We start from the raw sequence: 126,545 nt of genomic DNA, 5'->3' as shown, positions 1-126,545 counted from the left end.
GTTTACCTTCCTGCCGGAGTGGTACCTATTTATCTACTTGTACTTGGACGTGCTTTCGAACTGCTAGGTTGGCAGGAGCAGGGACCGAGCAACGGGAGCTCACCCCGTCGCGGGGATTTGAACCGCCGACCTTCTGATCGGCAAGTCCTAGGCTCTGTGGTTTAACCCGCAGCGCCACCCGCGTCCATCCCAGCCTCCTTACAGCCGTCTTAAGTACCCCTAGCAATCAGAGACTATACCTGCGTGAAGCTAACTTCTCTGCCCTGTTCGCTCTGTAGTGTATTGTTTTGTTTGTGATTCCCCTTGCGTACTTACAAGAATATGTCATTAATGTGCCTCAGTATTTCTTTGGGCCATGCTGTCCCTAGCACCCAAAATATTTTTATTCTTCTAGTAAAAATATTTAGCAACAACCATTATAAAAACGGCTTAGAACAACTCGCTGAGCCAGAATACCAACCATGCCCAAACATGCACTGGCAGCTTCAAAGCTCCTTAGCTTGTATGTCTATCCATGCAGCCTCTATAAAGATCCAGCATAGTAAGGGTGGGGCTTGCCACAGCACGCTCGCTTTGCCCAGTGGTAGCATCGTACATGTTCTACGGGAAGCCAGCACAACTAAAGATCTTGTGGGCTAGAAGTGAATGTACGCTTGGGAGTGAGCATCCAAAGCACTTCAGTAAACACGGCTTCTTTCTCAAATAATACAAAGAGACCCAGCTGAATGGAGTGTTCATATGTACACCTTTAAAGCCCATTCAAAGCCCATTCTTTCCCTCAACGAATTCTGGGGACTGTTGTTTTCCCTCTCACAGAGTTACAGTTCCCAGCAAGCCTTAAGCCACTGTGCCCAGACCTCTCTGAGGGTGTACAAAGCCCAAGTTTTGTATGAAAAGAAGAATTAACGAACAATTCCACTGCCAAATACTACTTCCACTGAGCTAAGTCCTTTGTGCATGAGGTGTATAAAGGTTTTTTGTTAGATTGTCTCATATATACCATCCAACGTTTCTCAGATGAAAACAGGGATGTCCTATTCCATTCTTCTTCTTCTTCTTCTTCTTCTTCTTCTTCTTCTTCTTCTTCTTCTTCTCCTCCTCCTCCTCCTCCTCCTCCTCCTCCTCCTTCTCCTTCTCCTTCTCCTTCACTCTTCTGATTGGGTTGCTCCAGCCACTCTGGGTGGCTTCCAACCTATGTAAAAACATAATAAAACATTAAACTTTAACAAACTTCCCTATACAGGGCTGCCTTCAGATCTCCCAAACACATCATTGAGACTGGAGGCAAGTCTCCCTTCAGTAGAAGTACGGACTTGGCAAAGAACTCTTAACTTCTGGCGCCACCTAAACTCAAATCCCCCTGGTTTACTATCCCTAGTACTTCAAGACTCCCATAACAGTGCCTGGCTTAAAACCGTCTATCAAAAACTTCACTCTTGTGGCCTATCCCCACAACACCTACTCACTATGGGCCCTACTAAAGCAAATAGTCTAATTGGTCAACGTCTAAAAGATATTGAGCATCAGAACAACCTGGCCACTATGAGGAAATTCTGCCCTTGGTACGTTCAGTTTCCACCTCTCTATTTTGATTCTCTGGCCCCATATCTGCACAAACTTATTATCCCAAAATACAGATGTGCTTTTACACTTGCAAGACTGGATGTTTTGCCATCTGCGGTACTTGAGGGTCGATTCCAAAAAATCCCACCTGAGAAACGTCTTTGCCCCTGTGGAGATGGTAGCCACGAAACACGTCCTCCTGTCATGTACTCTCTACAAAGACCTGAGGAACGAGATCGTCACCCCACTCGTACTAACCATCCCAGGGCGCACAACCACTGCCACAATGTCCTTTCTTCTATCAGATCAAAATGAGCAGATAACAGCAAAGGTTGCTAGGTTCATGGAAAGGGGCAATCAGAATAAGGGCCACTAACTGACGGCTGATTCAGGACTTAAAATTGTGCTCTTTTATCACATTTCCTTTTTTGCATATACTGTAATGTTTTACTGCTGCTATGGCAATTGGCTAATGCGAATAAAGTTTTATCTTATTTTGTTGTTTACTCGTTTAGTCGTGTCCGACTCTTTGTGACCCCCTGGACCAGAGCACACCAGGTACTCCTGTCTTCCACTGCCTCGTGAGAGATTTTACTTTCTTGGGCTCCATGATCACTGCAGATGGTGACAGTAGCCGCGGAATTAAAAGATGCCTGCTTTTGGGGAGAAAAGCAATGACAAACCTAGACAGCATCTTAAAAAGCAGAGACATCACCTTGCCAACAAAAGTCCGTATAGTTAAAGCTATGGTTTTCCCAGTAGTGATGTATGGAAGTGAGAGCTGGACCATAAAGAAGACTGATCACTGAAGAATTGATGCTTTTGAATTATGGTGCTGGAGGAGACTCTGGAGAGTCCCATGGACTGCAAGAAGATCAAACCTATCCATTCTGAAGGAAATCAGCCCTGAGTGCTCACTGGAAGGACCGATCCTGAAGCTGAGGCTCCAATACTTTGGCCACCTCATGAGAAGAGAAGACTCCCTGGAAAAGACCCTGATGTTGGGAAAGATTGAGGGCGCAAGGAGAAGGGGATGACAGAGGACGAGATGGTTGGATCTTATTTTATCAGATGTCTAAAGATTGTCTAGTTACTTATCTCCTTGGCTCGGGGGTTGCATAACTGTACCCTCCAACATTTCTCCAGTGAAAATAGGGATGTCCTACCATCCTTTTCCTAGACTCCCAAGTGGAGCCAGCCTGGAGCAGCAGGAGGGTTAGGCCCCCCCCCCCTGATTTAAATGACAGTTCAGAAGGGTGGTGAGGAGAAAACCAATTTGTCCTCTTTACAAAGCATTCCCGGCTTTTGAGCATCTGGATCATAACACTGATCTCCAGCTGCTGTGTGCTTTCAAAGCAAAAACACACACAAACATATATAAAGTAACAACCCAAAGTACCCAGCTAGGCATATTATTTATGCTCTTGTGCTCATGTTCTGCTTACTAGTTTCCCAAAGGCATCTGGTTGGCCACTGTAGATGGGCCCTTGGCCTGATCCAGCGGGGCTCTTCGTACGTTCCTATATTCTTGTGTGTGTGTGTTAAGACTGGGATGTAGTCCTCAACATTCATTTCTTGAGCCACTACATGGATGTGCCACAGCAGGAATTTTATTTGCTTTGAAGATTGCAAACACTGGGTGGCTCATCTGCTGTTTTGCTGAGAACTTCCCCTTCTTTTAAAGAGACTGTCTTCCTCCAAAACTCATAAGGACAGGTAATTAACTAGCTCAGCTGGAAGAAACCACCTTTGACCCTCAACTTTTTACTTGTCAATATATATCCTTTAAAGAATATATATGACCCTTTATAGAATAATAATAATAATAATAATAATAATAATAATAATAATAATTTATTATTTGTACCCCGCCCATCTGGCTGGGTTTCCCCAGCCACTCTGAGCAGCTTCCAAAAGAATATTAAAATACTGTGATACATCAAACATTAAAAGCTTCCCTAAACAGGTCTGCCTTCAGATGTCTTCTGAAAGTCTGATAGTTGTTGTTCTCTTTGACATCTGGTGGGTGGGCGTTCCACAGGGAGGACGCCACTACCGAGAAGGCCCTCTGCCTGGTTCCCTGTAACTTGGCTTCTCGCAGTGAGGGAACAGCCAGAAGGCCCTCGGTGCTGGACCTCAGTGTCCGGGTAGAACGATGGAGGTGGAGACGCTCCTTCAGGTATACTGGACCGAGGCCGTTTAGTGCTTTAAAGGTCAGCACCAACACTTTGAATTGTGCTCGGAAACGTACTGGGAGCCAATGTAGGTCTTTCAAGACCGGTGTTATATGGTCTCGGCGACCGCTCCCAGTCACCAGTCTGGCTGCTGCATTCTGGATTAGTTGTAGTTTCCGGGTCACCTTCAAAGGTAGCCCCACGTACAGTGCATTGCAGTAGTCCAAGCGGGAGATAACCAGAGAATGCACCACTTTGGCGAGGCAGTCCGCGGGCAGATAGGGTCTCAGCCTACGTACCAGATGGAGCTGGTACACAGCTGCCCTGGACACGGATTTAACCTGTGCCTCCATGGACAGCTGTGAGTCCAAAATGACTCCCAGGCTGCGCACCTGGTCCTTCAGGGGCACAGTTACCCCATTCAGGACCAGGGAATCCTCCACACCTGCCCGCCTCCTGTCCCCCAGAAACAGTACTTCTGTCTTGTCAGGATTCAATCTCATATGGCAACGTACCTTGAAGATTACAAAGGTTCCAGGAGCTTACCCAGGGCTCGTGTTTCCTTTTGGAAATGAGGTGCTTTAGGATATATGGTTTATTTACACACATATAACCTGAGCCTATGATGGAAGGGTTCACAGTATTAACCCCCCAAGAGTCTTCTTTCTCCCATAGCCACAGCATTGGATTCAAGCACACATCAAACACCATACTCAGACTCTTTGCTTCTAATTTACATCGTACACACTCTTTCTACTCTGGCTTTTTCTGTTGAGGGCCCCCCACACATTTGCTATCTTACACCAAGCTCCTTAATCCCCCCTAATGGCTTATCACCCAGGCTATCACCTCACAGGAAGCTAGATTGTAGCACATGCTGGATCCAGGGATTGGATAATAATCATAATAATTTTATTTATACCCCACCCATCTGGCTGGGTTTCCTCAGCCACCCTGGGCGGCTTACAGCACATAAAAAATAGTAAATCATTAGACATTAAAAATTTCCCGATACAGAGTTGCCTTCAGATGTCTTCTAAAAGTCAGATAGTTCTTTATTTCCTTAACATCTGATGGGAGGGTGTTCCAAAGGGTGGGCACCACTACCAAGAAGGCCCTCTGCCTGGTTCCCTGTAAGCTCACTTCTCGCAGTCAGGGAACTGTCAGAATGCCCTCTGCACTGGACCTCAATGTCCAGGCTGAACAATGGGGGTGGAGATGCTCCTTCAGGTATACCGGACCGAGGTTGTTTAGGGCTTTAAAGGTCAGCACCAACACTTTGAATTGTGCTCGGAAATGTACTGGGAGCCAATGTAGGTCTTTCAAGACCGGTGTTATGTGGCCTCGGTGGCCACTCCCAGTCACCAGTCTGGCTGCTGCGTTCTGGATTAGTTGTAGTTTCTGGGTCACCTTCAAAGGTAGCCCCACACAGAGCGCATTACAGTAGTCCAAGCGGGAGATAACTAGAGCATGCACCACTCTGGCGAGAAAGTCTGTGGGCAGGTAGGGTCTCAGCCTGCGTACCAGATGGAGCTGGTAAACAGCTGCCCTGGACACGGCATATATATATATATAGAGAGAGAGAGAGAGACTAAATATATAAAGTATATATATAGACTATATATATAAATGGTCTCTAAGACGCTACTGGAAAAATATATACATATACATATACATATACATATACATACATATACACATATATGCATACATATATACATATATAGGCAGAAAAGGAGAGAGAGAAGACATGAAACACAGGACAAAACTGTATCAATACAGGAAGAAATATTTTACATGGAAAAACAGGACCACCCTGTATTATACAAGACAGGCGGCAACCCTAGACTGACAACTCAGAGATTCCCCAGCGCAGCGCTTCTCGTGCGCAGACACCAACTCGCGCGGAAAGGGCGCACGGCGATGACGCACGAGCCGCTACCCGGAAACCCAAACCTCGGCGCAAGCGCAGAGAGTGAGCTAAAGCAAAACATTCCCCCCTGTTCCCTGTTGGTGTTCAGAGCTCGTTCCGGCCGCGGCGTCGGGCGTCTGCGCTTGCGCGGCAGCGACGCGGCGTCGGCGTCGGGGGCGGGTCCAGCCCTGACGGCAAGCCTGAGGGCGGGCGGCGGCGCAGGAGCGAGCCGGGTCGGGCCGTGGCGCTGGCCTGCGGGTCTCGCGAGAGCTGCTGCTCCTCCGCCTCCCTCCCCCCCCCGCTCCCACCTCCGCCACTTCCACCGCGACGGCTCCAGAAGGTGACCGGCTGCGAGACGGCGCGGGCGGGCCGGCGGCAGAGCGGTGGCGCGGGCGACCATGGAGCCTCCGCCGCCTCCTCTGGCTACCGCTGCCGCGGAGGTGAAGGGCGGCGGGTGCGAGGGGGACCCCGAAGGGCTGGCCAGGGTGTGCGACCTGCTTCTCCTCAGCGGCGAGGCGCCGCCGCCGCCTCCTCACGGGCAGCAGCCGCCTCAGCCGCCGCCGGCCAAGCGGAGCTGGACCCGGCGTCGTCGGAGGCAGCAGCCGCAACCGCCGGGCGGGGAAAGCGGCGTCGGCGTCGGCCACAGCAGCAGCAGCGAGAGCAGCGAGGAAGAGGAGGACGACGACGACGAGGAGGAGGAGGAGGAGGAAGATGAGGAGGAGGAAGAGGAAGACGACGAGGACGACGACGAGGAAGAGGAGGACGAGGAGGAAGTGTCTGAGGTGGGTCGGGTGGGGAGGGATAGCTGGGGGGGGGTCACCTCTGCCTCTTGTCCCCCCCCCCAATAGGTCTCCGGGGCGGGGAGAGGGGAGCCTCTGCAAACCAACCACTCAACCCCCCCCCCCCGCCTCTGATCTGGTTTCATAACCTTGTTTTTTTTTTGCCCGGGTGGAAGGAGAGCGCAGCCAGGCGGAGGCATCTGCCCCGTTGGGCTTCTTCAGCCCTGCTGCCTGCCTGCTTCCCTCCCTGAGGACGATCGTGGAATTGTGAAGTTGGAAGGGGCTCCCCCAGGGTCATCTAGCCCAACCCCCTGCAATGCAGGAATCTTTTTGCTCAGTGTAGGGACCGAAGCCGCCAGTCTACTTGACAGTCAGGAAGTTCACGTTGCCTGTGGGGGGGGGAGAGTGAGAGAGCATGAGTGGGGGTCCATCTGGACTGGGGGGGGGTGAAATGGGGCCTGGGCGGCCTGGATCCGCTCTGCACCCCAAAGCTGGCAGCAGGGCTTGGAGCTGCCACCGCCGCCACTCTCCCCAAAACAAATGTCCCGGCAGAAGCTGCGCTGCGCTGTGGCAAGCTTCAAACCACAGCTGTCATCACCCCATGGGAGTCTTTCAGGCTGCAATGATCTTGGAAGTGCTTCTTCAGGACAAGGCCCTGCTGGGATCTGTTGGGTTTTTGCTCCATGGGAATGGTTGCAGCCACTTGCACATGTCTCTTGCTTTCTCCTAGAGTGGGTCAGTAAATTGAGTGGCCTCTGCTATGGGCTGGGGGAAAGGAAAAGGGGTCTTTGAGCTAGAAACATGCATAAGGCTCTTGGAGGCAATGTGAGAGAGGCCTGCTTGCTTGGTGTGTTAGATGTTTTCTCTATCAGTTTTTATTTCGAAAGCTAGTTTCTTATCTGCTGCCTCCTAAATTAAGGCAGTTTCTGCATGTGCTGTAGAGGGAAGCAAGGGGCAGATGGGGCTCTTCAACTCATCTAGGAGAAGGAACATTCTGATCCTAAAGCTCTGCTGCCTGGAGGAATATCTTCAGGAGAAGAAAAGACTAAGGAGTAAACCCTACACAAATCCAGAGTGGAGACCCTAAGACAGTTGGATGGTGCCTTGTACGCTCCCTGTCAGCAACTCCAGCAACCAAGCTGGTGCCAAACGTATTGCTCTGCTCTCCTTTGGACCACATCAATGAGAACGAGAGGGTGGGTCATCTGGCTAGCCCAGGACCTCTGCCCAGGACACACTGCTCAGGCATGCACCCTGGGGAGCTGCTAATGCAACATTTAACATCACCCCTGGTGGTGCACTCCATTGTCTCTTGAGACTGTTGGGTGCAAACAAAGACATAGGCGTCTCAGACTATTCTCAAGCGCTGTCTTTTGTATTTGCGTGGCATGCGCTTCTGTGTCAACTACAACTCCCATCATCCCTGACTGCTGTCTGTGATGCCTGGGGCTGATGCGAGTTGTAGCTCAACAACATCTGAAGAGTCACCGGTTCCTATCCCTGCCTTAGGTGCTGGTTGTTCAGCCCCTGTTGCCTTCTGTCTTAAGCTTGGCGGTTTGCTTTTTTATGAGATTAATTTCCTAGTATGAATCCATATAGTTCCAGCCTTACAGCATGATTCTAGCCCAGTTGGTTCAGATTGCAGATAATTCCAGGTAAGTGTGGTTGCAATGGCTCCATATTTTAAAACTCAAATGGAGGTAATTCTTATCTGTAGGCATTTCCTCTGTTTTGACCAATTAATGCATGCTTGATTGGTGTGCTACAAAACCCATAACTGCTTAATATACTTAAAAGTTTGATGTCTCTGAAGTTGTGAGTCTCCCACCAATTTGATTTTTATATGTGCAATTGACTCTTGAGCCATATAAAGAAGTGCATAAAAACATACATATAATTTAAATATATGAAAGCAGCATGCTGGTGGGAATATATTGTGTTGAGCATCATTAGCTTTTTTAAAACCAAGGTGTGGCTATTTATATAATAGAAACAGGCCATGTATAATTTAGCATAGATTTGTTCATATGATTCATGCACAGTTAATACAATGAAGTTCTTCCCTCACTGGCTAGCTCATTCCCTGAAGAAGAAAGCCTTTAAAGGATATCCCACTTAAATCAGTGAGCGTGAAGAATATACCATATTCTATATGTGGATGATACTTGGCTCCTTTCCATAGAATAGCAAGGAAACCAGAGTTCCTATGTATATTAATGGATGTGGACAGGTACAGTTGACTCGCATCTTGCACACATATAACTTGCGTGATCACAGCTTTACACTTGGAGGCCAGCTGGTTGTGACTGCACAAATTAAACACCGAGAGCTTAAAAGCACTTTCCCGGCCCTGAAAGCACCTTTAAGCTCTCTGCCTTGCTTACCGGGCTCTGGAAAGATTCTGTGTGGACCCTGTGAGGTTCTCAGAGCCCATCGTTGGGCGTGATGCCAGCTTGGCGCACCAACTCCAAAATGGTGGGGATGGTTGTGCAGGGGTAGTTCTAGGATTATTCTGGCTAAACGTAATTTTGACTTTACACACTATCCCTGGAACCTCACCCCCAACGCTGGTTATGAAATAAATATTGAGATTAGACTAAAAAAGGCAGGAAAGGGAACATAGGTTAAGATTTAAGATTGATTACAGGGCAGTATTGTCAGCTTCCAAGGAAATCAATTTCCTAACCTATCAGAATCTTGCTGACATGGATTTGACGGAATTGTAGATTTTGGTGGATAGGACAGAGGAATGTGGGCCACCGTTTAATTTTTGTGTGAAGAGTGCAGTCAAGAAAGCTAATTCCCAATGGGAATTGTGGGAAGAAGACAGTATCTATGATATGGAAAGCCCACGCTTCTTAGGGATATACTGTATAGTTCAGTACTGACCCGTTTCTGTCTGACATAAACAATAGTTTTCCAACCACTCACATCTGCGGAAGCATTCATGGCCTAAAAGAAAAACAGACCAGCTTTAGCAGAGTTTCCCTGCTTGGTCACCTGGAAGCAATTCTTACTCTCCCCAATGGCTAGGTGAGAGGCTGCTACAAGGTTGGTAGTGATATTTTGTGCAATAATCCACCATCAAGTGGTTCTACAGTACATCATAGGAGGTAGGCTGCTTTGTTCTACATCCAATGCAGTTTTAAAGAAGTTTTTGGGCAGCCACATTAATTCTCTTCATACATGTGCATCTCAGTTTTCCTCCATGTAACTTGGAGCAGCATTCCAGCCTCTTGACAGGTTGTGAAGTAGGTTTGACAGAGAGAGTGCTCATGGTCAACTCAATGCCATTGGCAGAGAAGCTATAATGTATTCCCAAGTCACTATACCTGTGTGATGAATGAGACGGCATGATGTCAACTGCATGTTTTTGTCCTCAACCCCATTGAAATTTGCACTTGGTGAATACTTCAGTATTCAGCTGCTGGGAAGGCCACAATATATCTATGCTGTATTGCTTTGTTAGAATTTTAAGGTAGGCAGCATTTGGCATTAATGCATGGTTTTCTTAAATCTGTGCAACTGTAGCATTTGTATTGAAAAAAACCATTCTGTATGGCCTTAAAATAGCTCTGTTTGTTTTAGCTAGGTTTCTTTTGCTCTTGATTCCCTTTTAGAAACTTGAGAGGAGAAAAATCCTACCCTGTAGGTGTTTGTTTTAAGCACAGGACACCTACTGCGGTGTACTATTCATCTATTTTGCAAATAAGTTCTACAGGATAGATACGAGTTCTGTGGACTAAACTTAAAACCAGGTGCTATTAAATGTTCTGAAACATTATTAAAACTGGTAGTAATTTATCTCCAGCATCTTCCGAAACCAAAGAGAAAAAGTTACCTTTCTATCAAGCTATTGCTAGCAGTAGTTCCAAATGAAAACACAGTTAAAACTATTTCGTTACACTGTGAGTATCAGTCTATACAGAATGATCTAAATCTTCTGTCGTATTCATTTCACATGGATGGTATATTTATCATCTCGCAGTCAGGCTCCTGGGAGATTTTCATCTATGAGAATCTTAAGTGTGCAGGAGCTTTTTTCCTTGTGTGATGTCTTATATTAGATGCACAGCACTTCTGATGTGGTTTTGGACGACTGCATCAACAAACCTACGATTTCTCTAATGTTCATATACAATGGTGTCTCACAGAAGTCGTTCAGGCTCCTCTCCTCCTCCAACTTTTCTGCATTCATCCTGCATTCTTTTACAAGGTGCATCCAAATGCAAAGGAAAAATTGATGTTTATGGAATCACTATTATAATGCTTGTGGTCATGACGGCCCATATTTTGATCACTGGTTGCAGTTGAGGTGTTGCTCCATGTGGCCACCATTGCTGCAATTCTGGAATTTTTTGAGGGTGGCAATTGAAATGCCAAGAAATCTTCACTGCAGGTTGAGGGAAGAACCACTAAGATGTTTTGATGATTGTCTTTTTAGTTTCTTTTCTTTGCTTAGACTCTCTTACGTTTTCCACTGCCTGAACTGTACTTATAGCCAAACGTGGCAGTTTGGAACATGCATATATTATTCTTACAAAATTGCTTTAGACACTCTTCATCTTGGGATCTACTATCATTTTTTTTCTGTGGAGCCTAGAGACCAGAGGCCTAACTTGTTTACTCACATTTTCTATGGTCTCTAAACCTTACCAGCAGCACTGACTCTTATTGTTCCTGTGATCTAATTGTTCTTGATTATTATGCTGCCTGTTTCTCCCTCCTGCTGCCAGTTAGCTGTCATACTCTGTTGGCTCCTGTCTGTGCACAGGAAATGCCATCAGGATGCAAGGGTCTTGGGATTTGTCGTTCTTGAGAGAGCATGTGACATAGGGTAGCATACTACTCTCTTTCTCACTTTCACAAATAACACGTTCTGAAGTGGCAAGTTTTTGTCGCAATATCTGCTCTAGACCTATGTCAAAATATAGATTGATCATTCCGTTGTGTGAGGACTAGACTACCTAATTCCTTTTGACATTTTTTTTGGAGGAAGGTCAACCACAGTGTAGAAGTGACAGCTGCCTGGTGGAAACAATGGGAAAATCCAGCATATTTGTTTAACTGTATTTTTATTGCTTACCTAAAATTTCTTAACTACTCTTCATTGGAAAGATTTCAGGGTGGCATATAAAAGTGTTAAAACAATACAGTGGTACCTCGGGTTACAGACGCTTTAGGTTACAGACTCCGCTAACCCAGAAATAGTACCTTGGGTTAAGAACTTTGCTTCAGGATGAGAACAGAAATCGTGCTGCGGCGGCGTGGCAGCAGCAGGAGGCCCCATTAGCTAAAGTGGTGCTTCAAGTTAAGAACAGTTTCAGGTTAAGAACGGACCTCCGGAACAAATTAAGTACTTAACCCGAGGTACCACTGTATGTACAACAGAAATGCAGGATTGTGGAAAAACCAAATCAAAAGGCAACCTAGCAATCACTAGTACAAGTAAGAAAGTATTAATTTGGTGTCAGAAAGGTGGTAATGTCAACACGCGATGTGTCTCCTTAGGGAGGGCAGTTTGGAGATGGGCAGCACAGAGCAAGCTATTTCCTTTGTGACTATATAATGCTAGGAGAATGGGGTGGGTGGGGAGGGCTTAGAGACATGCAGGGCAGATATATGTAGTGACTTTGATTACTAAAGCAGCTACTCCAGCTGTGTTGCTCCTCCCTCCAAGTGTATTTTCATGGAAAAATTATTTTCTGCTTCTTGGTAGTTTACATATTCTAGGGGGCAAACCACCCATCCAGAACAGAGCTCAGATTGCAGCAAAGATGGGCCTTGTTTAACAGCCCTCTTTATCCCCCATCCCAAAATGAATCTGCTGTTCAGCTGCATGCATAAGCTTTGGGCACCATGGTTTTGCAAGCACCCTTAGGAAGTGGTACATCCAAGTCAACCAGGAAGCTGGACAGAGTACTGGACTTGCATCTTTTATAAATCTGTAGTTATACACTGCCATTTCTTTGGTTTAATAACTGCTTCTTGTTAGATTTTCTGGCACCAATCATATCTAGACATCTCTTTATAGATAAAGGAAAATACATTTGCGTGAACTTCCCTCAAGCCGACGTGGCTATTATTACATTTTCCCTCCCCATGAAAATTGTTCTTATATATACTGTCGAAATAATAATACAGTTGTACCTCTGCTTATGTATCCCTCTGGATATGTAAACTTCGGGATGCGAACTTGGCAAACCTGGAAGTATTTTTCCGGGTTTCACCGCATGTGCATGCACAGAATGGTCCTCCAGTTGCAAATTCCTCGGGATGCGGCCAGACCTCTGGAACGGAACCCATTCACAACTGGAGGTACCACTGTACATCATGTCCAAGGCATCTTACAGCAATAAATATACAAATCAATAAATACTATACTTTATATGCAGATAGTATCAGAAACAAAGCAGATAAAAGAAGCAATTGAACAACAAAGCAGCTAAAAAACCCTGAAAGATATAATCTATCACTCAGCATTGGAAGGTACATTAACTTAGGTGAACAGCTTATTTGAACAAAGAAGGCTTTACATGCTGACAAAATTACGTCAAAGAAGGCGTCAGATGGGCCTCTAAAGGAAGGAAGCAGTATTAGAAACTCAGATATATGAGCTAGATGCCAAATGGCACCTTAAACCTAGGTTTCAGTCACCACAATGGAATATCTATTCACCATGGGGTTGGACTAGATGAAACTCAGGGTCCCTTCCAACGCTACATTTCTACAATCCTATGATTCTATGACCTCAACTACATTGCTTGACTGTAGCTTGCTTTTACAACAGTTCACTTGTCCCATTATGCAAGAAGGAGAAACACACACAGTGGAAATGGAAATGGTATTCACTATTGACTAAGGCAGTGGTTTTTAAACTGTGGTCTGTGAATTCCATTTGGGTGGCTTGTGGAAAGGCTGCTGCACGGTCAAATGTATCTGTAGTCAGCCCTGCACTTACTTTCCTTGATATGATGTTGGAGGACTGAATTATCAAAAGGTTAACAAGGCCCTAGACCCCACGATTTTCATAATGCAGTGCTGGTTATGATGATGATGGGGAAAACGTGTTTTATTTTTCAAATATTTGTACAAGGTGGGATTTTCATCACTTGCTGCCCTCAAAAGCAAAACTGTGATGACTGCTGGACCCAATCCAAGGCTAAAGAGACAACATTTGCTGTGCCCAAGTCAGCTGACTCATCGGAGATGTCAGTCGCATTTGGACCTGCGGCAGTAGCAACACACGCCAGTGGAATTTCAAACACTGGAAGGAAGTGTGTTATAGAGCTTGGGTGTATGTAGCTATCAATAAAGTCCCTGTGAGATATGTCCTACTAACTGGTTTGGACTAGCAGTTGATCAGTAGTGTTATGGACCAGCTGAAGTTTCCAAATGATTTTCAAGAGCAGTTCCATGTAGTATGTTGTTATAACGCTGTCAAGATGTAACTAAGGTTGATTGTCAGCTTAGCCTCAAGGAATGGGCACAGTGCATGCATCAGCATAAGCTGTGCAAATCTACCTCTGGCCATCATTGACATCTGTGCATCTAGGCACGCCTGTGGGTCCAAGGGTATACCCACAATATAATGGGAATTTTACGCTATCCAGCACAGGTTGAATCCTACCCTCTGCTTTAAATTTTACTGCCCTGGAGCACCTCTGTCTTGTGGAACACAGAACTTTACTATTTCTTGCCATTATATTGCAGGAACAGCTGGATCTGACCTTTGAACCGCCAGTTGCAACTTGTCAATGATATACCTTCAGGTTTCAGACTAACTCTGTCCACCCATGTTGGCCATTGGATTATTGCTGGGCGTCAAAGAGTATAAGAGGACTTCCTTTTTCAGTTGAGTCTTGCTGGAGCAGCAAGGTCTTCCTGAGTTTTAGTGTTTTCCTAGTTATTGGTCAGTCCTGATTTTATGCAGGAATCTCAACTAAAGCATCCATGACAGATGGCTATCCAACCTCTGTTTAAAAATCTCCAAGGAAGGAGAGTCCATCACTTTCCAAGGGAGTCTGTTCTGCTATCAGATCTTGCCATCAGAATGTTTTTCCTGATGTTTAGTTCAAATCTCCTTTCTTATAACTTGAAACCATTGGTTTGGGTCCTAACCTCCAGAGCAGGAGAAAACAAGCCTGCGCCATCTTCCATGTGATAGCTCTTGAAGATGCTTATCATATCTCCTCTCAGTCTCCTCTTTTTCAGGCTAAACATGCCCAGCTCCCTCAACCATTCGTCATAAGGCTTGGTTTCCAGATCCTTGATCATCAGCTTGTCAATATCCTTCTTAAATTGTGGTGTGCAGAACTGGACACAGGACTCCAGGTGTGATCTGACCAAGGCAGAATACATTGGGACTATTAAGACACTATACTTCTCTTGATGCAGCCTAGAATAGCATTATCTGCTGCTGCTGCTGCTGCTGCTGCATCACACTGCTAACTCTTTTTAAGCTTGTTGTCTTTTCACATGTACCACTGGCAAGCCAGATGTTCCCTATCTCAGTGTTTTTCAACCTTTTTTGGGCAAAGGCACACTTGTTTCATGAAAAAAATCACGAGGCACACCACCACTGTGTGCGGAGAGGGAGATGTCAGAGCCCCGCTGCTCTCTATGGGGAATCGGATGAGAGCAGACCGCCTGTCCGCTCTCATCCGATCCCATCCGATCTGATCCCCACCCAGGACGGATGGGAAATAGGGTGGACACAGTCCGGAGCCCGCATAGCGGGCGAAAATTTGCCTTTTTTTTTTTTTTTAAACCTTAGGCTTATTTTTACTCATGACACTATTTGTTAAAAATATTACATCTGCCTTTGAGAAGAGAGAGTATCATATTTTTATAATGTGGAAAAATAAACTCTACAGACATCCCAAATTGGCACACAGGTGCTTTAAAATAACATCCTCTCACAGGATAATTCCAAAGGGGTGCTTTGCTCCCACCCTGTTTACCCAATTATTCTTTAAACACACTGGACTGCATGAATGGGTATAAGACGAGAATACCTAAAAACAGTAAAATGTTTATTTTCTTAGGAAAAAAAGAGGGATTCAAACTGATTGTGGTCACAACGTCCAACTGTTTAACCTTGAAGTCCCCCCCCCCCGCGCGCTCTCCTTCCTCGGCGCCTCTCGCTCCCCGGAGAGGCCGCCCAGCGCGGGGCTCTCGCCGTCTGCCTGCCTGGCTGCCTGCGAGCTCGGCGGGCAGCGCCTCCGTCCGCAGCGCCCGCCTCGCGGCTCTCGAGTGGCGCTCGCCCGGGAGGACACGCCGGAGCCCGGGAGCTTCTTCCTCCGCCCCCCGGAGCCGGAGCGCGCTTGGAGCGCCGAGGAAGGAGAGCGCGCCGGGGGGACGGGACTTCAAGGTTTAACAGATGAGAGCCGCGAGGCGGGCGCTGCGGATGGAGGCGCTGCCCGCCGAGCTCGCAGGCAGCCAGGCAGGCAGACTGCGAGAGCCCCACGCTGGGCGGCCTCTCCTCGCCGCCGCCGCGGCACACCAGGCAACATCTCGCGGCACACTAGTGTGCCGCGGAACAGTGGTTGAAAAACATTGCCCTATCTTATATTGGTGCTGCTGGTTCTTTCTCCCTAAGTATCAAACATTATATTTGTCTCTATTGAAAATGATTTTGTTAGTTTTGGTCAAGTTCTCCAATCTGTTATGGTCAACTTGAATCCTGATTCCTGCCCCCCCCCTTTCTGGTAGCGATGGCTGCCCCTCCCACTTTGGTGTCACCTGCAGATTCAGTGAGCATCTCCTCAATTCCCTCGTCCCAGTTATTTACAAAGACGTTGAGCAACAATGAGCCCAGGACATAACCCTGCAGCACCCCATCTGACCCCTTTTCCCAGGATGATGAGGAACCATTAGTGAGCACTTGTTGAGTTTGGTCAGTCAACACAGTGCATTGCTCTTCATGGTTCCTATTGTTATTCAAACTGGGTTCTAGTGTGGTTCCCCTCCAAAGGAAAAGGAGAATGGATCAAACTACCCTATGTACAATCTATGCTGTGCCTCTTATTTAGGTTAATAAGTTATAAGCCTTGTGTAGCTTTATCTCTCAAACTGGAATAAATTGAGTCTGAAAAAGTTTCAAGGGGTAGGACACATTTATAGTTTAAGGCACTTGCAATGTTTTGTAGCCAAGGGAACAGGATTTTCTTGGTTCTCTCTTGTTAGATCTAATGCACACTATTTTAGTAATTCACTGGGCAAACGAACTATTAATGAAACATAAAAGCACAGTTATTTGCATGTTCCAAAGTCTTCATGACCAAATACCACATGTACTGCCTGTCAGAAGTTCTAAATATTTTTTTTCCTTTCTTAGAGGTGACATTGCCACCTACTTGCCCCATCCTCTTACACTCCTATTGAATAACAAAGTTTCCTTTGACCTTAGCCTGAGATAATTTCAGTAGTGATATTGATGCTGCTTTTTTATTTTAGAGATCTTAGTTTGTTTTGCTTTAATATCCTCCTTATTCCATTATGTGGGAAATATCACACTGAATATCTGTCTCTAGCATGACCAGTTATTTCTTATTGTCTGTCATCCATATACTATATTTCACCGTGTATAAGGACGGGATGCGGGTGACACTGTGGTCTAAACCACAGAGCCTAGGGCTTGCCGATCAGAAGGTCGGCGGTTCAAATCTGCACAACGGGGTGAGCTCCCGTTGTTCAGTCCCAGCTCCTGCCCACCTAGCAGTTCGAAAGCACATCAAAGTGGAAGTAGATAAATAGGTACTGCTCCGGCGGGAAGGTAAATGGCGTTTCCGTGTGCTGCTCTGGTTCGCCAGAAGCGGCTTAGTCATGCTAGCCACATGACCTGGAAGCTGTTTGTGGACAAACGGCGGCTCCCACGGCCAGTAAAGCGAGATGAGCGTGCAACCCCAGAGTCGTCTGCGACTGGACCTAATGGTCAGGGATACCTTTACCTTTACCTTATCGTGTATAAGATGATGCTTTTTAATTTTTTTTAAAAAAAATGTTAAAAATTGTGGGTTGTCTTATACATGGATATTGCAGAGGGTGGACGGGCGATTGGTTGCACCTGCGAATAGGAGATTGTCAGCAGTGATTTGACGGGTGATTGGTGACTGCTGGCGAATGGCTGCTGCGGCAATTGGGTGGGCGTTTGGTTGCTGCGATAAGGCAGGTGAGCGGCAACCCCCCCCCCAAGCTTGGCAATCTCTCCCCCATTTTTACATGTTATACACGGAAAAATACGGTATATATTTTTTTAAAAACCACTGCTTAATAGCACTAACGTTTGTGTTCTTTGTTTCACAATTATTTATAGAAGAATTTAGGCAGCAATCTTATTCATACTTACTTCCAGCTAAGACCCATTTACCTCATTGGGTACAAGTATAGCATTACCTTGTTAATCACTTTTATTTTTCTGCATCACACTACGAAAAACCTTCATTTGGGACCAATAGGCATGGGATAACACTGATTCAAAACTTGAAAGTATGAAACTTGCAGAGCAGTTCTGTACTAATATCATGCAGGGGAGGGGAGAGATTTATCACTCATCTCTTCCCCCACACCGCCATCGTCCCATTCTGAAGCCAGCTGAAGTGAGATCACGCTAGTTATCTTCCATACCCTAGCAACAAAGAGATAAAATATGTGATGAAGCCATGGCCTTCATTGATCAGTATCCTGAATGGAAGAGATTTTGAAAGGTAAATAAATGTGCATAGGGTTGCTGACTGGCCACCCCAGCATCCCTTTTGTGCTTGAGACAGTGGTTTGGCAGCAGAGTAGGTTTTCCCAGTAGTGATGTATGGAAGTGAGAGCTGGACCATAAAGAAGGCTGATCACCGAAGAATTGATGCTTTTGAATTATGGTGCTGGAGGAGACTCTTGAGAGTCCCATGGACTGCAAGAAGATCAAACCTATCCATTCTGAAGGAAATCAGCCCTGAGTGCTCACTGGAAGGACAGATCCTGAAGCTGAGGCTCCAATACTTTGGCCACCTCATGAGAAGAGAAGACTCCCTGGAAAAGACCCTGATGTTGGGAAAGATGGAGGGCACAAGGAGAAGGGGACGACAGAGGACGAGATGGTTGGACAGTGTTCTCGAAGCTACGAACATGAGTTTGACCAAGCTGCGAGAGGCAGTGGAAGACGGGAGTGCCTGGAGTGCTCTGGTCCAGGGGGTCACAAAGAGTCGGACACAACTAAACAACAACAACATAGTAGGTGTAGTTTTCCTGATTGTACCAGCTTCATGGCAGGAACACTTACCTGTCTTGGAGCTTGCAAGGGTACAGGCAACTGCCCTGAAGGAAGTAGGTTACTAATCCCATAAAGAAACAGCCAGGAGAATCCTCGTCCTTGCTGTTGGTTGGACAGTTCAATCAACACACTATTGTTCAGTTACAGCAAACAAGGTGGGGGAAACAAGACAGTCCCAGCAGTTAAATTTTGCAATGTGTCTTTTCCTCTTGCTTACCTGTGTTGGGTGCCTTCTCCTGGTACTCTTAGTTGTGGGAGTGGAGTTTGGTGTTGGATGTGTGCCTGGGGTCCTGAGGCGTGTATCTAGTGGGGTTCTCAGCTCAGGAACATTAGCCATGTGGGCTATGGAAACCTTCTGTTTTGTGCACAACGCCCTTTCCTCTTAGTTTTACATCGCCAAAGTTCCCACTTGTAAACTCGAAGTGTGAACTACATGATGCCAGGGAATTAAAACCCATTCCGTAAACTCTTATCATCTGACTTGTGGTCTTCCTTTTTGAGGTTTATATATTGATGGTGATGTGTTTTGATTGGATGCTGAATTGCACTACATCCTATGCTCTGTTGTGGCAACTATTGATGAGAGTGGCTGTTTTAATTCTCCCCTTTCATTTAAGTTGATGGCAGCAACTTATTGGTGCCAGGTTCTGGTGTAAAGTTGCACTGTTTACAGGAACATGGTGTGATTGAAGGAGCATAGGGAATGATGTAACTGTATTTCTCTGTTGCCCATGAGTGCACTGTTTAAACTCTTCCGCTGGCATATCTTTGCTGGGGAATTGTTCTGCAGATGTAAGATCCTACATTTTTCGTTGCAGTGGCGTTTCTGGTACTCTGTGACTGTAAAGGAGGCGCTCAGCAAATCCTTTTGCTTCTCAGCTGACATATATTCAGCATAAGATTGCGCCTTTTCCTTCCATGTAATATTTCAGATAAGTTCCAAATAAAGACTTGCTGGTGGTCTTCTGGCAAAGCTACTTATTGGCAAAGGCTGTAAATAAAGAAAAAGCAATATATGTCAATCATAATATCTTTGCTAACCAAATCAAACTCTAGATAAAGCAGTCAAATAAAATACCAAAGTGTTATATGTTCTTCTTGGGTCAGATTCTTATACTACCTGAGTGGTGGTGTTGTTATCTTAAAGAACTAAAAGTTCATTTTTGTTTACTTAAAGACTGCTTACTCTTCACTTACTGTATGATATCTAGAGTTGTAAAATTTCCAGAAATTTTGAAACCATGGGAATCCCCATCCTCCCATTCTATGGGTAAAGAATATTGGGGAAAATATTTTAAAAATGCAGAATTTTTTAAACAAGTATTTTACATATCAACAGCTACTTTTTTACTTTAGGAGCATAAGATGTATTATGTTTACCATAGGTATAATGTCTGGCATATTAAAAGTACAGGTTATTCAGACAACAATTACAGGCTGCTGAACTTCAATGAATCTAGCAACTATTTGCTTGTGGCCGTGAATACGGAGTAGGCAAAAAAAATAAAATAAAAATAGAAACCACGAATATTGTAAAACCATTTTTTTTATTCTGAAAATTATTATGTCTTCTCTAATCCTCCACAGTGTCAAGCCGACATAAAAGGAGATGAGAAAAAGAGGGGAAATAAGTTTCAGTGAACACAACATGAAATTTAATCAGTCTCCTTTTCTACACTGTCATTATCTGTTTCTGTTTCTTTGTATTTGTCATCATGTTTATCACGGCCTTCTAAAGTCTGAAGGTTTGCCCAAACTGAAACAAGCTTCTACCATTTCATATGTCAGGTCCCCCCCCCCCACCACCAATTGGGTGTCTTTCCAAACATAGACAGTTTCTTTCACATGCTGCAGAAGATGGGGGAATCTGAGTTAGAGGTGGAATCTACACACACACAAAATCGCTGTGAAAAATACATTGTATTTTGCATAGCTCGCTGTCGCCATCTAGTGTCATGTTTGTATTGTGCACTTTACAACACATTTAAGACGTTTTATTTGCAGCTGTGCCACTGAGTACAGAGGCTATGTTGTGCAGAGGTTTTGCCATCATTTTGCAGGAGGGATATTCTTGGCAGAATTCCAGACTGCATTCCTTGGCTGAATACCTGAAGATGTTCTTCTGTTCTCTGCAACGTATGAAAATACCTTTCGAACTCCAAACCCTAACTGTGCTTCTTGGTTTGTAATCCATTCAAATGCAGAAGCAGTGCTATGATCACTTACGTTTCTGCATTTGAAACTTGGATCCACCACCTTTGCAGCAGACAGATTGGATGGCAACAAAAGTATATTGCTCTGTCCTTTTACCCCTCTTTCCATCAAAAGGACAGAAAGCTCTATCTGTAACTATTGAGGTTCAGCTTATTGGGCTGGATTCCAGTTCATAATCAGTCATGAAGCTCTTTTAGTTGCTCAATGCCATCTGCTGTCTTTAAGCCTTTCATACCTTTCACTGGACGTGGGTGGCGTTGTGGTCTAAACCACTGTGCCTAGGGCTTGCCAATCGGAAGGTTGGCGGTTTGAATCCCCGTGACGGGGTGAGCTCCCGTTGCTCGGTCCCTGCTCCTGCCAACCTAGCAGTTCGAAAGCACGTCAAAGTTCAAGTAAATAAATAGGTACCACTCCGGCAGGAAGGTAAATGGCGTTTCCGTGCGCTGCTGACCCAGAAAAACTGCGAACAAACGTCGGCTCCTTCGGCCAGTAAAGCAAGATGAGCGCCGCAACCCCAGAGTCGTTCGCGACTGGACTCAACTGTCAGGGGTCCTTTACCTTTATCTTTTTACCTTTCACTGGTATGGGAGGATAAAAGCGGGGGGGGGGGGTGTTGGGGAGAGCCTATGAGTATCACTCAGAGCTTCTTGGAGGTAGGATGTTGTAAATAATGTTGTAAATAAATAGTTCCCTTTATTCCGTTTGGCTTGTCAGCATTCTGTGCCCATTGAACATGAACATTTACTCTTTAAACAACCCCCCCCCCCCGGTACTTTTGTCCTTGGCAAACCTCAGTTCCTACCACTCCTCTCAAAGCATGCTGATATATTTCTCCAGTTACACAACCTTTCTCATTCTTGAGGCCCCAAATGTTGTTGGACTACAATGACCATCATTTCCAACCATTGACCATGCTGGCTGGGGCTGATGGGAGTTGTAGTCCAACATCATCTGTGGACCCAAGATTCGGAAAACTTGCTGTAGTACTGGCATTTTGGCCATATAAGTAAAGGCATCTGAAGATGTGATATCAGTTTTAGTATACATGCTGATGATGACATCATTGTATAGAGAAAATATTTAGGAAGTTTCCCCCCCAGCTTTTCTCCCTGACCCCACCCCTGTACTTTCTTTAAAGAGTCAATAATAGAGAGCCAAGACTGCTTTGATTGGAGTAATAAATAGCATCTATTTATTTAGTGAATGAAGTCAATATATTCCATTGCTTTGGAGCTAGAGAAATAAAAATAGCAAATGCGATTCTTAGTTTGGTTACATGCTAACCTTGTACCACAGGCATAGGCAAACTCGGCCCTCCAGATGTTTTGAGACCACAACTCCCATCATTCCTGACCACTGGTTTGTTAGCTAGGGATGATGGGAGTTGTAGTCCCCAAACATCTGGAGGGGCGAGTTTGCCTATGCCTGTTGTACTAATAATTTCAGCACTAATAATTTCACAAGTGCTGTTGAACCCCATATGATGCTCAAGCTTGACAAAATACAGTGGTACCTTGGGTTACGTTAGCTTCGGGTAACGTAATTTTGGGTTGCGAACACGGCAAACCCAGAAGTGTATACTTCCGGGTTTCGCCCCACGTGCATGTGCAGAAGTGCTCTTCATGCATGCGCAGAAGCTTTCTATTGCGTGTGCGCAGAAGTGGCACCTCTGGATATGGACTTTTCGGGCTAAGTACGGACCCCCGGGTTGAATTAAGTTCATATCCGGAGGCTCCACTGTAAAGTAAAAGGTAAAAATGACACTTATGTCTTGAGTAAAAAAATTATGGTTCACCCGGCTTTGTTGGTCTTTCACAGAAACACTGAAATCATGGATAAAATTGCTTTCTCTTCCGGAATAGTTACAACTTCAGGTTTTATTCTCAAAACAAACATGTAAATAAAGCATTTAACTAAAATAGTGGAGGGAAGCTGACATCAGAAGTGACATGTTTCTGCCAATCCTTTGCCAAGCTGTTCTCCCATTTTATTTTATTTTTAATTTAAAATTACACATTAAGATTTGGGGTGAATGCCTTAGTCCATTCAGTTCAACTCCCTGTCCTAAGATGGAAGCCTTTCCTTGTCCTACAGTGAAGGTTTCCTTGGCATTCTAGGCAGTTAGTACCTATTGAATTCCTCCTGTAGTTAATAAATCAATGTGTTCTTCCTTTTAGTGGAGATTTATACGGAAAGGGAAAGAGGAAAGAGCACCCTGATCCTTAAAATATCTGAGTAGATAATGTATAGCGACCATAGTGCTGCCAAGGGGTGGGGGCAATAGCACAGCTGTATGACTAGGATAGTGTAATAGTAGCTGTAGTGAGAAGAATGCGGTGAGAACCAACTTTCATTGCCAAGCAATTTGTAATACTAAGATAGCTGACATCTTGGATGTGTAGCAAATAGTTGCTGGAAACTGCAGGAGGGGAGAAGGGCCCTGGTGCTCATGTCCTGCTTGCAAGTTTCCCATCAGGATGGCCATTGTGAGAACAGAACGCTGGACTGGGCCATTTGCCTGATCCAGAATTCTTAAGGGATGAAGTCCCATGATGCATTTTGCTTTAAACATAATTGATGCGGGGTTGGGTATGGGGAGAGAGAGATGTGTGTAGTTGCTGGTTTTGGCATCCACACTGGCTTTAATGTAGTTGCCATTTTCTTTTGCACACAGTACAGTCATACCTCGGGTTGAATATGCTTCAGGTTGAGCGCTTTCAAGTTACACTCCGCAGTGACCCGGAAGTAACGGAGCATGTTACTTTCAGCTTTCGCTGCTCGCGCATGTGCAGACGCTCAAAATGACGTCATGCACAGAAGCAGCAAAACGCGACCTGTGCAGATGTGCAGTCGTGTGTTACATTCTACTCAGGATGCGAACAGGGCTCCGGAATGGATCCCGTTTGTATCCAGAGGTACCACTGTATGTACAAAGTATGTTGGATTTAATATCTGACAGACATCAGGGTTCTCTGTATTGTTTGTTGGAAGCATGTAATTACCTTGCTCCAGTTATGACCTGGAAAAAACTCCAACAACGTTGTGTTGAACTCCCCCATCCCACCCCCAATTTCCAGGAGAACCTGCAGTCTATAGTAATTTTGAAACTGTTTGCAGCAGTGACGGAAGGAACATAGTAGAAAAGCTTACAACTCATTCTTAATCATAATCATTTTATTTCTTTTATTTAAAGTATTGTTATCCCACAATTCAGCCAAAACAAAGAGAAGATTTCAGAGGTCATCTATAACAGCCTCTGTTCTCAGGTTTGCAGTCTAAAAAAATGAATGGAATGGAATATTTTCAAGGAGAGGGAGGGGCGCCAACTTGCGCCCAAGACTGGGAGGCGATGGCACATGTCACGCATGTGTGACATTATGTATGCTGCGTCATGTGTGCGCGTAACGTCATGTGCATGTAGCACACAGCATCATATAATCAGGAGGAGGCTGAGCGCAGAGCCCAGCGTGGTGCGGCTTCAGTGGCCAGCGGCTCCTCTTTCGCGTTTATGTGGAGCCAGTCACTGAACCTGTATTGCTCTCGGCTCCATGCTCAGCCTCCTTTGCCCACTTCCAACAGATTTTCTTGGTGGGCAAACACACCTCAGCCCCATAGGGTTGGTGCACCTGAGGAGAGGAAGCAGCCCCCTAAAGTTGGGGAATAGAGTCAGTAAAGTCTTTCTGTTTGTCCTGTATATGCTTCAGTTGCACAAGGAACAGGCATAAGAATATTTTGTACATGTATGGTGGACCTGTGAAAAAATCAAAAGCTTCTGGAACATAGTATATGACGAGCTTAAAAAAACGTTTAAGTATAGCTTTATAAAAAATACAGAAACCTTTCTACTAGGGATAACGGATGCAGGTATAGCAAGAGAAGATAAGAAAATATTCCTCTATGCTACAGGAGCAGCAAGGATCCTAATTGCTAAAAACTGGAAAAAAGAGATTGTTCCAACAAAAATGGAATAGCAAGACAAACTGCTAGAGTATATTGAACTGGCTAGATTAACAGAGGCAATTAGAGATCACACTAGACAAGAGTTTCAAAAAGCACGGGGGAAAATGCAGAGAATGCTTCACAAAACAGTGCCGTAAAATTCATACCTGGACTTGTTTTGATTAATGTCTGCAGGAGACTTTGTGGATATTTAAGTTATAATTAGAAAAATCTTAATAATTATTCATAAAGGAAACAGCTTATAAAAAGTAAATAAGGATGCCAGAAACAGGATAAAGGAAGTCTTTTATTTGGTTGTTTGTATTGTTGTAAATTATGCTTGTTGTTTGTTATGTTTGTGTCTGATGGGGGTGGGGGTTTGTGTTATGTTGTAAATAAAATTTCCAATAAAAAATATTTTTTTAAAAAGAATATTTCGTTCTGAGATGGAAAAGCCAGGCAGTCCATTCTGCTTTTTTCTTCTTCTCTTGCTTTGTTCTGGTGCTGTGTGAGCTTCTTCTAGCATGAGAGCTTTGCACTCTTAGATGTACAGTGAGAATGTAGCAAGGGAAGGTAGGGCTCATTACTTAATGACTCCCTGTGTCTTTATGTCCATGCAGCCTCGTAACAGCTGGCTTGTTTGGTCTTGCAAGGTGGTGCCTGAGGCCCACTGGTTACATCACCCTATCTTGTTCTGCCTATTCCAGTCTGGTATGGTGTCTGTTGCATCCTTTTTGCATAAATTTATGTAATATTTGCTGGGTTTATATGTGCTACTTGGTCTCGTCTTCTATGGGCCATTTTGTACAATATGTAGCAGTAAACCCAGGTTTCTCTGCAGAATGTACACCTAAAATAGCAAACCATGGTTTCAGGGCTGTGCCTCAGGTCTGCACTCTTCAGGTGCTCTCCTTTCCTTTCCAGGTTGGTTGGGTAAATTGCAGTTCGCCATTTACATTTGTTTTCACAAACCACAGTTGGCCTGCAATGCAGAACTGGAAGCCATAGCTTTATAGTTTCTAGTTCAGTGTTAGAGACCAACTATGGTTTGTTCAAACCAAGAGGGTGAAGGAGGGAATAAAGAATATGTAAGCCTGAGCCATGCTCCTGATGACTAAACCATGGTTTTGCTGTTATTTGTGAAGTCAGAAATTCTTTCTTGACTATTTCACACCATGTGAACTTGTTTAATATATCAGTCTTGCACTTAATGAGGAACATAGGAATCTCCCTAGTGCTGAGTCATACCATTCAGCCATTTGTTGTATATAGAAGCTTTCCAGAGTTTCAGATTAGGGTCTCTCCTAGCCATACCTGGAGATGTTTGTGATTGAACCTGTAATATTCAACGTGCAAGTCAGTTGTCTACTGCTGAGCTATTTCTCTAGGCTCTCCTGTCCATTGCTGGTACTTCCCACAATCCTTGGGAAGTGACAAAGCAGATAGATTCCTGTGCTTATTGTCCATATATTTATATATATATAGAGAGAGTAGGGGACTGAACACAGGGGAAGATCTCTTTGCCCTTCAGCTGCCTTAAAAGGGCTAGTCAACATTAAAGGACACTGAGGTGTATGCACAAGCATGATTGCAGTGGGAAGTTGAAATACTTACGGCTCCATAAATTTAGTTTTCCAGCCAAAACTTGTAGATGCCAGAACCTTCCCTTCCCCTTCCCTTTGGCTTCACATTGCACCCGTGAACAGTGTCAGGGACGCTGCCTCTCCATACTACCAAGTATGAAGCTGGAGAAGTAAGAAATGTGGATCATCTCCATGTTTGTTCAACTGTGTGGATGATCCCTTTACTTCAGGTCCGAGCTTGAGTAAGTTGTTGCGGTGTGGAGTCAGGGGGAGTTGGAACACTGGCTGTCTAGCATCCAGTCAGCTACCCCCAGATTTTTTCCATAGAGCCAAAGAGAGAGGTTAGAGTTTATTTTTGTGTTAAGCAGGTAAGCTATCTGAGCTCTCCAGTGTTCTGTGCTTGATGCCAAAGTGAGCAGTCCCAAGCTTTGTCTACAGAGCTGGAGGAAAAGGCTGGACCTTATACTGGCACTGGATGGGCGGGCATTCTGAGTGCCCTCACCACCAAAGCTGCCAGTCTCAGGGGCAAGGATTTTCTTTGTAACTGACCTGTGCTCCTAGGTTCAGTACTGCAGGAGTGTTGCACTTTCCCTAGCCATGAGTGAAAGTAGAAGGCTGGGACTCCTCATCACACTTACTCCAATGGATCGCTTGCCATGGTGAAAGTGACTAGGGGGGCGCTTCTCTTGAACTTTTTCCTGTCTCAATTTGCATATGCAGCAGCCTTAGTGCTGCCCTGTATTAAATACAAGGTTGTATATAGATCACCATCCAATTATTCGCTGTTCCTGGTTTATTTCTTTTCATGGCAAGAGGAGAGGAGCTGTGTTGTTTGCCACTTGGCGTTCACCTGATGCAATTGCTGCTTGCCCCAGGGGTGCAGGCAAGTTTCATATGGCAAGGCTGAATTAGGCTACTGATAAGTTGGCATGTAAAAACAAGTTGCAAGCAACTCACAAATAGAGCATGTGCCATGAGCATCTAAGGTCCAGGTTTTTTGTAATCCTTAGCATTTCTGCTTTGGGAAGTGTGACGGAGAAGGCTTTGTGCCTGAGACTCAGGTTGTCCTGCCAGCTAGGGCTTGACCGTAAGGCAAAACATGGATAATCGTTCAGACCTGGTATAAATTAGGGCCCTATCTCTGGAACTTTGAGACATCACTTGTTAGTGACCATGGACAGAATCTGGGGAGGGAAGGGTTCATGCTTTGACTTGACATGAGGTACCTATCTCACATTGTTGTTCCTCAATGCAATATCTCATAGTCTTCTCCCTACTTTGGGGACTGAGTGGTCAAAATGTCCTATAAATAGAAATGATGGATTATATTCAACTTTTACTCAGAGCAGGCCCATTGGAAGTAATAGAGCCAAGTAAATCATTAATTTCAATAGGTCTACTTTGAGAGGGACTAACATTGGCTACAACCCAATAATTCTCTGTGGAATCCAGTGAAATGTTTATTAGAACCACATCTCTTTCACAGCAGCAAATATTTCCCCCTTCTTTTCCCACAGAAATTGATCACGTCCTCCAATACATGTAAATATTGGACAGAAGAGTGTTTAAAATGATGTTGCAACTATCATGTCAATCCTAATTAGCAAGTGTTGGCAGCAAACCACGCTTTAAACTCTCATTGATGCAATTAGTATTCTTGACAAATATGTGCCCTTTAAATCGCTTCCAGAAGATAAGGGTTGCAGAAGTTAATTAAATGTGTTTTTAGGCATGCAACCCTACTTCAAATCCAGAAAATGGCCATTCAGACAGTATGGAAATCATTATGAATTTGGTTATTCTGTTTCCTAATTCTGTTTTTCATAATCGTAGAATGCTGTTAATGGAGCCTTGTATATAAGACTACGGATTACAGTTGCTCATCTCATCTCTTCTTCTCTCTGCCCCCTGCCCCCCAGTAGTCTATCCTTTTCCAAGTTTCTTTTCTTCTCTTCCTGAGACTGGAAATGCCCAGGTTCTGTCTGCCTCAGATTTTAAGCCTGGGATAACCCAAATAAACATGCATTGGATTGCAATCTAGGTCTAGAAGGAAGAGTTGTCTCACAGCTTTCAGAATGCAGCCTTGCCTTAGACAGCGCTGTGTTCAGTCAATGTGTTGTAACTGTTGCAATGCTAGAGGCTGTAGATCTAAGGTTAGGCAGCAGGAAGGAACTTTTCATACAGCCTCCAGAATGTAGCCTTGTTTGACACTTGTTTGGCATTCCGGAGGTGAGCCTTGGGACTGTTTCGTTCCTCTTTTCAGCGACAGCCTCTTGACCTTTACGTGCTGTTAGCTGTTAGGACAGCATGGAGAAGGCTCACTTTGGGATATTCTTGCATGGTACTGGCAATGAAGGGACGCAGGTGGCGCTGTGGGTTAAACCACAGAGCCTAGGACTTGTCGATCAGAAGGTCGGTGGTTCGAATCCCCGCGACCGGGTGAGCTCCCGTTGCTCGGTCCCTGCTCCTGCTAACCTAGCAGTTCGAAAGCACGTCAAAGTGCAAGTAGATAAATAGGTACTGCTCCGGCGGGAAGGTAAACAGCGTTTTCGTGCGCTGCTCTGGTTCACCAGAAGCGGCTTAGTCATGCTGGTCACATGACCTGGAAGCTGTACGCTGGCTCCCTCAGCCAATAAAGCGAGATGAGTGCTGCAACCCCAGAGTCAGCCACGACTGGACCTAACGGTCAGGGGTCCTTTTACCTTTACCTTACTGGCAATGAAGTAAAGTGAGTATTTATGCTAATTCTGAGTTGGAAATCAAGGGTCCTTCAACACTACTGGGACTGACTTTGTATAAATAATCTCTCTTATCTTGTGTCTTCCCCCCTCTTTTCAGAACTTCTAAAAATGGATTTTTCCTGATTCAGAAATTATGTCGTACTTTATGGCATCAATCAGAAATACCTCAGTAGTGTACAAAGTTTCCCAATAAAACAATAGTGAACTGTTATAAGGAAAAGAAGAAGCTAGTTTTCACCTGTATGCCATATATAGATAAGTGTGGTACTAATATCTCATGTGCATTCTGGAATGGCAGTAGATTGACCAGATGCCTCTTAAATAGATCTCTCAGGAAATATATATATATATATATATATTTAGTCCCTTAGCGAAGTGCATATACTTTGTCTTCGTAAGCCCTTATTACTAGATGATGCAACTGAGTTTTGCTTTTTCGTACTATAGAATAATGCATTTCCTGGGCACAGAATTTTAAACTTTTCCACTGCAGAGTACATAAAGCTCTGAGATTAGTTAGGTTTGTTGCAGAGAGGCGGTGTTTGTATTATTCTGTAGGTCAGCTTGTGTTAGGTATGAAATAATCTTAGGAAGGAGCTTTCCCATGTAAACACGTGAATATTCATGTTTTAGAAGACTCGGGCATTTTCTGTCGTTTGCTGTAATGGATGAGCAGAGTATTGGAAATTTGTCACAGACATTTATTAAGCACAGATTCATTCAGTGTCCGGTGTTCTAACAGAGCTAAGCAGAACAGCGTGCAGGATTCTTGGGTGCAGGTGAATTGCAATTAAGTTTTAAAAAATGGTAACCCAGGATGGTTTGGTTTTTTAAAAAAGAAGAAGAGTTGGCTTTCTATTTCCAATTCAAACGCACGTCCAGAAAAGGATATTGCAAAAGAAGATAAATCTCCTTGTGTTTGCTTTGTGTGCTTCCAGAAAAGAGCAGCTGTGTCTTTAAAAAAAGATATCCAGTGAGTCACCCCTGCTCTGTTGGTAGATCCCTGGTTTGCCAGCAGTAAAGCTGCTTGAGGGGTATAATAGAACATTCCATTTCCTGTTCCCTTGCTGACACAGAGGAGTGTTCCTACTGGCAGTGATCTAATCATAGTGCAGTAAGAATCATGGCAGTTTGATAAAACATGGTGGAGACAGCGGCTGAAATGGAAGCGTATGTTTTAGAAGACATTCTTGAGGTAGGGCTTGCTTTTTTTGCATATTGCAGGGTGCATTTGAAAGCCGATAATTTTAAAAAGTCCCTTTCAGGCGACGCTGCGCTTTAAGGCAAGTCACAGAGTCCTTGTTACGTGTGTGATGTGCTAAGATTAACTTGCAGTGCAGCTAGATCAGTCGAGAATGGAACATTCAGTGTTTATAAATTGTGGATGTGGAATATGCAGTGGGGGGAGAGGGGGGGAGGGAGGGAGAAAGAGGAGTCCGGGATTTCACATTACGCCTGCCTGCTTGTGACCTTTAGATTAACTCGTTAGAAGGTGGGGCTGCACATCGGCAGATAATCATGTTAGATTCTGAGTCCGACATACTTAATTATTTGGAAGAAAACATATGCATTTATATTTCAGTTTTGAGGGAGCAGAATTGTTTTTAACGTTAGTGTTGACATCGATTCAACTGCAACAGAAAATTAATTACCAAGTAAAATACACGGCCACATCTTGACTGCCGTTTTAAAGGTGAAGTGCTGTTTAGCAGTGTCTTTACTTAGTAGGTGATGGCCTATGCACTGTGCAGTGACTGCAGACTTGCAAGTTATTACTTAAATATGACAGCTTGGCCGGGTGGTCTGGCAGGTTTTTTTTTAAATAAATATGTCTATAGCATGCCGACTAATAGAATTCTCAGTTACAATAATGCTGAGCTGGGAGGTGGCAGTGCAGGAGATAAAGGCCTACTGCGCATTATAAAGTGCTGCATGATCAATGAACATTTTCTGGAGTCTGTGTGTGAGAGAGAGTGAGAGAGAGAGATGGGAATTGAGCGAGTGTGTGTTTTGTGGTTGGGATGACACTGCAGCAGCAGTTTTATGCCTCTGTGATCTGGAGAATGAAAGCTGCTTCTGTAATATTTTTTAAAAAAACTAATCTGAATTTTTTACTCAATCTGAATCTGTAAAATAGTCCACCCCACCCCACAGTCATCAGACACCAATGGCTGAATGCCTCTCTGACTCAAGCAAGACTTTCTAGAAGTTCACTTCTAAAGGTGCTACGGAATCTTCAGCGTGCCACGTAATACTTTTTAGCAATGCATGTACTTGATGAAATCGTGGAAAATGAAAGTAAGAAAGCATTTTTGTATTCAGTTTCCCTTTTACAATTAAGTGCCCTGTGCATGGCTAGCTTTTCTCTTGTAGTTGTACATGCCGTCTACAGTTTCCAAAACAGCAGCTGATTTTTCCATGTTTCTAAAATGTTTGTAAGCATCATAGCTGTGCATCTACTGCTGTGGTAGATTGAAGCAACTATGTTATGAAACTGCTTCCCAGTTTACAATTCATTTAAAGATTTAGGTACCAAATATATGACATCTTCAAAGTACTTGCTCTTGGATTATCACTACATCTTGGGTTGGCATTCTAATTTTTATTTTCTGAAAATATTCCACAAGACACTTGAAGCAGATTTAGGTATTTAACCCACAACAATACAATAACGGTGTGAGAATTAGAATCAAGCAGTAAAGTAAAACAATCAGAAAAATCCTTAACCAGATAATCAGTAAAGGCAGTCTGAATCTCCCTCCATGGGGAGGGAGAAGTGTATACAAGTGAAAAACATCAGCGACTGTCAGATGCCTTGTGGGAAAAGCATGGGTGACAGAGCAATTATAGCAAGAATCCATCCCCTGTAGTTCTCTCCTAGCTTAGTAACTGTTGGTTGACTTGCATTTATGAAGATTTATATTTATATTTTTAGTCAGCTTGCGTTTTTAAGCTTGTCTTTTTTTGTAACGTTCCATGGGTTTAATTGTGTGTAACGAGTAGGAGGTACTTCCATTAATTGTGTTGCTCTGTTAATGTAAGTTAGATGAATGTAATTTTGGTCCTTCCTGGTTTTGGGTGCACATCAGAAGCAGGAAATCAGCCAGGGAGGAGGTTAAGAGTATTAGACAAAGAGGTATTTAAAGAGAATAGGGCGATTGCAGAAAAGCTGAATGAATTATTTGTGAATCTCTTCACTGAGGAAGATGTAAGGCTGATGAACTGAGTCAAACACAGTTGATGAGATGAAGTTTTGGGGCTTATCAACAAATTAAAAGTTAACAGCTCACTAGATTGCATTCAGCAGAGAGTTCAGAAAGAACTAGAGTTTAAAATTGATGGTCTTCTAACAAAAAGTGGATTCCCTGTCAGAGAATTTTAAAAATAGTCGTCATTTTTAAAGGATCCAGGAAATTGCAGGTCAGGTTAACATTGAATATGGTTAAACTGGTGGAAAGCATTATTATTGTAAACTCCCCTGGAAGTTTTGAATTGAAAGGTAGAAACGGGTCATCTTTTAAACCTAGTAACTGGTTAAGTAACAGGAAGTGGAAAATAGTGATAGATTGTGAGTTTTCACAATAGATGGGAGTAAGTAGTAGGATCCTCCATGTGTCTGTGTGGGGAGCTATGCTTTTGACTTGTTTGTAAATGATCTGGCATGATGGGCAAGCAGTGAGCCAGGATGACACCAAATGATGTCACAAGCACTCTGCAGAGAGCTCCAAAATGATCTCCCCAAATCGGATGAAAACTGGCAAAGGAGGATCAGTGTCAGTAAGTGTGAAGAAATGCACATTGAGGGAAAAAAATTCCAAACTTCACATATACACTGGTGGGGTATAAATTGGTAGCGTTGAGCCAGGAAGGGCATCTTGGGGTCATGAGCTTACTGAAAACCGTAACCCAGCATGCAGCAGCCATGGAAAAAGGCAAATTTCATGCTGCGGATTATTGTGAAAGAAGTTGAAAATAAAACTGCTTGTATTGTAATGCCCATATAGAAATCTGTAGTGCAGCCACACTTAGAATACTGTATACAATTCTGGTTGCTCGCCACAAAAAAAGATATTGTCAATGCTGAGAAGGACAGCTGAAATGAGTTGGAACATCTTTACTATGAGTTAAGGTTAAAGCATTTGGGACTTAGTTTAGTGGGGGGAAAGGTAAGTTGGGCATGACAGAGGTTTCAGCACATGCTAGAAATGTGGGCAGTATCCTGCTGGCTATTTTAGATATAGGAAAAAGACTGCATTTTATATTGATTTTAGGTTGTTTTATTTGCCATTGTTCTCTTTTGTACATCAGCAATTTTTAAAATGTTGAGTGGTTTATACTTTTCTTAGAATAATTCGGATAATAAAACTACTATAAATGATATGGAGAAGGTTGACAGAGAAGGCTTTTTGTCTTAGTGGCATGGGGTGCCTTTCATCAGCTTTGACTGGTGGCCCAGCTGCGCCCCTTTCTGAACAGGGGTAGCCTAACTTCTGTTGCTTATGCTTCGGTAACCTCTAGGTTAGATGACTGCAATGTTTTATATGTGGGGCTCAGTGCTGGATTAACATATAAGCTAAACAAGCCCCCAAAAAAATTTAAAGGAAAAAAACCTGGTTACTTCTTAATTGTATTTCAGTTCAACAATTACTTTGATAAAATACATATTTTGTTATGTACAAATGGCTTTAGATGCCTATTAGGTCCATAAATTACCATAAAGCATATATTCAACACAAAAAACAGTGACAATTTGTTGTTGACAAAGGACAGCTGGACATACAAAGGGTCCCGTTACCTTCAGTAGCTTAGGGCCTCATCAAGCCTAAATCCGGCCCTGGTGGGGCTGCCTCTGAAGATTGTTTGGAAACTTCAGCTGGTGCAGAATTCGGCAACCAGGATGCTCACTGGGGTAAGACGGTTTGAGCATATTACATTGATCCTGGCCCAACTGCACTGGCTGCCAATTAGTTTCCAGGGCCCTTATGGACCACCACTCCCCATATGAACCAACTTGGCTGAGGCCATTCTTCATATGCCGCCACGAGAGGTCCAGAGGGTGGGAACACGAGAACGGGCCTTTTCTACAGTCGCTCCTCGATTGTGGAAAGCTCTCCCAGGGAGACTCACTTGATGCCTTCAGTTTACATCTTTAGGTGCTAGGCAAGATTGTTTCTTCAGCCAGGCCTTTGGCTGATTGACATCCAATGTCCATTTAAATGTGTTTGTAGGAGGGAGGGTGTTACGTGTTTGTTCTCTTCTTCTTGTTGTTTTTATTAGGTATTTCGTGTTTCTATTTTGTATTTTTATGGGGTGAACTGCCCTGAGAACTTTGGATGAAAGGCGGTGTACAAGTTTTACTACTGCTGCTGCTACTACTACTACTTGAGTAATCTACTCAGTGCTTTGCCTAAGGTTGAAGACAGACCTGCTGCATGCCATCCTAAGACCGTGACTAGATGCAGATTCCGTGACTTCAAAGTTGGCCGAAAGCAGTTAATGATAGCCGCTGGATAAGATGACTGTAAAAGGGGAATGGTTTGTTGATGTAAGGCAGGGGTCAGCAAACTTTTTCAGCAGGGGGCTGGTCCACTGTCCCTCAGACCTTGGGGGGGGGCGGACTATATTTTTTGGGGGGCGGGGAGAACGAATTCCTATGCCCCACAACTAACCCAGAGATGCATTTTAAATAAAAGCACACATCCTACTCATGTAAAAACACCAGGCAGGCCCCACAACTAACCCAGAGATACATTTTAAATAAAAGGACACATTCTACTCATGTAAAAACACACTTGATACCTGAACCATCCATGGGCCAGATTTAGAAGACGATTGGGCCGGATACAGCCCCCGGGCCTTAGTTTGTCTACCCCTGATGTAAGGTAAAGTTGATCAGTAGCTATGGCTGCCGTGGGACACGGGTGGCGCTGTGGGTTAAACCACAGAGCCTAGGACTTGCCGATCAGAAGGTCGTCGGTTCGAATCCCCGCAGTGGGGTGAGCTCCCATTGCTCAGTCCCTGTTCCTGCCAACCTAGCAGTTCGAAAACATGTCAAAGTGCAAGTAGATAAATAGGTACCGGCAGGAAGGTAAACGGCATTTCCGTGCGCTGCTCTGGTTTGCCAGAAGCGGCTTAGTCATGCTGGCCACATGCTGTACGCCGGCTCCCTTGGTCAGTAAAGGGAGATGAGCGCTGCAACCCCAGAGTCGGTCACGACTGGACCTAATGGTCAGGGGTCCCTTTACCTTTATGGCTGCTGTAGGCAACCTACAGTTTCAGAAGAAGTATGCCTCTGGAGTGAGAGTAGCTGGAGAGCAGCAGTGGGAGGAGGCTACTTGTGGACTTAGCAGAGGCATGTGGTTGGCCAAAGTATATGAAACAGGATACTGTTCTAGATGGACTTCTGGTCCGATCTGGCATGTTGAAGTGCTTATGTGTTTTCTACCACTAGCTACATCTCCTTGTTTTGTAGTGGAGGTTGCTCCTGAAGGTCTGTTTTGATTAAGACAAAACCTTTCTTGCTCCTTTGCCTTGCTGGAATGTGAAAGTTCTTTCTAGAGGGGAAGCACATAACTGAACACACTAAACCTTGTAGTCAAAACAAGCCGTTCTGCCCTAATGTTAGAAATGCAAGAAGGAAGTATGAGGGAGTTGGTTATTTTATTTGGGGATTATTTATGCCCACAGAAATTTGTCCTGATACACAAACAAAGCAGACAGTTGTACAGAGGGCCTTTCTGTAAGCCAAGTTGCATTTATAACACTTAATAAAAAATTATTATCTTGGGAGCATCCCCTTTGATAGGGAGTTTGGTAGACGGATTTTGGATTTTTCAGCTGGCTTCTGAAGTACAGTCAAGTAAACGAGCATGTGAATGCTTAATTTTTCATTCATATTAATTGTATTTGAATTCTCATGAAATGTAATAACAAAAGCACCAATCTAGCCTTGCAAGTGTCTACAACATTTAGTAGGCCTACATTGCCTTTTTACTAGACAAATTGCCTCATAATTTTATTTTATTTTTGATACACTGATTGTGTCTTTTAAGACAAACAACCAGCTATTGCTTGCTATAAGTGACTATTATAAGCTTGGTGTTTTTTTCTTAATGTACAGACCATTGTGCTAGTTAGAAAGAACAATACTCTTAGTGGGTTGACGTCTCGTGCTAAAATATTAAGTATACAGTTCTTCATTGCCACATCTTTGTATATTATAGAAGTGGTTTTGAGATAAGGGTTGTATCCAGAGCCAGTCCTCCTCAGGGTAGACCCAATTCAGTCTGATTGGATACAACCATAATATGTTATGAAAAATCGCTTCCTTGGGTGGGTGCATCAGCAGAAAAAGACATGTTTTAGTGTAAGTTATACGAGTCAGGTACACTCTTCAAATTAGTTAAAACAGTTTTTCTTGTACGAAACGAAAAACATTTTAGAGTTAGTCTACCTAATATTAAGTACAGTGGTGCCTCGCAAGACGAAAAGAATCCGTTCTGTGATTCTCTTCGTCTAGCGGTTTTTTCGTCTTGCGAAGCAAGCCCATTGACGGATTAGCAGATTAGCGCTATTAGCGCTATTAGCGGCTTTTAGCAGCTTATCTGCTTATCACATCAGCTGATAAGCGGCTTAGCGGCTTAGAAAAAGTAGGGGGGAAGGGGAAAAAACCAGCAGGAACTCGCAAGACATTGTCGTCTTGCGAAGCAAGCCCATAGGAAATTCGTTTTGCGAAGCACCTCCAAAACGGAAAACTCTTTCGTCTAGCGAGTTTTCCGTCTTGCGAGGCATTCGTCTTGTACACATTTTGTACTACTGGACTAGGATACAATCAGTGTGAGCTAATATAAAATTATTCTAACCTTTGTCTATGTGAATCTAAATGATATTTGAAATAAAACGACGACTTTATTCTGATGGTGCATTCTTGGACACTGAGCCCCTAGTGGGCATTGCCCTAGGCTCTTTTTGTGATGCTAAATCCATGCTGTGCAATGCATGCTGTGAATCTTAGGCATATTTGTTCAGAAGTAAAGTCCAACACTTAAGTGGGACTTTCTGCCAGGTAAATGTGCATACTGCAGATAACTCAGTCTGATGAATTTTGTAAACTCTGGCTTTATCTAAGTTGATAAATGTGATAAACACATGAAAAAGCTTATATACTTTTATTCTTTGATTCATTTCACAGCTTTTGAGAGGTCCCCCCCATAAAGTATTTATTTTATATAAGCATGCATATTTAACACATAAATTATTTTTAGGTTCAAAATCCAAACTGCTTTGAATGTGTGGGTTTTGATATTTAGATGCCTGTTTTAATTTCCTGACCAAGAAATGTTATTACTAAAATGACATAGTTGTCAGTTTCTCAGTGCAGAGTCCCTGAATGACTAACATTTTTTTGTTGGACGAGATTTCGTAGACGAGAGTCTATTTATCATATGCAGTCTTTCCAAGATGGATTGTTGAAACTCTCTGGCCATGTGGTTTGGAAAAGCTGTACTCTGGATTTTATAATGAAACTATTTTTAGCGTATGGGATTATTCATTTAGCGTGCTGATAATGGTGAAGATAGTTCATGATTGGATTTCTCCTTTGCCGGCTTGCATGACACATGATATGTATGGTACAGTCATGCTTTCACAAGCAGATGCCACTTTACTCTAAATGCCTGCTGAGAAAATCCATAATTTGGTAAGCTGTTGAGCAAGTTTTACATGAATTATTGGTTGATAATATTGGCCTAAAAAAAGTTATTTTAAAGCAGTGAGTTGAAAGGATTTTAACTGTTTAAAAAGTGTTTAAAAGGATTTGTGGCAGGTATCCTGATTCATAGAACACTTCTTAAATTCCAGCTGTTCCTGAGTAAAAGCTTGGACTTTTCACCATATTCTAAAACTGCAATTCATATTATATTCAGAAGCAAGCACTATTAAGCTCACTAGTGCTTACTTCCAAGTAAACATGGATAGGATCTGTAATATATGTTGAACATTTGGATAACAATATCTTTTATTAAGCCAGCTGAAGTACAGTCTATACATTTATGTTTGAAAGCTAAACAATCTTGCAAATAAGTTATATTACTTTGAATGAATTTTCTTCAAAAATCTTAAATCACTAACCTAATCTAGGAGTCTCATCAAAGTAGGGAGAAGTATAGAGACTGTATTTTATTTTTTATTTGATAGTATTTAGTACCTCGCAGATCATACCAGGAATCTGAAGTATTAAAATTGAAGAAGTTTTTCTTAGTGATTTGCAGACCGAAAGAGAGAACTGAATTCTACTCCATCCCCCAGCACTAATTTTTAAGCTGGAACCCCTGTTTCTTCCAATTGATTAGTGCAGATAAAATAAGTGAACAAATGTTCTCATGCACCTTGTGAATGTAAGCTAATCAGCACAAACAATAGTAAACTTTAAAGCCTGCCTGTGCCTTATCCTTATCTCCTCATTTCACTCAAGTCAGAGAAGAGGGGAGGATCACTCTCATGAGCAGGGAGGAATGGTCACTGTTTGTGATTGCGACCATGGCATTTGTGGAATCCTTACTGGAATGTAACTTTGGCTTAAATGGTTTTGCTCAAGTAATGGCTGGTCCACTTGGTATTGCCTCGTATTGTTAATGCCAATTCTATTCTTAAAAACCACATTTATCAGACCATTAATCTAACTATAACAATACCTCTATAATGCACCCCTCTAATTTATAAAACAGTATTTTGGAAGCCTATGCAAGTAACTCACTCATTATAACAATGGAAAGGAAATCCTTGTGATCTAGGCCAATCATCTAAAGTTGTCTTAGGGCTGGGTTCTTCCTCCAACCCCAGTCTTTTAAATGGGTTTCACTCTTCTCCTTCTCCTCCTCCTCTTCCTCCTCCTCCTCCTCCTCCTTTTCCTTTTCCTTTTAGGATGTACCTTTCTGATGACTGTTCCCTGGTGTGACTCACCTTACAAGGCCAGTGGTTTAGACCTATGGAAACAAATTACCTTTAGGCCCCAGAAGGATGCTGGGTACATGATACAAAATTAGAACATATTTGTCTGCACACCTTTTTAATTGTAAAATTTGCATTAGGTGTTACCAGGGAGTTGGGACAGTTAGGAGGATCCTTACTAATCAGAAGGGGTCCTCCCTAAGTCCCTGCTGTCATCTTCTAGTGAGGAAATGTGGTGCCATCTGAGCTGGACAAAACACTTCCCTCTGTTATACAGTTCAGGGCTTACTATTGTGTTAGAGCTATTATTCCAGCCACATTTATATATACAATATATAAAGAACTCTTTGTTTTCTCAACTGTCATTTTGGATTTTGTCATGAGAATCAAATTTGTGTAGCATAATTTGGGGGAGTTACGGGGGTTTGTAAGTTGCATGCTGCATTCAACCACCCTACACTGGCTTTTTATAGCAGCCTATGGGTTTTCGTTAACAATCCCAATAAAACTTACATGCTGCCCTCACAGTTGCAGAAATTTGAGTGCTGAGGCACAAATTTCTTTGTAGATTTTAGTGCTAAAGCAGTTGTTAACAGTGCACACTTCTTCGTATTAAGATTTACTTGAATAATCTGTTTATGCGGAATCTGTCAGAATCTGACAACAATCAAAGGTTCCTGAGAATTCCAGCTAGCTATTATATTTTCAGCTTTAAATATATGTAAGAATGTTGGTGGCTTTTGAAAAAAGAATGGGAGCTTTTTCTGCTTAGGGATAGTTTGTATGACTAGGTGCTCCCGTCCCAAGTCACATTTTTTCACTTACATTCATTTCATTAATCATTGCCAAAAGAAAAGTGAGGTGCATATTTTACAAAAGCAGCAATAGTGAATAAAGCTTGACATTTGTATGCATTCTGAGAAATAAATTGTTTTGCATTAGTTAGTAATTGTTTAAAAATTTCGTACCAAATTGTAAAATCTCAAGACGTATATACATAATGTGATATTTGCAGAATGTTGCTTAATGAACATATATTTGGGTTCAAAATGTGGTGTGTTTGGTGCAGAATTTGATTTGTGTTTACGTGGGTCACAGAATATCCTGTATTAAAGGAAATAAACTTGTATAGATGAGGGATGATTTCACTATACTTTGCTCATTAAAATTGTTTCTTACCCATACTTCATGATAAGGTCCTATTTACAACCGTATAATCCAGTAACAAAGGAGTTCAACGAAACAAACAAGTCAAAGAATGCACAAATGAAGGTAGTCCTACAGAAATCACATACATTTTACCGGCCCAGAAAAATAAATTGTGCCCAAGAAGGACCTAATTTTGCATGCAAAGCTATTTACCTGAAACCACACTCAGTTGTCTCACACCTCATGTCATGTGTGGGGCACATTAAAAGGTAAAGCCTGCCTGCCAACTTGAAATCACACCACCCCAGCAAAGAAAATGGGCTTTGCAATAACAGGCAGCTGCTTCCGTTGCCTGCAAGGTTTGAAATCAAACTGGGGGCAAAGGAACATTTTGTTTGCAATTCAGGCTGTAAAAGAAAACACTTGAACTGATGCCATGGTGATGTCAGGTCATGGAGACCTGCCACTCTCTCAGTGTGACTCATGGAAGTTTGGGGGGGGTCAGGATCTGGTCCACTGGCTGCATCCAGTTCCCTACTCCTGTCCTAAACAGTTGATTCTGCACTATGGATTAGGAGGCAGGCTTTGTTCAGCAGGGATGACTCTGAGGGCTGAATACAAGGCTCTTCCATGTGACTGCCATTTTTTTTTTTAAAGCAACAAGGTCATAAGCAATCCCATACAATATGTTCAGAGTGCTCACTTAGAAGCACAGAAAGGGTGGGTAAGCAGTCTTGGTCATCCCACGTAGCAACCAGGGCTACCTCCTAGAATCTGTACAAGAGGCTATTTCCTTTCTAGTCTTAATTGGGCGTTGCCCTAAAGGGTGGTGGTGGTAAGGGAAAGCTTTTAGGAAATGACACATGGAGCTGCAGACAAGATAGCTGCTATATATTGCCCTGCCGCATGTCCCGCCGTTCTTAATTTAAAGCTGTATTTGTTTGCACAGCAGTTGCAGCATAAGACTAAATGCCAACTTTTAGCCTTGTGGAGAGGGATAGCTGCCTCCAGGGGCATGAAAGAATGAAGAACAAGCCTCCTTGCAGCTTTTGAAGCACTAGCCGATCCCATGTTAAGAGGGCAGTACTAAGAGAGTCTGAACCACAGAGCCTAGGGCTTGCTGATCAGAAGGTCGGCGGTTTGAATCCCCACGACGGGGTGAGCTCCCGCTGCTTGGTCTGTGCTCCTGCCAACCTAGCAGTTTGAAAGCACCTCAAAGTGCAAGTAGATAAATAGGTACCGCTCCAGCGGGAAGGTAACCGGCGTTTCCATGCTCTGCTCTGCTTCGCCAGAAGTGGCTTAGTCATGCTGGCAACATGACCCAGAAGCTGTATGCCGGCTCCCTTGCCAATAAAGGGAGATGAGCGCCTCAACCCCAGAGTCGTTCGCAACTGGACCTAACGGTCAGGGGTTCCTTTACCTTTACTGAGAGAGAAGGTACGCATTCTTCCTTCTCCTAAGAGAGAGCAGCCAGGTTACAAGAGAGGTTATAGCCCTGTACAGTTTAAAACAGGTATGGTTATAAAGGCTTCACGTGAGACCTCATTGTTGCTGCTATTCCCGACTTTGGGTTAAGCGCACTACTGCTGTATGGGGATTGCCACAGGAGAGTCCACAGAGCACAAGTTGGGCTGCTCCCCCATTCACAGTTGCTTGCAGCCTGATCTACCTTGTATTTCAACTTTTTATATTTGCACTGTTAAGAGGAAGCTACTGTTAAGCACCTTATATCTCCTGTTGTGCGGTGTGAAGTGATTTGGCCTTTTATGTGATTTCTCCCCAGAGTGAGGAAGCAGGTCCAACTAAGCTAGTACATACAGTGCCGTTGAAACGTGGTTTTTATTTATGTCCTTGTTTTGTAGCTGCACAGAGAAAAAACACTTTAGGCACCCCCGCCATCCCTTCTTGCTGGTCCTTCTTTTATGAAGATGAAAGCAGGGATCCTTTTTATTTTATTTTAAACAGCATAGCAAGAAAATGACCTTGATCTTTGAGGCTGTCATCCTTTCTGCACAGGAAGCCTTTATTTGGCAATGAGATTCTGTTCTAACGCACAGAGGCAACGAGAGGGACAGTACTTGCTGTCGTAACTGAGCATTCAGCTTGGAGCAGACCTTGAAATCTCCCAGGTGATGTTTTCTAAGCCTAGGTAACTAGGTCTCTAACAGGATCTGGGCGTTAGACCTTATCTCACCATTACCTGCCACATCTGAAATACATTCCACTTGTAGATGGAATAGGGAAGTTAAATTTGATAGTCTGGTTAATAGCGTCTGCTGTATCTATTTGTTTCGGGAACTTTTTGGTTGATTGTGAGGCAAGCCTGCCGGGATTCTTCCCTCACCCCATGTCCCCAAACAGCAAAACTCTACCTGCTATTCCAGTGCACCTTCAATACTAGCAAATGTATTATGACATAAGCTTTCGTGTACAGGAGTATTTGTTGTTGTTTAGTCGTGACCGACTCCTCGTGACCCCATGGACCAGAGCACGCCAGGCACTCCTGTCCTCCACTGCCTCCTGCACTTTAGTCAAACTCATGCTGGTAGCTTCGAGAACACTATCCAACCATCTCATCCTCGGTCGTCCCGTTCTCCTTGTGCCCTCCATCTTTCCCAACATCAGGGTCTTTTCCAGGGAGTCTTCTTTTCTCATGAGGTGGCCAAAGTCTTGGAGCCTCAGCTTCAGGATTTGTCCTTGCCAGTGAGCACTCAGGGCTGACTTCCTTCAGAATGGATAGGTTTGGGACTCTCAAGAGTCTCCTCCAGCACCATAATTCAAAAGCATCAATTTACCTGCACCAAATACTACTTTCTATCGGCAGTAAGGGTGATGTGGAAGGAGCACTTAAACACTAGACTTGGGACCTCTCTCTCTTTTTCCTGCAGTGGAGGAGGGGTTCCATGAATTGGTTGTCTCCTCCCAATTGCTGCCCTAGGAGGGAAGATGCAAATGAGCAGGGCTCACCTGAGGGGCACAGACAACCTCTCCCCAGTTCACTTTCTGCCCATCTCAACCTTATGTGTTTGGCTTGGCTGGCTGTCAGCTTCGGCCCTGTAAACCTGAAGGAGCACAGGGTCCTAAGCAGCGTAGGGTTTCAGGTGAGCAGCAGCACTTCAAAGCATGCTTGGAAATGGTCCAGAAACCTTTCAAAACTGACTAGGTACGTTCCTGCCAACCAGACTCAGTATTTTGAACAAACTGCAGCTTAGGAAGTCTTCAAAGGCTGCCCCGGCCACAGCACACATTGCAGCAGTAAATCCTAGATGTTGCCAGAGCCTACAGCCGTGGCCATAGTATCTTTGAAAGAGAGGCTACAGCTGGCACACTGGCCATAAACTGCTGAAAGGCACTCCTTGCCAAGGTGACTACTTGGTCCTCTGGTGATGCAACTTGATCTCGGAGTACTGCCAGGCAGTGATCTGGATTCTTTATAGGGAGTGCAGTTTCATCTGGGTCAGGTTGATCACCATCTCCCTGGATGGGCAGATCAGCTACCCACAGAGTCTCCATCTTCTCAACTTTGAGTTTCAGTTTATTGGCCCTCATTCAGACCATTACTGAGTCCAGGTAGTTACTCAGCATTTTGACTGCCTCACCTGACTCCTGAAAGAAAACTGAGTGTTTGGGGAAGCTTTTAATGTTTGATGGATTACTTTATTTTAATATTTTGTTGGAAGCCGCCCAGAGTGGCCGGGGAAGCCCAGCCAGATGGGCTCTGTGTGTGTGTGTGTGTGTGTGTATTTGTTGTTGTTTAGTCGTTTAGTCGTGTCCGACTCTTCGTGACCCCCTGGACCAGAGCACGCCAGGCACTCCTGTCTTCCACTGCCTCCCGCAGTTTGGTCAAACTCATGCTGGTAGCTTCCAGACCACTGCCCAACCATCTCATCCTCCGTCATCCCCTTCTCCGTGTGTGTGTGTGTGTGTGTGTGTGTGTGTGTGTGTATATATATATATATATATATATATATATATATATATATAATTATTATTATTTGCACTTCACTCCAAATCCTTGAATAATCTCTCCCAGCAGTTTCATGGAGATGTTGCATACTAGGGGAAATATCCAATGCCTTCCTTCACTTAGGATAAGGATTTGTGCTTCCACAACAGAACTTTGCCCCTCCTCTCCCCATATGTACCCTATAGCCTCCCAAAATCTGCTCCAGAAAACCCCTAGGACAGATTTAGTGGGCGTGCAGGGGGAGTTCTGCTGCACAAGGGAAAATCCAAGCACTGGTGGAATGAGATGGAACTGGCGCTGATGGAACTTAGCTCTGTTTCTGAAAGAAGCATAATCGATGTTTATTAACCTATAAAAAAAATAAGTGATTTCTACTTGAATGTTAATACGTCCAATTTGTACAGAAGTGAATATTTTAAGTAGAGTATTCCAAGGCTGAGATTATTTTACTGATTTTATTCATTTAGGAACCACATCCCGTAAATAACTTTTGGATGTTTTAACAATGAAAAGCATAAATAAAAACAATTCAGGTCCAGTGCAGATTCAGACTGCGATAAATGTCTCCACTTAAAAGGCTTTTTGGTTTGGGAAAGTCTGCAAGAGGCACCAAAATGGTAGGAAAGATGGCTCCTGTATTGGAAGGGAGTACTGTAGGTGCTGCCATACTAAAAGCCTGGTTCCTACATTGTGCAGAAGAGACCTCCTGATGAAACAATATCTGTAAAATGAGCTTGAATTGTATAATATGAGAGAAGGGGAAAAACACGTTTCTATCTGCTTCCTCCACTCCATATATAATTTACAAGCTTTCATCATAGTTTGAATTAGTTGTCTTTCAAAAAGCCAGAAATGCTTTATCTTATTGTAAAGATGTTCCCAACTCATTTCAGATGCCCTTTCCAGCTCTACAGCATCTTCTTTGTGATGGGGCAGCCAGAACTCCACACAGTTGTGGTTATGCCAGAAATTTGTACAAGAGCTTTACAATATTATCAGTTGGGTGTTCATTCCCAATCCCTGGCATGAAATTTGCCCTTTCCCATGGCTGCTGTACATGGGACAGTATGTACTCTACATGGGCTGCTGTACATGGGCTATCCACCATGACCATCATATCTTTTTCCTGCTTAGTAACTGCCAGTTCAGACCCCTTCAATGGATATGTGAAGTTAGGGTTTGTTAGTGTGTGTTGACTTCTGTATGTGTCCCTTACTCTACATGGTAAACCCATTTGGACATCATTGCTCCTTATTGTGTAAATAAGCTAGTAAACAATGCAGAAGATGAGATGAGCCCTGCAGTTATTCAATTAGTCTTAATCTAAGACACTTTGATGAGATCATGGCTCACAATGACTAAGGTAAAGGTAAAGATAAAGGGACCCCTGACCATTAGGTCCAGTCGTGACCGACTCTGGGGTTGTGGCGCTCATCTCGCTTTATTGGCCAAGGGAGCTGGCGTACAGCTTCCGGGTCATGTGGCCAGCATGACTAAGCCACTTCTGGCGAACCAGAGCAGCGCATGGAAACGCCGTTTACCTTCCTGCTGGAGCGGTACCTATTTATCTACTTGCACTTTGAGGTGCTTTTGAACTGCTAGGTTGGCAGGAGCAGGGACCGAGCAACGGGAGCTCACCCCGTTGCGGGGATTCGAACCACCGACCTTCTGATCGGCCACTGTGGTTCTGTGGTTTAACCCCCAGCGCCACCCACGTCCCTCACAATGACTAAAGTCCCTTACTAATGGGAAGCTTTTGTCAGGCTGGAGATGGAGTGGCGTGTCAGCCGGGGGTGCAGAAGTAGCTGTGCATGGTGTTTCTAGGTAGGAGTGCAAAAGAAACCAATAAATTTAGAGACAAATAAAATAAGTATTGTGGTTAACTTGGTTGTTTTCATAAATATTGCTCAGTCGGTTGGAGCGTGGTTCCGATAACGCCACGGTTGTATGCTTGATCCCTGTAAGGGACAACTGCATATTCCTGCATTGCAGAGGGCTGCACCAGATGGTGCTCAGGGTCTCTATGAAATAAGGCCAGTGTTTTGGAAGCAAGTCTGTATGAATGCTTTGTATTCCCATTTATTCTCGCACTGTAATTTAGCCAATTGGATATTGAAGGGCATCATCAGCGTCTTTTGCTTTTTGTCACAGCATTGCAAATGGAGTATGCGTTAAAACGTTTTCCTTTCTTTTAGGTGGAGTCCTTTATTTTGGATCAGGATGACCTGGAAAATCCAATGCTGGAGACAGCTTCAAAATTGCTGCTGTCGAGTACTGCTGATGGTGCTGATCTAAGAACAGTAGATCCAGAAACCCAAGCTAGGTTAGAAGCTTTACTAGAAGCTGCCGGTAAATATTCTTATTCTTATTCTTTATTATTAGTTTAATTCGAGTTCGGGATTTTTACATACATCATATTATCTCCTTCCAATTTTAAATTTCCCATACAATTCCCCCCCCCCTCCATTGGAAGGGTTCAAACTATTATCCTTACCCACGGGCATAGTGTCTTTAGTTTCCACTGAATGTCTTTTGTTCCAGTAGTTTTTATCCATTGAAGATAGGGGTTCCATCTGTTTGTTATCGTGGTGGACTTAACCTTCCACGTTGTTTCCTGTGACATGACTGCGACAATGTCCGACTGAATAAGTTCAAACAAATAACTATTCCATAGTTGTTGTTTTTATTATTATTATTATTATTATTATTATTATTATTATTATTATTATTCCACTCTTTATTGGTAGATCCCAGGGTGATTCGCAACGGAAAAAATACAAAATGAGAACGCAAAATACATAATAAAACAAACCAATGACCCCCTCCCACAAACACACTTTAAAAGCCATAGAATGTTAATCAGCTGAATGCCTGGTTGAATAGAAACGTTTTCGCCTGGCGCCTAAAGATGTAATGAAGGCTGCAGGCAAGCCTCCCTGGGGAGAGGATTCCACAAACGGGGAGCCACTAACAGAAAAGGCCTGCCAAAAACTATTGATCTTAATTTAGATACTTCCTTACATTTGCCAGTGCCTTTTTGAGTTTTTAGGTTTTTAGCAAAGCACAAACTTGTTTTTTACCCGCTTAACATTTGCACAAACTGTTTTATGTTGTTTTATGAGCAGGTTCTATTCATTTAATAACTAATGCTGGTTTTATTTTCTGCCTGTACCTTGGTTGACAGACTTTTTTGTTATATCTTAAATGTTAAGTTTATTGATTTGATATTTGCTTTGGAAATGTATTTTAAATTTAAAAACAGTGTATAAAAACAGAGATTGTAGGAACACAATAAACACAACCTGTCAGTTTCTTTCTCATTAGGGCTATACATATTTGGTTGTGGGGAGATTCTGGTTTCTGATTCAAAAGTCAGAATTGAGGATTGGTAGCGATCAGTAGTAACCTGAAATAAGAAACTATAAACTCATTGAAGCCAGGAAGAATGTACTAGTAACTTTTAATATCCTCAAAAGATTGATCTCCGGTGAATTTTCACACTACATTTCCACCGCTGAAAGTTTGTTGGCCTTTCCCGATATGATAAAACTAGTATTTTGCTAGTATTTTGTATGGGCTCAAATGGTCTTTGTTCTTCTCTTTCCCATCCAAAAACTTCTTATCCACTGGCTTGTTGATCTTGGAACAAAAGGAATAGGTAAATTATCCACAGCCGATGGAAAAGCCTTTGCAGATCCCGAGGTGCTTCGCAGATTGACGTCTTCGGTCAGCTGTGCGTTAGATGAGGCTGCTGCTGCGCTCACCCGAATGAGAGCTGAAAGTACAGCAAATTCAGGGCAGATGGACAAGTGAGTGTTTGCTTCACAGAGCCTGTTCTAACAGTCTTGACAGCTGTTCCTTGTGTTTCTGCGATGGTTGAAACGAAAGTGTCTGCTAAATTACCCATATTATTAATACAAATATTATTTCCTACTTGATCCATTTGGCACTAGGGATCTCAAGGAAGAGAAAGCAGTGCACTTTGGAATAACCTTGGAACCCCCAAAAGAAGGGGTGCACAAATTTTGGCATGTCTTCATAGTCAGGCATTGTTTGGGGTCACCATCAAGGTCCACTCTGAGTCCTCTGGCAAATATCTTTCATGGCTTCTGCATTCTGCAAAACCCAGCATGAAGAGAGAGAACAATCCTTTCTCTTCCCCAAGTTCTCTGCATGTGCCACAGGACTCGGCAGCAAAGGCAGGATTAATATTTCATACCAGGCATAGTGAAATACCTCTCTTTCTTTCTTTCTCTCTCTCTCTCTCTCTCTCTCTCCAAGTACTCTGCAAATTGCTGAGAATTGAGGGAGCTGAGAATTGAGGGAGGAAGATGTTTGTACATTTGGGGCAGAGGTACCGTAAATACTCGAGTATAAGTCGAATCACCTAATTTTAGCACAAAAAATTGGCAAAACTTACTGACTCGAGTATAAGCCGGTTCGGTGGTGGTGGCAGTGGAGGAGGAGGAAGGAGCAGCCCAAAAGGGCTCCTTTCTGGCCACTCATCCCTCTGCCGCCTCTGCCACTCGCAAGAGCAGGTATAGGAGCGAGAGGCGGGTGGCGGTGGCAGGACCAGTGGTGAGAAAGGGCTCCTTTCGGGCTGCTCATCCCTCCACCGCCGCCGCCCGCCTCACTCAAGTATAAGACGAGGGGGGCTTTTTCAGCATAAAAAATGTGCTGAAAAAGTCGGCTTATACTCGAGTATATACGGTATGTGAAGATTGCTACTGCCAGCCCTATCCACAGGCCTAAAACTGTTAACATCATAGAATTGCAACCCAAAGCCTCTGGAGCGCGGCGGGAGTTCCCTCTGGACTCCGCAGGCTTCAGGTTCCTTTCAACCTGCTCTTTGGGGCTGGCGGGGGGAAGCGCTACTTTGCCGCTGCCCCCCGAGCTTGTGGGGCTGGCGGTGGGGAGAAGTGCTGCTCCCCCACCCCGCTGGCCTCAAAGATCCCTGAAGCCTTCGGAGCACAGCACGAGTTCTCGCTGTGCTCCGCAGGCTTCCGGTTCCTTTTTGCTGAAGCCGGGAGAGCAAGACTCGGTGCGTGCCGACCCCTCTCGCTCTCCAGGCTTCAGCGAAAGCAACGTGAAGCCTCCGGAGCACAGAGGGAGTGCTCCCTCTGCGCTTCGGAGGCTTCACGTTGCTATCACTGAAGCCAAGGAGCCTGCATTCGCTCCATAGGATGCACACACATTTCCCCTTAATTTTTGGAGGGGGAAAAGTGTGTCCTATAGAGCGAAAAATACGGTAATAAGTTTGTGTGGATTGTTTAGTTCACCAGCAGATTTACCTTTTGTGTAAATGACTATGTTAGATTATGAGAGGTAAGAGATGATTGGAGTTCTAATTGAAAGCTACTGGAGGGCAGCAGATTGAGTAAAGTTGACCTACAACCATAGCCAGACAGTGTATTTTTTTAGCTCCATATTTTTCCCCAAGAGGCCTAATTCATGACATGCAGCCATTCCTGATATCCAGTTCCTTGAGCCCAAGGACAGTTCCTAGCACTTTAGTTATATTGCTAATTTTGGAGGAACCATGGGCAAGTCCTGTGATGACCACCATGCATCCTATAGTAATCCTCACCTTTGCTTTTTAAGGCTTACCTGTTGTATTTCACTGTATCCAGGCGGCTTGCCAGGTCTGTATTTGATGGGGACCCAGTGCTGCCGCTTCAAAGCACTGGTGTATAACCATAATTTCCTCTTTCTCTTTATAGCCGCAGCTTGGCAGAAGCTTGTTCAGAAGGTGATGTAAATGCTGTGCGAAAATTGCTAATTGAAGGGCGAAGTGTGAATGAGCACACTGAAGAAGGGGAAAGTCTTCTTTGTTTGGCTTGCTCAGCTGGATATTATGAACTTGCTCAGGTTTGTACCTTATGCTCTATTTTGGCAGAAAATGCAGAGCACTGGCATTTGACTTTTCTGGATTCATAACCCATCTTGAACGGGGAGGTGGGCATTTTTAATTTTTACACTTAATATGCTTAGGCTCACTGGTGTTTAGAGCAGGGATAGCCAACTTCTGAATTGTTCTATTTGTTGCTATATTTGTTGTTGTTGTTGTTTAGTCGTTTAGTTGTGTCCGACTCTTCATGACCCCATGGACCAGAGCACGCCAGGCACTCCTGTCTTCCACTGCCTCCCGCAGTTTGGTCAAACTCCTGCTGGTAGCTTCGAGAACACTGTCCAACCATCTCGTCCTCTGTCATTCCCTTCTCCTTGTGCCCTCAATCTTTCCCAACATCAGGGTCTTTTCCAGGGAGTCTTCTCTTCTCATGGGGTGGCCAAAGTATTGGGGCCTCAGCTTCAGGATCTGTCCTTCCAGTGAGCACTCAGGGCTGATTTCCTTCAGAATGGAGAGGTTTGATCTTCTTGCAGTCCATGGGACTCTCAAGAGTCTCCTCCAGCACCATAATTCAAAAGCATCAATTCTTCGGCCATCAGCCTTCTTTATGGTCCAGCTCTCACTTCCATACATCACTACTGAGAAAACCATAGCTTTAACTATATGGACCTTTGTTGGCAAGGTGATGTCTCTTGTTGCTATATACCCCCCTCCAATTATTGTTTTGAAGGCTGGAGCATTCCAATTTCTCTGCATATACTTATGAATAGGGATCTGCTAACAGGTCATCTGGACTTCGTGGGTATAGATTTTGTGCACTCAGATGCTGGGATGTCATTGATTGGGGGACAGGACAGGAAAACTCGTGTGCATTGTGGAATCTTTAAGGAGTATATTGGCAGCGATTCTTTGCTGTTCCCAAATGCGTACAAGATGGCAATAATATAACTTCTGGCAAATACATGCAGAATTTCATTTCTGATTTTCCTTTCGAATCAAACAGCAAAACTCTTTCCTCACACCCTAAATTAGATGTCGGAGAGCCTCCATAAAATAATAAAAGTTGCTTTGAGCACCAAATCCAGACTACAGTCTACCACTTGACCACCCTGTGTCCTTCAGCTGCCTGTTACAGAATACATAATCCAAAAGGGTCACCTACATTTAGAATAGGTTAGACCTGGAATTATATTGGATTTGTGGGCTGGATGTTTGTTATATTACGATTTCTGGCTTTTTTTGATTAACTGTGTTCGTTTTGCTTTTGTTTTGTAAACTGATTTGAGCTGATTTTAAGATTAAAGGGGGCTAAAATTTAAGTGAGATGAGAATTAAGTGAGATGCCCTCAGTTAATTTGAACATGAGGAAAGTGTAGATTTCCCTGCACCCCAGAATACAAACTCTTCCACCTTAATAATTAGTCTTTGCTTGATGTTTCAGACTTCAATAACATTTCAGCCACCTGCCCTGCAACCTTGCAATCGGTCCTTGAGCTCCAGGGACAAACTGGAGGCCACTGCGATTGCTTCCCACGAATCTGCAGCGTGGGTGGGAAGAGACCTTGTTTGTATCCTAGGGCTGCTTAGTGCCGGTATTGGCAAAGACATAACAACGTGCTCAAGGTTACTTGTGTGATAGCACACTACGTGGCAGATTGAAGGAATCATTTTCTCACAATTATCTGTATTTTTCAAAATTCTTTCCTTTATTTATTTAAAGTCCTATTTTTTAAAAAATTACCCTCTGCCTCCATTTAGTTCCTTCTTCCATCCTAAGGAGGTAGACTTCATTTTTAACATTATCATTTCATTTTAATGTTGTTTTCTATTTTCTTTACAGTTACATTTTCAAATGGTTGTCATTCCTTTTTCAGTCCTTTTTGTAAAATTATTCTTTTTCTGATTAGTTCTGCCAGTTTCCAGTTAAGTTTCCTCCCCCTGCCCCAAAGAAAAGTTTTGTTGCTTAGCAGTTATAGCCCACACTCTTCACTACTTCATGCTGTCTGCTGTGAGCTGTCTGGCACCGGATGCCTTCATAAGGACTCAACAGTGATGGTTAATCTTCAGGTGAACACTGACCTATTTATACTGATTGCAGCTCTATCTGCCACTTTGATGCCTTTGGCAGGAATTGGCAGTCCTAGTTGATCTTCGGCTGCCGGTGGCGTTATGGGCAGCTTCCCGTTTAGCACTATTAATAGCGGCAAAACACACTTACAAAGGACACGTTTTGGAGGTTTTTTTGAAACTGTGGTTCGGGAAAATAAAAATTGAGGGAGCCCAATGAAGGTTGGTAGACAGTGAAATGTTTTAAGGGTGTGTGTAATTGTATGTGTGCGGAATTTTGCCACCAAATTGTCAAGGCTGCTACAAAATATATGTGAACTCTGGGCTTGCCGTCGCTGCAGCAAGGCATGTGGAAAGTATTTTACAGTGTGCACAGTGCCGAAGAGACCTACAGTGGTACCTTGGTTAACAACCGTAATCCGTTCTGGAGGTCCAGTTGTAAACCAAAACAGGTTGTAACCCAAGGTGTGCTTTCGCCAATGGGGCGTCCAAAAGAAAATTGGTTATAATCCAAAAAAAGGGACACGCACTTCCAGGTTTGACATGGTTGTAATCCAAAACGGCTGTAATCCAAAACAGTTGCAAACCAAGGTACCACTGTATATTGTCCTTAAATACATATCTGCTTCCTAGTCAAATGCAAAGTCTGTATGAAAATGCTTTGTTTTGATGATGACCTGTATCAGAAATGGAGATTTCATGACCTTGATCAACCTTGATCAACTTCAGAGGCCTACCTTCACATCCCCAGTTTGCAGAGTAGACTGCAGATTCCTTTGGTTTAACAACTGCAGTCTCTTCATCCTAGAGTCTTCTCTAAGATTCTGATGGCTCCAATTGCTGTAGGTTGGTTCCTAATCTACTCTTTTTCTGTGAAGAAACTTCTAAAGGACATTGCTTTGACCATCTTTGCTTGAGTAGAGTCACTGTTTCCTATCTCTGTCTCTTCGTCACCTCTACCAGAACGATGATCTTGTGTCAAGACTTTCCATTTCACGTGAAATGGAGTTTTGCACACACAGGCAAACATTACCCCTAGGACTCCTAGGATTCCAGGTTCAGTCACAGTCCATTGAACTCAATCACTTGAAGGATCAATATGACACTTGAACCCAGGAATTCCAGTAGAGAAACCCTCAAATGAGGTGATCACAACAGATGTCAACCAAGTGAATGGAGTGCTCACTGCAAAAGCATTTGGGATGTTAGATTCCCCCCCCCCCCATAAAAGAGAAGAATATTAACATTCTGGAGGGTTCATAATGTTACCTTTCCCTTTAGCCAGTTCATCTTCTGTAGCCCAAGGGAAGTTCATTAGTTTTTGCTGATATTGTCCAAGGTTGCTTTAGCCTTTCCTACGTTTTTCACTAATTTGGTCTGCTCCTTAACCTTTTTTTTCTTTCTTTGAAACAGTGGGGTGCTTTGCCAACTATGACTGGGGTTTTGAGGTGAGAGGCCCCATTTCCTCTGGATACAGAAAATGGGGGGCTGTTTTCATTGCCCTGATCGACAAGCTTATCCGAGGACTTGGTGCCATTTGCCTTGATAAGAACAGAATTTCACAGAAAAGTCCCAATAATTTCTGGGTTTTGTGAGCCTCTTTTGCAGTTGAAAAATCCACTTCAGTGTTGGGGTCATAGCTACAAAACGCAATAGAAGTATTTTGCCTTGTCAGAAAGCATTATCCTGAATAGGATTAGTTTTCATATTAGATATATAGCACAGAATATAGGTATAGTCGCTGCTTCTCTGCCCTTGCAACGCCCAGTCATATGTATGCATATAAGGGCAAGGTTTGCAAAGCTTATAGGGGATCAAATTTGAATTTTTGTGTGGCAAAAATAAAAAAGGAACAAATCCAGTCATCGCTGAATTAGCCATAGAATGGGATGGGAAAGAAGTTGGAAATTGGAGAGGAAACCGTGGGATTGCTTGTCTAGATCTTTCTGGGGGTGGGGGCAACCACCACTGTACTTTAATAATGTTGTCATTCCTGCGATGCAAACACTGCAGCAGCTGCTCCTTCTGCCCTGGGAAACAGTTTGTGTAACACCATGTAGCCAAAACACTGCATAATTGAAGCACAAACATGCTAATATACCTTCTTGTTGTTTAGTCGTGTCCGACTCTTCATGACCCCATGGACCAGAGCACTCCAGGCACTCCTGTCTTCCACTGCCTCCCGCAGTTTGGTCAAACTCATGCTGGTAGCTTGAAGAACACTGTCCAACCATCTCGTCCTCTGTCGTCCCCTTCTCCTTGTGCCCGCCATCTTTCCCAACATTAGGGTCTTTTCCAGGGAGTCTTCTCTTCTCATGAGGTGGCCAAAGTATTGGAGCCTCAGCTTCAGGATCTGTCCTTCCAGTGAGCACTCAGGGCTGATTTCCTTCGCAATGGAGAGGTGTGATCTTCTTGCAGTCCGTGGGACTCTCAAGAGTCTCCTCCAGCACCATAATTCAGAAGCATCAATTCTTCGGCAATCAGCCATCTTTATGGTCCAGCTCTCACTTCCATACATCACTACTGGGAAAACCATAGCTTTTACTATACGAACCTTTGTCAGCAAGGTCTCTGCTTTTTAAGATGCTGTCTAGGTTTGTCATCACTTTTCTCCCAAGAAGCAGGAGTCTTTTAATTTCATGACTGCTATCACCATCTGTAGTCATCATGGAACCCATATATACCTACTGTACATTTTATGTTTGAAGGTTCTTGCACAGATTATTTTCCAAGACACAGTAAGCACCCAAGAATGGCACCTAACTGAACCAGTCCCTTCTACCTCACCAGCTTTTTGTTCTCTCCGTCAACAGGTTCTCCTGGCAATGCATGCAAATGTTGAAGACAGAGGCATCAAAGGAGATGTAACACCTTTAATGGCTGCTGCTAATGGAGGACATGTCAAAATGGTCAAATTGCTGCTAGCTCATGGCGCTGACGTGAATGCACAGTCTTCAACAGGTAATGAACGTGTTACAATTAAATGTAAACGGAACGTGTCGCAACCTGGAAGCTGTACCGCATTTCTTAAATGAAGGAGTTCAGTATTTTGCTGGCTATTCAATATTATACCAGTTGGGGGAATTTCCTCAGTGCTAACTTATCTCCAATCTGAAGAATTTTGGCAGCGATTGGTTGGCACTAGAGTGCCGGCAACAGAGACGTTGCCACACTGGAGCAAGGAGGTGTTTCAAAAAGAAGTGAGTGCAAAGAAAGGGGAAGGGAATTTAATGCAGTGTTCTCCCTCATCTGGGTCAAGAAGACATTATTTTTAAGTTTGGCAGAAAACAATGCAAAACAACTAGGTGAAGTTGGGATGTAAAGAGTGTACAGGGATGCTATGCTAGCAGTTTCTCTGGAGAGCTGGCAACTTTGGTTCCGATGCGGGCAACTTTTCAATTTCAATTCATTGCCCTCCCCTTTTTTGTTGTTGCAAAAACTGCACACACAAAAAACAGACATTGTATGATCACATCAGGGTACACACTGGCTCCGTTTGCACTAGCTTAATTTGTGGCTCAATGTGAATGAGCAACATGCTAGGGTAAGGTTACCAGATTTTTTTCAAAGAATCCGGGGACCCTTTTGGGGGGGGGGGGAAAGAGGGAAAAAAATGGTATTTTTAAAAAGGGGTTTTAAAAAATAAATAAATTAAGAAGTAATATCTTCTCTTCTGTGGTCTTCCCTGTCACGCGGCCTTCCTCTCTTGGAGCGCTAGCTGCCATGGAGTAGTCTCAGGTCAGGCCTGGGCTCGGCCATGTGTCCTTGCCTTCCTGGTGCTCTCCTAACCTTCCTCCTCAGCTGCGCAGCAAGGTCGGGGCTCCCTCTTTTTTCTCCTTCCTCTTCCTCTCTCTCCCTTCTCCTTCTCCTCTCCTCCTCTATGCCTCAGCTCTGGGGTTTTCCTGGCCTGGGAGCGCTGCTGGGCAGTCAGCTGCGCTCAATTTGGGTCGCGGGGTGTGTGTATGTGTGACAGTGGTTCCCCTAGTTGATGCGCTAGATGTCCCCGGTTCCCCCTTGGCAGTGGCAGCGGAAGCTCTGGCTGGCCCTGGCCGGCTTCAGGAGCTGCTCGCTGCTGTGGTGCCCACCATTTTGCCTCGCCAGAAGTCCCCATATGATGTGTCTTGTGCCATTGAAGTAATCACGCAACATTCATTCCCTTCTAATAAATCTACAACACTTAAAATATAAATCCAGGGACATTAAATGAAATCCGGGGACATTCCAGGGATGGATTTTGTCCGGGGACGGATTTGTAAATCTGGGGACTGTCCCCAGGAAACGGGGATGTCTGTTTTGAATAAACATCCACAAAGTTAATAGTTGAATATATGATAGATAAGGCAACAATATGTACAATTTTATAATATGCAGAGGATAATCTGCAAAGAAATCAGGGAGGGGAGCTGAGGGAAGTCCTTGTAGGGCGAGAGGGAGGGAGGAAAAAGGGGGGAAATAGTGTAATCGATTACCGTATTTTTCACTCTATAAGACGCACCAGACCATAAGATGCACCTAGTTTTTGGAGGAGGAAAACAGGGGAAAATATATTCTGAATCTCAGAAGCCAGAACAACAAGAGGGATCGCTGCGCAGCGAAAGCAGCGATCCCTCTTGCTGTTCTGGCTTCTGGGATAGCTGCGCAGCCTGCATTCGCTCCATAAGACGCACACACATTTCCCCGTACTTTTTAGGAGGGAAAAAGTGAGTCTTATAGAGCAAAAAATACGGTATTTGGATTGATAATTTGTTCTGTTGAAATTGTTTGATAAAAATATATTTTTTTAAAAAAGGAAACGGGGACGTCTGGTAACCATAAGCTAGGGGCTACTGCTCAAAAGTTCCTGAGTTGCTCATTGCCCATTCCTGCTGCCATGCCAGGGAGGAAACAAACCAATCTGTGGGAAATGAGCAGCCAAGCCTTTCAGATGCATATTCTTGCTAGTTAGCATGAGGAGGGGCTGTATTTCTGATAGACAGATACTCAGGCCACGGAAACACAATTGTTAGGGAGGGCTCAGTGTCGTGTCATTTCCCCTCCTCTCCTGGAGAAGGAGGAGCAGAGAGTACTTTCTGTTCTTCTTTCTTCATCTGAAAAGTGATGGATGCAGACATGCCTCTGCTTGCTCCAGCTCCAGGCACATGCCTGAAGCTGATTATACTGTAGACATAAGTATGTTGCCTGCATAGCTTTCACTGCTACTGCTGCTGTGAACCGCTGCATGAATACAAAGTAAGTAAATCTTATTTTAAAATTTACTTTATCTGTCGTAGTCTGATTCTTCGTTAAGCGGGGAAGAAGGGGGAAGCCAGCTTTCTTCGTTAGGTGAACTCGCTGGAAAGGAGGCTTTGCAGCCCAATTCCTGTGCTTCTAATTTTGCTGCCAAGGATGGGATTTCGAAACGCTGTTTAACCCACACATGTGGGGGCATGGAGGGATAAATTTCAATGAATTTCCTCTCCTACCCATTAAAACTCATCCCACACAGTCATGGCTTTACGTCATTTGCAGACTAACCTTGAAAAGAAGCCAAAAACAAACTTTGAGCAAACCAGCTCAAACGGCTTCATATAGTTTACATACAGTGAGTTAACAGTGACCTCCAGATTCACATTCTTTATCTGAAAATGTACAGTGCTTCACATTATTTTTCTTAATAAGTGATGTGTGCATTCACTTCATTTCACACCAATTAGTTTCCTTCCTGCTGTCTTTCTGTCATATGAGAAACAGTGAAATGTCTCTAGTTATCTTTTTTTCTAGCTTAACTTACAATTGAAACCACTTATTGCACTATTTGTTGTTACCCTTTGTTTCAAGCAGTTGCGTTTCATGTTACGGTTCCCTTTAGTCTGTTTTTCTCAAGCTTTCTTGAGAGGGTGTCTTGTGGGACTAGGTTAAAGGCCTTCAACTTGCTTTCTTGCTTTCTTTTTCAAAGAAGAAAACTTGGTTGCATTGGTACAACTTACTCCATATTTCCCCAAAGATAGAAGGCATGTTTTCCTTCTGTGTAGCCTTCTCCAGTTATCTGGAAGGTACTCTCTAATTCTTCTTAGTCCTCTATGAGTTTTCGTTTCTGATAACTAGTTCTTTTTCCAGCAAACACTTCCAAAATTTTTGGGTTGAATAAAAGAACTGGGACTGAGGCAAGATGTGCTTGGCAAGATTTGGGACACTTTACCACCAGGCACGCCCAAACTCGGCCCTCCAGATGTTTTGGGACTACAACTCCCATCATCCCTAGCTAACAGGGCCAGTGGTCAGGGATGATGGGAACTGTAGTCACAAAACATCTGGAGGGCCGAGTTTGGGGGATGCCTGCTACTACTTTACTCTTAAGAGAAATGACCATGAAAACAAGCGTCGGTTTATTATCATTACTGGGACACATTTACTACTCACTTCTCTGAGAGCTCAGGGTGGCTTAAAACAGAATTATCAATAATAAAATCCTTATAATACAGTAACAATAAAACTTCATCTCATTTATACATCAGTCAGACCTTCACAATAATATACAGTGTCCAACGCCTGCTTGAAAACAACAATTTTGCAGTGTCTTACAAAAGGCTGTGCCACTGTCAAGAAGATTTTAGGCTGCCAGCGTGGGATCTGAACCTGGGCCGCCTTGACTATTCTCAATTCATGTTGAGAATGACAGAAATTCAGGAATGTCCCTGTGGCAAGGGCTTCATTGCTTATAATTAGTACCCTGAAACTCACAGGAGAGCCAGTGCTGCCACCGATGAATTAGTGATCTATTGTTGCTTTTTTCAATCCGGAATTCTTGGGTCACGTAAAAGTTACCTCCGGATAACACACTTGTTGTATGGCGGTGTTTTTTGCAAAAAGGCCAATCAAACACTCAGTTTTTATATTGCAGTTTAAAGGGTTCAAAGTGCTTCACGTACCTCTTCTCTCTTGGCGGCAGTCTTATTATTATTTCCTTATCTCAGATGAGGTCTGAGGGAGAGTGGACTTTCTCTGGACTGCTAATGAGCGGAAAGATTGGAATTTAGGATTTCCAATCTCATAGCTCAGCTTCTTGGCTGCAAGACCACCTGTTTTCTCACGAAAGCTGCATGGAGTATAGGTGCAGGTGGCTAGCTCTAATACGAATTTGGGGGATAAGAGAGGATTATCCAAACTGACTTCAATGTATTTTCTTTTCTGAAATTAGGGAACACAGCACTCACGTATGCCTGTGCTGGAGGCTATGTAGATGTGGTCAAGGCCCTGTTGGAGTCGGGTGCTAGTATTGAGGACCATAACGAAAATGGCCATACTCCTCTCATGGAAGCCGGGAGCGCTGGGCATGTGGAAGTTGCCAGAGTTCTGCTGGAAAACGGAGCTGGAATCAATACGCATTCCAATGAATTTAAGGAAAGTGCACTAACACTGGCTTGCTATAAAGGTACAGTATCTTAACTAAAGCCTTTCATTGATAAAAACTGACATCACTCTTCTGTGGGGCTTGCAAAGCCCCTCAGTCAACTTATGTTATTAGGATTGAATTTGGAGATTTGGAGATCTTAATTCTCATTTGCTTCTGCACTTTTGGTTCAAACTAATAAAGAGAGAGAGAATGTAAATGGTTTTAATTTCTGACCTAAACCATCGGAATCCAGCCCTACCTTTGTTCAATGTTCAGCAGTTTTCATTACTCCCCAGCCCCCCTCCCAAAAAACCACACCTACTTAAATTACACATGTTCAGTACCGGAACATGCTGCAAAATAACAGGGGCTGTTGTATTGAACATTGTGTAGTGTTCAGTAGTCATGCTATACTTTTGTTCTTTTCTGCTAAGGAGAGAGGTGCAGGTCTTTCCAGAGCTGAAAACAGGTTGAAGCAGTGGAGGACTTCGAAAGCAGATTATTAACATTAAAATTATTAATATTTCAATTTTAAGCTGTGAAATATAGTGCCCCATGGAAAGAAAACCGCTAAAGATTTGAGGCTATAAAAAAAACCCATTTTCTGCAAGATTCACAAAGGAAGAAACTTTGAAGCTTTGTGTTCCTTTGTCATTTTCTAATTTTTTTTCAATGAAGTCATCCTGTTAGTGCAAGGACTTACACCTGCGCAATGGAGTGCCCTCTCATCTCCCTGCGCACAGCCTAATCCAGGCATAGGCAAACTCCGGCCCTCCAGATGTTTAGGACTACAATTCCCATCATCCCTGACCACTGGTCCTGTTAGCTAGGGATGATGGGGATTGTAGTCCCAAACATCTGGAGGGCCGGAGTTTGCCTATGCCTGGCCTAATCTGTTCTGGTGGATCGCCCAACCCTTCAGGGCAGATTTTCTTTAGGAGAGGAAGAAGAAGTCCTGTTGCAGAAGCCCTAGCACTGATAGGACGACATTGTTGGATACAATCTTTTTCACTTTTCCAGGTTTTGTTCCTGCTTTCACTTTTGAGATTTGAAAGCTATTTTTATTGCAGCATTTCAGTGAGTGTCAATATGGACAAAGCCACTGTTTTGGGTGTTGTTCGTCCACCTTCCCTTGATTTTAGTAGTTTCAAGAGCAAATAGAAATTAACATTTTAGAAAGAGAGATTTTGTTTGGATTTGTGTTCTGCTGTTTCTCCACGGCTTATAGCAGGGGCGGCCAACTCCCAAGAGACTGCGATCTAATTTAAGAATTAAAATCTGGCAGTTATCTGCCCCCGTTTTTTTTAGGGGTCTGTTTTGGGGGCGGGAGGAAGGCAATGGAGTTTGGGGTTAAGTCACTCACAAAAACATCACTATGGATTAAAACAGCCACACAGAGATCTCCGTCTTCCCTTCCTGAGTTCTAATAACAATGGAGGGCAGGACAAGAGTCAGATTTAACAGTGCACAGGAAAGGGAGCCAGAGATCGACTGTGATCTACCAAAACATTGCAGGGTTCTACTAACACATTGCGATCGACCTGTTGGACACCCCTGGCTTATAGCAGTATGGACACTTTCTCTCCCCCGCCCCCACAAAAAAAGAAAAGTGTTGCACCGCTAAAGAGAAAATAATATCTTTCCGAAATCATCATTGGATACCAATAAATCTTTGCTGTGTTTTGTTTTATTAAAATGTGTGTTTGTCTGTGTTTCAGGTCATTTAGAAATGGTGAGATTTCTGCTGGAAGCAGGTGCAGACCAGGAGCATAAAACAGATGAAATGCACACTGCGTTAATGGAGGCATGCATGGTAAGAAGTACAGTAGAAATCAGCCTGCTTTTGTGCCTCGATTTTTGATATAAAGCTGCTTCTCCCGAAATTGATAGGAGGGGAAGACTTGACCTCACGCTGTTCACCAGACAGACAAACGTGTATTTTATCTGATGGCATACAACCTATGTTGATCTTGTCTGAAGGCAGAAATTTTGCTAGTGAGGCATTCCTCTTCCACAGCACGAGTCATTTGTGGGACTCAAACTCTTACTGGCTGGGTAGAGATGTGCTGCCTAGGTTCTGTTCCCAAGTAATTTTTGCACTTGTTAGACAAGGCAATATTACAATACATGTACATCAGATCATGACTCGGGATGCGTAACACATAACACGTGAAAAAACAATCCCCAGAAAGAACTATGAATATGAAATATAACTATAGCGGGGAGTCTAATCTTAAAATTCATGAGCTAAATTCTCACTGTGCGTGAAACTCAAAACTTAGCAGGAGACCAGTCAGTTTTGCTTTAAAATAATAAGAAATAAATAAATGTTGATATGTATACTAGGGGCTGCCACCCCTGCTCATTCCACTTATCAGTCCCACCAAACTCTCCACCCTTTTGCCACTTCCTTCCCCTCAACCTGACCAACTCCCTTCCCTTTATACTTTTCCCCCTTCCCCCCTATCCCTTCACAGCTCAGAGAAACCTCCAACCCCTTTTAAAGGAGGGTGGGAAGCGCTTCAGAGAATGGTTTGGCAAACCGCTCTCTGAAGCTCCTCCCACAGTCTTTTAAAGACTGGTCCAGCAAAGTTTAACGGGGTGGGGGGGTCATTTTAGAAAGCAATTACGCAAACTTCTCTCTGAAGCTCCCCCCTCCTTTATGCTTTTAAAATTGCTTGCTTTTTTGTTTAACTGCTTTTGTGATTTGCCTCCCCCTTTAAGAAGAGCTGCAGGAATTGAAAGACGCATTGGCTGGCTTCACAGTTTTTCCAATATTGTGATTTTTGCATAGTGTGCATGCAGACCCCCCCCCCCCCAGGATTTGCAATATATTACCAGGTCAAAAATGATGAAATCATAATATGGGCTTCTAACCGGTTCTTGACAATAATAATAATAATAATAATAATAATAATAATAATAATAATAATAATAATTTATTTATATCCCGCCCTCCCCAGCCAAAGCCGGGCTCAGAGCGGCTAACAGCAAAAAAAGTAACACAGCATTCTAAAATCAATTCATTGAATGTTAAGTGTTGTATGTAAACTTTCTGGTGTGTATTTGTTCTTTTTGTGTTTCTTTTTTTTCTTCTTTTGGCTTTTGTGATTTGACTATTTTCTTTTTCACTTTCTTTTCTTTTGTAAATTTCTTCTGTATATTTAAATTTAATAAAAAAATTAAAAAATAAAAAATAAAATCAATTCATTCTAAAATCAATTCAAAATCAAATCAATGGCAACCATTGGGCTAGAGTTCTGTGAGGATTACCAAAGGCTGTGCCTTGGCCAAAGGCCTGGTGGAACAGCTCTGTCTTGCGGGCCCTGCAGAAAGATGTCAAGTCCTGCAGGGCCCTTGTCTCTTGTGACAGTGTTCCATCAGATCGGGGCCATGGCCGAAAAGGCCCTGGCTCTGGTTGAGGCCAGCCTAACCTCCCTGTGGCCCAGGACCTCCAAGATGTTTTTGTTTGAAGACCATAAGGTCCTCCGTGGGACATACAAGGAGAGGCGGTCCCGTAGGTACAAGGGCCTTAGGCTGCATAGGGCGTTAAAGGTCAAAACCAGCACCTTAAACCTGATCCTGTACTCCACTGGGAGCCAGTGCAGCTGGTATAGCACCGGGTGAACGTGATCCCACGGCGAGGACCCTGTAAGGAGTCTCGCCGCTGTATTCTGTACCCGCTGGAGTTTCTGGGTCAGTCTCGAGGGCTCTACTGCCCAGGCTTGCACCCCAGAGCGGTCACTTTCCTGCAGCTAACACGGCCATTTGACTTCACTCCTGGAGGTGCACTCCATTGTCTCTTGAGACAGACGGATGCCAACAACAATTTCTGAAAACCTGAACCTGCCGCTGTCTGCCAACTGTGCTCTGTAAAGCTTTGTATAACTGCCTCAGTGGTGTGAAGTAAGTTAGTGTGAGTGAAGGAGTTCTTCATCCAGAGCTCGCGTAGTTAACCTTTTATTTATTTGTCTGTTTTTGCTTTCTAGGATGGGCATGTGGAAGTTGCAAGGCTGCTCCTTGATAGTGGTGCCCAAGTGAACATGCCTGCTGATTCCTTCGAGTCTCCATTAACTCTGGCAGCCTGCGGTGGACACGTAGAGCTGGCTGCCTTATTAATAGAGCGAGGGGCTAACCTGGAAGAGGTGAACGATGAAGGCTACACGCCATTGATGGAAGCAGCCCGAGAGGGTCACGAGGAGATGGTGGCATTACTCCTAGGTCAAGGTAACTGTAACAGTATACAGTGGTACCTCTGGTTGCGAACGGGATCCGTTCCAGAGGCCCATTCGCAACCTGAAAAGAACGCAACCCGCGTCTGCGCATGTGCGGGTCGTGATTCACAGCTTATGCGTGTGACGTCATTTTGCGCGTCTGCACATGCGCGAGAGGTGAAACCCGGAAGTAACCCTTTCTGGTACTTCTGGGTCACCGCGGGACGCAACCTGAAAAAATGTACAGTGGCATCTCAGGTTACATACGCTTCAGGTTACATACGTTTCAGGTTACACACTCCGCTAACCCAGAAATAGTGCTTCAGGTTAAGAACTTTGCTTCGGGATAAGAACAGAAATCGTGATCCGGCGACGCGGCGGCAGCAGCAGGCCCCATTAGCTAAAGTGGTGCTTCAGGTTAAGAACAGTTTCAGGTTAAGAACAGACCTCTGGAACGAATTAAATACTTAACCTGAGGTACCACTGTATCATGAAGCAAATGTAACATGAGGTATGACTGTAACAAGTACGCTAATAGCGGCACTGAAAACTTCTGAATGTCCTGAACTGTATATTTTAGGAAGCAACTTTTCAAGACTGAATTGTTCTGCCCATTTTTCCTATTTAACTTGTACTGCACATTCTATAAAAGCTCCCTTTTCAAAATGTAACATGTTGACTCCAGGGAATGCCAACCTTCTTATGAGTTCTGTTAATACCTTACATGTCAATCACAGCAGAAAATACATTCCTTAGAAGGTCACCTTAGAAAGTCTGTATTCTCTTAATAGGTGCATTTGGCAGACTCATATACTGGAGTACAGTGGTACCTTGGGTTACAAACACCTCACGTTACAAACACTTCGGGTTACAGACTCTGCTAACCCAGAAGTAGTACCTCAGGATAAGAACTTTACCTCAGAATGGGAACAGAAATCGCGCGGTGGCAGCAGTGGGAGGCCCCATTAGCTAAAGTGGTACCTCAGGTTAAGAACGGTTTCAGGTTAAGAACGGACCTCCGGAACGAATTAAGTACATAGCCATAGGTACCACTGTAATTGTAAAGAAGGGGCCATCATGAGATCTTGAAAAATTACCAGTCAATAACCTGAGGAAAATTTATCTTAATTGATTTAGTAATTCATCTTGCAAAAGACTTGATATCCGTATACAAATATTGTCTCTCTTTCTGTGCTGAGCTTAATTTCCATTGGTATGTTTCTTTCTGGAAGGAGCCAACATCAATGCCCAGACAGAAGAGACCCAAGAAACTGCCTTAACTTTAGCGTGCTGTGGAGGCTTTCTGGAAGTGGCTGATTTTCTTATCAAAGCGGGAGCTGATATAGAGCTTGGCTGCTCAACGCCTTTGATGGAAGCTGCTCAGGAGGGTCACTTGGAGCTAGTTAAATACTTATTAGCTGCAGGTATGGAATTGTTCCCTTTGCACACATTTCTTCATGTTTATAATTGAAAACTTATTCTTAAAGCAGTACTGTCACGGGGCTGCTGCGTGTGTTTTAGTAGTCAATGCAAATATATGTAAAGCGGTTGCTTTGGAACATACAGTGGTGCCTCGCAAGACGAAAAGAATCCGTTCTGTGATTCTCTTCGTCTAGCGGTTTTTTCGTCTTGCGAAGCAAGCCCATTGGCAGATTAGCGGATTAGTGCTATTAGCGCTATTAGCGGCTTTTAGCGGCTTATCGGCTTATGGGATCAGCTGATAAGCGGCTTAGCGGCTTAGAAAAAGGGGGGGAAGGAAAAAAAACCCGCAGGAACTCGCAAGACATTTTTGTCTTGCGAAGCAAGCCCATAGGAGATTCGTTTTGCGAAGCACCTCCAAAATGGAAAACTCTTTCGTCTAGCGAGTTTTCCGTCTTGCGAGGCACCATTGTAGTATCCAAGCACCCTAATACTTGGCTATTTTGAAATGTGATGAAATATCTTGCTGGAGAGTGAGGCACTTGCATATTTTCTAAGCTTATTGTACTTGTTTCAGGAGCCAACGTGCATGCGACAACAGCAACAGGAGACACAGCGCTGACATACGCCTGTGAGAATGGCCATACCGATGTAGCAGATGTGTTGCTTCAAGCAGACGCTGACCTGGTAAGCTGCCAGTAGAAGCCTTGAGCTTTTCTTACATTGTGTAAGGACCCTATTGGACTTGGTTATATTGGTCCATCCCAACCCTCACTTCTCCCAAGTATTGGCAAATAACAAAGTATAATTAAACGGATTAGAGGAAAGTTGCTCTGGAAGGGTGGGGAGAGGAATGAATGAAGATTGCCATCTATTTCCTTCTAGTTCCTTCCTTCGGTGGGGAGCCTCCACTGGTTCCCAGTTGCTTCCATGAATAGAAGGAGGCCTTCCATTTGTGAAGGGGCAAATCTTGCTCTAACCCAGCAAATTTAGTTTTGAAAGTGTAGAATGTTTCCATTGCAGTTAACGGATTATTAAACACTGCACTTTCAAATTTGAGCATAACTATTAGGTAAAACAACTCTGAAAAATAGAGGTTGCATGACAAACATTTTTTAAAAAAAACAACAACTAGGAATTTCTGATTTCCAAGTTGGATTCTATTTCTCCTTTCCCCCAGGAACATGAATCTGAAGGGGGAAGAACTCCTTTAATGAAAGCTGCAAGAGCCGGTCATGTCTGTACTGTTCAGTTCTTAATTAGCAAGGGTAAGATTGAATAATGTTTCACCTTTTTAAGGATTTTCAGGTGTTTGTTTAATAGCCCATCAGTTCACAGAATCACAATTGAGCAAAGTATAATTTCATAGATTTGAGTCTTCCAGAAATTAAGGGTGAAATTAATTTCTTTCACTTGCCTGTGATTCATTTGAGGAAGAAAAATTTTCGTATATGCTCATGCTTTTTCTTCTATGTCAGACTTGCGTCTCCTTCAGTTACTTACCTGACCCAGTGTGGCCTTGAATAATGGAAAAGAGTTCAAATTCCACTTAGCCTTGAAGCTTAGTGGGTAGATAGATCACTATTCATAGGGTGGTTGTGAGAATAAAATGGAATAAGCTTCTTGGTTATGTGATTTGGGTGCAAATGTGATGAACATATTGCAACACAGTGTGCAATTCCAAAGAAATGTACAACTTTTAATCAGCCTTGATAGTAAATAGTCATGGCATAGGAGCCGCCACAGACGGATATGGTTTTTTCAGGGATAGGGATGAGATTGGAATCCAGCCCCTTATAGGAGGAGATCAGTGGGAAGGGTCTAACCTTAGAAGTAAAGGTGTGATTTAGAATACAAATTACTCTTCATCTTCTTTCTATGCTTTATGCCAGGAGCAAATGTGAATAGGACCACAGCGAACAATGATCATACAGTATTGTCGCTTGCCTGTGCTGGAGGCCACCTGTCGGTTGTGGAGTTGCTGTTAGCTCATGGAGCTGATCCTACGCACAGACTGAAGGTATGCAGTGTTTTACTTTCCATATTTTGTAGTGTGTGTGTTTGTGTTTTAGGGCAATAAACCAGTGTAACAGTGTGTGGTGCTGTGGTCTAAACCCCAGAGCCTAGGACTTGCTGATCAGAACATCGGCGGTTCGAATCCCCGCAACAGGGTGAGCTCCCGTTGCTCGGTCCCTGCTCCTGCCAACCTAGCAGTTCAAAAGCATGTTAAAGTGCAAGTAGATAAATAGGTACCGCTCCAGTGGGGAGGTAAACGGTGTTTCCTTGCACTGCTCTGGTTCGCCAGAAGTGGTTTAGTCTTGCTGGCCACATGACCTGGAAGCTGTATGCCGGCTCCCACGGCCAGTAAAGTGAGATGAGCGCCGCAACCCCAGAGTCGGCCATGACTGGACCTAATGGTCAGGGGTCCCTTTACCTTTAACAGTGGGGAATATAGCAAAATGACTTGATTATACAGTTTGGGTATTTTTCATCCACAAATGGGTTTTGCATCAAGTTTCCCTCTAACTTTTTTATATTGGGGGGGGGATCTGTAAGAAACATAGGAAAAAAATTGGTTGTTATGCTATTTTTATATTCATCTCTGAATGTAACTTCCTAGTAAACTTTCTGTCCACTATACCATATACAGGCAGCCTGGGAATCTTGCTTAAAGAAGCCAAAAACTGATTAAAGCGTGGGCAGGAGCCAAAATAAATTCATTAAATACTAGTTAAATTTACTCTTTTAAACATTAAGAGTAATTAAAAACAATTTAAATGTTTTGTAAAATGTTAGATATCATGTAACATACGTTTTTTTTTGGTTTTTTAGAATTCAAAACCAAAATACATCTTTCAGTGTGGCTCCTTATTTTAACCCATGATTTCTTTCCAGGATGGTTCAACCATGCTAATAGAAGCCGCTAAGGGTGGTCATACCAGTGTGGTTTGTTACCTGTTGGACTACCCTAACAATCTGCTTTCTGCTCCTCCGCCCGAGTCCACCCAGCTGACTCCTCCATCTCACGATTTAAATAGGGTAAGATTTAAAGCGGCAGCATGCTTGCCCCCTTTTAAAATGTTTTAGAGTCAATTTCTTAATGATGAATTTATTGCCTCTCTTCTGAAAAGTAGGTGTTGTAGTCATCAGATACTGTAGAAGTCCCGGTAATCTTCAGTGAGAAACTGCTAAAATTCAAAGGAAATACTGCCGTCTTTTGTTAGATGTAGTTTAATCCTTGCCTTCCAGATCTGCAAGAAAACTGTTACAGAGGACTCTTTGCCTGGAAAGAATATTTTGCTTATCACTTGGTTGGGCTTACTTGTGCCTCTAGTGGACCAAGACAGGAGCATCTTTTACAGGAAATAGGCTGGCCCCTCTTCAGCTTTTGCTCCTTCAACAAAACAGTCACATTCTCCTTTGGCTCCTCTTAATCCTTCACCTTGGCTTGGCAATTTACTTCTTCTGTGATTCAGTCTTTTTACGGTTCTTTTTCTGTACTTTCTAAAAATAAAAAAAGATTAGAATCCTTCCTTTCCCTCCTTTCCACAGACTGGCTTCTGGGACAAGCAGCCCGTCTACAATTTTTTTCATGTTTGGGCAAAGCAGTGAATGATCTCCCCATCCCAGGGACCATTGGATCGTCCTCCATAGGGTGGGGGCAGTATACTGAGACCTACCGCCCCACAGGCTTTAATTTTCAGCCCTTACGGAGGCAGCTTCAGCTGGGGTGGATTCCTGGAGACATGTCCAGGCAGCACTTGTCAAGATATGGGCCATTCCCTGCCCAGACTCCCAAGCCACAAAAGGATCCCACCAACGCTCCCAAGCAGGCCAGATTAGGCCTTTTGGGGCCCATGGCTTCCCCATAGCAGTTGCGTGTAGCATTCCTTTCACTACTGGAGCTCATATCCTCCCTTATATGGAGAGATGGCAGCCTTGGCCCCACAGAAAGCCCCAATGGATGATAATGGAGCCTAGCAGCTCAGAAAGGCCTCATGCAAAACATGCACTTTCAAGGGTCTACTACTACCACAGTGGACAGGCAGGAAAGGAGGACAAGCAGGTTACAGACAGCAAGACAGAATGAAGGAATACAGGCCAAAACAACAACAATCCTGGAACAAAACATGTTTTTCTCCGAAGGGACAGCAGGGGACAGGTTCAGCACCTCCAACCTTCACCAAGAACCCTCAAAACCACCAAAGGCTCCATCAGCAATAAAGTTTTTTTGTGTGTGTGTGGCTTTCAAGCATTCATACATAGTTGGCACCACTCAACGATGGATCAGTGGCTTCTGCATATCATCTACAGTTGCTGCAAAGAATTCAGTTATCCCATCACTCACTTTGCCTCACCCTCCAAATGCCAGATTGGGGTGTGTGTGTGTGTGTGTGTGTGTGTGTGTGTGTACAGCATCTCATCAACATGGCAGCAATAGATCCAGTACCCTCAGAAGAACACTCATCAGGTGTCTACTCAGACTTCTTTGTAGTTCCCAAGAAAGACCACAAAGCCTGGAAGGCAATACTTGATCAGAAGGATCTCAACTGCTGGGTGATTGGAATTTTCTGGATGGAATCCCTAGCCTCCATCAAGCAGTCTCTTCATCTCAACAACTTCATGACATCCATAGACTTACAGGATGCATACCTGCATATCCTATTAATCCCAAGTACCACAAGTATCTCCAGTTCTTCATAGACCTGCACCATTACCAATTCATAGCCCTTCTGTTTGGATTGGCCTCATTTTCAAGAGTCTTCATGAAGATAATGGTTGCCCTGGTAGCTCACCTCCACCAACAGGGCAACCACAACTACCAGTACTTCGACAACCTCCTCATCCATTCTCCAACCATGAGCCAGGTAGCCCGCCATCTTCAGGGCATTTTGAGGATCCTCCAAACTCACAGATTCGTCATCAGCCAGGAAGAGCCATTTCCTCCATATGTAGTTCCTTATACATCTTTGTGCACTGATAAATGCCACCTGTCTCCTGAAAGGATCATCAAGATCAAGGCAGCAGCCATGTTCCTTATATCTTCCAAAAGGATGGGCACCACGTTATTGGTTTGTATCCTGGGCCTATGCATGTCAGCCTCACAAGTCTCCCAGTGGACCAAACTTCAAGTGAGACACTCCAGTGGTTCTTTCTACCACAGCAGTGGTTGATCATTCACATGATCTCAGTCCCTGCCTAAGAGAGACCATGTGCTGTTGGAGCAGGGATTGCAACCTCTGAAAAGGAACCCAGTTCAGAGATTCCCCAAAGACAACCATAACATCAGACACTGCCAGCCTGCAGGGCTCTGGAGCACATTGTGAGAGGCAACTGGTCTAGGTGGACTGGACACCTGTTGAGTCACAGCACAGCATCAAGTGACTTGAACTGTAGCATGGCTGGCCACTTAGCACAGCTGGCCACTTAGCACTTCTTCCACAGCATGCCTCTGTCTCACATCTTAATCAGAACGGACAACACAAGTGTTTGCTCCTATGTCAATGGGGAAGGCTGGACCAAAGCAGCGGATTGGTAACAGGAAACAACATTATACCTGCTCTGGGTTTGAGAACTCCCTTCTCAGCGGAACACATGTCCTGGATGTCCAACACGCAAGCTGACTGGTTGAACCACACCAGACTGAACCCAGGGAAATGGACACTACACAATGCATTGTTTCGACAATTTCAGTAAGTCCTTGGTCCATTAGATACAGACCTCTTAGCCTCCAAGGTGAACCACCAGCTTCCTTACCACTACTCAAGGTTCAAGGATCCAGGAGTGGAAGCCTGGGTCTTGGGATCTCTACTATGCCTTCCTGCCATTAATGGTTCTGCCCAGAGTTCTTTGCAAACTACAGGGGCGGAAAGGCACAGCTAATCCTGGTGGCTCCCTATTGGGATCTTGACCCTGGCAGTGAACAACCCCCCCCCCAACGGACACTTCTAACCAGACCAGACTTCATTTCACAGGGACCAGTACTGTATCTGGACTCAGCCTAGCAATACCTAACTGCCTGGCATTTGAATGGCAATGTCTGAAGAACTAGGAGCTCTTACTGATTTCCACAATTGTTCACTCCCGACACCCCTTCACCCACATCTACCAGATGATGTGGAGGGCCTTTCTTAAATGGCCCAGGCAAGTTTTGATGGAAACCACCTCCATCCCTGACTTATTGGTGTTCCTACAGGAAGGCCTTCAACAAGGGCTCAAAACGTATACGCCTAAACAACAAGTGGTGGCCATTTCTTCTGTAATATTAGTAATAATAATTTTGCTATTTATATACCACCTATCTGACTAGGTTGCCCCAGCCACTCTGGGCTGCTCCCAACAAAATATTAAAAACATTCTGTTCTGGCATGGTCATATATGCCCGCTCTGACCACTCAGTAGTAAAACACTTGCTCCATGGCCCTCCAGTTATTCACTGTTTTCCTTCCTGGGATCTTCACAAGGTGCTCTCAGCTCTCCAACGACCAGCTTTTGAGCCACTGAAACAAGTACCATTAAAGATCCTTTCTTTTCATGTCCTGTTCCTGGTTCCATCATCACAGCCCACAGAGTCTTCAAGATCAATTCCCTTTCGGTAGCAAGGCATCTCAGTGTCTTCCATAATAATAATAATAATAATAATAATAATAGTGGCAGAGTGATTCTCCAGTTGGGTACCACCTTCCTTCCCAAGGGGCTGTTTCATTTTCCGTAAGAAGTCATCTTGCCCACTTTCTGCCCAAATCCATCACACAACTTGGAGAAGGCTTGGCGTTCCCTCGATGTTTGCCCAACACTGAAGGTATATATTGCCCATACAAAGGACATACAACAAACTTCCTCCCTCTTTGTCTCATTTCACCACTTCTTCCTGGAGCAGTAATAACTTGTTGCAATTGAAACCCATCCTAGCTGGGTGATCTTTTGTTCATCCCAACCCAGTGATGCTACGCTAGCAAGCAAAATAGTACCATTGTACCTACCTGAAGGGTAGATCTGCTGGTCTAGTGTAACAGCTCTGGGGCCACGCTTTTGCATGGTCCGCAACCCCTCTTCCCACCTCTATTTGTGCAGTTAGCTTTCAGTTAATGGTTTGTTGTGAGAAATAGGTTAACGCTATTCCGAGTTTCAGTTCTGGACTGTTGATGCTTGTTGAGTATGCGAAACTGAAGAGGGGCCAGCCTATTTTTTTGTAAAAGCTACTCCTGCCTTCGTCCGCTAGAGGCACAATAAGACCCAACCCAGTGATACTACATTGGACAAGCAGATCTACTTTTCAGGTAGGCATAGTGGTACTTTTTACCCAGTTAACTCTCTTGAGATGTGTATGTGGACAATTTTGTGACTTCACACTTGTCTTAAAGCAATTTTCATTACACTAGGAAAGCTACTTCTGTTAGTACAAATCAAAGCATAAGCCACCTGAAGCTGTAACTGTTGGTGCTGAGTCTATGGTATGAATTGTGAGATGTTTACATATGCCGCTTCGTTGGAACAGTTTGTTTTGGTCATGTAGGACAACAAAGGATGTAATCTTAGTGTCCCCTGTTCTAGGCTCCTCGTGTACCAGTGCAGGCACTTCCCATGGTCGTCCCTCCCCAAGAGCCTGACAAACCCCCTGCCAACGTTGCCACAACCCTTCCCATCAGAAATAAAGGTCAGTTGTAGCTCTACAGATTATCAGTAAAATACGTTTTGTAGGTGTAATGTTAGGATTGCTTTCAATTCTTCAACATCTCTCTAGTTTCTCTAGTGGGTATTTGTGGAAAACAAAATTATTAAGGGATGTTTTCCAGGAAATCTGTCTTTATGTATAAGTTAGCTAAATTGCTGGATTGGGTTTTCACATTAATAAGGAGACATTTTTCATGGTGGAGCAACTGAGAGATAATGGTGGTGTTACAATTGTTCTGGCAGAATTTCTGGCTAGCACTAGACCGATAAATTTTGATATGCGTGCACTTTGAATGCTGTCATTAAAATAAATAATTTTTAACACATTTATCCTTTTTAAGATACACTTCTCTGTAAAGGATTGTTAATAACTCTCCTATATTTGGGAGAAAGGAGTCAACAACTTATTTAGAAACTGGGGGGGGGGGGTTGCATTCAGATGAGGGGATGTTGCCTTCTCTCTTACTCATACTGTGTTTTTGTTTGTCTATTAAAATAAAAGCGTAACTCTGTCCCTAGAGATGCATCTGCAGCTAAATCACTTTAATGTTGCTCAAATTGGTTAAAAAAACACACCGATGAAAAGACTTGTATAGTGGTGCCCCGCAAGACGAATGCCTCGCAAGACGAAAAACCCGCTAGACGAAAGGGTTTTCCGTTTTTCGATGCGCTTCGCAAGACGAATTTCCCTATGGGCTTGCTTCACAAGACGAAAACGTCTTGCGAGTCTTGCAATTTTTTTCGCTCCCCCCCTTTTTCTAAGCCGCTAAGCCGCTAATAGCCTTTTAGCCGTTAAGCCTTTAATAGCCGCTAAACCGCTAATAGCGCTAATCCGCTAATAGGGTTGCTTCGCAAGACGAAAAAACCGCTAGACGAAGAGACTTGCGGAATGGATTATTTTCGTCTTGCGAGGCACCACTGTAATCTAGCAGTTGTTATTCTGCAATGATGGGATTATTTGCTTTTCAGTTCAGGAAACTCATATTGGTGGCATGTGCAAAGCCACTTCTTATGTACAACATGGAAGTGTACTCACTGCAGGCTTTTTTAATGATTTCCGTTTTCGAAGATTGGGCACTGTGCACAAGCCCTCAAATGTTAAAGGGTAAAGGGACCCCTGACCCCTGACTCTGGGGTTGCGGTGCTCATCTCGCTTTACTGGCCGAGGGAGCCGGCGTACAGCTTCCGGGTCATGTGGCCAGCATGACTAAGCCGCTTCTGGCGAACCAGAGCAGCGCACGGAAATGCCGTTTACCTTCCCACCGGAGTGGTACCTATTTATCTACTTTCACTTTGACGTGCTTTCGAACTGCTAGGTTGGCAGGAGCAGGGACTGAGCAACGGGAGCTCACCCCGTCGCAGGGATTCGAAGCGCTGACCTTCTGATCGGCAAGCCCTAGGCTCTGTGGTTTAACCCACAGCGCCACCCGCACTAACAAGCTAACATTTTTTGTAAGGTACCAATATAGTGTTTAAACTTCATAGAGGCATTCAAAGAATGTGTTTTTGCATTAAACGATGCACACACCAGCCCCACTTCCAGCATCCCTTCCCGCTTGACCTCTATCCTTCCCACATTGAGTATGGTGATCTGAATGGGAATTCTTCACACATTTGGTTTGAACATGCTTAGTATCTCACCGCTGCCGAGAACCTCAGTCCTGCAGGTTTCCAGATCGGGAGGAAGATTCTAAGCACTTTCAGTCAAATATCCATAGCCTCTTCCTTCATCCCTCCCCAATCAATGCGGGAAGGTTGGGGGTATAGTGTGGACATGGGAATGGGGTCATATGGACTCCACCCTACAATTTAAGCACACATGTGTTCTTTGAATCACAATTAGGTTGCAAAACACTTGACTGCATTTTTTGTACCCTTTTTCTCTGAAGTGCACAGCTATTGTACAATAATCTGTACCTGAAGCGACTAAGCTCTTTTGGTTTACAATCTTAATCCCTCAATAAAATGCTCAGAAGAAAAATAGGTGTGTCTCTTTTCCCCATAGAGACAGTTCACCTTTTGTGGATTCCGCAATGTGTTTGTGCTTTCTTGATCAGTAAGTCTGTAATGAGAATGCTGTTCACATGCACTTCCATTTGGTTCTGAGGGGGTTTCTCTTTCACACAGCCACTTCCAAACAAAAGTCCAGCAACCATTTGCAACCAAACAGCCCAGATGTACAAGGTTACATCGCCAATCAGTCTCCAGAGAGTATTGTTGAGGAGGCTCAGGGCAAGCTGACAGAGTTGGAGCAAAGGATAAAGGAGGCCATAGAGAAGAATGCCCAGCTGCAGTCTTTGGAACTGGCACATGCCGACCAGCTGACCAAGGAGAAGATTGAGGAGCTGAACAAAACGAGAGAGGAGCAAATTCAGAAGAAGCAAAAGATCTTGGAGGAGCTGCAGAAAGTAGAGCGGGAACTGCAGCTGAAAACCCAGCAGCAACTGAAAAAGCAATACCTGGAGGTTAAAGCGCAGAGAATTCAACTTCAGCAGCAGCAGCAGCAGCAACAGTCGTGTCAGCACTTAGGACTTCTGACTCCCGTTGGCGTAGGAGAGCAGCTGACCGAGGGAGACTATGCACGGTTGCAACAGGTGGACCCGTACTTGCTCAAAGACGATCCCCAGCAAACGGCGGCCCAGATGGGCTTTGCTCCAATCCAGCCCCTTGCAATGCCTCAAGCTTTGCCTCTTTCTGCGGGTTCCTTACCTCCAGGGTCTATTGCAAATCTTACAGAACTGCAAGGTGTCATAGTTGGACAGCCAGTACTGGGCCAAGCACAACTTACAGGGCTGGGGCAAGGAATTCTGACAGACGCACAGCAGGGGTTAATGGTAGCCAGCCCTGCCCAGACCCTCAATGACACGCTGGATGACATCATGGCAGGTGTGTATAACTTGTTACATACAAGTGCAATGTCGTATGCTTAAAAAAAAAAAAGCAGTTGAGGCATGCCAACATTTTTATTTTCTTTCAGCTTTACAAAGCCTGGGTTGTTTTGGCCCCTTATTTTAGAATTACCTGAAATAGAAGTGAAACCAACATTCACATTTAAGTTTGCTTTTGGCGAGTTACGTTGTCCCTTTTAGTCCCAAGCTACGGAAGTCAGAGGTTTTTGCCTTGATAAAGGATGCTGTGTTCCTTGCCCGCTCCCATGAATTAATTTTTCTTTTTAATTACAGCTCATTCATGTTTCTGAAATACATGAAAAATACTTTGAATTGACTTGAATTAACACTTTGAATTATAGAAGAACATTACTTTGGGAAGGAGGACTTGGATAAGAAATTTAATTTTCTACTTTTTTTTACTTCCACAGTAATGTTCTGAAGAGATCATAGCCAAGATCGATCTAGCCATATTAATGCGCTCCTTCCAGAGCTCTGTGGCTGCAACAGAGTTCTCCATTCCCTTCCATCCCCATTGCATAAACAGAGCTAAACAAGGAAGGCCTTTTCTGCATGGACCTCCATTTGTGCAAATTGACTCTGGGTTTAAACCAGCATTCCTTGGTTAACCTGAGTTCATGGTTGTTTTGGTTTAGCAGAATAGGTGTTGCCAGTTCAGATTCATCTGGCCAATCACAGCCAGACGACGTCTTTTGGTCAACCCTTTGAACATGCGAGAAGCAGAAAGATAGCAGTAGTGAAAATAGGGTCATCACCGTAACCTGGCTTTTTAAAGATGATCTGTGCTGCCATTTGTAAATTTTACCGATTTACAAGTATTGAAGCTTCGCCCTTCAGTCCAAAGAGTTTACTGTGCAAGTCAAGCTTGCATCTGCCACAGGCCCTTCATTTCATTTCAGCAGCCTTAGCCGGCTTTATTACATGTATCTAGAAGAGCTTCATTTGGGTCATTTGGCAAATCCACCCAAAGAATTCTGACACACATCTGGCTCTTGGATTATTTGCCCTTAATATTCCAACTGGTCCGTGACTTGGCCAGAAATCTGTTTTTTGGTGGTTGTTTTTTTGAAAAGTATAGGAGTGAGTTGGAATTTCATTTACACAAAGAAGTTGTTTAGCACACTTTCAGAAGCTTTGTGGTGATACTAATAGAATATTGATATGTAGACAGCTTGATACCAGTCATATTGAATCTGAGTTTGAGCAGTTTGTGGTCTTCTTGCCCCGTGCTCTCATAGTTATAGCCATGTACTGATACATAAAGATGTTAACCTTAATTATAGGATAAAAGGTATGAGAGACCACAACATGGTAATTTACTTGCTCAAAAAATTCATATTCTGCTGGCAGTTAAGATTTGTTTCAGTGTGTATCAATGTTTTCTAAGAGAATTAAAATAAAGATAATGTGAGCTCTGACTCTGAATTTGCTATTTCTTGTTCGACAACAAATTCTCAAGGTTTTGATTTCCCCCTGGATATTTTTTTGGGGTGAGAGAAGCTTCCTAAAGATATTTAATACAATTGACTTAATTCAAGGACTGGTTCACATGTCATCCTAAACCATGACTTCTCTGGGAGCAGGACTCGGGCAGGTCCCCCCCCCCCCCCCGCTTTCCCTGAATCCCTTTACGTCATTTGTACCCAGAAATCATGGTTTGTAACAAATTGTTGTATTTACTTGAATGTAATGTGCACCTTTTTTGGCGAAATTACATCGCAAAAATTAGGATGTGCATAAGATGCGATGGCGCTTTAGATTCGATTGCAACCTTGAAAAACACGGCTGACATAGCAAATACTTTTTTGGTTTCAAGGTTGTGAAAATTGAGGTGTGCATTAGATTCGATGGCGCATTAGATTCACATAAGTACAGTATAGTTAGCTTAAACTAGCTTCAGAAAGCATGATTTGAAGTCAGATTGTTCTGAGTTTAAACAAGAGGCTCTGGTCCGGATGCCACAACAATCAAAGTGTTAAGAAAGGTGAAAGTAAAGCAGTTATAGTCCTCTTGGCCATGCAGAAAATGTAGGAGCCCAAGACTCACAAGAATTCCTACATATGGTTGTCTCACCAAAGCATGACTTTGTACCACATGCAAACTGGGCCAGTGCCTTCTGTCCTAGGTCAAATATTTTGAGCATAGTTCCCTGAGTTAAGGAATCCCTATAGCTCTTCTCACTAGATACTCTGATCCACACATAATTGTAATTTTGTGGTTTTCGTTTTTCAGACTGTTGGGTAGAAGCAGAGATATTTTAAGAGGGATTGGGTGGCTGTTGGGTTCTAGCAATCCAGTCCCAGGTAGCCATTTTTTAAATGTCAAACCTCTGTTCTATCAAACCTTCCATTTCTCAGCAACTCTTATCCAACATAGCAGTACATTCCAAACAAGAATTAAATTGGTACAGACTAAATTTTGGACTTCTCTCATTAGGGCCAAATGCTGTCATCTGCCCCCATACAGCTGACACTTCTGGGCTACGTTTTTACCCCAGTGAAAGAAAGGCAAGAGCGTGGCATGTTTTGGAGATTGATTCGGCCTAAGGAATACCGCTTTTCACATCTAATTAGACCATTTTGAGAAACTTTCAGAAGTTCTAGCTAATCATACTTCTAATAAGCACAATTGTTCTCTCCAATAGCAGTGAGCGGAAGAGCATCTGCGGTGTCCAACACCCCTACCCACAGCATCACGACGTCTGTCTCCCAACCTCAGACACCAGCTCCAAGCCCTATCATTTCTCCCTCAGCCATGCTACCGGTCTACCCTGCCATAGATATTGATGCGCAGGTAAGCCAGAAATAAGCCATAGACTCCCATACTCACTCCGCCTCCAGTTTTAAGAAGTTTAAAGCTGCTTCTTGTGGTTTTGAGCAACGCACACTTGCCTGTTAACATCTGAATATCATGAGCTACGATTTGAACCTAACCATGGTTAGAGAAAACAATCCTGGTTTGTTAGATAAACCTCCTAATACACATGTAGATGGGAGAACACGAACCCAGTGTTGCATCACATCAAATCACAGCTTGTGATATAGGACCTGGACTGCGCATATACATTTACTCAGTTCTGAATTGTGCTTTTGTGTTTTGTTTTTGACATGGAGACATTAGGAACATTTTTGGGAAGTATGACTTCCGATCTAAATTATTAATTAATTAATTAATTAATTAATTGTTAATTTATTATTTTTTGTATTTGTATTTATTATTTGTATCCCGCCCATCTGGCTGGGTTTCCCCAGCCACTCTGGGCGGCTTCCAACAAAGACCAAAAATACACTAAAATGTCACACATTAAAAACTTCCCTGAATTGGTGATTCTTTATCAGAGACTGAATTAGATGGATTTCCTAAATTGCACTGTGTTTATTACAAAGCCGCTTTAGAAGCAGAGCGTCTCGTCCAAAGACTCTACAGGCAATAATATTTCACATTTAATAGTGTTTGTTGTTGTAGTAGCTAAATGATGTACATTTCCTCCACAAAGTACAAGGAAAGCCATTAACGTGTTGAAATGGCATTTGTCTTCCAGACTGAAAGCAACCACGACACTGCGTTGACCCTTGCATGTGCTGGTGGACATGAGGAGCTGGTGCAAACGCTCCTGGAGCGGGGAGCTAATATTGAACACAGGGACAAAAAAGGTACATGCCTGCTGATAAAGTAATGGTATAAACAGAGTTTTCTGTAGATGACAGATTTACTTATGCTGGTTTTGACCTTTAAAGCCCTATGCGGCCTAGGACCCTTGTACTTACAGGACTGCCTCTCCTGGTATGTCCCGCAGAGGACCCTAAGGTCCATGAATAATAATAGCTTGAAGGTCCCGGGCCCTATGGAAGCTAGACTATCCTCCACCAGGGCCAGGGCTTTTTCAGTAATGGCTCTGACCTGGTGGAATGCTCTGTCCCACGAGACTAGGGCCCTGCAGGACTTGATCTCTTTCCGCAGGGCCTGTAAGACAGAGCTGTTCCGCCTGGCCTTCAATTTGAATTAGCCTGATCCTCTTTTCCCTTTCCTCTTCTATGAAGAAACCCTTTCTGGGACCCCACATTTAAATTCTTATTCACACACCTCCTTGCTGGCCCTAGTAGGACCAACTTGGCCACTTAGCCCTGGTGATCATTCAGTGTCTACTGACTGGGGTCCCCCCCCCACCAAAAAAAATGACCCCTGAATTTTTGAATTTTGTTGATATTGATGCTGCATTTTATGTTGCATTCTATGGTGTTTTATGCTGTTTTTAAGTTGCATTTTAATCAGTGTTTTATATTTGCTGTTAGCCTCCCTGAGTCTGGTTTTTAAACCGGGAAGAGCGGGGTACAAATAAAAATTTATGATTATTTATGATTATATTCCCGTGGAAGGAGATCCTTCTCCAACTAATGTGTGTTTCTGCTGTAGATAACATTTTCCACCTGCAAAATTAATTTTATTCCAGGTGCCCTGTTTTAGGGTTGTTGTTGTTTTGGTTTCCTGTTAAAATTCGTTGTTTTCTTAGAAATGGGTGCAAGTCAAATATCCTTGAGCGGTGCCTATTTTCCCCTTTCAGGATTTACCCCCCTTATTTTGGCTGCTACAGCTGGTCATGTCGGTGTTGTTGAGATCTTGTTGGATAACGGTGCAGATATTGAAGCTCAGTCTGAGAGAACCAAGGACACACCATTATCTTTAGCTTGTTCTGGAGGAAGACAGGAGGTGAAGTAAACAGTACCTATTGTTGCGTACTAACTGAAAGCCTTTCACTGTGATTAATGCTTGTCATATAACTCTAATCCTTGATTCTGAACACACTCCACAAAAGCTTGTTCAGCTGACTCCAGTTAGAATTTACAGAATTCTAATCAATTTAAAAATAGGTGTTTCTGATCATCTCATCACTGCTGTACCAAAGGGGAGGGAGAGCACATGAACTCCAGGCTCGTGAAGGCTAATGTTAAACATGTGTCTCTCAAACTGTTACTTCCAAACTGAGGTGCAGTATTAAAATGCCAGCTCAGCCCTGGACACGTAATATTTAACAGGAGTATTTTTTTGTTAACCATATTTTATAACCAGTGTAATCTACTGTTTTATGTTGTTTATTTGATTGTGCAAATTACAATGGTTCTTGTTTTCAGCAACTTGGTGTGTTGTTGTAAGTTACCTAAAGACCATCCGCTAGTAGATGTCTTCTTTTTCATCATCATCATCGTTATTATTACTGCTATTAGCATCTTTTTAATACTGTAACTGTGATTTAAGATATCTAAGGTAGAACCGGGTTAGGAGTTTGTCAAGTCTTCTCTGTTTACTCAGATTTTCCTTGGTACCTCAAAGGGCCAGAAAACAACAAGGGCATTTACTAGGTAAAATGGTGGTAGTTATCCAAAGAATTTTATGACTAGCTCCATGTATATAGAATCATAGAACTTCAGAGTTGGATGGGACCCCGAGCGTCATCTAATCCAACAAGTGACACTACTTATTTCAAAAAGGGTTCTCTGCTCCCATTTACTTATAGAACATGTATTTAGGAAACTTCTTCTGTGTTTCTATGTTAATAAATGATATCTAATTTAGGCACCAGTTGTATATGAAGTGCCATTACAGCCCCAAGTCAATGTATAATCATCTTGCATGGTTAAAGCAGATCTTATAAGTGTTCATACCATGGCTTCGCATCACTAGCGTGGTACATAGCCATACCTTCTCTCTGAGCCACGTGAGCAGAATTGTGTGTTCTGCCTGGGGTAACACAGAGATGGCAATAAGCCTCCATTTCCACGCTGTTGCCTGAGGGGCCTCTGACTGCAGTTCTGTGTTCAGGAAGGGAGTGATATTCATTTCTCGAAGGTAACTATTTGTATTTTTACAACAATTCAGGTGGTGGAGCTTCTGTTAGCTAGAGGAGCAAATAAAGAGCACAGAAATGTTTCTGACTACACCCCTTTAAGCTTAGCTGCTTCTGGTGGTTATGTGAACATCATCAAAATACTGTTGAATGCCGGTGCAGAGATCAATTCAAGGCAAGTTCCCTTTTTAAGCTCCTGTTTATTTCATGCTGCTCTTGTTTCTTGTTACGGTCTTCCATTCTACCCTAGGTTCGCAACAGGGTTCCAGGAGGACCCTTCTCATACCGAGAGGAGCTTTAGACTGGGCTATTGATCCAGAGAAAAGGAAGCAGAGCAAATTACGGATGGCATCTATGCCCAGACCAGGTGCCCTGGTGGCCCTGTTGCTGCAGTATAATTTAGTGGACTTCTGGTGTCTGTTGAATCCTATTGAGATAGAGTTCTCTTTTTCTCTCCAGCAGCTATGTATCCTGTAGCAGAATCGATTCCTTGTTATACTCCCTCTACACTATCTAACAATGTCAAAGCATCTTCTATGAGTCTTATTTTGATTTCATATGACAGCCCACTAGTTACCATTTTACAGCTCAATGATGAACCGTGAAGGGATCCTGCTTGGAGATTGAATCCTCTCCTTCTACAGTGAAGAGAAATAGTTGATAGTCTGAAGCAATGGATAGGAGAGGTTTTTGTGCATAGCAATCCTATCCAGTTTCCTGAGCCTTTGCTTTGGGAAACTCTAGAAGCAGTCATCTGGGGAGAATTCATCAGTGGAAACTGTTACTTAAAGAAAGGAAGGAACAAAACATGCACCTTACTGATCAAAGACATAGCTGAACTGGAAACTTAAAATATAAATGTACAGAGAGCAATCTGCTGTATAACAAATCCAAAGAGGAACTGAATTAAAAGCTCTTGAAATGATTATGATACTGGCTTGTAAATCTGATTATTGGCTTGTAAATTTACAAAACGTGTTTAAACTAATAGGTGCTAACCATAACTAATTACACTTACAGGTACAGTGGACCCTCCGGATATTAACTTAATTCATTCTGGGGGTCCGTACATACCCCAAAAAGTCCTCATCTAGATGCGCTGCTTCTGTGCATGGCGCGATAGAGCGCTACTGCGCATGCGCAGAAACATGGAGGTATACACTTCCGGGTTTGCTGTGTTCACAACCCGAAAGTGATGTTACCTGAAGGTAACATAACCCGAGGGTCCACCGTATATGGCCTCTGTAGCTCCCATTTAGAGGTCTACAGGCACCTATAGGTTCATATGTACATGGACTTCCATATTACAGAAATAGGTATATGCAAATTAAAAATTCACCATGCTATATAAAGTTAAAATGTAGCGCGTGTTCATTTCTTTCCAGAACTGGTAGCAAGCTGGGCATCTCTCCATTAATGTTGGCAGCCATGAATGGTCATACTGCTGCTGTTAAGCTGCTGTTGGACATGGGTTCTGATATTAATGCACAGATAGAGACCAATAGGAATACTGCCCTGACACTGGCCTGTTTCCAAGGAAGAACCGAAGTGGTTAGCCTTCTCCTCGATAGAAAAGCTAATGTTGAGCACAGAGCTAAGGTAGGAAGATCTTGGTTTAAATGTCTTCAACTTAAATTTGTTAGTACTTCTATTACTTTTCACACTCCAGATGTTTGTCTGCTCAGCCTTGAATGTACACAGCCGTTCTATGTCCACCATCAGGGTAAACAAATTTTATTTGCTTCATTGGAGTGTTGACTTTATATTGTTCCTCACTGCCTTGCAAGCAACTTTGCAAAAGCTGGGATATATGCTTATTAAATACAGCAAAAAAAATCATCATGCTTTTTAATTTATTACATTTATATACTGCCCTTCTGGCAAGGCACCCAAAGAGGTTTACAGTGGTACCTCGGGTTAAGTACTTAATTTGTTCCGGAGGTCTGTTCTTAACCGGAAACTGTTCTTAACCTGAGGTACCACTTTAGCTAATGGGGCCTCCCGCTGCCACCGCACGATTTCTGTTCCCATCCTGAGGTAAAGGTACTATTTCTGGGTTAGCGGAGTCTGTAACCTGAAGCGTATGTAATCTGAAGTGTATGTAACCCGAGGTACCACTGTACTAGGCAAAATCCTAACATGGAAAAATGGGACAGAATATTTTCAGGCAAATTTTGGGAGTTGATGCTGGCTCTAGCTCCCTGGCCTGTGTTTCTTCTCTTAAGCCTTTCCTCAAGGCCCACAGACCTGCCTTAAGCAGCCCAAGGGAAGGCAGGGTTGCCTCAATAGTTATCACATATTGTTGATGGCCCTTTCTGGGGTTGGTATCCATCCATCCATCCATCCATCCATCCGAGGAGCACATGTGGTTTGTAGTCCTTTGCTTCTCTTTTAAATCATCACTATGGAGATGAAACAGGTTTGATGTGGATGAGGGGGCGAGTTTTAAAACGTAAGTAAAAGGAGGGAGTTCTTTATTCCCAACACATTCTATTTGGTGAGAAGTGGAATGGGTATAAAGTGATGAATCTGTTGGATCTCTCTTCATTCAGCTGTTAATAGTTGAATATTCCATACAGTAAAGTGCCTGATAATAAACATACCTGAAGAAGTATACCTGAAGGAGCGTCTCCAACCCCATCGTTCTGCCCGGACACTGAGGTCCAGTGCCGAGGGCCTTCTGGCAGTTCCCTCGCTGCAAGAAGCCAAGTTACAGGGAACCAGGCAGAGGGCCTTCTCGGTAGTGGCACCCGCCCTGTGGAACACCCTCCCACCAGATGTCAAAAAGAAAAACAACTACCAGACTTTTAGAAGACATCGGAAGGCAGCCCTGTTTAGGGAAGCTTTTAATGTTTAATAGGTTATTGTATTTTAATATTTTGTTGGAAGCCTCCCAGAGTGGCTGGGGAAACTCAGCCGCATGGGTGGGGTATAAATAATAAATTACATTATTATTATTATTGTGCGTTAACAGTGGTCACTGATACTCTATAAGCCAGAAATGATTGTTGCCTTCTTGTAGCTATAGATTTTCACACATTTCTAATGTATTCTTAACCTAGACCGGCCTGACACCCTTAATGGAAGCTGCCTCTGGTGGATATGCGGAAGTAGGCAGAGTTCTTCTAGACAAAGGTGCAGATGTAAACGCTCCGCCAGTCCCATCTTCAAGAGACACAGCTCTGACCATTGCAGCAGACAAAGGGCATTACAAGTTCTGTGAGCTGCTTATTAGCAGGTACCATATTTGATATGATTTGAAGGGGAGGATCAAGAGGCCTAGGTTACAAAGAATGTCGCTGGCTCTAGGATCCTGATATGCTATCTATGGGTGTTTACTAATGAGTTTCGTTGAGCCCACACTGAAGTTGCACTTATAAGAGTAGAATCATAGAATCATAGAGTTGGAAGAGACCACAAGGGCCATTGAGTCCAACCCCCTGCCAAGCAGGAAACACCATCAGAGCACTCCTGACATATGGTTGTCAAGCCTCTGCTTAAAGACCTCCAAAGAAGGAGACTCCACCACACTCCTTGGCAGCAAATTCCACTGTCGAACAGCTCTTACTGTCAGGAAGGTCTTCCTAATGTTTAGGTGGAATCTTCTTTCTTGTAGTTTGGATCCATTGCTCCGTGTCCGCTTCTCTGGAGCAGCAGAAAACAACCTTTCTCCCTCCTCTATGTGACATCCTTTTATATATTTGAACATGGCTATCATATCACCCCTTAACATCCTCTTCTCCAGGCTAAACATGCCCAGCTCCCTTAGCCGTTCCTCATAAGGCATCATTTCCAGGCCTTTGACCATTTTGGTTGCCTAGAAGAGTTGGTCTGATGAGAAAGTTTTGATTGGTGAATTTTCAGGAAACAACTGTGTGTGCTTTAGCTTGTGGGTCTTCATTGAAGTTCTGGCATAAATGTTCCATTCCTGAGCAGCAATTCCATAATTGCAATTCCAGAGGCACTACTATAGAGCAAAGCAGGAAATTCTAGTTCTGATGTGGCGCCACAAGTCCTCCTATATTAGCTGCACGATGACAGCATTACATTTTTATTATATAGGAAGAAAATAGCATCTGTTAAGATAGAAGGTGTGCAGGTGCCAGGAGTTCATGTTTCAGAAATGAACTATTTCAGAGTTGTTTAGAAATGGTTTTATGAAGAGCAGGTGATGTTTTCTAGAAGCGTTGTCCCTCTTAACTTCCACCACCTTTCTAAAGCCAGTAACAGTAACCAGTCCTTCAGTTCAGTTTTGTGTGGGTTTTTTTTAAATGGTAAAATATGCATTCAGTATTTTGATCAGGCTTTTTGATTTTTTTGTAGGGGAGCTCACATCGATGTCCGGAACAAAAAAGGAAATACTCCATTATGGCTTGCTGCAAATGGTGGTCATTTAGATGTTGTCCAGTTGCTAGTGCAAGCTGGAGCAGATGTAGATGCTGCTGATAACAGAAAGATAACCCCGCTGATGGCAGCCTTTCGAAAGGTAGAGTGAAAGCTTTTGCTTTTAACCCCCTTGATAAAAAAGAACTAATTTGTTGCAGTATGAATTTGGAAATTGAACTGCATCACCCACACAGTGCATGGCAGAAATTTAATAAATGGACTGCTATGTTTCCCATAGCGTACAGTTTTCAGGGGGGGGGAGACTTACATAACCATTGCAAAAAAAAACCCAACATCATATTGGCAGTGTGTGCAATATTGCAATTGAATAAGCTGCCCTCTCTGCTTTTCTGTATCTCAGAGTATTTTCAAATGCCTTGCTTTATTAAAGAAAATGGGAGTTTTTCTTTCCCTAGCTTCACAGATTGGCAATTTTTGTATGCTTCTGAAGCTCCTGCTGCTTTGGGGGATTGAGGTTGCTGCAGTTACTCTTTTCACTGAATTATCTTTTATAGTTTAGTTATTTCACTTAAATGCATTTAAATGTGCAGCCTGCCTTCATGTGAAAGGGGCTAATGCTGGAAACCTTCATTCTTAGGGTCATGTGAAAGTTGTACGCTACCTGGTAAAAGAAGTCAACCAGTTCCCATCAGATTCAGAATGTATGAGATACATAGCAACAGTTACTGACAAGGTAAGAATAATGTGCTGCTTAAGTTACTCAGTAAAACTTTGGTAAAACCAGTGTTTCCCAGTAAGCTGATGAATACATCATAAGTGCTAATTAAAACCTTGCATATATCGACCCTGAACAGCATTGGGCAGACTACCGCATTTTTTGCTTTATAAGACTCACTTTTTCCCTCCTAAAAAGTAAGGGGAAATGTGTGTGCGTCTTATGGAGCGAATGCAGGCTGCGCAGGTATCCCAGAAGCCAGAACAGTAAGAGGGATTGCTGCTTTCACTGCGCAGCGATCCCTCTTGCTGTTCTGGCTTCTGAGATTCAGAATATTTTTTTTCTTGTTTTCCTCCTCCAAAAACTAGGTGCGTCTTGTGGTCTAGTGCGTCTTATAGAGCGAAAAATACGGTATTTTTCTCTGACTTTACACTCCCAACTCAGTTGTATGGCTTCATTCAAGAGCACACTATTCTTTGTTTTAGTGTGTTTAAATATTTAACCTTCCTAATCCCAAAGTATGTTACACAATTAAATACCACAGGAGGGGGGGGAGAAAATAAAATGCAGACCAAAGTTACCATTATTAAATTTCTGTGCCACCCTTCATCCAAGGATTCCAGGAAAGTTTACAATATAAAAACACAAAAATACAAAACAATAACACCCACCCCACACCCTCACGTAGTTTAAAAGGTCATCAATAATTTAATTAGCCAAAGGTTGCAAAGCTCCTCTCCCTTCCCACTTTTTCTTATTATATTCATATCTGGTCTCTGCATAAGAAGTCCTTTCCTTGGTTCCAGTCTTTTCCCCCAACCAAACTTTTTTTTTTCAAAACTAGATCACTTCTGAATCCTGTTTTGCCATTTGGAATCTCTTGACTCCCACTCTGGAGAATTCTGTCCCTGCGGCATTTGCCATTCCACACAACCTTCCCAAAGCAATTCCAACCCTTTCGCTTTTACTGGCAGAATAAAATCCCTCTCACAATGTTCTCTGTTGTTTGTCTCCTCTCCAGCCATCTTTCCATTCTTACACAAGGAGAAACAGCATATCCACAGTCATTAGCAGTTCAGCTCCTTTAATGCCACAGGAGCCTTCCAATCCATTCCTTTCATTTCTGCACTCTTGCCTGTTTGTTAAGCAGCTTCCCTTCCTTTGCAGGCCACAATGAGCCCCTCATGCTCCCTGTCAGTTCCCTTCTTGCAGTGTTTGAGGCTGGTACATCCATTATTTGTTCAACTGCTTGTGCCAGTTCAGAAATGATGTTCTTTTATGCATTGTCATCGCAGGAAATGCTGAAGAAGTGCCACCTCTGTATAGAATCAATTGTTCAAGCCAAAGACAGGCAGGCTGCTGAAGCAAACAAGAATGCAAGCATTCTTTTAGAGGAGTTGGATTTGGAGAAGGTAAGTAACGCTGCAAGTTCAGATTTCCACTTTAGAACACTTTATAGGCTGGCTTTCTGTAGTTACTCAAGGCAGGGCATGCAAGAATAGGGGGGAAAATAGTCATCAAAAAAACACTCCTTATGGTGGAGTTGAGGAATCCCCCTACTGTAGGGTTACCAGACGTCCCCGTTTCCCGGGGACAGTCCCCGGATTCGCGAATAAGTCCCCAGACAAATTCCATCCCTGGAATGTCCCCAGATTTCATCTAATGTCCCAGGAAGCGCAGCAGCGGCAGTCTCAGCAGCCCAGAGCAGTTGGTTCTGGCTGGCTTCAGGAGCTGCTTGGAAGTCCCCATATGATGGTGGTGCAGAGGCTCTAAGATGCAGCTTCCGGGCTGCCTCCACCTTCCCTGACCCCAGCAGTTAAGCTGTGAAGGGAGGTTTCATGCTGCCTATTGGAGCAGCCACCCAACTCCTACTTGCGTGCAAGCAGGAGCGGGACGGGGATCTGTCAGTTGTGAAGGGAGGCTTCACGCTGCCTATCAGAGCTTGTGTGCAAGCAGGAGGTGGCAGGGATCTCTCAGTTAGGCAAGGGGAAGCCTCCCTTCTCAGCTGAGGGATCCCTGCCCCCTCCTGCTTGCACGCAAGTAGGAATGGGATTGGGGCTGCTCCGATGGGAAAGGAGGCATTGCACTGCCCCAGCCTTGCCGCTGCCGGGGCTCTCTGCCCTCCTCCCCCCGTCTTTCATGCCTGATCCACCACACACCGCTTCCCCACCACCACCACCGAAGATCCAACAACTCAGGGGCTGTCCAGGCTGATGGAGAAAAGAGATAGAAGCCTCGGAGGAAGGGGAAATGTGGCGGTTGAGGTCAAGGCAGCGGCCGCCCCTGTGCCACTGCCATCGCTGCAACATCAACGTCCCGAACGTGTAGTATTTATTTAATTAAAGTGTCCCTGGATTCATTGAAAAAAATATGGTAACCTTACCCTCCTGTCTCCCTGAAAAGGAAAAGTTGCCAAAATGTTTAATTCCCAGCTGAAATAATCACCCTGAATACACTGTGGCCCAGAGGTTCAACCTCCTCCATGAGTGGAAAGCCTTTATGTTCGAACTTGAGAGGCTCTTCCAATAGAATCACAGAACTGTAGAGTTGGAAAGGACCACGAGGGTCATCTAGTCCAACCCCCTGCAAGGCAGAAATCTTTTGCCCAATGTGAGTCTCAAGAACCTATATCCTTCAGATTAAAAGTCTCGTGCTTTACCACTCGAGCAATCCCAGCTTCTGTGGCTCAAAGTGGGCTCATTGATAGACAGCTTGCCCGCAGAATTAGATTCAAGGCCATATGATTTCCCGTCTGCCGGCTTCCGCTTGCTCTGGATGCAGGATGATCAAATTAGCCACTTCACTTTGGGCCTGTGACAGTGAGCTTTGGCAAGTTTCTCTTCCCACTACCTCAGCCTTCCCACAGTGTGGAGAACTAGTTTAGAACTCTTGGAAGGCAAGGTATTCTTATAAGTAATCAGTTGAGACTGATGCACAGCATCCAATCTCTTCCTAATGCTAAGCTGTACAGCCTTATCTGCCCAAGGTTCAGTTTCTTTTTGGCAGTTTCCTTTCATCGCTGTTGAATGAATTTGACTTGCAGCTACGGGAAGAAAGCAGAAGGCTGGCATTAGCTGCTAAAAGAGAGAAAAGGAAGGAGAAGAGAAGGAAGAAAAAGGAAGAGCAAAGGAGGAAGCTGGAAGAAATAGAGGCAAAAAACAAAGAGAATTTTGAACTGCAAGCTGCTCAAGAAAAGGAAAAACTAAAAGCTGAAGGTAGGTATTTGATTTGTACCCCATGGGCTCAGAGCAGGTGTCAGCAGTTGTCTAAAAAACACAAAAGATGGCTGTTCTTCCATTTTCAGCATCTCTCCTCTGAAACACAACCGAATGTTAAATCATTAAATCCTGTCAGCTTGAATATATTCAACTGGAAATGATTACAAATTATTGAAGAAAATAGGACATTGTCATAGATCAGTGTTAAAATCATGGGATAAAGATAAATGGCAGTCAATTTCATAGTTTCTCTGCAAATGGTTTTTCCTTTCAACCGTCATAATAAGCATTTCACTTATGGTGGTTTTTTTGATTGTTTGTTTTGCAAAGGACTACCACTCCTGACACGTGCAGTGGCGGAAACATTGCCTTTCATGAGCTTTTGGATAAACCACCTGGGATGGGATCCAATTACCGTATTTTTTTGCTCCATAAGATGCACTTTTTTCCTCTTAAAATCTAAGAGGAAATGCCTGTGCGTCTTATGGAGCGAATGTGTGGTCCCTGGGGCTGGGGGGGGGGGGAACCTGGGCTTCCCCCACCGCTAGCCCCCCGACCTGCTCTTTGGGTCGAGCAGCTCTGGGGTAGCTTGCGAAGCCTCCGCAGGGCAGCAGGGAGCCTTCATCCCGCTGCCCTGGGGAGGCTTCGCGCGGCTATCCCTGGCTTTTGCGGGAGGTGGGGGAAGGGACAGAGCGAGGCTCTCTCACTTCCCCCACCTCCCGCAAAAGCCCCCAAGAGCCGCATTTTTTTTCTTGAATCCCCCCCCCCCCCAAAAAAAAAGTAGGTGCGCCTTATGGAGCGAAAAGTACGGTAGCTGCTTAGGTTCACACAGAGAGATTGAGTTCCCATTGGGGCATTCGGCTACCTTGTGAGCAGCTGATCCTCCAAATCATCTGTCTAATTCTGATCAAACCTCTCTCTAAACAGCAGTTTGCCGCAAGGCACTCAGAGTTGTTGCTTGAAGTAAAATAAGTGTGGAGACTCCTTGAACTTGTGGAAGTTGTTTCATGATTCTTTGGATCCTGGTTTTGAAGAGGTTGCATACCAAGGCCAATAGGCAGAACATGACAGGCATTTCTTCAGTCCTAATTATAGTTGGTTCTCAACTTGCATATTAGTAAATAAGCATTTATTCTAAAAACAAGAGACTCGTGGCATAGTAAATACACATTTATCGTGTCACAGATTCATCAGAGGGACAAAATAATATCCTGAGTTGCCATAATAAATTTGTGCCATGAGACTCTTTGAGTTGTTGTTGTTTGCTGAAAGCAACTAACATGGCTATGCCTCTGGAAAGTATCCCTTAGAGCAGGCATAGGCAAACTTGGCCCTCCAGCTGTTTTGGGACTACAATTCCCATCATCCCTGACCACTGGTCCTGTTAGCTGGGGATGATGGGAGTTGTAGTCCCAAAACATCTGGAGGGCCAAGTTTGCCTATGCCTGCCTTAGAGCATATCAAAGTAGGAATCAGCCTTTCTCAATTGCAAATACTTAACTAAAATTGCTTATGTGAATACATTGTGGCTTATTCCAATATGTCATCATCCACCTATGCAAATAATCATTTGTGCCCATGTAAGCATGAGTATTTGGAATCCCCTTATCCCAGGCCATTCAGATATGACTGTCCGCTTGTAAACCTTTTCCATAGGTTGTTCTGAGAGCTTAATCTTTCCAAACCCTCTTCATATGGAAAGGCAATAAAGTTATCTTATCAATCAGTCCCTAAACCCAGGTGTTCCAGTTCCCTGGATATTTGCAAATTACAATGGTATTAATTTAAACTGCTTTTAGAAATTTTGTGTGTGTGTGTGTGTGTGTGTTAGGCCATATGCACAAGGTAAATAGGTTTGAAATACGAAGGATGTTTGTGGTGTATAAGTGACTTGCATTGATCTTCATGGGCCAGTCGCATAGTAAAAACCTGTTCAGGCAAGATGATTACTGTGGACTTTGGTCAATTCTTCTTCTCGTTCTCAATTAGATGAGCCAGGGATCCTAACAGAACCACCCAGTGCTACCACAACGACCACCATAGGTATATCTGCAACATGGACAACTTTGGCAGGTTCCCATGGCAAAAGAAACAATACTGTCACTACGAGCAGCTCTAAGAGGAAAAGCAGGAGAAACAAAATTGGCCAAGATACTGTTCAGATCATCTTTGATGATCAGCTCCCCATCTCCTATTCTCAACCAGAGAAAATAAATGGCGAATCCAAAAGCAGCAGTACCAGTGAAAGTGGTGATAGTGACAACATGAGGATTTCCAGCTGTAGTGATGAAAGCAGCAATAGTAACAGCAGCCACAAGAGTGATAGTCTTTCTTCCACAGCAGTCACTAATGCTCAGAGCAACAAGAAGCAGCCATCGGTGCTGGTCACTTTCCCAAAAGAAGAGCGGAAAGCAGTTTCTGGGAAATCTTCAGTCAAGTAAGCTACTTTACCTTTTGCACACACACACAAACAAGTTGTTATCTCATCTCTTGGGATGTTCTCAATGCTTCCATCTTCTCCCCCCAGTGTTACTTCACGGACCAGAACTGTGAAATTATCATTTACCGTATTTTTCGCTCTATAAGACGCACTTTTTCCCTCCTAAAAAGTAAGGGGAAATGTGTGTGCGTCTTATGGAGCGAATGCAGGCTGCGCAGCTGTCCCAGAAGCCAGAACAGCAAGAGGGATCGCTGCGCAGCGATCCCACTCACTGTTCTAGCTTCTGGCTTAGCCCCTCAGTCTCTTCCCCCACCTCCCGGAAAAGCCCCCAAAAGCCGTGCTCCCTCTAAAGAGCCGCGTGGAGCGTGTGTGTGGCTCTTGGGAGCTTTTCCCCAAGGAGGGAGAAGGGCAGCCCATCAGTGATGGGTTGCCCTTCTCCCTCTTCGGCGGAAAGCCTGCAAGAGCCACACACACGCTCCACGTGGCTTGTGAAAGGGAGCGCTGAGCAGAGCCTGGGATGCATACAGGCTCTGCTCAGCGCTCCCTTTAAAGAATATTTTTTTTCTTGCATTCCCCCTCTAAAAACTAGGTGCATCTTATGGCCAGGTGCATCTTATGGAGTGAAAAATACGGTGCTTTTTATTTTGTTGAAAAGTCTCTGCTGCCTTTCTTCCAACGTTGGTAACTCAAAGTGGTTTATCAGAATTATTAAGAACAAACCAGAATATACGATGCCAGTAGAACTGACCGTGAAGCAGCAGATAAATAGCATAATCAATAGCTGTTTGAGCAGCCAAACTAATTTGGCTTAGTTCTGAGTTGCTTAACTGAAGACCATAGTAACAGAAGACCAAAATCATAGGTGGGAGCTTTTCAAGATCCTATCCCCACAGCAGAATCCCAGAAACACTGCTGAAAATCGGGCTACATTCAAACATTGAAATCAAGAGAGTCCTGTGACAGTTTTCGCATCCTAGACTATGCAAGTGCATGCAGCTTTTCCCCTTTAAAATTTTACTTCTGCCTTCAGACGGCCATATCTGCTGATGAAGAGGGAAAGGCCCAATTTTGAGTTAGATTGTGATGAAGGTAGCGTTCAGTTGCATTCCACCGCTTGTGTTTTTACATATGAATGGACTTTGATTATCAGTTGCTAGGTGCATTTCAAGCTATGGTTTGCATGAAATGCAAGTGGAAAACTTTTTTTTCTTATCTCTTGCTAGTGTAGATTGCTTTGGCGCTGTTCTTCGTCTGCCTCATTCCCCCCCCCCCCACTGTGAATCTTGGAATACTAAGATTCTTCCTCATTTGTTGTATTTTTCGCTCTATAAGACGCACTTTTCCCCTCCTAAAAAGTAAGGGGAAATGTGTGTGCGTCTTATGGAGCAAATGCAGGCTGCACAGCTTTCGCTGAAGCCAGGGGAGCAAGAGGGATCGGTGCCCACTGGTCCTTCTTGCTCTCCTGGCTTCACTTCGCTTCGCTGGAGACCCGCTGTGCAGCTTTCCCTCTCTGCGCAGCACCCCTTCAGTGAAGTGGCAGGAGAAACGGAGCCCCTTCCATTTCTCCTCCCGCTTTGCTGGAGAGGCACTGAGCAGAGAGGGAGAGAACATTTTTTTTCTTGTTCTCCTCCTCTAAAACTAGGTGCATCTTATGGTCGGGTGCATCTTATAGAGCAAAAAATACGGTATATCCAAATGTCTTTTATTCTAAACAGGCTTACAAACAAAACCAAGCAAACGAAAGCCAAGTGTACTTTTCTATGATTGATCAGTTTACTTTTTAGCATGGTGTTAAATTTAATATTCTAATACAGTGGTGCCTCGCAAGACGAAAAGAATCCGTTCTGTGATTCTCTTCGTCTAGCGGTTTTTTCGTCTTGCGAAGCAAGCCCATTGACGGATTAGCACTATTAGCGGCTTATCGGATCAGCTGATAAGCGGCTTAGTGGCTTAGAAAAAGGGGGGGGGGGAAGGAAAAAAACCCCGCAGGAACTCGCAAGACATTTTCGTCTTGCAAAGCAAGCCCATAGGAAATTCGTTTTGCGAAGCACCTCCAAAACGGAAAACTCTTTCATCTAGCGAGTTTTCCGTCTTGTGAGGCATTCGTCTTGCGGGGCACCACTGTACTAAAGATGTTATTAAAGGGCTAAACAAGAGTCTCTGCATTTGTCTTTTACGTTTTTCTCATAAGAGTTACGTTAACAAGCACTCTTTTTCCTCCCCCTCCCCTCCCCCTTTCCTGTGAAAGGTTGTCAGAAGTTATTAGCGAAGTAACTGGCAATTCCTTGTCTACTTGCACAAAACCTTCTCCATCGCCACTGTCTTCTCCTAATGGAAAATTGACCTTAGCTAGCCCTAAACGTGGTCAGAAGAGGGAGGAAGGATGGAAGGAGGTTGTAAGAAGGTAAGTCCAATTCCGCGATGGTGGTAATTGCCAGTGATTCTCTACCTCATCCATCCATCCACCCACCCCCAGTCCCTGCTTTGAATATTTTACTAAAACCATGCTTTGCATTGCTGGCAAAATTAGTCATGGTATGGCCATTTCATTCCTTGGTCGTCAAAGTCTGTAACATCCAAGAGATAGTATCAGAGCCTGTTTTCGGTGCCAGCACCTGAGAAGCAGGATATGAATACATTCCCCATGCTAGTGTCTTCCTGTTTTCTTTTTCTCTTTCTCCTCTCTCTTCAGCTTTTTGTGTAGACTTGGGACACTTTCACAGCTACAACTATTAGCATAGTGCTTCAGTGCTTTGTTTCAGCCAAAGCTTTCTAACCAGTATCCAAAGGCCGTGTACAGTGGACCCTCCGTATATGAATTAAATTCATTCCAGGGGTCCGTACTTAATCTGAAAGTTTGATGCAAGTATACTATACTAAATCTGGTCTACCTGATTGCCGTAATTTTCTCTTGTTTCTTAGATCAAAGAAGGTTTCTGTTCCATCAACTGTCATTTCCAGAGTAATTGGAAGAGGTGGTTGCAACATCAACGCTATCCGAGAGTTTACTGGCGCGCATATAGACATTGATAAGCAGAAAGACAAAACGGGGGACAGAATCATAACAATAAGGTAAATTCCTGTCCAGGCACTGTTTACCTTAAGTTACTGAATTGGTTTGGAGGACACCGTATTTAATTTGCCATTCAGTTTCTATAGGAAACAGATTTCAAACTAATTTCTGTTAGATGGACATTTATTTATTTATTTTATACAATTTATACACTTCTTCAATTTATATACTGCTTTATTACTTTAAAAAACAACAACCACCCAACAACTTCAAAGTGGTAAACATACATGGGACTTGTATGAATCAGAATGTTTCTGTGATTTCTTACCCCCGGCAGGGTTGGTCCTGTTCAGAACTCCAGCCAGCCATTCATATCCTCTTCCAAGATACTATAAGTCTGTCAGTTACCCAAGCAGGCCCATTTATGCTCCCCACCCACTTAGTCCGCTTTTTCCTATTCCACCTGTTTTGTAGCTCCTGGAGGCCACTGAGCATGCTCAGTCCTCCTCAAGCTTTTTAATTTATTTATTTTTTAACTCAGATATATGCTGACACCCCACTTTCGTTTCTCAGAGGCTGCGTTGCATCTGAAACATTAACATTTTAAAAATGGAATCAGTCCGGCCTGCACCAAACCACCTAACCTTGCTGTCCGAGGGAACAGTTGTGTATTCAACCATTGCATCATAAAACCGTTAAATGTCATTCATGCGAAGGTTTTTACACTTGCATGCATTTTTCTAAAAAGGGGAAATATTTCTTCTTAAGCTTATCCACGAATGAAGAAATGGTCTTCATGCATTTATTTCCGAAGGGTGCATTTACCACATTTTTCGCTTTATAAGACGCACTTTTCCCCCTTTAAAAATTAAGGGGAAATGTGTGTGTCCTATGGAGCGAATGCAGGCTCCTTGGCTTCAGCGATAGCAACGCGAAGCCTCCGAAGCGCAGAGGGAGAGCTCCCCCCGCACTCCGGAGGCTTCGCGTTGCTTTTGCTGAAGCCCCCGGAGCGCAGCGGGAACCCCCGCTGCGCTCCGGAGGCTTCTGGCATCTATCCGCAAGCCTTCGGAGCGCAGCAGGAGTTTCCGCTGCGCTCTGAAGGCTTGCGGATAGCCGCCGGAGGACTGGAGAGTGAGGGGGTCATTGCACACCGATCCCTCTTGCTCTCCAGGCTTCGCTTCGCTGAAGAGGCGCTGGACAGTTTTCCCTTTCTGCGCTGCGCCCCTTCAGCGAAGTAAGAGGAGAGATGGAAGGGGCTCCATTTCTCCTACCGCTTCGCTGAAGGGGCGCTGAGCAGAGAGGGGGAGAATCCCCCCCCCCCTGTTCTCCCCCTCCTATGGTCCAGTGCGTCCTATAGAGCGAAAAACACAGTAGACCTGAAGGAGAGCTCAAGTCAGTAGAGCATGACTCTTAATCCCAGGGTTGTGGGTTGGACCCCCATGTTGGCCAAGAGATTGCAGGAGTTGGGGTGGACTAGATGCCCCTCAGGGTCCCTTCCAACTGTACAATTCTATTATTCTCTTGCAGGGGAGGCACGGAATCAACAAGACAAGCAACACAGCTCATCAACGCTCTGATCAAGGATCCCGACAAAGAAATCGACGAACTCATTCCAAAGAACCGTCTGAGAAGCTCTGCGGCCTATCCCAAAACAGGGGCGCACGCCAGCCCCACCACTACCCACAATTCCGTCGCTGGGAGCAAGGTGACCACTGTCGCAATCTCCTCCTCGTCTCAGATGGCCACAGCGCTTTCCGTGCCTGTCCTCCCTTCAGCACCGACGCATAAAGCAGTCAAGAACCCGGTGAACAACGTGCGGCCTGGATTTCCAGTTTCTCTGCCGCTGGCGTACCCTCCTCCCCAGTTTGCACACGCCTTGCTGGCCGCTCAGACTTTCCAGCAGATCCGTCCGCCGAGGTTACCTATGACCCACTTTGGAGGGACATTCCCGCCAGCTCAGTCCACCTGGGGTCCTTTCCCCGTTCGGCCTCTCAGCCCCGCAAAAGCTACTAACTCACCTAAGCCTCACACGGTGCCTCGCCATAACAATCAGAACAGCAGCGGTTCTCAGGTGAATTCGGCGGGTTCGTCGGCTCCCAGCCCAACAGCCACCACAAGTCCGGCCGTGTCTGCTGTGCCTGTTCCTCCTGCAAATGGCAGCCCCAGCTCCCCTTCCGTCCGAAGGCAGCTCTTTGTCACCGTGGTCAAGACATCCAGCACCACCACCACCACCATTGCAACCACGGCCAGCAACAACAGCACAACGCCCACCAACGCCACCTACCCTTTTCCTACTGCCAAAGAGCACCACCCTGTGTCGTCCACTTCCTCCCCTTCACCGCCAGCCCAGCCAGCCCGGGTTTCCAGAAGCAGCCCTTCAGAATGTGTCGCGAGTTCTCCCAGCAAAGCGGTGCCCTCCTCGGACCAGGAAGTCAGTAGCCCCCCAGCAGCGGAAGCAGCAAATCTGACCAGCAACAGGCAGGCGAATAGCAGCTCTGCTGGGATTCCATCGGAGCATCTTTCTCAGCCGCAGACGCTCGGGTCTGTTTCCCAGGAAGCAAGGCCACCTTTGCAGCAGCCTCAGGTTCCGTCACAAGATCCGCGAATGGCCGTGCCTCCAAACTTAGCAACTGCGAGTTCCGCTGCCCCGGTAGTTGCGCCTGCTAGTACGCCAGCAAACTATCTCTTGCCTCAGGCATCGGCGGGATCTGCTCAGCCGTCTCCGCCAGCTAAAATGGAAAGCCCCGCGATCAGGCTGCCATCCCATGGGGCAAACCCCGTGCACAAGAATTCCGCTCCCGTTCAGAGTTCTTCGGTTGCCGTCCTCAATATCAGCCACATCAAAAGACCCCACAGCGTTCCTTCTTCAGTGCAGCTTCCTTCTACCTTAAGTACGCAAAGTGTCTCTCAGAATCCTGTCCATCCGGCAAACAAGCCCATGCCCCCAAATTTCAGCGCTGCTTTGCCGTTTGGGCCCTTCAGCACACTGTTTGAGAACGGCCCGGCCTCTGCTCACGCCTTCTGGGGTGGATCTGTCTTGTCGTCTCAGGCAGCGCCGGAATCCATTCTGTCTGGGAAGTCTTCATTTCTGCCAAACTCGGATCCATTGCACCAGTTAGATACTTCCAAAGCCCCAGGTTTTAGGCCCCCACTTCAGAGACCAGCTCCGAGTCCCTCAGGTGAATATTTCTTTATATTCCGCAAGGATAAAGTGATCTTCGGGTCTGATTGCTCCATCTGTGTGTGTGCAGTTGGGTGGGGTGGTGGTGGTGAGGTGGGTTGCCCCAACATTCATATCTTTACACTTAACCCTTGAACCTTGCCTGCTGTTTTGCTGTCCATTCATTGTCTTGGTTTCATTGGTGAATTTGGTCACATCGCTGCTGACTCTAGTCCAGTTATGAACAAGCTAAATAGCACCAGTCCCAATACTGATCCTTGGAAGATTTCCATGCTTCCTTTTTCTCTTTCCATTATCAGTTACTAATCCATAGGAAAACCATGATGTTCCAAATTTATTTAGGGGCCTTTGGTAAGGGATTTTGTCAAAAGCTTTTTGAAAATCCAGGTATTTAATGTTGACTGGATCACATCTATTCATATGCTTGTTAACATTCTCAAAGTAAAAGATTGGCATGGTAGAACTTCCCTTTATACAAGGCATGCTGTGATTCTTCCCTAGAAAGGCTTGTTGTTCTGTAAGCTTCATGCATCTATGGTTTTTTAAATAATGATTTATTTCCCCAAATTTAACCAAAACAGTTGCTAGGTTAACCGACATAGAATTTTGGATGCCAACTGGAGCAGGTGACTTGTTTGCAATTTGTCAGGTTCCCCTAGAACTTGCCTTGTCACTTCTTTTTGATTCAGTTCTTCAGATGCGAGATTTTGATCCAGACCTGGGTAATCCCACTGCGGATCATCTGCAGTGAAAATAGATGGAGGAGTGAATTGGGAGATTTTACAAGCATTCTTTGCATCTTACAAGAATAGATTCAGGTTGTGCAGCCTCCTATCTATACTCCTCCATGGCCAGAATGCAGTTGCCACATTCCAGCATAGTCCCTTCTCTTGGTTGAAAGACGGGGTGAGCTCTGTAGACCAGAGTAACCCAGTTTGGTGGGGGGGGGGGAGAGAAGCCCTGGTCACCTGGAGACTCTTGAGGTTCCCATCTTCTTCTGACTTATAGTTTCCCCTGCTCCCCCACTTTCCCCCAACCCTTTAAAATCATCCCTTCCCTCTCCACCAACTGGGATGGTGAATCTGGGATGGAATTCTCAGAGTCAGCTGCTCTGCACATAGCTGGCAGGCTTGGCATAGAAAATCTATCTCTACTTCTTCCGACTGGACAGCAAGGGCACATCAGTCCAACAACTTTGCTGCTGAGTGGTTCTCTCTCCTGTAGCCCAGCTGGAAACAGGAGCACCACTTGCTCTGCTGCCCTTTCCCCCTAAGTCTGCCATGCAAACATTATGGCAGATGCCTTGATTTTGGCTTGCATAACCTATTTTCTCTAAAACATAGGCAGTTTTTATACTTTATAGAGCAACTCGATACTGGCAAAAGAGGCTTCAGTGTAGAATGAATGGGGAAAACAAACGGAAATGGATGTGAATTAAAAATGAGAACAAAATTATAACCCATTGGTGCTATGCTTCATGAGAGGATAAAGCACATGTTTTATTTGTTTGAAAGTATGCTGGGGGTGTAATTTCCAAAGAGATGATTTTAAATGTGGGTTACTGAGCATCTTGTCTAATTTCAAATAGAATCACTGATCCATTAAGATATATCTGAATGGTCAAACCATAAGAATACAGTATTATAAGGAAGCACATAGTCTCAGGAATCAGTGCCATAAAAACATCTATTACAGACAAGCAGTCTGGAACAAATTAGTTTTCCAGGCTCCATAGAAGAGAATCATAACTATTTTAGTCCGAACTGGAAGCAAACTGTACAAGATGCAAAAGTTAAGTTCCTTCCCTGCACCCCCTGCTTTGAATGCTGCTATTTTCCCAGAAAGTACTGACATTTTGCACATCATTCTATAGGTATTGTCAGTATGGATTCACCGTATGGTTCTGTAACACCACCTTCTGCGCACTTGGGTACCTTTGCCTCGAACCTTTCAAGCAGTCAAGTATATGCACCAGGAACAGCCCTTGGGGGAGCACCGGCAGCTGCTAATTTTAACAGACAGCATTTTTCTCCACTGAACCTATTGCCTCCATGTTCCTCTGCATCAAATGGTAAGCTGTTAAAAAAAACACAACCGCACTATTTTGTTGCTGTAATATAACTCTGGGTGTTCCAACTTCTGAATTGGATGATGCAGGGAAGAGTGGGATGGTGGTGGTGGTGGTGGTGGTGGTGGTGGTGGTGGTGGTGGTGGTTGTTGTTGTTGTTGTTGTTGTTGTTGTTGTTAAATTTTGTGTGTATCACCCTTCATCCAAAAATCACAGGGCAGTTCACAACATAAAAATACAACATGAGAACACAAAATGCATAATAAGCAAAAAGACACTAATAACGCCCCCAAACACATTTAAAAGGCCATAGAATTTTAATCAGCCAAAGTCCTGATTGTACAGAAATGTTTTTGCCTGGTGTCTAAATATATGTAATGAAGGTGCCAGACAAGCCTCCTTGGGGAAAGCATTCCACAGACGGGGAGCCACCACAGAAAAGGCCTGTTCTCATGTTGCCACCTTCCTGACCTCTTGTGAAGAAGGGCCTGAGATGCTCGTTGCAGGGTCTGGGTCAGTTAACAACAACAACAACAACATGGCAGATCTGATGTGCCAACCCTGGCTCATGAATTTCTCTCCAAATAAACCTTGAGCAGTATTCAAGTTCTTGACTTACTACTCCTGATTTGTTTGTAGGGAACAAACTAGAAACATCACAACAAGCCAGACTCTGCCTTGTTCTCAAGCAGCAGGAGTAGAGCAGAGAGAACGTTTCGTCAGTATGTACAGCACACTGAGCATTCACATTAAACCACAGTTCATTTTTAACTGTGGCTTAATATGACTTGCAAAAAGGACCGTTAGATCCTAAGCAATCACTTTTTAATATATTGAGTTCTGATAACTCTGACAGTGATTTTTGCAACTGACAAAGATTCATTCCGTTGTACGTTGATTATAGAAAGCCAGTTATAAAAGGTTTAAACTACTGGCTCAATGTGGCATAATGTGGCAAACCTCTAGTAGGCTTTTTGTAGCTAATGCTATTTTAATACTTCAGTCATGAAGTTTCCTGAGCCTGCAATGCTACTTCTGCTGAGACTGGTGTAGAGAGAGTATTTTTGAATGCCGTCATATTGCCTTTAAATACTAGGACGGATGTCTGTAACCCGTTCAAATATTTGTTTTCCTCCAGAACCACCTGCTCAGCCGGTGTCTGCTGGAGTTCGAGCACCATCTCCAACCCCTTCCTCTGTTTCCCTGGGGTCAGAAAAACCCAGCAATGTCTCTCAGGACAGAAAGGTCCCTGTCCCAATTGGAACCGAGCGTTCTGCACGTATCAGACAAACTGGAACGTCTACACCCTCTGTTATAGGGAGCAACTTGGCCACTCCCGTGGGGCACAGTGGTATATGGTCTTTTGAAGGGATAGGAGGAAACCAAGCTGGTATGTATTGCCCCTGAACAGACATACTTGTTTATCATCTTCTGATTTTCTATTAGAGGAGAGCTAAGACAATTGATTAGGTAAAGGTAAAGGGACCCCTGACTGTTAGCTACAGTTGTGGACAACTCGGGGGTTGCGCACTCATCTCGCTCTAGGGAGCCGATGTTTATCCGCAGACAGCTTCCGGGTCTTATGGTCCGCATGACTAAGCCGCTTCTGCGAACCAGAGCAGCACAAGGAAACGCCGTTTGTCTTCCCACCAGAGCGGTACCTATTTATCTACTTGCACTTTGACGTGCTTTTGAACTGCTAGGTTGGCAGGAGCTGGGACCAAACAACAGGAGCTCACCCCATCGCGGGGATTCAAACCACCGACCTTCCGATCAGCAAGCCCTGGGCTCAGTGGTTTAGACCACAGCACCACCCGCGTCCTAATTGTCCTAAAAAGACAATTGATTAGGACAACTTAAAATGCAGAAATAACATTCCCACTACAAATGGTAGCCTTGACAAATCTGCAGAGCAGCATTGCTCATGAACTGACTAATTTAAAGTTCACAAATGATTTAATCCTGCTTTAAGAACATAATTTCTTTTTAGTCTCACCATGAAGCTGCCACTAAGTATATCTTACCTTACCAATGACCAATCTGACTCTGGACTTCTTGTTTAGATGGTTCTGCCAAGTGTTCCGGACGCTGACTGCTGCTACTGAATAATTTAGGTTAAAGCGTGCTACTAATGGGTAATCCCCACTTCTTTCTTGCCAGATAAAGTAGATTGGTGTCACAGTGGAATGGGGAACCATATGATTCACAGACCAATGTCCGATCCAGGTGTATTCTCGCAACATCAAACAATGGAGAGAGACAGCACAGGAATTGTAACTCCTTCCGGTACATTCCATCAGCATGTCCCTGCTGGATACATGGACTTCCCTAAAGTTGGGGTAACGATCCAAATGTTGTTGTTTTTTTGCTAGAAACTCAGACATAGAAGCTATCTAATATGCATACCCTATTTAAAAGCTACATCATACATTGCTTTTTGTATCGGCGCCTGCATTACCTTTGTCATTCCTTTTTAGTAGTTTTGGGTGGGCCTTGTATTATAAACCTCTTTATAGCCAGAGGGTGAGCAAGTATCAATTTGCCTGACTGTTCCTAGTTACTTCCTTAAATTGACCAGGAGCAGCACTAGAGTTTCCTGGGAGCCACATTTGGGCTACCTTGACACACGCAGAACTATTAATTTAAAACGATGCCAACAAAATCATATCGCAGAGAAGTTGTGAAACAAATTTCTTTGGCCAGTTAAGTACAGTGGTGCCTCGCAAGACGAAAAGAATCCGTTCTGTGATTCTCTTCGTCTAGCGGTTTTTTCGTCTTGCGAAGCAAGCCCATTGACGGATTAGCGCTATTAGCACTATTAGCGGCTTTTAGCGGCTTATCTGCTGATCGGATCAGCTGATAAGCGGCTTAGCGGCTTAGAAAAAGGGGGGGGGCGAAAAAAAACCAGCAGGAACTCGCAAGACATTGTCGTCTTGCGAAGCAAGCCCATAGGAAATTCGTTTTGCGAAGCACCTCCAAAACGGAAAACTCTTTCGTCTAGCGAGTTTTCCGTCTTGCGAGGCATTCGTCTTGCGGGGCACCACTGTATGTTGATTTTATAATTGGGATGAAAACGCACACACTTTTCGAAATTTGAGAAGGTGAAATGATGTTTATTGTGACTGTAGAAATATAAAGCATGATAAACTAGCTCTTTTCCCCCTTACAGGGCATGCCTTTCTCAGTGTATGGGAACGCAATGATTCCTCCTGTCGCACCCATTGCAGATGGTACTGGGGGGCCTATATTCAATGGACCTCATGCTGCTGACCCATCTTGGAACTCACTTATAAAGATGGTTTCAAATTCCACAGAGAATAATGGCCCTCAGACGGTAAGCTCAGGGGTCGCGTAGTCAAATGTGCTGATAACTTTCAAACTACAACATTACTATTCCGCCTCCTTTTCCAAGTTAAAAGTGTTGATTGGCTAGCGGGGGGGGGGGGGGGGGTTAGGTTTAACAGGAGAATTCCTGGATGCTGAGATCCAAGTTAGGGGCAAGTATTCTTTGGTGGAAGAACCCTAGCAGAGATTTAAAATGGCAAAATACGCAGCAAAGTAAAGCGTGGAAATGTAGGCTGTTAGACCTTTAAAATACGCCTTTGTGAGTTCCAAAACTTCCCTTTTCTCCCGGCGTAAGAAAAGACCTCACGTTTGGCAATTTAAAAACGGGTTTACTTACAAACTCTTCAATTGTCTGTTTCATGTACTTTTCCATACATTAGTCAGAAAAAGATGCACAGGCACTAAAACTTGGTCTAGTTCCAAAGTGAAGGAAGTTCCTAAATTATTGGTATAGGAGCTCAAGAGAGGCTTGTTGGAGCCATGTGGCTGGAGGCTCAGAGCTCCTCAGAGTTCACATGTAGACAGAAGGGGAACAATAGGCTAGACTACCTTCCTCCCAAGGTGAGGAGAAGTGACCTAGCCAAGCCTGGCAGAACAGCTTACTCTATGGCATTAACCCCTTCAGCCTGTTGGTTGAATGAGACTGACTATTCCACATATGTCTGACCATTCCACATATGTCTGACCATGACCCTGCCACATATTTAGTTGGCCCAATACCCAACATGGCATTGTTACTAATTCCATAACAGATGTGTGACCCTAGTACTGAGTTGTGGATGAGTTTTTTGAGCAGAGGTGGCATTTAAATTGCCACCTGTCTCTGCAGTCAGAGGCAATATGCGTAATACTGGTTGCTGGGAATCACAAGTTGGGAACATGCATGTTGCCCTCAGGTCCTGCTGTGCAGAGTTCCCTTTGGCATCTACGGGACCGCCTCTCCTTGTATGCCCCACGGAGGACCTTAAGGTCCATAAATAGCAACACCCTAGAGGTCCCTGGCCCTAAGGAAGTTAGATTAGCCTCAACCAGAGCCAGGGCCTTCTCAACTCTGGCTCCGGCCTGGTGGAACGCTCTGTCTCATGAGACCAGGGCCCTGCGGGATCTGATTTCTTTCCGCAGGGCCTGGCCTTTGGCTTAGAATCAGTTTGTTCCGCCTGGCCTTTGGCTTAGAATCAGTTTGATTCCTTCCCCCTCTTTCTTTTTCCTTTCTCCTCCTGTGAAGAGGCTGCATCCTAATGTTTTAATGTTGTATTTTAATCTTGTTTTTTAAATTGTATTTCAATCAACTGGTTTTTATTATTGGTTGTTAGCCGCCCTGGCTGGGGAGGGCGAGGTATAAATTATTATTATTATTATTATTATTATTATTATTATTATTATTATTATTATTATTATTATTATTATATCTGTTTAACTAGTGTGAGAACAGGATGCTGGACTTAGATGGCCTGAGTTGGCGGCGCTCTTCATATGTTATCACTGCACTGTTTGCTAATCTGATCATGGTAACAGCTGAGTTCCCGTGGAATTTTGGCCTCTCTCTTTTTGCAGAAAATGATGTTGAAGAAGAAAAGAAAGGAAAAGCAGAAAAATTGAGTTTTGCAGGACAGCGAAGCCCCATCGTCTAAGTCCTAGCACTCCACACTCCTTTAGCCAGCACAAACCTTTAGCCAGCATGTTCCCCAAGTTGTAACAAGTTTTACGTCCCGCTTTTGCGTTGGAAATGAAAGAAGTGATAAGTGCATGTGACATATAGTGGTGACAATATTATTATAATCGTCATGACTACCACTGCTATTAGTACGGCTGCTGCCAGTGTGGTGTAGTGGTTAAGAGCGGTAGTCTCGTAATCTGGGGAACTGGGTTCGCGACTCCGCTCCTCCACATGCAGCTGCTGGGTGACCTTGGGCTAGTCACACTTCTCTGAAGTCTCTCAGCCCCACTCACCTCACAGAGTGTTTGTTGCTGGGGAGGAAGGGAAAGGAGAATGTTAGCCACTTTGAGACTCCTTAGGGTAGTGATAAAGCGGGATAACAAATCCAAACTCCTCCTCCTCCTCCTCCTCCTCCTCCTCCTCTTCCTCTTCTTCTTCTTCTTCTTCTTCTATATTCCACTAAATGCCAAAATAGGCTTCTGAGCAGGTTAGCAAGTATAGTTGTACGCACGCTAAGATGATTTCACACATGGTTAAAAATAAAAGTAAATTGAGATACGCACAGTAGTTTGTCCTTGAAATACAGAGCCAGGCAGTATAAAACCCCATTGCAATCCATTTCTATACCTATATGAAACAGCTGGTTCTGCATAGCTTAACCTCGCTGCTGCTGCTGCTCTTCTTCTTTTTCAGGTATGGACTGGAACGTGGACACCCCATATGAACAGTGTGCATATGAACCAGCTGGGTTGAGCGGGGGAGGTCTCTTCGGATCGCCCGGAGATTTCCTTTCGGCTTGGAGGAGAATGCAAATGACAGCACCGTTTTCCTCGTCTCTCAGATCATTCTTCTGATAGGTTGGACTGATGTAGGCTTTTGCAGAGGAGCGTACTAACTGACCCTTTTCTGTGAACATTGTGACTGCCCATTCCCTGCCGTCATATGGTTCCACTTAGCCTCTCTTAGTTTCATTTTTCTTTCCCCTTTGATTATTATTAATTTTTGGGACATAACTTTCTGTTGAAGCTGTTCTTTGGCTGGTTGGTTTTTAGTACTGTAAGCTGCTTCTGGGCATACACAGAAATTTAGCAAAATTATGTAAACTTGATCCCGAAGTTTTAGAATGGCAAATAAATGTACAATTGTTTACATAACAGAAATGGCTACGCAGAAAGTAAATTTTTTCAGTATGTCAGGCTCTACTTAATGTGACAGATGTATCTACATATACAGCAGTCTGGATGTTTCCTTCATACATTAAACTATTAATAAGCATAACTTTTTTTTCTACTTGTGTAATTTTAAATACAGCATAAAATTGGGCATTATTTGTGGGGTGCCCCACAGTTTTATACTACGGAATTTGACATCGATTCAGTATTGTTTTGTTTAATTTTGTAACAGAAATATGAGGAATTAGTTCCCCCGCTCCTTTACAGACATTGAGCAACACAACACACAAACACAAATCTCTCATCTCCTGTTAGGCGCTTTCTAAGCTATTTTTTCCCTTCCTCAATAAGCTTCGCTGTTCTTTTAAGTGATTTTGCAGCTCTGCAGAGATCTCCTCTAACTCTAAAGGTGGGTTTATAAAGCCTTGTGAATGATGCCCTAAGGTGTGTTTGAGCAAAGTCCTCCATTGCTTTCTCTTGTCATCCATCGTTGTTGCCATATGTCCTTTTACAGATATCTCGCCCTGAAGGAGGAGGTGCATAGATTGGGTGTGCTCCTTGATCCCATTGCTGTCACTCAAGGCCCAAGTGGTGTACTGCAGCCTGGTGTGGCCTGGCCACAGTGGTCCGTGCTTTGATAACACAGGCTGGATTACTGCATAATGTATTATGTGTGGGAATGGCCCTGCAAACTGTGCAGAAGCCACGTCAGTTGGGAAGGAACTATGTAAACTGCCTATATGCTAGCAAGCTTAATTCAAGGTGCTGGTGCTTACCTATAGAGCTCTAAACCACTTGGATCCCAGATTTCAGAACAAGCGTCTCTTTGCCTATCAACTTTCCTGTGTATTCAGATTGTCAGAGGAGAGGCCCTTCGCTGTGTTCCATCTATAGGAGGACGAAACTATGCATGCACAAAAGAGAGGGCCTTCTCGGTGGTGGCACCCTGACTTTGAAATCCTCCTGCAAGGGGTGGTAGCACTGACACAGTATTCTTTCTGGTTCAAACGATTCTATTTGCCCAGGCATTTAAAATGCTTGCTTTCAGCTGGCTGAATAGTTATTTTCCTCTCGATCTGGTTGCTTTTTCCTTTAATTTATGTCTTAATATTGCGTTGTGGATTTTAAATTCTTAATGCGTCCTGCCCCTAAAATCTATTTTGGATTCAAGTGAGTTTCATTAGTTCTTTAAATAAATACAGTGAAGCGAGCAGCCGTGTATTCAACAACTTGCTGGGTAGCCAAAAGCAACCAGGGATTCCATGCAGGTGAGTAAGGAGACTGGTGGACAAGGGAAGCTCTTTCTATTCCTCCCTCTACCTGTCCGCTTGGTTTCTGTGCTAGCCACAGAGGAAGGAAATCCCTTTCCTTCACCACAGCGTAGAGGTCAATCGAACTGGTGAAGGAGGGCTAGACACTTCCGACTTCCCCTGCATGTAAATACAGGCTCGGGGCAGATTGAGTGGACGAGACCCCAGGCTACTGTACTCTTAGCAGGCTAGTGAAACGTTTTGCAGGCTAGCAACTTTTGAAGACTGGATGAGCATCATCTGCTAATAGAACGTCACTATCGGGCGTGTCCCAAATACAAGCATTCTTCAGAAGACCTTGGGCTACTAGGCCAAGAAAACGATCTATTCTGAAATGGAACGGCTTCGTTGCTCGGTTGTATTGATTTGCAAGATTCCAATCTAAGATGAATAACGTGGCCATCTTTAGTTACTTGCCTCACCTAAAAAGCTGGATGGCATGAAAGCATCAGCGTTCCAATTAAGAAAGAAGCTGTTTAGCTCTAGAGGAGATTTTAGAAGTGCCTGCGGCAACTGGTGACGCCCAATTATCTTAACGGAAGACCCTACATATAACTGATATGTCTGTGAATGTGTGATGTGTATTTTAAAATTTATAAACTGATCTATTAATCATGTTTAGTATTGCATGTTAGGATACAAACAGTCCATTGTCTCTTTCCTTTGCTAGTTTGAAGAAAGTGAACTGAAAGTCTGTTTTAATGTTACACTGGCACTCAGATTAGCCCTTTCTCACACAGAGCTAGTGGCTCTAACTCAAGATTTGGATGAATGGAAATCTCAGATTACCTAGACCAGCTCAATTTCTCAGCCACAAAACCCGAGCTCTAAAATGCTTGCTTCACCTGTAAAGCCAGCAAGAATAATTCTTTCCCCAAAGAACCCTGCAGCCTTCTGATTGCAACTTAAAAGATGTTGAGAGGCTTGTGGATAAATACCAGTTCATCTGTGTACATGCCCTCTGTTGGTGCTCTTAAAATAAAATAAAAAATAACCTTTCCATTGTCATGTACTATTCCTACTGATATGTCTGAAATTGGTTGAAGCAAAATGAATGCCTAACCTAACCAAACAGCCGCTGGTGGAAAGGAGAGGGAGAGAAACTAATTTTCAGCACTTTACTATGTAGGAGGGGGGAGTAACGCTATTCAAGTATTTTATATAACACCACTCCCCTTTAGTGTACGCAAAATGCCTCTCCACAACTAACTAGGATTATTTTTGCTCACGTGAAATAATCCTTCAGCTTGGAGTAGATGCTCAGTATTTATTACAACAAACTATATTGTCAGAATCAGCTGAGCTTAATTTCTTAAGATGTGGTTTCTTATTAAAGCTATCTGTATTTTATTGACTTGAAAGCAAAACTGTTAATAGGAGAACAACGCCCCGTGTCTTGTTTCCTGGATGAGGCTTGTTGAACAAAATATTTGGGGTGGGGGTGTGATAGAAGTCTGTATTAGCAACATTTTTGGAACACTTTTTTATATTTCAAATGTAATGCGTACTTGACCAATAAAAACAAGGAACATCCTCTTCTGAGACCTTCTAGGTCTTCTCTATTTTTTAAAACATTCTTTTATAACATACAAGAACCGTGTACAAGCAGAATCCCCCCCCATGTGATTTAGGGCTGATGTGGTGTCTTTTTAATTTGTTTTGTTTTGGTGTATGAAAGAGGAGCCCCACATTCACTCCTTAAAATCTCAGCACGCTAAATGTGGTTGAACTTGCTTCATAGACCCACCCAGGCACTTTAAAATCCTAATGTGCTGAAGTACATTTCAGACCACATGTGGTATCTAACCTGCTGTTTTCTCTGTACCTAAGAGACTTCACTGGGTGAGTTTTTAGCTTTCTCCATTTTGAATGGCAGACGTAAACATACTACAAAATGCAGAGGCTGAGAGCCTGCTGTTCAAGAAACACAAGTCAAAACCTCCCTTGGGCTCTTGGAAGGAGTTGCACAGTTCTTTCGATCCAAGTCCACGACCATGTTCTTACAGTTTCTACTTCTGCGTTTCCCATGTTAACCGGTTATTAACTGCTGCTCCACACAATTCGTAGCAGGAGAGAACCACGTGAAGTAATACTATTTATACAGACTAAAGTGTTCCGATTGCCTACATTCTATGAGAACAATCTCACGAAAGTTGTATAACACATACTGGCATTCCACATGCGGTCAATGGCATCCTTCCTGCACATCTCAGGATTGGTACTGGCAGAAGCTGAGGAGCAGGCGTATTGCGATTCCTGAGGTCCCATCATTTGCCTCCCCTGCCAAACTGACTGGTGACAGGTACTTAAGATTCCCCCCCCCCCCCAGCGCCAGTCAGCAAGACACTGGGAGTATTGCAATATCAACATGCCAAAATGGGAAGCTTTAGCTTCCTCGACTCTGCTTGCTGAGATGGGAGGAAAAGCTGTGCAGTCGTATCTCGGGTTACAGACGCTTCAGGTGTTTTTTTGGGGTTACAGACCTGCCGAAACCCGGAAGTACCGGAACGAATTACTTCCGGGTTTCAGCAGTCGCGCATGCGCAGAAGCGCTAAATCGTGCTTTTCGCATGTGCAGAATAATAATAATAAATTTTATTTATACCCCACCCTCCCCAGCCAAGGCCAGGCTCAGGGCGGCTAACAACCAATAATAAAAGCAAGTTGATTGAAATACAACTTAAAAACAAGGTTAAATACAACATTAAAACATTAAGATGCAGCCTCTTCACAGGAGGAGAAAGGAAAAAAGAAAGGGGGAGGGAATCAAATTGACTCCAAGCCAAAGGCCAGGCGGAACAACTTTGTCTTACAGGCCCTGCGGAAAGAAATCAGATCCTGCAAGGCCCTGGTCTCATGAGACAGAGCTTTCCACCAGGCCGGAGCCAGTGTTGAAAAGGCCCTGGCTCTGGTTGAGGCTAATCTAACTTCCTTAGGGCCTGGGACCACTAGGGTGTTGCTATTTATGGACCATAAGGTCCTCCGTGGGGCATACCGGAAGAGGGTCCCGTAAGTATGAGGGTCATAGGTGGTGAAGGGCTTTAAAGGTCAAAACCAGCACCGAAGAACCAAATCGCAATCCGTGTGTGCACAGATGCAGTGCTGTGGGTTGTGAACGTGCCTCCTGCACAGATAACATTCGCAACCCGAGCATCCACTGTATTTTGAGAGCTGGGTACAGTAGTTTGTCCACCTTTGGTCGCCACCCTGCACTCAGCTCTCGCCTGTGGTTCCTAGAAACTGTCCGTATGTGACAGCAGCCACACCCTGGGAACGGCTTCAGCCAGCCAGCTAAACCCGGTGAGGTTAGTTGATGGCTCTTAAACCCTTGGTAGGTTAGGGACTTCCCCCGCATGCAAAGACAGGCTCTGGCAGATTGAGCGAATGAGGCCAAACGTGGGTCTGGCGGTCAAGTAGGCAGTTTCATGCTGCAGAGGGAAGTGAGGGGCAGGTGGGGCTGGTCAACCTGGGGTGGTGGCCTGTCTAGGAAGAGGAAAAAACTGATCCCCAACCTCTGCTGCTTTGCGGGATATCAAAAACCTAAGGAGTAAACCCAACAGAAATCTGGCGTCCCTAAGATGGTTGGATGGCGTCTCGCATCCTTCTGGCAAATTTAGCAGCCAAGCTGGTGTCAAACCTGTTGCTCTGCTTTCCTTTGGACCACATCAGCGAGGCCAAGAGGGGGCTAGTCTTATCTGGGCAGCCCAGGATTTCCAGACACGCTGCCCAGGCTTGTGACCCAGGTATATCACATCAGAGCTGCCAACACAACAGTTTGAGTTCACCCCTGGAAATACACTCTCTTGTCTCTCAAAACAGATGCCAGCAACAATTCCACCTTGGGCATACAGTGAGCTGAGGCTGAGAGAATAACACTCCCTATTGGATTTGTGATGATATTTGAAACAGCAGCTTCCCGAGTTCATTTCAGTTATACTGGTGCAAGAAGCAAGGAGGTGGTTGCAAACCAGCAACAAAGGGTGGTTCACTGGAAAAAGCCCCGTATTTTTCGCTCTATAAGACACACTTTTCCCCTCCTAAAAAGTAAGGGGAAATGTGTGTGCGTCTTATGGAGCAGATGCAGGCGGGAGGCTCTGCTCAGCGCTCCCTTTAAAGAGTGCACGAAGCTGACGGGCTGCCCTTCTCCCTCCTCGGTGAAAAGCCCACAAGCTCTGCGCAGCTCTTTAAAGGGAGCACTGAGCAGAACCTGGGATGTATACAGGCTCTGCTCAACGCTCCCTTTAAAGAATATTTTTTTCCTTGCATTCCCCCTCTAAAAACTATGTGCGTCTTATGGTCAGGTGTACTGAGTCATAGTCACAGTGATGCTTTTGTTGTAGAGAATGTTTTATTCTTCCCATAAAGAAGACAAGATGGGAAGCTTAACCTGGGTGCTTTCCTACAGCATCCTTATTGCTTGCAAAGCGGAAAAGTGAAAGAGAAACACAACTTGGGACGGCCACTTTCTGGTCCCAGGCCTAGATACATTAATGCTTTAGTTCAGTGGTTCCCAATTAGCTAAGTGCTGCAAGCCCCCTGTGTTTCAAAAGCCAAGCCATGGAAACCATACTTCTGAAAACGTTGATATGTCTGTGGTAGTTTTTGTTGTGTGAATGGTGCCACCGTACCCTCCAACATGCCCCAGTGCAAAACTGGGACGCATGTGCTTCTGCGTGAGTCACGTGACCTGTGCGAGAGCACAGCACCCCCCAAAAAACACCTTTGGGGTGCTGTGCTCTCATATTGAGATGTGCATCTTGCTGCGACCCTGCACATTTTTGGGTGCCATGCTCTCGTGTGAGGGCACGCCCCCCCAAAAAGCGGGGTGTCCCAGGTAGTTGACAGGTATGTGCCACCATCCATGCAGTGTGAACTCCCGGTGCCCGAGGCAGGTGCACACCCACCCATGCCTCTTAGCAATGTTTTGCCACCATGTGGGTGCCATGAGGCACAGTATCTGCAATTTAAAACAACAACAGTGCCATGTGCGGACACAGATATGATCTGTGATTTGACAGTAGTTTGGAGGGATCCTATGTAAAAATTCCATTAGCTAAAAGTAGAAACTGTAAAGAGATTTTGATATGATTTTTCTGAGCATTTAGGGTCAAAAGAAAGCAATTTAAAACAACTTTTCGTGGAGACAGTTCATTCCGAATCTGCTAGACAGAGGATGATGACAGGTGGGTGCCCTGTCCCCCCTAACATAAATCCTGGCTACTCCCATGGCATTATCTACTTGAGATTCCAGCATTGCAGGGGTTTTCGACTGGTTTCCCAAACTTCGGTCTCTGGCTTTTGTTGGCACTACATCTCCCATTGTACTTAGCACGACCAGTGGGATGATGGGAGTTGTAGTCCAAAAAACCACATTTGGGAAACCCTGGACTAGATGAGGGTCCCTTCTGACTCTACACGTTCAGGATGCAATCAGGGCCGAATTTAGGTTTAATGGGGCCCTGGGCTCCTGAAGGCAATGGGGCCCTTTATATGTCCGGCTGTCCTTTGTCAACAACAAATGGTCGCTGTTTTTTGTGTTGAATATATGCTATACAGTGGTACCTCTAGATGCAAACGGGATCCGTTCCGGAGCCCCGTTCACATCTAGAAGCAAACGTAACCGGCAATGGCACGTCTGCGCGCGCGTTGCTTTTCACCGCTTCTGTGCATGCGCGTTATGTTATTTTGAGCATCTGCGCAAGCGGCGAAACCCGGAAGTAACGCACTCCATTACTTCCAGGTTGCCGCGGCGCGCAACTCGAACACGCTCATCCCAAAGCACATTCAACCCGAGGAATGACTGTATGGTAATTTATGTACCTAATAGGTATCTGAAGCCATTTGCACATAACAAAATATGTATTTTAGCAAAGTAATTGTTGAACTGAAATACAATTCAGAAGACGTAGATTGTTTCAGTGTATCTGAAGAAGTGTGCATGCCCACGAAAGCTCATACCAAGAACTGACTTAGTTGGTCTTTAAGGTGCTACTGGAAGGAATTTTTTTATTTATACAATTAAGAAGAAGTATATTAATAGTGAAATAATTATTAAGCTCTAACTTAAAATGATTTTTTTATTCATAACAAACACAAAAGTTCCTTTAGAAACACAATTTACAAAGACTCCTAATCTAGTCTCTAGAAACTTGATATAACCTGAAATTATAATTGTAGGTTTTATTTTATTTGTTTTTTATATTACATTTTGGAAATGTCCATCCAGTTTTTTCCCCCTTTAATTTTTTTTGGCCCTAAGCTATAGATTGTTTAGCTTCTACGTAAATCCGGCACTGCATGCGATTGGGAAGCAACTTCCGAGGGTTGCGCGCGGGCCGTTTGGGGCGCTCCAACCACGGGGCTTGGAGGAGGAGCGCGGGGTGGAGCGCCACTGCGCGCCCTGGGCGCACGCGCTGCGCGGTGACCAAGATGGTGCCCTGCGCCTCCCCTGCGCTCCTGGTTGCCGCTTCGGCCGCGCGCAGCTTGCGCGCCCCTCTCCGCCCGGGCCCACGGTTCCTGCTGCTTTTCCGCGGCTGCGGCGGCTCCTCGCGCGCCCTCTGCGCGCCCGGAGGTAGCGGCGCCGGCGGCGCCCCCGGAGAGCCCTCCGCGTCCTGGGCCTGGTACGAAGCTTTGTCGACCTCGGCGCCCGTGGCGTGGATGGAGTCGAGCCTGGTGGCGCTGCAGGCCGCGTCCGGGCTGCCCTGGTGGGCCGCCGTGGTCGCCGCCAGCGCCCTCCTGCGCACCGGCGTCACCCTCCCGCTCGCCGCCCTGCAGAGCCGCGTCCTCGCCAAGGTGGGCTCTGCGCAGGGGCGCACGGAGAGGGGGTTCCTGAGCATCTGCAGAGGGCTGCCAAGCGCGTCCCGAGCCAAGGGGCGCACGGGGAGGGGGGAACGCGTAAACCGGGAGGAGGTGTGGTCCGCGCGAAATTTAAATAAACAGCAGATGACCCAAATCCGGCAAAGTATTTCGAGTCCGGTAAAGCTTTTAAAATGGTTAAGCCTGTCCATATACACATAATACAAGTTATTTTAATACTTATTTGTGTAAGGACCCGATTAATTAATATATATAAAAACATTTCCAAATTGGACAAATATATATATTTGTCCAATTTGGAAATGTTAGGTTAGGTTATAATTAGCTTAAAGTTTTTCTTAAAAGTGCATATATAAAAGTTGCTGCCTTGCAAATAAGCTCGTATAATTTAATATGTTTTTGAAGGGGGTTTTATCTAGATGCAGGATGAAGTGTGGGAAAGAGAGAGCTTTCTCTGTCAAACGAATCAGTGCTCTTGGCTGCAGAGCTCCTTGCTCAGATTGTCTCATGGCCTGGAATTGGGGTTAGTTTTTGGCCACTCCATGTAAAAAATAAAATAAAAAAATCCAGTGTATACCTAGGAATATGTCATATATATCAGTCGGTAGAGCATGAGGCTCCTAATCTCAGGGTTGTGAGTCCAAGCCCCACGTTGGGCAAACGATTCCCGCATTGCTGGGGGTTGGACTAGATGACCCTACAATTCTATGATTTTATGTCTCATCATCCAGACCATTTAGCATAGCCCTTCAGCTATTGCTCATCCAGATATTTCACTACCTATATAGTCTTTAAGCACTTATATGGCAACTTTCTAACTTGTACTTTTGCATGAGGATACTACCGTCTCTAGCAAAATACTGAGCTGTACTCAGTGGTAGCGTGCATGATTTATTTTTTTCCATTGACAAGGCCCCAGATTTAATCCCTGGTATGGCTGGGAAAGAGGGACGCGGGTGGCGCTGTGGGTTAAACCACAGAGCCTAAGGCTTGCCGATCAGAAGGTTGGCGGTTCTAATCCCCGCCACGGGGTGAGCTCCCGTTGTTTGGTCCCAGCTCCTGCCAACCTAGTAGTTTGAAAGCACGTCAAAGTGCAAGTAGATAAATAGGTACCGCTCTGGCGGGAAGATAAACTGTTTCCGTGCACTGCTCTGGTTCGCCAGAAGCGGCTTAGTCATGCTGGTCACATGACCCGGAAGCTGTACGCCGGCTCCCTCGGCCAATAAAGCGAGATGAGCGCCATAACCCCAGAGTCGGCTACGATTGGACCTAATGGTCAGGGGTCCCTTTACCTTTACCTATGGATGGGAAAGAGCCCCACCTGAAACCCCAGAGAGCTCTTGCCAGGCAGCATAGACAATTGTTGTTTAGTCGTTTAGTCGTGTCCGACTCTTCGTGACCCCATGGACCAGAGCACGCCAGGCACTCCTGTCTTCCACTGCCTCCCGCAGTTTGGTCAAACTCATGCTGGTAGTTTCAACAACACTGTCCAACCATCTCGTCCTCTGTCATCCCCTTCTCCTTGTGCCCTCCATCTTTCCCAGCATCAGGGTCTTTTCCAGGGAGTCTTCTCTTCTCATGAGGTGGCCAAAGTCTTGGAGCCTCAGCTTCAGGATCTGTCCTTCCAGTGAGCACTCAGGGCTGATTTCCTTAAGAATGGAGAGGTTTGCTCTTCTTGCAGTCCATGGGATAGACAATACTCAGATAGATTTGTATTTATATTGCACACTTACTGCATTTCTATACTGATGCTAGTGCGCCTGGGTCTACATTTTGGCAGGTAAGCAAGAGTAAACCATTAATGCTAAAGGAGAGCTCTTTAAGGGACAGTTCTTGGGGGGGAAAGAAGCACTTAACTGGTTTATAACTAAGTCGTCCGTGTCTTTCCAGATAGCTGGAAAACCTGAAGCCTGAAATCCACAGCCTAGCCAAGCACCTTCGCTATGAAGTTTCCGTTTGTGCAAAACAACGGAGTTGGTCTGAAAAGGAAGCCAGGTAAGAGCATTTTGAGCAGTATCTCAGCTCATCCAGCTAGAATAATATTCTGTGTATGTATTCTGAATAATACATTTCTCTTGCTCATGGCCACTGCAAGCCACCTAGCAGTGTACATTGTCACGTTGGTTCTCAAACTTAATCCGTTCCGGAAGTCCTTTCCAAAACCAAGTCATGCTTTCCCATAGAAAGTAATGCAAAACGGATTAATCCGTTCCAGACTTAAAAACAACCCCTAAAACAGCAATTCCACATGGACCATTGATCCATAAAATGGAAGCAATAATCAATGTACTGTACTATAAAATAAATAATACAGTATTGTAGATAACAAGAGGGCAACTGACTTTTGGGTTTGGTGGGTGTGCGTCAGTAAACGAGGGGAATTAAGACTAAGAGAGCTGAGTGGGGGGTGCTTGTGTAACCTCACTGTATACAAGTGACAATAAGGTAAAGGTAAAGGGACCCCTGACCATTAGGTCCAGTTGCGGACGACTCTGTGGTTGCGGCTCTCATCTCGCTTTATTGGCTGAGGGAGCCGACGTACAGCTTCCGGGTCATGTGGCCAGCAGGACTAAGCCGCTTCTGGCGAACTAGAGCAGCGCACGGGAACGCCGTTTACCTTCCTGCCAGAGCGGTACCTATTTATCTACTTGCACTTTGATGTGCTTTCGAACTGCTAGGTTGGCAGGAGCAGGGACCGAGCAACGGGAGCTCACCCTGCTGCAGGGATTTGAACCACCGACCTTCTGATCAGCAAGTCCTAGGTTCTGTGGTTTAACCCACAGCGCCACCCGCGTCCCCTCCACAATAAAGTATTTCAATTCAGTTTCAATTGTTCTGCGATTGACCTTTCAGCACTGCCCACAGACCTGTCTACGGGTTCTTCCACTCCTTCTCTGTTCCTTTATATTGCCCACTTACTGCATTTCTATAGCGATGCTAGTAAGCCCCTTTATAAAGATCGCTGTAACCTCCTTGTTCTTCCCTCACTTCTGTTTCCCTCTGCCCAACCAGGTTCCATTTCAAGAAGAATCTGAAAAGGATTGTTTCCGAGTTGTACGTGCGAGACAACTGCCACCCTTTGAAGGCCACCTTGCTCGTATGGATTCAGATTCCAATGTGGGTCTTCGTTTCCATGGCTTTGCGCAACTTCAGCATTGGCAGAGCAGCTGCTGACGGTAAGGCTTTTGAACTGGTGTCGTGAAATGTTAGGAAGTCATTCTTCAAAGAAACGGAAAAAGGAGCTTGTAGCTTTAAAGAAGTTAGGAGTGACACTCTAGGCAGATTGGTTACAGCTGGGGATGGGGGGGAAAAGGAGGACGTTGCAGGTTGCACTTCCCTGCATGAGGAAACAGTACCCACACGGTGTGAGATAATAATAATAATAATAATAATAATAATTTATTTATACCCCGCCCTTCCTGGTTTAAAAACCAGGCTCAGGGCAGCTAACAGCAAATATAAAACATTGATTAAAATGTTACTTAAAAACAGCATAGAATGCAACATAAAATGCAGCATCAATATCAATAAAAATCCAGGGGTCATTTTTTTTTGTGTGTGGGGGGGAAACCAGTCAGTAGACATCAAATGATCACCAGGGCTAACTGGCCTAGTTAGTCCTACCAGGGCCAGCAAGGAGACCAAGGAAGAATTTAAATGTGGGGTCCCAGAAAGGGTTTCTTCATAGAAGAGGAAAGGGAAAAGGGAATAGAGGATCAGGCTAATTCAAATTGAAGGCCAGGCGGAATAGCTCTGTCTTACAGGCCCTGCAGAAGGAGATCAAGTCCTGCATATACCAGGCATAGGCAAACTGCGGCCCTCCAGATGTTTGGGATTACAATTCCCATCATCCCTGTTCACTGGTCCTGTTAGCTAGGGATGATAGGAATTGTAGTCCCAAACATCTGGAGGGCCGCAGTTTGCCTATGCCTGGTTTACCCCGTGGTGGAAAGATGTATGTAAATAGTTTTGTATATAGTCGTGACTAAAATGCTTGTGAACCAGCCAAGAAATAAAGTAACTCTTGACTGAGTATTTTGTACATGTCTCGTAGTCTCTTGCCGCAAGGAAGGAACTCTGCTCTAGGCTGTTTAAAGCGGTTTTACAGAGGAGCCACCACACCAGCAACAAGCGTGGTAGAAGTGTGTGGGCAGCAACCTCCAATATAAAATGTACAGTAGAATCTCTACTTACGTCCCTCTCTACTTAGGCCCATTCCAAGTTGTGACCGTGGCAAACCCAGAAGTAAACACCGGGTTTGCTGCGATTTACGCATGTGCAGAAGCGGCTGTCGCCAAATGTGCCTGCGCACAACGACGCTTCTATCAGCGACTCATTTCGCCATAAGGACGGGCCTCTGGAACGGATTGTGGTCTTGAGTAGAGGTTCCACTGTCCGCTGTTTCCCCAAACCCCATTTCTCATCCCTTGGCTTAATAATAATAATAATAATAATAATAATAATAATAATAATAATAATAAATTTTATTTATACCCCGCCCTCCCCAGCCAAGACCGGGCTCAGGGCGGCTAACAACCAATAATAAAAACAAGTTGATTGAAATACAACTTAAAAAACAAGATTAAAATACATTCAGATAATCAAAACATTAAAATGCAGCCTCATTACAGGAGGAGAAAGGAAAAAAGAAAGGGGGGGAGGGAATCAAATTGATTCTAAGCCAAAGGCCAGGTGGAACAACTCTGTCTTACAGGCCCTGCGGAAAGAAATAATATCCTGCAGGGCCCTGGTCTCATGAGACAAAGCGTTCCACCAGGCCAGAGCCAGTGTTGAGAAGGCCCTGGCTCTGGTTGAAGCTAATCTAACTTCCTTAGGGCCAGGGACCTCTAGGGTGTTGCTATTTATGGACCTTGAGGCTCTCCGTGGGGCATACCGGGAGAGGCGGTCCCGTAGGTACGAGGGTCCTAGGCCGTGAATGGCTTTAAAGGTCAAAAGCAGCACCTTAAATCTGACCCTGTACTCTACCGGGAGCCAGTGCAGCTTGAAAAGCACTGGGTGAATATGCTCCCATGGCAGAGACCCCGTGAGGAGCCTCGCTGCAGCATTCTGCACCCGCTGGAGTTTCTGGGACAGCTTCAAGGGCAGCCCTGCGTAGAGCGAATTACAGGAGTCAAGCCTGGAGGTGACTGTCACATGGATCACTGTGGCCAGGTCGGGGCGAGAAAGGTAACTGCTTGATGCGGCGAAGGTGAAAAAATGTCGCCTTGGCTGTTGCTGTAACTTGCGCCTCCATGTGCCACTGTATTCTGCTCTGGTCAGACCTCACCTGGAGTACTGTGTCCAGTTCTGGGCACCACAGTTCAAGAAGGACACTGACAAACTGGAACGTGTCCAGAGGAGGGCAACCAAAATGGTCAAAGGCCTGGAAACGATGCCTTATGAGGAACGGCTAAGGGAGCTGGGCATGTTTAGCCTGGAGAAGAGGAGGTTAAGGGGTGATATGATAGCCATGTTCAAATATATAAAAGGATGTCACATAGAGGAGGGAGAAAGATTGTTTTCTGCTGCTCCAGAGAAGCGGACACGGAGCAATGGATCCAAACTACAAGAAAGAAGATTCCACCTAAACATTAGGAAGAACTTCCTGACAGTAAGAGCTGTTTGACAGTAGAATTTGCTGCCAAGGAGTGTGGTGGAGTCTCCTTCTTTGGAGGTCTTTAAGCAGAGTCCTGACAACCATATGTCAGGAGTGCTCTGATGGTGTTTCCTGCTTGGCAGGGGGTTGGACTCGATGGCCCTTGTGGTCTCTTCCAACTCTATGATTCTATGATTCTATGGAAAGGGAGGCGTCAAGGATTACACCCAAACTCTTAACGGAAGGCAATGGCACTAATTGGGCCCCCGCAAGAGAAGGGAGTTGGTCCCTTAACTGAATGCATCTCCTTTTCCGCACTTGGTTAGCTGTTGAACAGCATAAACTGTTGAAAGGACTCCTTAGCTATGGCTTCCAGCTTGACTTTCCAGCTGCAGGGATGGATCTAGCGATTCCTAATCTGAATCACGGAGGAGGAGAAAGGTTACGTTCCAGAAGTTTTCTGTCATTTGTCCAAGATCTGCCAACAATGTTTTCTTGTCTGGATTCAGCCTTGTCTGCCCTCAACCTAACCCGCTAAAGTGATGGATGTTTAAGGTAACAAAATGTGCCAACCGTGTGTGTGGTTTTTCAACAGGGTTCTTAATTCAGGAGCAGCTTTCAACAGGAGGGGTTCTCTGGTTTCCGGACCTCACTGTTCCTGACTCAACTTGGATTCTGCCAATCACTCTTGGACTCCTCAATCTGCTGATAGTGGAGGTATGGAAGGCTGACTCTGGGACCACCATCAAATCACATCTACAGCTATTTGGCCGACTAGCAATTTACTCTGCAGTGGTACCTTGGTTCTCAAACTTAATCCGTTCCAGAAATCCATTCCAAAACCAAAGCGTTCCAAAACCAAGGCGCGCTTTCCCATAGCAAGTAATGCAAAATGGATTAATCTGTTCCAGACTTTTAAAAGCAACCCCTAAAACAGCAATTTAACATGAATTTTACTATGTAATGAGACCATTGATCCATAAAATGAAAGCAATAAACAATGTACTGCAGTCACACAATCAATCAGTCAATAGCTGAATTGGGTTCCACACAGTCACAGAAACAAAATATAAAAGCCGCAAAAACAAAAACACAAAATAAATAGCAAAAACAGATAGGCCTTAGTGTAACACTCAAAACGGAAGCGTGGCACTCAAAACGGAGCACGTTTGGCTTCTGAAAAAAGTTCACAAACTGGAACACCTACTTCCGGGTTTGAAGTGTTTGGGTTCCACGTTGTTTGAGTACCAAGACGTTTGAGAACAAAGGGACCACTGTATTGTAAATAAAATAGCACAGCAGTTTGTCAGCAGAGACAGATAAGCAAACACTGTAATGGCATTTCATTTCTGCTTCGGAATACCAGGACTATACTTCTTAAAAACAAAAACCGTTCCAGTTAACATTGTCTTTCGACCGTTAGATACAGTTTTTAAAGGAGGTGGGAAGCTTGATATATAAAGCAGATTGCTGGCCACATTGGGAGTTCTCATGCTTTAAACCTGGGAAGGACTTTAAAGCGTAGATAATAACTTGCGTTGACCTGTACGCACCAGTTCCTGAGTTGCATATTTGCCTCCTCGACGCTCCGGCTGACATTTTGTTCCCCAAATTTCTTACAAGTGAAATTTGTCTCTCCAGATTTTTGCTTTGCGGAAAACTGAACTGTCTCGGCTCCAGAGGTATGGCACTAACTTCTTCCGAGGTGTCTCAGTGCTTATGATTCCAATCGCTGCAACTGTACCATCAGTAAGTAACCTAGAACAACATTGTGTATGCCATCAAATGCCAACAGTGCCCTTCAGCTCTCTGTATTGGACAAACAGGACAAACCCTACGCCAAAGGATAAATGGACATAAGTCTGATATCAGGAATCACAAGACAGAGAAACCAGTAGGAGAACACTTCAATCTCCCAGGACATTCTATAAAAGATCTCAAAGTAACTGTCTTATTACAATAGAATTTCAGAAATAGACTGGAAAGAGAAGTTGCTGAATTGCAACTTATTACCAAACTTAAAACCATGGGGAGACCTGGTCTGAATAGAGACATTGGATTCTTATCTCATTATACACGATAAAGCTATTTTGAGCCATCTCACCCCTTGCTTTTTCCTGTAAGACCAATTGCAGTCGTTGTTGTTGTTGTTTAGTCGTTTAGTCGTGTCCGACTCTTTGAGACCCCATAAACCAGATCACGCCAGGCACTCCTGTCTTCCACTGCCTCCCACAGTTTGGTCAAACTCATGCTGGTAGCTTCGAGAACACTGTCCAACCATCTCGTCCTCTGTCGTCCCCTTCTCCTTGTGCCCTCAATCTTTCCCAACATCAGGGTCTTTTCCAGGCAGTCTCATGAGGTGGCCAAAGTATTGGAGCCTCAGCTTCAGGATCTGTCCTTCCAGTGAGCGCTCAGGGCTGATTTCCTTCAGAATGGAGAGGTTTGATCTTCTTGCAGTCCATGGGACTCTCAAGAGTCTCCTCCAGCACCATAATTCAAAAGCATCAATTCTTCGGTGATCAGTCCTTAACAGTCGTCAACAGGTTTACCACACCTATCAGCCAATCACCCATTCCCACCACCCTTCTGAGTAATACCCCTCCCCACCCTCTCACTATATATAAGGGTCTGGTGACTTCTCTTTCAGTGTATCTGAAGAAGTGTGCATGCACACGAAAGCTCATACCAATAACAAACTTAGTTGGTCTCTAAGGTGCTACTCTAAGGTGCTTTTTAATTTTGTTTTGACTAGAACAACAGCACTGAGTTGGGCCAATGCTTCTTCCAGGCTCTGAGGTGGTTTGGGAAACCCATTGCGAGTGAACCCCTAATTCTCCAGTTTGGAGCCTGGAAATGGTTTTTGTGCCGTGGCCTCATTTCAAGAAGTAATAATATGCTCCAGCAGTGTGTACAGGCCCCCTCTCTGGGTTATTTGTGGGGCCTGGCTGGTGTTTTCACATGAGTAGAATATGTGCTTTTATTTAAAATGCATCTCTGGGTTATTTGTGGGGCATAGGAATTCATTCATTTCCCCCCGAAGATATAGTTCGGCCCCCAACAAAGTCTGAGGGACAGTGGACTGGCCCCCTGCTGAAAACGTTTGCTGACCCCTGTTGTGTTAATCCCTGTTGAAGCTGGGTAGAATATTGCTTCTAAGTTGCTCCAGTTTTTAAGATGGCTTCATAAATTTGGAAGAGCCAAATTTTGTGGCTGGAGTGAGGCCTGGGTTCAAATTCCCCTCAGCCTTGGTGATTGGACTATCTTTCACCCTAATGTACCTCAGGGGGTTGTTAGGAGGAGGATAAAACACGGGACTGAGCGCTTTGTCACCCTGAGCTTTTTGGAGGGAGGTGGGCCGAAATGTATCCCATCAAGTTTTCCACATATTGCGGTACCTTGGTTCTCAAACTTAATCCATTCCAGAAGTCCGTTCCAAAACCAAAGCGTTCCAAAACCAAGGCACGCTTCCCCATTGAAAGTAATGCAAAACGGATTAATCCATTCCAGACTTTAAAAACAACCCCTAAAATAGCAATTTAACATGGATTTTACTATGTAATGAGACCATTGATCCATAAAATGAAAGCAATAATCAATGTACTGTACTATAAAATAAATAAGACCGTATTGTAGATGATAAAAATTAAAATTCTTTTGTCCCCTTAGCTGTACTGATGGTAGTCATTATTTGGATGGGGGGTTTTTATCCATTTCCGCAGTCACACAATCAATCAATCAGTAGCTGAACTGGGTTCCACACAGTCACAAAAACAAATTAACCAAAAAGCCTCAAAAACAAAAACGCAAAATAAATAGCAAAAGCAAAAGTGCCAAACGTAATCCGTTCCAGAAGTTTGTTTGACTTCCGAAATGTTCGAAAACCAAGGCACAGCTTCTGATTGGTGCAGGTGCCCTGGAAACAATAGTCGACAGACGCATCGGACGTTCGGCTTATGAAAAACGTTCGAAAACCGGAACACACTTTTCGGCGTTTGGGAACCAAGGTACCACTGTATTTTATATTCCTAAAAACGAAAGATAGCGTACGTCCTCTTGGGTGGTTGTGGTACTTTTTGAGCATCCTGGCTTTGTTGAAAGTAATGCTTCTTTCCTCTCTGGTTTCAGGCAATGGCTTTGTACTGGGTCTCCTCGAGTTTCATGGGCCTTTCGCACAACCTTCTGCTTCGTTCTCCTGCTTTCCGTAGACTCTGCCACATACCCCGGACCAAGTCTGATTCAGACACTCCTTACAGAGATATCGCTGCTGGAATCTATGCAAAGTATTTCCCAAAGTGAAACACTCTTTCAGAAGACCTGTGCTATGTTTAGATTTGGAATTGAGCTGTGCTCTGCTATAAAAGACTTATTTAATGTGGCTCCATTGGACTGATGAAAATTGTGACACTGTATTTATTTTCCTAATAAAAGAGTACCTGTTGGGAGGCCTGGTGGCTAATATGTTGGCAGAGTGTGGAAATGTGTCGATCCTTCACCACTACCAGTAATAATTTCATCTGTACATTTTGTTCAGCTTCTAAAACTACAAAACCCATCACCCCTGGGCCTTTCCAGCTCGGGCTGATGGGAATTGTAGTCCTAAACATCTGGAGGGCACCAAATTGGTGAGGAAGGTTGCCTTCGACTGAGGAGCTCCGAGTTCAAAAGGCTCTGTATTGCTGCCCCTGAGGGAGACTGACTACCTCACAAGAAACCTGCACATGCACAGACACTACTAAATGCTGCCTAAACTTAACATTGTGAGGTAACAATTAGAAGCGCTGAAAGCTAGCAAAATTGAAATATATCTGCTTGGTCCAAGGCAGTCTAACTAGCCTACAGTAGAAAGCTTCCTCTAAACTGCTAGGCCTACACATTACGGTAGGCAATACTGCCACTGCGTGTCCACAACTAGAAATGCATGGGGAATTTCAAGTAATTCAAAACAAAAATTTATGGAAAAGTGGGATAGATATAAAACATACATTCAAAAATACAGCGAAGGTTCGCTATGTATGCTAGCATTTGATTGACGTTGGAGTGAGACTGAGTTGAGAAATAAGCACATATTGATATAGGAATGTATTAGATAATATGTAAATATATATACAAGAATAAGAGTACATTCATTTGTAAAAAAAGGAACATACAATGGGAAGGACAGGAAGTCTAGTGTGTTGGTATGTATATGATTTTGGGGGGAAATTGTTATTGTTTCTTCTCTTTGTTCTTTCTTTTGTTTTATTTTCTTTCTAGGTATATAAAATTTGTATATAATTTTTGTATACATGTTGGAAATTATAGTAAGTCCTGTAATATAATATGATAGCGCTTACCCATGTAATATAAGAATGTTAAGAAATAAAAAAAATGCAAATTCAAAAAAGAAAGAAAGAAATGGGGAATTTCAGCTTTGCATCTTGATACGGAAGGGGGGCATGTCTTCTTCACTTCCTTCTTTGCTACAATATATCCATTTATTTCCAATTGTCAATGTCAAAAGGGACTAAAATCTATAAAATTCATAGAAAATCAACGTGCCAATTTGCTCAATTTCTCTAGGACTCCATGACACCTCCCCTGTCCTCCATAATCCCTCAAGCAAGGTGTCAAGACCCTAATCCTGTCAAATCACTCTGCCAAGCCTTTCCTCTGGGCAATGCCAGGTGGCAGACCATGCATACATGGACCATTGTCTTCTCATCACCGGTACTCGGGATGTGCTTATCTGCGCATATCTCCAGCTCTGCATATTCCCCCCTCCCTCCTCCATATGTTAATCCTGTGTGACCCAACCTTTTCTTAATGTATTCATGATGTAATCTGTGTGACCCAACCTCTTCTTAATGTATTCATGATGTAACTGGGATGTATTTTGCACTGTATTCTGGGACATGGAGGGAAGTTTCAAAAGTTCATGTCACCCCTTTCTCGCTGTTCAATCTCGCCTTGAACCTGGTGTGCAATAAAGGATCTTCTGCAGTTTGCTCCTGTCTCTGGCTGAGCTCATTTTCCTCCGCAGGAACCCGCGGACTTAGTCCGATGAGCTGGGTAGCAGAGCAGCCTTGCACCCAGATTTTACCGTAACAATC

At 44.2% G+C, this 126,545-nt stretch overlaps 2 protein-coding genes across 8 annotated transcripts; both read left to right on the top strand.

The window, feature by feature from the left end:
* Positions 1-5,689: 5,689 nt before the first annotated feature.
* ANKRD17 (ankyrin repeat domain 17) lies at positions 5,690-106,841 on the top strand. 7 transcript variants are annotated; one of them, XM_083470415.1, is made up of 34 exons: positions 5,690-6,431; positions 46,430-46,583; positions 47,887-48,043; positions 49,955-50,102; positions 54,963-55,110; positions 59,327-59,560; positions 61,240-61,334; positions 63,511-63,748; positions 64,968-65,159; positions 65,732-65,841; positions 66,335-66,422; positions 67,047-67,174; positions 68,050-68,193; positions 72,709-72,811; positions 74,956-75,714; positions 78,382-78,530; positions 79,279-79,390; positions 80,299-80,444; positions 81,612-81,754; positions 82,965-83,178; positions 84,642-84,817; positions 85,903-86,065; positions 86,564-86,659; positions 87,937-88,053; positions 89,685-89,856; positions 92,200-92,296; positions 94,548-94,703; positions 95,222-95,371; positions 96,840-98,491; positions 100,367-100,564; positions 101,700-101,951; positions 102,722-102,900; positions 103,731-103,895; positions 106,257-106,841. In XM_083470415.1, exons 1-34 carry the CDS (start codon positions 6,048-6,050, stop codon positions 106,314-106,316), a joined length of 7,479 nt encoding a protein of 2,492 aa, XP_083326541.1. In that variant the 5' UTR covers positions 5,690-6,047; the 3' UTR covers positions 106,317-106,841. The 7 variants fall into 7 exon arrangements, with proteins under 7 accessions (XP_083326541.1, XP_083326537.1, XP_083326538.1 ...); XM_083470411.1 differs by having other exon boundaries at positions 91,849-92,296; XM_083470412.1 differs by having other exon boundaries at positions 5,781-6,431; positions 78,385-78,530; positions 91,849-92,296.
* A 7,611-nt stretch (positions 106,842-114,452) lies between these two features.
* COX18 (cytochrome c oxidase assembly factor COX18) lies at positions 114,453-126,227 on the top strand. The gene is made up of 6 exons (XM_083470474.1): positions 114,453-114,836; positions 116,755-116,855; positions 117,873-118,036; positions 121,052-121,173; positions 122,098-122,205; positions 124,582-126,227. The coding sequence occupies exons 1-6, from the start codon at positions 114,474-114,476 to the stop codon at positions 124,750-124,752; spliced, it is 1,029 nt and encodes a 342-aa protein (XP_083326600.1). The 5' UTR covers positions 114,453-114,473; the 3' UTR covers positions 124,753-126,227.
* The last annotated feature ends 318 nt before the right edge of the window (positions 126,228-126,545 follow it).

This window comes from Podarcis liolepis, assembly GCF_965112155.1.
Source record: "Podarcis liolepis genome assembly, chromosome: 13".
Taxonomy (NCBI): domain Eukaryota; kingdom Metazoa; phylum Chordata; class Lepidosauria; order Squamata; family Lacertidae; genus Podarcis; species Podarcis liolepis.
This window is presented reverse-complemented; position numbering and strand designations above follow the sequence as displayed.

What these genes read in the sequence shown, in the direction of transcription:
- ANKRD17 (XM_083470411.1), top strand. Translation starts at nt 6,048, where the DNA reads ATGGAGCCTCCGCCGCCTCCTCTGGCTACCGCTGCCGCGGAGGTGAAG. An exon ending in ACGAGGAGGAAGTGTCTGAG is followed by an intron (nt 6,432 to 46,429) that starts GTGGGTCGGGTG and finishes CCTTTCTTTTAG; the next exon opens with GTGGAGTCCTTTATTTTGGA. An exon ending in AGGAGTTGGATTTGGAGAAG is followed by an intron (nt 88,054 to 89,684) that starts GTAAGTAACGCT and finishes TTTGACTTGCAG; the next exon opens with CTACGGGAAGAAAGCAGAAG.
- COX18 (XM_083470474.1), top strand. Translation starts at nt 114,474, where the DNA reads ATGGTGCCCTGCGCCTCCCCTGCGCTCCTGGTTGCCGCTTCGGCCGCG. An exon ending in TGGTCTGAAAAGGAAGCCAG is followed by an intron (nt 116,856 to 117,872) that starts GTAAGAGCATTT and finishes CTGCCCAACCAG; the next exon opens with GTTCCATTTCAAGAAGAATC. An exon ending in TCAATCTGCTGATAGTGGAG is followed by an intron (nt 121,174 to 122,097) that starts GTATGGAAGGCT and finishes TTGTCTCTCCAG; the next exon opens with ATTTTTGCTTTGCGGAAAAC.